We start from the raw sequence: 144,179 nt of genomic DNA on the forward strand, positions 1-144,179 counted from the left end.
GCCACCTGTCCAACACCCCTTTCGCAGTGCTCCACCCTCACCATCCCCAAAACATCCTTTGCTTCTGCCAGACTTACAAACCCAACACGCTGGAGGAACTCAGCAGGTCGGGCAGCATCCGTGGAGAAGATTGTTTCCACGGATGCTGCCCAACCTGCTGGGTTCCTCCAGTGCGTTGTGAGTGTTGCTTTGACCCCAGCATCTGCAGATTATTTTGTGTTTAAGACTTACAAACCCACTCTCCACTCCACATTGGGAAATACAGTACTGTGCAAGAGTCTTAGGCACCCTAGCTATATAATAGTCTCTTCTATTATTTTGCACATTATTGCACATTAACAAATTAATATTACGTATATTATTATTCTGTACTTTATTATTAGTTAAGTCTGCACACGGCTAAGTGTGTTTTTTAAATGTTGCTGTTGTAACAAAATTATTTCCCACTCGGGATCAATAAAGTACTTATTATTATTATTAGTACTGTACATAAGTTCTGCATTGGCTACTAGGTATGTTTCATTAAACAAAGAAAATGAAATAAACACAATTCCTGTGCTGTTCCCCATTACCCAGAATTTGTCCTACATAGAATTGGGAATCAAACTTGACCTGTGTCAGAATAAATGGATACACCTCAGGTTTACTTCCCCAGTATAAGTGGGTGGATAACTGATGGGCATCTATCACTCTTTGCTCCTTCACGACACATGCCGGCGATGATAAACCTGATTCTGATTATGGCTTGTATCTTTCATAGGAATGAATTTATTGCCTCGAAGCCCATGGCCTTGCTGTACACCTGGAAAGCCATGGGCTGCTTGGTCACACTATGCACCCACTGGATCTCAAGCTTTCAGAGTTCCAGCTCTTTAAAGGGGAGGTGACGCTCGGTCCCACTCCTGATAGAAGTCACTGCACACCATCTCAAACACTGTGCAGCTCACAGGCTGCACAGAAGTTAGAATAGAGAGGAGAACAGGCAGTGGCCTTAACCCTAGCATCCAATAGGTTGACAGCAGGGGTGTTCTGTATATCAGGGGTCACAGGACGACCTAAAGAAGGGCCTCAGCCCACAATATTGGCTGGTTATTTCCTTCCATTGATGCTGCCTGACCTGCTGAGTTCTTTTACTATTGTGCATATGTTGTACAAGTGTTGCACTTTCTATAGATAGGGTCTGTGGTGACCAGTGTGATCATGTTTGCTGTTGTGTGCTGGGGCAGCAGGCTGAGGGTAGCAGACACCAACAGAATCAACAAACTCATTCGTAAGGTCAGTGATGTTGTGGGGATGGAACTGGACTCTCTGACGGTGGTGTCTGAAAAGAGGATGCTGTCCAAGTTGCATGCCATCTTGGACAATGTCTCCCATCCACTACATAATGTACTGGTTGGGCACAGGAGTACATTCAGCCAGAGACTCATTCCACCGAGATGCAACACAGAGCATCATAGGAAGTCATTCCTGCCTGTGGTCATCAAACTTTACAACTCCTCCCTTGGAGGGTCAGACACCCTGAGCCAATAGGCTGGTCCTGGACTTATTTCCTGGCATAATCTACATATTACTATTTAATTATTTATGGTTTTATTGCTATTTAATTATTTATGGTGCAACTGTAACAAAAACCAACCTGCGATGTCAATTATCCACTTCCCCTCATTGATGCCGCCAAGTCATTGGGTATTTTTAAGGCAGAGGTTGATAGACCCTTGACTGGTCAGGGCATGAAAGGATATGGGGAGAAGGTAGGAGATTGGGGCTGGGAGGGAAAATGGAATATCCATGATGAAATGGGGGAGCAGACTTGAAGGGCCAAATGCTGTTAAATAGGCATATGGTGCGTTGGCATTCATCAACCATGGGATTGAGTTCAGGAGCCGTGAGGTAATGTTACAGCTATACAAGACCTTGGTTAGATCCCACTTGGAGTGCTGTGTTCCGTTCTGGTCACCTTACTACAGAAAGGATGTGGATACTATAGAGACAGTGCAGAGGAGATTTATAAGGATGTTGCCTAGATTGGAGGAAGTACCTTATGAGAATAGGTTGAGTGAATTTGGCCTTTTCTCCTTGGAGCGATGGAGGATGAGAGGTGACCTGATAGTGGTATATAAGATGATGGGGGGTATTGATCGTGTGGATAGCCAGAGGCTTTTTTCCAGGGCTGAAATGGTAAACACGAGAGGGCATAGTTTTAAGGTGCTTGGAAAGAGGTACAGAGGGGATGTCAGAGGTAAATTTTTCACACAGAGTGGTAAGTGCGTGGAATGCACTGCCAGTGGCGGTGGTGGAAATGGATACAATAGGGACTTTTAGGAGCCTCTTAGGTAGGTACATGGAGCTTAAAAAAATAGAGGGCTATGCACTAGGGAAATTCTAGGCAGTCTCTAGAGTAGGTTACATGGTTGGCATAACTTTGTGGGCTGAACAGCCTGTAATGTGCTGTAAATGTCTATGTTCTATATACCTTGCAGAACATTGCAGGTGTTGTTTTACTGCATATTTCCAGGTGAAAAATGTGTCTTCTCCTAGTTTTGCCTTTAAGTCTTAGTCCAACCTGTTTAGCTTCTGAAGGCTCCCCATTAAAACTGTAAATATTTAATTACTCTTTTAAATAACACAAAATAATTGTACTTGATGTAAAGGCTAGGACTGGTGTGCATGAAATACATCTCCCTGATGGAGTTTCACAGGGGAACTTTGTGCATTGCACAAGAATTGATTTCAACCGTCTCTCTGCTCCATGTCTAAGCTCTTCATTTCCATGGAAATGCCAGAACAAAGCCTGCATTAAGTACCATGTATGATATTTAACCACAATTATGGGTCACATTCGATTAGTAGAATAAATTGCTTGCATACAACTTAGACATCAAATGCTTACTGATAGAATTTCTACCCCGTTGTGTTTTTCAATCCTATACAATTTATAAAATGGTCGGTTAATACATTGACAACAATCTAACATAAGGCAATGATTACCAAGGGGGCATTGGAATTATTTTCTTGTTTAAGGTGGCAATGACTGATCTGTTTCTAATTTAGCTTGCTTTGGTTGTTTCTCCTTTTTCAATTCGTAATGAGCTTATTTTGTAATTTTAAAAAATATAAATGGTTGCTGAAGTAAAGGTATATACAGTATAATGAATGCCAGTGATTGTGTAGTAGTTATCCTGGTTGAATGAGGTACAAGGTAGGACAAGAGACAGTGGGGGTATAATCTACATCAATAATTATCTAAAACATATTTAAGCTGATGCAATGGGCACCCACAAGTGCGCTTGCTTCTTCCCTAAGTGTAAAGAAAGCAAGTGCTGGTGCCCTGTCAAAAGATGGTAAATTTAAAGCAATACACAAAAAAACTGGAGGAATTAATAGGTCACAACACCATTGGATATAGGTGCAGAATTAGGCCATTTGGCCCTTCAAGTCTGCTCCCCCATTTCATCAAGGCCATTCCATTTTCCCTCCCAGCCCCAATCTCCTGCCTTCTCCCCATATCCTTTCATGCCCTGACCAGTCAAGGGTCTATCAACCTCTGCCTTAAATATACCCAATGACTTGGCGGCATCAATGAGGGGAAGTGGATAGTTGACATTGCAGGTTGAGACCCTTCATCTGGACTGAGAGATAGAGAGGAAATAGTTAGTGTAAAGAGGTGAGAGAAGGGTGGAGCAAGAGCTGGCAGGTGATAGTCATGGTCATAGTCATAGTCATACTTTATTGATCCTGGAGGAAACTGGTTTTCGTTACAGTTGCACCATAAATAATTAAATAGTAATAAAACCATAAATTATTAAATAGTAATCTGTAAATTATGCCAGGGAATAAGTCCAGGACCAGCCTATAGGCTCAGGGTGTCTGACCCTCCAAGGGAGGAGTTGTAAAGTTTGATGGCCACAGGCAGGAATGACTTCCTATGATGCTCTGTGTTGCATCTCGGTGGAATGAGTCTCTGGCTGAATGTACGCTTGTGCCCAACCAGTCCATTATGTAGTGGATGGGAGACATTGTCCAAGATGGCATGCAACTTAGACAGCATCCTCTTTTCAGACACCACCGTCAGGTGTGTGGATGCTGATTGAAGGGGAGACGGACGGTGATTGACAAGTGGGAAAAGTACCAGAAGCTGGGAGGTGAAAGGTGGAGCTGACAAAGGACAGAGGATAATGAAGTCTGATAAGAGAGGGAAGAAGAGCATGTAAGCAGAGGAGGAAGGTGGAGTGGAGGGAAGGAAGTGGTGAGGGAGGGAAACCAGTGGGAGCATCGTGTGCGTGTTGGTAAGATGGAAGACACAGGGCAATGAGAGTGAGAGAGAAAAGGGACCAAACAGGAACAGTTGCTAGAAAGTTCAAAGTTCAAAATACATTAACTATCAAAGTATCTCTACTAATATAACCTTGAGATTCATCTCCTTACGTGCACCCACAAATCAAAGAAACCCACTAGAACCCAGTAAAAAAAGACCATCAAAGTCAGTGTTTATACCACAGGGTAAACTTGAAGCTCTGCACACACACTCATTCTGATAACAAAAGATATTTCTCCTACAGAATGATGTTATTATTCTGAATTCGTATTATATTCTCAAGTCCACGTGGCATGTTGAAGCTTGGGATGCTGTTGCATCAGCAGTTATTTGTAAATGGCAAATTGTAAATGTGATTTCCAATAGTGGGCCTTTCCACGTGGTTGGTGAGATTCAGATGCTCAGTGGCATGAAGGCGCATTGCCATGACTTCAATTCTTATTCAAGCAGAGGCTGACTAACAGTTTCAAAAAGGTTGAGGCAAACTTTAAAGCAGCCCTAAATGTAGCCTTCTTAACATTCAGAAGGCAACTTGCATCTTTAGTTTTATTGTCAAAATCATCAGTTCATCCCAGACTTGCTCTTCCTTTGCTGAAAATGCCTTATTGATTTGTGCAAAAGTCTTCAGTTTTATTTTGCTACAGACTGGAGTGGACAATGTTGGAACTGACAAGCTGACCATTTTTACTGGAATCACTAAAAAAAAGACCGTAAGACCATAAGGTATAGGAACAGAATTTGGTCATTTGGCCCATCGAGTCTGCTCCACCATTTCATCATACCTGATCCAATTTTACCTCTCAGCCCCAATCTCCTGTCTTCTCCCCATATCCCTTCATGACCTGACCTATCAAGAATCTATCAATCTCTGCTTTAAATATACATAAAGATTTGGCCATCACAGCTGCTTGTGGCAAAGAATTCCACAGATTCACCACTCTCTGGTTAAAAAAATTCCTCCTCATCCTTGTTCTAAAAGGATGCCCCTCTATTCTGAGGCTATGTCCTCTGGTCTTAGACTCTCCCATCATAGGAAACATTCTCTCCACATCCACTCTATCAAGGCCTTTCACTATTCAACAGGTTTGAATGAGGTCACCCCTCGTTCTTCTGAATTCTAGGGAATACAGGCCCAGAGCCATCAAACTCTCTTCATACGACAAGCCAGACAAGGCAGACTTCGGTTGTGAAATATTGATGAGGAAAGACTAATAAAAATGACAGCATTTTTAAAAGAAAGATTAGTTTTATTTGTCGCACGTACATCAAAACATACTGTGAAATGTGTTGTTTTCGCATCAGATCAAATCAGCGTGCATTGTGTTGGGCAGCCCACAAGTGCCACCACGCTTCCAGCACCAACATAGCGTGGGCACAATTCACCAACCCTAACCATACTTCTGGAATGTAGGGGATAACATGAGTACCCAGAGGACACCCCTGCAGTCACGGGGGAACGTACAAACTCCTCATAGACAGCAGCAGGAATAGATGCTGATCTTTAAGTTATTGCTGTAAAGCATTGCGCTAACTGCTACACTACCTAGTGTCCTCTTGACAAGTTGATCACCTACAAGATTAACCATCAGGCGGCACCGCTAGAGTCATCCTTAAGACTCTTGGAAGAAATACATTTGATGAAAGCTATCTCTGTGGTCAGAAGCAGCAGTATTTTTAATATAGATATTGAAACTCTCCTTGGCTGTTATTGGAGAAATATTGCAATAATAGGCATCAGGCACAAATTGTGCAGCAAAGCTTAGCCACCCAACCAGAACCAGCCAGATCAATAGCAAAACATGATTACGTTTGTATTGTGGGTGACTTTGAATTGCAATTTTCCTACAATCTTTAGGTGTTCAGCTGAAATCTATTCGTGATACTTAACTCCCGAAATGTTTGAACTGTTTCAATAAATCATTCACGTATAGAGCCAGTGCAATACTGAAAAAAATTCCTAACGATCTTCTATAAATCAAAGTTTGTTATGTAACAACTGTTGGATAATTTTCATTCAAATGTATAGATCTGAGCTTTACAGAAGTTGTTTTGTGTGAAAATAGAAACCACATTTCAACAGTCACTGGAATCTCAAAATAAACCAAAATTACTATCCTGCTACAGTTTAGATTCTGAAATTCTATTCTTCAAAGAGAAGTTGGATTACAAAAGGTAAACATTTTCCAATGAAAATAAGTATTGAGAATTTCCAGTTTCTGTTTCAGATAGAAAATGTTTAATTATATGAAAGCAGGAAATAGTTTGAGAAAATGTTTGTCCCTTTAGGACTGACTGGGCTTGATCTGCAGTGGGTAAAAGCAAACTACAAACTGAAAGTGTCACCCAAAATTAGACATGCATGTAATATACTGTGCACATGTAATCTGGCTAAATTATGTGTAACTCTCTCACCAGGGCTCATATACAAACTTGGTTCGTTGCTAACTCTGCTAACAGCCACATGACTCAGCAATGTGAGGAGGCCACCTCTAGTAAACAATATACATCTATGGTCAGTATGATTTGCGGTTCAACCAAACTGGAAAGTTGAGATGTTCCGATTAAGGAACATTGATTGTGGCAAGTGCTCTGTAAATATTGCTCACACACAATTATTGGTCACCAAGAAATGACAGATTACATACCAGCATAGAATTATTAAGAAAGTATATTTACCAATTTTTCAACGTTATCAAACAGTTAACAGGAAAAGAAAAGGAAGATACAAGTGCCCATTACAGCTAAATGATTCTAACTGTGCACATAAACATTGGAGCTTGTTTCTGTGGTATCTAGGTGTATCGCTTTACTCATTATGCTAAACACCCATCACCAACAACAGGTAGAACTTATCTTCTTGGAATCCTTTGTTTCACAATGCACTCCTTGCATTAGGGTCTCCCCTGAGGATGGGACCCTACAGGAGTCTTCCCTGGGGTCTCTCTCTCTATCTGTACCTCCCCACCAAAAGACCTCAAACCAGAGTACTGTCCTTCAGAAAATCTCATGCTGCCCAGCTACCTAGAATCCTCTCTCACATCCCACTGAGCAGAGAGTTACAAGTACCCAGACAGCCCTGACTGGCTGACACAACAAGCTGGGCAACATGGCCCTTATCTTTAGCCAAAGCTGAAACACTCTGACTAGCAGGATATACTGCTTTTACGGAAAACCGCTAAAATAAAAATACCTCACACATAGCAGTAAAAATCTTATGCAGGGCATTACATATGTGAATTGCTAAAGGGATATAATCATTGTCATTTTAGTTAGACTGTTAAAATGGAGAGAACAATTTCCAATAACAACGTATTTGTTGAGTTATCAGTAGAACAGCACATTTCATTCTATTCCTCATTTTAGTTAGACAGAGAATGAAATGTGCTGTTCTACTGATAACTCATCAAAGACATTGGTATTGGAAATGGTTTTCCCCATTTTTTTAAATGGACAGATATTATAGTGAAGACTAAATAACTGGCAAGGCATTTTATTTAAACAGTAACACACGCAAAAGGATGGAGGAACTCAGCAGGTTAGCCAGCATTTATAGAAAGGAATAAAGAGTCGATGTTTTGGGGTGATATCCTTTTATCAGGACTGGAAAGGAAGAGGGAAGAAACCAGAATAAGTGAGAAGGGGAAGGAGTACAAGCTGAACGATGATGGGTGCAGGTAAATGAAGGTAGTTGGGTGGGGAAAGGGTGATACTGTAAAGTAGCTTTGTTTGTCACATGTACATCAAAACATATAGTGAAATGCCTCAAATCAAATCAGTGAAGATTCTGCCTGGCAGCCAAGAAGTGTCACCACCAACATAGCATTCCCGTAATTCACTAACATGAACCATACGTATTTGGAATGTGAGAGGAAGCTTGCGGTCATGGGAAGGACGTACAAACTCCTTACAGGTTGTGGCAGAAATCAAGCCCTATTCTTACAGCTGATGCTGTAAAGCATTGTGCTAACTGCTCTAAGCTACCGTACTGTCCCACTGTCGTTGGCTTGCTGCCAGTGGTGGACCCACTGCGTTTCTGTACAGCTACCATTTATAGAAGCTTCAAAGCTGCAGCTTCGTTAATGGAGATCAGCCTTTCGAAGCAGTCCGCAAAGATAGAGTTGAATGGTGACCTCACAGAGAATGAAACTCAGGTTAATAATACTCACACGTTCATTATGTACCATGTTGTATAACGTGGGCGATCATTATCTTTCCATGATCATGATTGTTCTTGGCAAATTTTTCTACAGAAGCGGTTTGCCATTCCTTCCTCTGAGCTCAATGTTTACAAGACAGGTGACCCTAGCATTTATCAATATTCTTCAGAGACTGTCTGCCTGGCGTCAGTGGTCGCATAGCCAGGACTTGTGATCCGCACCGGCTGCTCATGTGACCGCCCACCACCTGCTCCCGTGGCTTCATGTGACCCTGATCAGGAGGCTAAGCAGATGCTCCACTTTGCTCAAGGGTGATTTGCAGGCGAGCGGTGCACCTTCAGTCTTCTTTGGTAAAGACGTATCTCCAGCCCATCACCCTTTAATGTTTTAACCAAAACAGTGCAATTTCATTTACGCAAACACGAGGAAATCAGCAGATGCTGGAATTTCAAGCAACACACATAAAAATTGCTGGAGAACACAGCAGGCCAGGCAGCATCTCTAGGAAGAGGTACAGTCGATGTTTCAGGCCGAGACCCCTTGTCAGGACTAACTGAAAGAAGAGATAGGAAGAGATTTGAATGTGGGAGGGGGAGGGAAGATCCAAAATGATAGGAGAAGACAGGAGGGGGAGGGATGGAGCTGAGAGCTGGGAAGTTGATTGGCAAAAGGGATATGAGGCTGGAGAAGGGAGAGGATCATGGGACGGGAGGCCTAGGGAGAAAGAAAGAGGGGAGGGGGGAAGCCCAGAGGATGGGCAAGGAGTATAGTGAGAGGGACAGAGGGAGAAAAAGGAGAGAGAGAGAGAGAATGAATGAATGAATAAATAAATAAATAACAGATGGGGTACGAAGGGGAGGTGGGATAAATTTCATTTACCTCAGCTAAAATACACACCTCAAGATCATCTTTAAAACTTACAGTTTCTTAACAATGATTTTTAGATTACCGAATTATCATGGAGGAAAATATCTTCAGGATTTTTGGAAGCCCAGAATGATTAGTATAAGAAATGACATCAATGCTCCAGCAGATGAGAATTTTGAACAAATTGTAAATTGGGACAGGGCATATAAATTAGGATGACCCAAACCACCCTGTATAATTAATGTCAATGATGAATTAACAATACAACAGCACATTCTGTTTTCAAGCTCCAATTAAGTAACTACAGCCGAATAGTGATGGCTCTTTAATCCCCAGGGTATGAAAATGGAGGACATAATTCAAAGGCTTTCGCCATCCTTGGCAAGCAGGAGTCAAAGTAAAATATGAAAGAAAGCTGTGCAGAGCTAAACTTTAGTTGCAAAGAACCAGGCAAGTCTCCAAGTCCTCATTTAGGAGCCTTCTGGAGAATTATCACTCAAGTCCTGGAAAATTTGTTTGCACAAAACTTTGGCTGGCTGAAACTGTTTTACATTTACCATTTTATTTTGTTAACAATTTGTACAAAATTACCACCCGCTCTGTAAAAGCTGGGCTGCTAGCCACAGGCACACTCCCAGACTAACCTTGTCAAAGTTTGCAGATTAACAGAGAGGCCCCCAATTAAGAAACAAAGGAACAGGAACAAACCTGTGCATTTCCTTTGAGACATATCTTCTATTTATTTGATCATGGGTGATTGTGATTGAAACTCCGTTTATTGAAATTGGACCCATAAATCTTATTGAAGAAAAATCTATCAATTTCTATTTTGGCGGCCTAAATTGCACTGGTAGCCATAGCTTTCTAGGTTACAATATCCAGCTCTCAATGATACTTTGTGCAGACAAAGTATTTCAAGATTTCACTCCAGATTGGACTTTCTTTGGGGCTGCACGGTAGTGTGTTGGTTAACACAGTGCTTTATAGTACAGGCCACCTGGATTCAATTCCTGCCACTGCCTGTAAGGAGTTTATTCATTTTCCCTGTGATCGCGTGGGTTTCCTCCCACAGTCCAAAGACCTACTGGTTGGTAGGTTAGTTGGTCATTGTAAACTTCCCCGTGATTAGCCTAGGTTTAAACTGGTGGGTTGCTGGACAGTGTTTCTCGAAGGGCCAGAATTTCCTATTCCACCATATATCTCAATAAAATAAATAAAAAGATCAATTTTATGATTGTACAACCTTTTTCTTGATTCCCTCACCAGAGAAAAGAAGATGCTTGTATTTAGTCTGTGGAGTCCTTTTATTGTAGCCAGATCAGTGGCACAGTATATTGGCAACATCCTTTCCCTCGACGTCAGCAAGAGAACAGAGCTGGTCATTGAGTTCAGAAAGGGGACAGTGCACGCACTCCTGTTTACATCAATGGTTCTGAGATGAAGAGGGCTGAAAGCTTCAAGTTCTTCGGAGTAAACATTATCAACAGCATTTTCTGGTCCAACCACAACCATGGGCCAAGAAAGTACACCAGTGACTCCACTTCCTCAGGAGGCTAAAGACACTTGCCCTTCCTCTGTAGTTCTCACTACCTTGATAAAGCAGCCAACATAATTAAAGACCCCAACCACCCTGGACATTTCCTCTCCTCCCTCCTCCCATCCAACAGAAGACACAGAAGTCTGAAAGCACATGTCACCAGTCTTAATGAAAATTTCTATTCCACTGTTATAAAACCATTGAATGGTCCACTAAGTATAAGAAGATGGATTCTTGACCTCACAATCTACCTCATTGTGGCCTTGCACCTTATTCACCTCATTGTTTGTCTGCACTTCACATTCTCTGCGACTGTAATACATTATTAAGCACTCTGTACTATTTTCCATCAAAGTTCAAAGTAAATTTATTATCAAAGTACATATGTCATCATATACAATTTATTTTCTTGCAGGCATACTCAATAAATCCATAATAGAATAATAACCATAATAGAATCATTGAAAGACCTTTTTTTCTCCAGTCTTGCGGAAAGGTCTTGGCCCAAAACATCGACTGTATTTTTTTCCATAGATGCTGCCTGACCTGTTGAGTTCTTCCAGCATTGTGTCTGTATGTTTGTGTGTGTTGCTTGGAATTCCAGCATCTGTAGATTTTCTCTTGCTTGTGATTGAAACACCATACCAACTTGAGTGTGATCGATCAGGTTGCAAAAGATAACTTACTGTGCAAATACAAAAATAAAGAAATAATAATAAGTAAGTAAGTAAGTAAGAAATAAATATCAAATACATGAGATGAAGGGTCCTTGAAAGTGAGACCATACTTTGTGGAACATTTCAGTGATGGGGCAAGTGAAGTTATCTCCTTTGGTTCAAGAGCATGATGGTTGAGGGTAATAATTGTTCCTGAACCTGATTGTGGGGGTCCTGAGACCCCTGTACCTTCTTCCTGATAGCAGCAGGTAGAAGAGACCATTTTCTGTGTGGTGGGGGTTACTGATGATGTATTGAAATTATCAATATGAATGGCATATAAAATAAAGTTTTTCACTGAACCTCAGTGAAAAATTTCAACCAACTAAATGCTACAAAATACAAGGATTTGTGAAAACAGGCTTCAAAGTATAATCTATAAAGCTCTGTTTTGATAATGAAATTGCATCCATCCCCTTCATTTGGTTAATATTTCTTACCTGTGGATGGGATCTTAAGCATTGATATGTATTTAATATTAAGTAATTATGTGAGGGATACGGGACAAAGTAGATGTACGAATGGATTAATGTGGAACATAAGCACTAGCATGAAGCTGAGTGGTCTGATTGTGTACTCTTCATTTTATATAATTCCAGGTATAGCAGTTAACTGAGAAACTATGAATTAGAATCTGTTTATTAACCAATCACACCATTAATATTTCCTTATTAATCAGTAATGAAACATACTTTGTATATTAATACGAACTATCAAATGTAAAATATTTTATAATTCAAATTTTCAATGTAAATATTTTGATGGAAGGTCAAGAATAAATTAGCAAATGCTTGTATTAAAAAAAATCTGTCCAACTGATTTAAGCAGCCTACAACAAATTATTTTGAAAATCGCTTCTTTAAAATGTGTTTTCAGTTTTTGATTTTTTTATTTCTTTATTGTCATTATCAGCTTTTGAGGATAACTCTTCATAAAAAGAACAGTTTTTAAATAATTAAGGTATTCTTACGTGAAGTATTATCCACTAATTAGCTTCTCATTTTGCTCTGTGAATCTTACCTGGTAGTCGGGGCATGAAAAAGGTTTTCTTTTGAGAACAAAACTGTTTACTAAACATCACCAAAAATACCTTTCCTGAGGTAAATTGTGTTTAATTATAACCACAAACAATGAAGGAGCAAGTGATGGCAAGGCAAGTTTGGGGGATGAATCAATGCAGATGGAGTTCTGAGGCCTGCACATTTAGCCTAGGAGTGAGGTTGGATCACTCTAGGCGCTGTAAGGAGAAGTCAGGACCTGGATAGAGGAGATCTGATTTTCAAGCTCATACAACTGACCCGGATGCAAAGCTAGATCACTCTGGGTGCCGAGCTAATTTGTAGAGCTTGAGAGTGGCTTCAGGCTGAGCAATGGAATCTGGGTCCGAGCAGGTCGCTGGGCTGCATGGTCTAGGCCCAGGGCCTTTTGCAGCTGCAGTACCTGGGTCCTAATGCGAGGTACAATGCGCTGCTTAGACAATTTAAACGCCAGCCCAGATAGACTGAAAAGACAGGGTATCGGTCGGGATGAAAGCCGATTTTGCTCATTCTCTGAGTTGGTAGTCTCCACAGCTATGAAGACTGCCTTGGCTGCTGTGTTCCATTCCCACTAATATGATGAACTGATAAACAAGGCAGAAGTAGGCTATTCGGCCCATCGAGTCTGCTCCGCCATTCAATCATGGGCTGATCCAATTCTTCCAGTCATCCGCACTCCCCTGCCTTCTCCCCATATCCTTTGATACCCTGGCTAATCAAGAACCTATCTGTCTCTGCCTTAAATGCACCCAATGACTTGGCCTCCGCAGCTGCTAGTGGCAACAAATTCCACAGATTTACCACCCTCTGACTAAAGTAATTTCTCCGCATCTCTGTTCTAAAAGGATGCCCTTCAATCCTGAAGTTGTGCCCTCTTGTCCTAGAATCCCCTACCATGGGAAATAACTTTGCCATATCTAATCTGTTCAGGCCTTTTAACGTTCTGAATGTTTCTATGAGATCCTCCCTCATTCTCCTGAATTCCAGGCAATACAGCCCAAGAGCTGCCTGACGTTCCTCATATGGTAACCCTTTCATTCCTGGAATCATTCTTGTGAATCTTCTCTGAACCCTCTCCATAGTCAGTATATCCTTTCTAAAATAAGGAGCCCAAAGCTGCACACAATACTCCAAGTGCGGTCTCACCAGTGCCTTATAGAGCCTCAACATCACATCCCTGCTTTTATATTCTATACCTCTAGAAATGAGTGCCAACATTGCATTGGTCCTCTTCACAACCGACTCAACCTGGAGGTTAACCTTTAGGGTATCCTGCACAACTCCCAAGTCCCTTTGCATCTCTGCATTTTGAATTCTCTCCCCATTTAAATAATTGTCTGCCCGTTTATTTCTTCTACCAAAGTGCCTGACCAGGCGCTTTCCAACATTGTATTTCATTTGCCACTTCTTTGACCATTCCCCTAAACTATCTAAGTCTCTCTGCAGGCTCTCTGTTTCCTCAACACTACCTGCTCCTCCACCTATCTTTGTATCATCAGCAAATTTAGCCACAAATCCATTAATCCCATAGTCCAAATCATTGACATACTTCATAAAAAGTAGCGGTCCCAACACCGACCCCTGTGGAACTCCACTGGTAACCGGCAGCCAGTCAGAATAGGATTCCTTTACTCCCACTCACTGTTTTCTGTCGACCAGTCAATGCTCCACCCACACTAGTAACTCCCCTGTAACTCCATAGGCTCTTATCTTGCTGAGCAGCCTCATGTGCGGCATCTTGTCAAAGGTCTTCTGAAGATCCAAGTACACCACATCTACTGCATCTCCTTTGTCTACCCTGTTTGTAATTTCCTCAAAGAATTGCAGTGGGTTAGTCAGGCAGGAATTTCCTTTCCGGAAACCATGCTGTCTTTGGTTTATCTTGTCAAGTGCCTCCAGTAACACCTTAATCTCATCCCTAACAATCAATTCCAACAACTTCCCAACCACTGATGTCAGGCTGACAGGTCTATAGCTCCCTTTCTGCTGCCTCCCACATTTCTTAAATTTGCATTTTCCACTCATCCAGTACAATGCCAAAATCTATTGATTGTTGAAAGATCATTGTTAATGCCTCCACAATCTCTCCAGCTACTTCCTCCAGAACCCAAGGGTGCATTCCATCAGGTCCAGGAGAATATTTTCTGATTTGTGCATTTAAGTACAACAATAATGCAAAGCCATGCCAGGAGAAGAGCTGGGATATCTTGGGATGCCACGATAGTATCTCAGTTGGTGTAACGCTTTACAATACCAGCAACCTGGATTCAATTCTTACAGCTGTCTGTAGGGAGTTTATATATTCTCCCCACGACTGCATGGACTTCCTGCGGGTGCTCAGATTTTCTCCCACATTCCAAAGGCATATAGTCTAGTGGGTTAATTGGTCACTTGGGTGTATTTGGGTGGCGCTGGCTTATGAGGCTGGAAGGGCCTGTTTCTATGCTGCATCCCTAAATAAAATAATAAAATTAAGATGAAGTGCTTGACTATAAAAATTACATTTGAACTGCACAACACAAGTGGAAAAATATCTGCATAATACTCTGGCCCAGGTGCACCTCAAAAGCATTGTCTAATAAAATTAAAGAAACAAAAGACTTGTTGTGACAAAATTTGAGAGGTCTGTGGAATTAATTGGCACTACCTAAAATACAAACATCAAAAGGACTGGAGGGCAGAATTGAGGGAAATCAATGGAGGTGAGGAGGAATTTCTTTAGCCAGAGGGAGGTGTATCTGTGGAATTCATTGCCGCAGATAGCTGTGAAAGCCAGGTCATTGAATATATTTATAGTGGAGGTTGATAGGTTCCTGGTTAGTAAGGGCATCACAGGTTACAGGAAGAAGGCAGGAGAATGCGGTTGAGAGGGATAATAAATCAGCCATGATGGAGTAGTGGAGCAGGCTCAATGGATTGAATGCCCTAATTCTGCTCCTATGTCTCATAGTCAAACAATCCTGCGCCCCAAAACTGAAGTTGGCAAATACCTGTTTATTTCAGATGTTGGTAACCCAACCACCACGAGCAGTTCATGGTTGCAATGTGAAACATCTACAGATAAACTGCAGTTTATCCTTGAGACTGTCCTGACAGAACCTCTTATTGTGTTGTCAAGAAGAACAAAGCAGCAAGTGCATGGAATGTGCAGGTTGCTCTGCAGGGCATTCAGTGGATGAATAAGCAGCACAATTAATAACAGATTGACTTGTTACTCTCAGATTTTAAAAAAATTACAATTGTTATTCCCATCAAATTCAACACCCCTCTGTTGAGAAAAGATATTTAAAATGAGAGCTCTCCATTGGAAATACTTTGTGCTGCATTTTAAAATGCTCTGTTACTTCTAACATGTTCATTATGTGTGGACTCGTCCACAATTAGTGCAATTACAGTGAAGGAATAAGGACTGGTAATGATGCAATTTGATTCAAAATATTTTCAGCTTTAACTCATCGGGTCATGAGGAAGTATCCCTCATTATTTTAGTGCATTGCAATATTTACTCAACTGCCCCATTATGTGTCACATCTGTGCCGAGAAACTGCTCTTCATCATCAAGAGGAAGTTAAGAGCATCAGTTGGAGGATAAAGGGCAAAGTTTAGACCAACTTAGGGATAATTGGCTGAATTGTGAAGGAACAGTAATTAGAAGAACAACCTGCAGACTGCAGATTTCAAATCTACTCGACACTGCAAACATTTCAGAGAGAAGTATCAAAACAGCCAGAGTCCTCGAAACTTGATCATACCAGACTTAATTTTACAGAGACACAAGTGTACAAGTGTACCTTACTGGGGTTGAAGTTGCATCCCCTGTCATTTCATTTGTTTACTTATTTATTTTATTTCTATTTAAAGATATCGCACAGTAACAGACCTGTCCAGCCCAACAAGCCTCCAGCACCAAATTACACCCATGGCACAAATTAACCTACTGCCCCACACGTCTTTGGAATGTAGAAGGAAACTGGAAAACCCGGAGGAAATCCACGCAGTCACAGGGAAAATGAACAAACTCCTTACAGACAGTGGCGGGTACTGAAGTGACACTGTAATACTGTTACACCAGCCGCTATGCTACCGTGCCGTTCCCAGATTTATACTGAACTTTCTGTAGATATTTCAAGCATGGACCAGAAGGATTACAAGACTGGAGCTTGTTCAAAGAACTTACCCAGCCCCAGCACCTGACTCATCACACAATAAAAGCCATTCAGCAGTGTGTGGAACTATCTGGCCCCTGGAGGTGTGCTGGGCTGGATGTTGAAGTGAGCTGGTTTAAGGGCCCCTTTATGGTCAGTGCACAGCGTACATTCCAAGGTAATGTTGCAATGGGAATGATACAACATTTGACACAATTGAGACTAATGTCGATGATAACTTTCTATAGAAAATAAAGGACACAGCCCTCTCCACCACAGGCAAAGAGCTCTCCACCACTGAGCCCATTTACAAGGAGCACTGCCACAGGAAAGCAGCATCCATCAGCAAGCACCCCTATCATCCAGGCCATGATCTTTTCTTGCTACCACCGTCGGGCAGGAGTCACAGGAGCCTTATCTCACACCACCAGATTCAAGAGCAGTTATTACCCCCTGAACCATCAGGCTCCTGGGCCAGCATGGATAACGTCACTCACCACTAATCAAAACGGATCCCATAACCGACAGACTCACTTTCAAGGATTCTACAACTCATGCTCTCAGTATATTTTTATTTACTCAATTCGTCTTCTTCTGAACGTTAGTTGTCTTCTTCTACCCTGGGGGAAAGGTGCTGGCTGCTCACACTACTTGTGCCTCTCATAACCTTATACACTTCTATCAAGTCGTCGCTCATCCTCCTCACCTTTGAAAAGAAAAGCGCGAGCTCACTCAATAGTAATATCACCTTCTGTCTATAACTATAATCTAACCCTTCCTTAAACAAAAGCTATGCGTGCCTTGACCACCTGCCCTGGAACTCTTTGGCTTTGATCCTGCTCCATGGAAAGAAATATTTCTTGCTGCCTTGCCCGAGGTTAACTTTGCATGACTCCACCCATGTGCCACCTCATTAGATGATTTATATTCCCTGGAATGCTGTGGACTGCTGTTCATTTTGCATGTAACACTTCTGTTTTTACTGAAAGAAAGCTATCTTCAAGGTGCATTTGATGAATACATCTGGAGGGGCATCCTTTTAGAATGGAGATGAGGAGGAATTTCATTAGCCAGTGAATCTGTGGAATTTGTTGCCACAGGTGGCTGTGGAAGCCAAGTCTTAGTGTATATTTAAGGCGAAGTTTGATAGATTCTTCATTAGTCAGGGCATGAAGGGATATGGGGTAGCAGGAGATTGGAGCTGAGCGGGAAAATGGATCAGCCACGATAAAAGGGCAGAGCAGACTTGATGGGCGAAGTAGCCTAATTCTGTTCCTATATTTTATGGTCTTATGGTCTTAATACAATTCTATATTGTTGAAGTTAATAGAAACATAGAAAACCTACAGCACAATACAGGCCCTTTGGCCCTCAAAGCTGTGCAGAACATGTCCTTACCTTAGAACTACCTAGGCTTTACCCATAGCCCTCTATTTTTCTAAGCTCCATATACTTGTCCAGGAGTCTCTTAAAAGACTCTATCGTTTCCACCTCCACCACTGCCGCCGGCAGCCCATTCTACGCACTCACCACTCTCTGCGTAAAAAACTTACCCCTGACATCTCCTCTATACCTACTTCCAAGCACCTTCAAACTGTGCCTCTTGTGTTAGCCATTCCAGCCCTGGGAAAAAGCCTCTGACTATCCACACGGTCAATGCCTCTCATTATCTTGTACACCTCTATCAGGTCACCTCCCATCTTCCATCGCTCCAAGGAGAAAAGGCCGAGTTCACTCAACCTTAATCATGGACCAATTTGACCATTCTACAATTCTCAAACCCAAACCTTTCTACCTCGCATTCTATAAATGAGCAGTATCACTGCTATATAGTAAATGTCAATACTACATTCTGTTTCTAACCGGCCAACATGTCAAAAACTATTTGCCAAATTGTCATCTGCTAATAACGTTGGAATGGTTCGAGGTTATTGTTGGTAATTTATACAGCTTTCACCCCCTGCATTAGTTCCTACAGCAGACACCAGTGCTGCCCTGATTCATTCACATGCTCAATTGCTCAGTAAACAGACTCCCAAGCTCCAAATCTGTGTTTTGCGCACACCTGTTTGTGAAAACATCTGTTTCTTTTCAAGTTCAGATTCAACATAACATCTGCTCTTCTGTTCATCAGATCCCCCTTGCAGTAACAGTTCTTGTCAGTTGAAATTCAGTGCATTACCTACAATACTTCTCTACTGATTCAAATTTCATTAACTCTCCCATTTAGTCAATTCAATGCCGCATTAAATAACATATGACCTGCCACTCCACTAGACTAGGTTTTACTTAATGTGATGGAACTAAGCTCATACGTTTGTTAATTATTTGGTAGGCAAAACAACTAGTAATTTAAATACTAATTGTGGGTGTATTTGCATATCAATGCTGATAGCTGCTTATTCAAAAGCGTATCTCATTGCAATAATTTAACAGCTATTGTTGTCAAGACTAGCTTTAATTGTATCAGAGGCATTAATAATAAGTATTAAGTAGTGAGATCAGATTCATAACTGCAAAAATGTTTCCTGTTGTTAGCATGAATTATTTTATAGTGAAGTCAGAATTATTATCACTGACATACAGTACTGTGTGAAAGTCTTAGGCACATACATATAGCTAGGGTTCCCAAGACTTTTGCACAGTACTGTAGTAATTTTATGTAATGCACTGTCTTTCTTCTTCTTAGGCATCCATTAGTCTCGTGAGACCATGGATTTGCGCCTTGGAAGGTTTCCAGGGCGCAGACCTGGGCAAAGTTGTATGGAAGACCAGCAGTTGCCCATGCTGCAAGTCTCCTCTCTCCACACCACTGATGTTGTCCAAGGGAAGGGCACTAGGGCCAATACAGCTTGGGCACCAGTGTCATCGCAGAGCAATGTGCGGTTAAGTGCCTTGCTCAAGGACACAACACGCTGCCTCAGCTGAGGCTCGAACTAGCGACCTTCAGATCACTGGACCGACGTCTTAACCACTTGGCCGTGCGCCAACATTGCACTGTACTGCTGCCACAAAAGAACAAAATCATATGTGAGTGACGATTAACCTGATTCTGATGTGGGCTGAGAGTGGGAGGGGACAGGGAGAGGGGAATCATGTTTGGGAAAAGAGGAAGGGAGAGGAGAGGGAACAAGAAGCTCCAGAAAGACATTCTGTATCGATCAATAAACCAATTGTTTGGAATCAAGTGACCTTGCCTGGTGTCTCAGGGGTGTATGCATCTGTACCTGTGCCACCACCAAACCCATCCCCCTCCCCCGGCCCTTGGCACTCCTTCTCAGGCACCTGTCTCACACCCCTCTCACGGCATTCCACCCCCACCATTTCCAACATCCTTTGCTCCCACCAGATTTGAAAACTTGCTCTCTGCTCCGTGTTGAGAAATACAGTGCTGTGCAAAAGTCTTAGGCACGCTAGCTACATATATGTGCCTAAGACTTTTGCACAAAACTGCATGTCGTGAAATTTGTTGTTCTGTAGCAGCAGTACAGAGAAATATAAAAAGTACTATACGTTACAAAATAAGTAATATGTAATAAATAAATAAATAAATAAATATGTAAGTAAACAAATAAATGGGCAGATAATAAATAAGCAAGCAAATAAATAGATAAATAACTTCATAGATAGTGCAAATGCAAATTATGTTACTTCAGCGAGTAAAAGCATGAAGGAACCACAATTAAGACTGTAATAATATGCATGGGGGCAAATGTCAGAACATATAGTTCTGAAGCAATTCACATATCATTATAAAATGTTAAACGCAAAGTGTTATAGCTATGGAGGTAAGCATATGCATCTGAATGTTGATTCAGACTAAGGTATCAGAAATTGCTGGAAATACTTAACAGGCTCAGCTGAATCCGTAGGAAGGGAAAGAGACAGGACATTTCAGGTCAATGATGAGCTGATACATTAACTCTGTTTCTTTCACCATGATGCAGTCTGACCTGCTCAGTATTTCCAGCATCTGCAATTTTTCTTTGATTTTCAGGGAAAGGTATCATTTCAATGGTGTAAAAGGTCAATGTCACCAGAGTTGTAGGAAAAAGCAGACCTGAGCAAATCTGACGTCAGATGGTTGTTGTTGACACGTCTGGTGTGGTAGCGCAGTGGGTAGTGCTTGTCATTCTCGCTTTCAGTTTCCGCTACAGGCTAGCAGTCTCACAAAAAGGAGAGCTGAATGTGTAAGTCTCTCCCTGCCAGTATATAGCCTCTCCCACAGCAAGCCTCATGTCGTGCCTCCTTGCTGGCAACACACAGAAACTGAACTCCTTTCAGACTCGGGCTGGACAACAGAGGATGGGGAGGAGGTCTGGCCCCTGCACACGTAGCACACAGGCCCACCGGCGTGTGGACACACCTTGGTTCTCGTGAACCAGATCCCCAGCTATAAGTAAATAACCCAAACACGAGGAAATCTGCAGATGCTGGAATTTCAAGCAACACACACTAAATGCTGGTGAACGCAGCAGACCAGGCAGCATCTATAGGAAGAGCTTCAGTTGACGTTTCGGGCTGAGACCCTTCGTCAGGACCGAAGGGTTTCGACCCCACGGCCTTTTGGGCAGCCTCAGGAGCGATGAAGGCTACAGGAGTAAACCCAGGCAAAAAGTCTGGAGTAGAGTCACTAAGACTGCTGGATATCACTGAACATCCTTCTGGCAGCTCCTGCAGCAAAGCCGGTGCCAAACACATTACTTTGGTTTCCTTTGGACTACACTAATGAGGCCGAGAGGGGGATCTTGACGAATGGGCATTGCAGGATCTCCATACTTTCCGGCCAGGCTTGTGCCCTGGAAAGGTCACTCCAGTGCCTATAAACCTATTGTCCTTCAAGACAGACGGATGCCATCACCATCATCATCAGATCTGAGCAAATAAAAAGAACAAAATGACAGTGCCTAAAATTTCTGAAGATTCCATCAGTGTAGAAAAGAAAAAGTGAAGATTATAACTCGGAGGAAGATGTCACAATGTTTAATAAAATGGATTTGTCTTAACAAAAGCAGAAGTAGTGATATATGTCATGAATGTAAATGCCAAGACGATTACTGACTTAAACAGAACTATCCATTGAGTCACACAGCATGCCAACACGAATCTTAGCCCGCCATGTCCATTTTTCCATTTGACATAGAAAGAGGCCATTTTACCACCAGCTTGCAGAGCAACCCCATTTGTCCGTGTTGCCTACTCACATTCCTAAGAATTTCACCAGCCGCCTACGCGGGGGGGGGAGGGGGGCAAATTATGGTGGTCAGTTTACTTATCAATCTGCATATCTTTAGCATGTGAGAGGAAAGCAAATCATTTATAGGAAGCCCATGTAACTACAGGGAGATATACAAATGCCACATAGACAGCCCTGGATGTGAGGACTAAACTCGCGTTACTGGAGCTATGAGACAGAAGACCTACTCACGGTGCCACTCTCATACATCCACTCTCCTCCTTCCTTGTATTTTGGATGATATAAAGATTAAAGATTTTTTAAAGGTTAGCTTTATTTATCACAGGTACATTGAAACTGACAGCGAAATGCATTGTTTGCATTGAATCAAATCAGCGAGGATTCTGCGAGGAGTGGCTTCACATTTCCAGTGCCAGAAAACATGCCCACAATTTATTACCCCTAAGTAAGTGTCTTTGGAATATGGGAGAAAACCAGAGCACCCAGAGGAAACCAACGTGGTCAAAAGAAGAACTTGCAAACTCCTTACAAACAGCAATGGGAGTTGAACCCCAATCTTACAGCTGGTGCTGCAATAGTGTTACGCTAACCGCTACATGTCTATTCTAATTTCAGATTGTATAAAATGGCCACTTAGATTCATCAAAAAATCACCCATCTTTGAGTTTGATACTGAATGCATGGTTACAGTGATGGGTTAAAACACTATCACTGTGGCTGTTGCAGGCTTGGAACAACTTGGAACCACTTGGAACCAAACCTGAATTGGAGAGACATTCATCGTGTTAAAATAGAAAAGGCTGAAACATTGCTGGGAAGTGATAAGAAGACGTGAAGAGGTTTTCAAAGAGGCTCAAGCCAACATTCACAGTGATCTGGACACTCCACCACATTTCTTCAAGCAAAGGTTGGCGTCTTTTGCAAACAAACCAAATTGGAAGCAAATGTCGAAAGACTTTACAAAGGAAAAAAATTGTTTGTGATGTGTACTGAATGGGGAGTACCAAATGTGGCAGTGTTACAACATGATGGATCCATCAGGATTTGGGAAGATAGAAGCTGACTGTTAATCAATTCTCATCCTTGGAACAGTAAACCATTCCTAAAATAGAAGATGACTTTAGTGTTTTGTCTGGAGAGTGATGACCATGAATCACGCATATCAATAAATGATTAAAATTTCTGATCCTGGCTTCTTCCACTTTCCTTTCCAGTCGTGATGAAAGATCTGGCTCAAAACCCTGACTGCTTATTCTCCTCCATAAATGCTGCCTGATTTTCTGAGTTCCTCCAGCATTTTATATGTGATGCTCAGGATTTCCAGCATCTGCAGAATCTCTAGTATTAAATTTTCTTAGCTCCTTATCAACTGTGAACAAACATAAGGCCTTGTTCACAAAGGACTGAACCATGGAATGGTTGCTGAAAGCCTTCCTCAGGGTAACTATTTTCTTTGATAATGCCCTGGTTATGGAAGTCTCGAGCAGACTGGAAAAAATTGGGCTATGTTGAAGGAGAAGAACATGTATTTTCTAAGCAAGTGAAGAATAATATTATGGACACCATTTAAATGCCAAAGGTAGACCCAGTTTGATAGAAGGTAAAAGCTGTGACCCATGAATTGGCCCCAACTAATGAACTGAGCTGAATGCAGTTAAATTATTCATATATTGGGTAAATTATTATAATAAATTATTGCCAAATTTCTTAAAGCTCTTAGCTCCTGCTATTAATATTGCAAATTGGCATGTATTGGACAGCAACTTCATGGAAAAGGCTCGTGTGCATTCCAGAGATCTGCTACAGTCTGCAGATGTGCTCAACAACCACGAAATGGACAGGAAGTCAGATCCTATCCAGTGATGATCACCATGTGATGTTGCTGTTGTGTTGTCCCACTGGATGGAAGTTGGTTCTGAAAATTCGATAGGTTTTACGTCCAGAGAGCTGACAGTAGCAGAGAAATATTGTAAACCTAGTTGGATGATCAAGGACCAGCCAATTCTGTTTGAAGTGCAACGGTAAAAGTTCAAGTAAAAATGAAAGTGAAGTGCGAAAGTGAATCTATGGATGCCATTTCACTTTTTGTTCAACAAGAAATCACTGATCACTGGGACAGGACCAGAGGGCATGTACTAAGTCTCCTTTATCTGTCTCAGAGCGCCAGCATTCAGGGGTATCTTTCAGCCCGAATCTATGTAACCTTGCTGGAGTCCAATAAAAACGGTGTAGGATCTTAAACTGAATAAGGCGCACCTTCAGGTCTTTTGACATTGTTTTGACATTTTTGCAAATTTTGCCCCACTCCTCTGTCTCAAAAGTCACACTCAGGTCTTTTTCCCATGCTGTTTTAAGACCCAACAGAAATTTGTCCCCAGAGGTTTGTGTTAAAGCTGAATAATAAGTTGAGGCTTTGTGACTTTTACCATATGCAGCCAGTACAGTAGGCAGTATCATAGCAACATGTAGGGGTTGCTGTGTAGAACCAAAAGTTGTATGTAGCAAATGACACAGTTGAAGATATCTCCAAAATTGTGACTTAGAGATATCGTACTGTTGGGTTAATTGATTAAAAGATTTTAAACTGACACCATTATAAAGGTCTCCCAATTTAATTATACCTTTCCCTTGCCATTCCCTCCAGAAGAAAGGGGACTTATCAATACACAACTTTGAATTCATCCAGATATTCGAGGCTTCATTCAAATATGGATTAAATTTAAATAGTCTGGCTAGTTTATTCCAAAACAAATGCATATGCAATATATTGGGTGAGACCTTGCCTCAGGAGGTAATTCGATAGACAAACATTGTAATGGAGGGATGGGAGGAAGAGCAGAGCATTCAATACGATACCAAGGATGTGCTCTCTCCGGAGGGAGAGACCAATGTGCTAAATGCTTAAGAGTAAAGGCATAGTAATGGTATATTAACTTTGGCAAACCTAAGCCCCCACTTTCAACTGGCAATTGTAATTTGTTAAAGTTTAAGCGTGGGTGTTTGCCTTTCCAAATAAAAGCCTTAATTATTTTAACAAATTGCTTAAAATATGTTAATGGGACTTTATGTCTTGGGAGACACACTTGGGTTACTTGGGGATAAACACTCTCAAAATTGTATCCAGACAAGTAGGAAGACAAATTATACTTAGAGGTTGGGGGAACTTGGGGATACCGTCATTTCAGGGGTGGGCCACAGAAATAGCCAAAGTGGCAGCTTTTGAATGCATGTCTTACAAACATTTTGATAGATTGGACATCTATACACAAAAATGGGGCAAATATAGGTTTCCTGGAATAGTGGTGAATGTGTGGTGAAGCATATTGCTGAATGGCAGTCTTTTATGTTATTAGGGGTCTAAATAGACACACATGGTTATTGATAATTTAGTTCTGCCATGTTTGTTTATTATTTTATGGATAATTTTATGTTTTGTAAGCTATGATTTACATAATTTCAATACTGACTCAAGGGTTTGGAGAAAAATTTGTCAAAGAATTCAAAAAAATTCAAATCATAAAAAAAACATTTCCTGGCTGCCTCCCTATCAACAGAAACTAAACTAAAACAAAGTGTGAATATGTAACTATGCTCGATACCTTTGGCTTGTTAGGGAAAAGGAAGTGGTAACAGACAGGAGGTACAGGTGGTAGCCACCCCAAGCTACAGGAGACAGATAAATGGGTGACTGTCAGGAGAGGGAAGGGAGAACATCAGATAGTGGAGAGCACCCCTGTGGCCATCCCCCTCAACAATAAGTACTCCTTTTTGATGGGGTCGGGTAGATGGAGCTCGTCAGCCTGGGAAGGCAGTCCATCTAAGAGAGGGCAGACATCCGCTGCCTTGCAGCCATACCCACTCATGGGAAAGGCTTCGGGAGTAAACCCTGAGGACAAGTCCAGAGCTGGGGTCCCTAAGGCAGTCTGACGTTGCCTTCAACCTCGTTCTGGCAACTCCTGCAACGACACTGGTACCAAGCCGTATCGGTCCTTGCCCTTCCCTTGGACAACATGGAGAGGGGAGACTTGCTGTATGAGCAACTGCCAGTCTTCCATACAACCTTGCCCAGGCCTGCGCCCTGGAGAGGACAAGCAAGACTTTCCAGGCGCAGATTCGTGGTCTCGCTAGACTAACGGATGCCACTGATGGTGGAGGGGGGAACCTACATGGGGGGAGCAATAATGGATATTCCTCTGGCACCGAGTATTACCCTCCGGCTCAGAAGAGCGGGAAACTGAAGAGGATGGCAGCAGTAACAGGGAACTTTATAGTTAGGGGGACACACAGACGATTCTGTGGATGCAAAAAGGAAACGTAGTTAGTAATTTGTTTCCCAGGTTTGCCAGGGTTGGTGATGTTTCTGAATGCGTCCATAATATCCTGAAAAAGGAGGGTAAGCAGCCAGAAGTCATGGTACATATTGGTATCGACAACGTAGGTAGAAAAAGGGAGGAGGTCCTGAAAATAGAATTCAGTGAGTTAGGAAGGAAGCTGAGAAGCAGGACCTCAAGGGTAGTATTCTCAGAATTGCTGCCTGTGCCATGTGACAGTGAGGATAGGAATAGAATGAGGAAGTGGATAAATGTGTGGCTGAAGAATTGGAACAGGGACAGGGATTCAGATTTCTGGATAATTAGGACCTCTTCTGGGCCAGGTATGACCTTTACAAAAGGGATGGGTTGCACTTGAATCTGAGGGAGACCAGTATCCTTGCAAGCAGGTTTACTAGAGCTGTTGGGAGTGGTTTAAACTAATATGACAGGAGGATGAGAACCTGAATGATAGAACTGAGGATGATCTAGCAGGTTTACAAGTAGATGATGTAATATGTAATATGAATGTAAGGAAGGACAAACCAATGATTGGGTGCAACTGCAGACAGAGGAAAGAGTTAAGTTGTACCATAGAGGAAAATTTGATAAGGACAAAGAATATAGGACTGGCGGTGCTGTATTTAAATGCACATAGCATTCGGAATAAGGTGGACGAACTTGTGGCACAGTTAGAGAGATCGGTTGGTTTGATGTTGTAGGTATCACTGAGTCGTGGCTGAAAGAAAGCTATAGTTGGGAGTTTAACATCAAAGGATATACTTTGTAATGAAAGGTCAGGCAGGAATGTATAGATGGTGGTGTGGCTCGATTGGTAGGAGATGGAATTACATCTTTAGAAAGAGGTGACATAGGGTCAGGGAATGTATGTCTACTCTTTGTGAGTGGAGTTAAAAAACTGCAAGGGTAAAGAAAAAAACATTATGGGAATCATGTATAGGCCTTCAACTAGTAACCAAGATGTGCAGTTGAGATTGCAAAGGGAGCTGGAGACGTATATAATAAGGATAATATCAATATGCAAGGGGATTGGAAAAATCAGGTCAGTGTCAGATCACAAAAGAGGGAATTTGTTGAATGCCTATGAGATGGCTTTCCAGATCAGCTTGTGCTTGAGCCTACTCGGGGAAAGGATATCTTAGATTAGGTGTTGTGTAATAACCCAGATCTTATTTGAGAGCTTAATGTAAAGGAACCCTTAGGAGGCAGTGATCATAGTACAATTGAATTCATACTGCAGTTTGAGAGGGAGAAGCATAACTCACATGTATCAGTATTGCAATGGTATAAAGGAAATTACAGAGGCATGAGAGAGAAGCTTGCCCAGGTGGTTGGAGGAGGATACTGGTGGGGATGATGGCAAATCAGAGATGGTTGAAGTTTCTGGGAATAGTTCACAAGGCGCAGGATAGATATGTCCCATAGAAGAAGTAGTTCTCAAATGGCAGGGGTAGGCAACCGTGGCTGACAAGGGAAATAAAAGCCAAGGAAAGGGCATATAACGCAACAAAAGTGAATGGGAAGTTGGATGATTGAGAAGCTTTAAAATCCAACAAAAGGCAACTAAGAAAGCTATAAAAAGGAAAAAGGTGAAATATGAGGGCAAACTAGCCAATATATAAAGCAGGATACTAAAAGATCTTTCACTTATATAAAGAATAAAAGAGAGGTGAGAGCTAATATTGAATCACTGGAAAATGATGCTGGTGAGTTAGTAATGGGAGACAAAGAAATGGCAGATGAACTTAACAAGTACTTTGCTTCTGACTTTGTTGTGGAAGACACTAGCTGTGTGCCAGGGGTCTGTGAGTGTCAGAGAGTAGGAGTGAATGCTATTGCTATTACAAAGGAACATGTTCTTGGCAAATTCAAAGGTCTTAAGGTAGGTAAGTCACCTGGACCAGATGGACTACATTCCAAAGTCTTGATAGAAGTTGCTGAGGAGATAACAGATGCATTACTCATGATCTTACAGGAATCACATGATCCTGGCACGGTCCAGGAGGACTGGAAAATCGCAAATGTCATCCGCTCTTTAAAAAGGGAGAAAGACAAAAGAGAGGAAATTATAGGCTTGTTACTCTAACCTCAGTGATTGAGAGAGTTTTGGAGTCCATCATTAAGGATGAGATTTCAGGATACTTGGACAGGATGGACAAAGGAGAGGTAGTGGATATCATTTACTTAGAGTTTCAGAAGGCATTTTATAAGGTACTTCACATGAGGCTGCTTAACAAGACAAAGTCCTATGGTGTTACAGGAAAGATGCTGGCATGGATAGAGGAATGGCTGACAGGCAGGAGGCAGCAAGTGGAAATAAAGGCAGCCTTTTCAGGTTGACTGCCAGTGACTAGTGGTTTTCCTCAGGGGTCAGTATTGGGACTGCTGCTTTTCACATTGTTTGTCAATGATTTAGACAGTGTAATTGATGGCTTTGTGGCAAAGTTTGCAGATGATATGAAGATAGGTGGAGGAGAAGGTAGTGCTGAGGAGGCAATGCGATTGGATCAGGACTTAGACAAATTGGGAGAATGGACAAAAAAGTGGCAGGTGGAATATAGTGTTGGGAAATGTATGATAATACATTTTGGTAAGAGGAACAATATTACAGACTATTATATAAATGGGAGAAAATTCAAACATCAGAGGTGCAGAGGAACTTAGGGGTCCTCATGCAAGACTCCCTGATGGTTAATTCACAGGTCACGTCTGTGGTAAAGAAGGCAAATGCAATGTTGGCATTTATTTCATGGGGAATAGAATATAAAACAAAGAGATAATGCTGAAGCTTTAGAAAACAGCAGTCAGGCCGCACTTGGAGTACTGTCAACAGTTTTAGGCCCCATATCTCAGAAAGGATATATTGTCATTGAAGAGAGTCCGGAGGATGTAAACAAGGATGATTTCAGGAATAAAGGGGTTAACATAAGAGGAGTGTTTGGCAGCTTTGCCCCTGTACTCACTGGAATTTGAAAAAATGCAAATGGAACTCATTGAAACCTACCGAATTTTGAAAGGACTAGATAAGGTGGATGTGTAGAGGCTGTCTCTTCTGGGGGCGGGGGGGGGGGGGGGGTGTCCAGAACCAGAGGGCACAGCCTCAAAATTAAGGGGAGACCTTTTAGAACAGAAGTAAGGAGGAATTTTTTTAGTGGAGATTGGTGAATCTGTAGAATGCTCTGCCACAGACTGTGGTGGAGGCCAAGTCCGTCGGTCTATTCAATGCAGAAGTTGATAGATTCTTGACTGGTGAGAGACAGGTGTATGGGGTTGAATGTGATCCAGGATCAGCCATGATGAAATGGCGGAGCAGACTCAATGGACTGAATGGCTTAATTCTGCTCCTATGTCCTATGGTCTTATTTGCTTCCACCATGCCCCAACCCAAATTATCAAAGCCCACAATAAACGCGCAACACAAAATACAATATGGACGGACAGAAAACAGATACATGGCTCCTACAGAAGCTAGCAATGGTCCCTCATGTTCAAAGATGGGCTTCGAGTTTTGATTTCAAGGTTGAGAAATGCTGTGGAAATACAAATTGGAAGTCAGAGCCAAGCGCTGATAATGGATCATATGGACTTCATGCCTGTGCACTGCTTAAATGAGACCGTGGACAGCAAGAGATCCTTTTCTGTCTCAATTCATAGCTATTTCCAACATTTTCTGTTTTATTTTAGATTTCTAACATCTGCAGGAGTTTATTTTGATTCTTAGCAGGAAGTTGTCTGAGAAGGAGTGTTCTCATCTAGGAGGGGAGACTGGATAAGTTGCATTGGTTTTCTTTGGAAGACTGAGTTGGGGTGTCCGTACAGAGGCTGGCAAAAGAATGAAAGGCATAGGAATAGTAAATACGGAGAAACCTTTCCCCCTTAGCAGGGGTGTGTGAACAAAAGGCATTAGTTTAAGGGAATTTAGGGGGAGATTTGAGGGAGAATTTTCTTAATTTGATGGTGGCTGAAAACAGGCACGACCTTAGGGGGTAGGGGAGACAGGTACACTCACAATATTTAGATGAGCACTTTATCTCTGTAACTCAGAAGGCATTGCACCAGTTAGAACAACATTTTACAGAGCCAGTGATTGGGGTTCAATTCCCACTGCTCTCTTGGGAATTTGTACGTTCTCATTGTGACCATGTAGGTTTTCTCCAAGTGCTCCGGTTTCCTCCCATATTCCAAAAACGTACAGCTTAGTACGCTGCATGCGTGCTATGTTGGTGCCAGAGGCATAGGGACACTTGTGTCCCACAGCACACCCTTGGAATGTACTGGTCGTAGATGTAAACCATGCATTTCACTTCAAGCTTCAATGTTCCAATATACATGTGACAAATAAAGGTTATCTTTAATCATTATCTTTACGATCCAAGTGATGGGAAGTGCGATTACTATACAGTAGTTAGGCATTTGTGATGGAGAACGCTTGGTAAACGCACTGCTTAAACACACACACACACACACACACACACACAGTCTTGTCATTCCACTGTCATATTGCTAAGTGTGCACACTTTAGTGCCATCCCTGGTATATTCTCATCGTGGGCCCTAAAGCAAGCTAATGTGCTCACGTTGGCTTTATGGTGCCCCTTAACACCACACATGGTGGAATATTCTATTTCTTTAGCAATGGGATGTGTAAGTGTGTACATGTTGTTTGTATTCTGTATTTAAGGTACTTACTGCTATTTATTTGTAATATGATTGTAATCTCATTGTGGGATGTATCATAGTCTTTTTTTTATTAAGTGCAATCGTGAACAATAGCCAGATCAGAAATGCTGATCAAGTCAACTAGTTCCCAAAGGGAATTCTGATAGACCAATCAGATGGTTCACTGCTGCTCAGCCATGGAACACAAAAAAATCATTAAGAAACAGTACCATTAAGAAACATTAAAAAGTAGTAGAAATACTGGAGTCATGATGATCATGATGAAGTCTGCTGGACAGAGACATTTATACACATGCTGTCCTCCATGATTCAAAGAGATTGAAGGATAAGGTTGCAGGGTGACAAAACGTGGCAGGAGCACTTGGAACTAAAAACTAATCCCTACCGGGAGAAAACAGCACCTGTTCTTTCCGCACTGTTCCCCAGCAGTTTAAGGACTAAGTCCAGTTGGAACATAACTCACAAGTGCTCTTGAAAGTCAGGTATTAACCCTACCTACCAAACAACCAAGCAAGTTAACTTTGTAGGTGATTAAAAATGGTATGTTCTGGTGCCTAAGAAACGGGGCTCATTGCTCTTTGTGGGAGAGCTCTTTGTGCTCTTTGTTGAATACTTATGAATAGAGCCAAACGAAACAATGTTACTCCAGGGTCCAGGTGCAAGAGCAGGTCTAACGGGCAAGCACACAGCATGAGGCGCATATAGCACATATATAGTGCCTCTAAACAGTATACCCCACCCCGCAAGGAAATTTTTCATGTTTTATTGTTTTACAACATTGAATTCGCAGTGGATTTAATTTGACTTTTTTAATGCTGATCAACAGAAAAAGACTCTTTCATGTCAAAGTGAGAACAGATCTCTACAAAGTGATCTAAAATGAATTACAAATATAAAACACAAAATAATTGATTGCATAAGCACCCCCTTTAATATGACACACCAAATGACCACTGGGTGCATCTAATTGCTTTTAAAAGTCACATATTTAGTTAAATGGAGATCATCGATGTCTAGTCATGGTGTTTCAATTGATTGTAGTAAAAACACACCGGTACTTAAAAGGTCCGATTGCTGTGAGTCAGTACCCTGGCAAAAACTACACCATGAAGACAAAGGAACACACCAAGCAACTCCACAAAAAGGTTATTGAAAAGCACAAGTCAGGTGATGGATACAAGAAAATTTCCAAGTCACTGAATATCCCTTGGAGCACAGTTAAGTCAATCATCAAGAAATGGAAAGAATATGGCACAGCTGTAAATCTGCCTAGAGCAGGCCATCCTCAAAAACTGAGTGACTGTGCTAGAAGGGGACTAGTGAGTGAGGCCACCGAGGACTATGATAACTCTGGAGGAGTTAAAAGCTTCAGTGGCTGAGGTACAACAACTGTTGCCCAGTTGCTTCAGCAATTACAGTTTTTGGGAGAATGGCAAAGAGAAAGCCATTGTTGGAAAAAACTCACATGAAATCTCAGTTAGAGTTTGCCAAAGGCATGTGGGAGACTCTGAAGTCAGCTGGAAGAAGGTTCTATGATTTGCTGAAAACAAAATCGAGCTTTTTAGCCATCAGACTTAACACTATGTATGACATAAGTCAAACACCACACATCATCCAAAAACACACCATCCCTACTGTGAAGCAAGGTGGTGGCTGCATCTTGCTGTGAAGATGCTTCCCTGCAGCAGGCCCTGGAAGGCTTGTGAAGGTAGAGGGTAAAATGAATGCAATGAAGTACAGTGAAATCCTGGACGAGCACTGAAAGAGCACTGCGACTTGAGAGAGGATCCCAAAGTTACACAGGAATAGCTTAAAAACAGCAAGGTTAATGTCCTAGAGTGGCCAAGTCAGAGTCCAGACCTCAATCCAGTTGAGAACTTGGGACTAGATTTGAAAAGGTTGTTCACTCATATGCGGTCTGGCAGAGCTTGAGCAGATTTGTAAAGAAGAATGGGGAAAAGTTGTAGTGTCCAGATGTGCAAAGCTGATAAAGGTCTAACCACACAAACTCAAGGCTGCAATTGGTGTGCAAGATGCATTTACTAAATACTGACCTGAAGGGACTGAGTAATTATGCAATCAATTATTTTATGGTTAAAAATTGTAATAAATTCAGACCAATTTGTTGAAATTTGTTTTCACTTTCACACGAAAGAGTCTTTTGCTGTTGATCAGTGTCAAAGAAGCCAAATTAAATCCACTGTGATTCAATATTGTAAAAACAATAAAACATGAAAACTTCCAAGGGGAGTGAATACTTTTTATAGGCCCTGTAAAATAGCAAGCACATATAAAATATAGTGACTACAGTCACATAAAAAAAGTCCAAGATCCTGAGTCCATGAACTTTGCTGAGTTCTGCACTTGAGGACAATATGCCTTGCCTTCTGCCAAACAAACACTGGCAGCAGCACTGACTCCAGCTTGGACACCTCGCTACACTGACCATTTTATTATGCTAAGAAACTAGTAGACAGGCATACAGAGGAATTTAAGGTGGGGGGGGGTTATATGAGAGGCAGGGTTTGAGGGTTGGCACAACATTGTGGGCCAAAGGGCCTGTACTGTGCTGTACTATTCTATGTTCTATGTTCTATGTTCTAAGTTTTTCTTAGGAAAGATATTCCCAAACCACTATTCATTCAACATAGATGGACATAAAGTCAATGAATACTCCATCATTAAAGATTACAAATAAAAGTTTGTAGTTTCTTAGTCACAGAAACAAAATTAAGACCAACTTTTATATGGTGAAATATGGTTAAGATGGTGCCGATAAGTGGCGACTCTTTGCATGCAGCTCTATTGGGAGTTATCAACTATTCCCATTCAGGAGTACCACAGCTGAAATCCACAGTCACAGACATGAGTACTTCAGTAAGTAATATTGTTTTAAGGTGTTTTTAAAAAAAAAACCTATCAAAACCCAAGTTTGATGGATCCCCGATAGCAGACTGGGGTCCCAAATGTGGGACTGCAAGAAAGATTGAATGATTGAAACATAGAGAACTACTTCCACTCCTGACTATTCTGCTGGTGAATGTATAGTCTCTGGAAAATAAATCTGAAGAACTCAGAACAAAATTGGTGTACCAAAGGGACATCAGGGTCTGCTATGTACTTTGCTTCACAGAAACATGGCTCACTCCCAGCATTTTAGATGGAGTCCAATGGCTTCACCATTCTCCACAAAGACAGGACGGCTCAGTCTTTTAAAGGTAAAGGAAGTGAAGTATACTTTATGATTAACCCATCGTGGTGCACGGATGTGGCAGTTCTGTCTAAGTCCTGCTCACCTGAAGTGGAACACACGGCAGTCAAATGTCATCCTTTTTTATTTGCCGATGGAGGCTTCCTGGTTGCAGTGAACATTCCAACTCAGGCCAAGTTCAGGCAGGTGCTGGAGGAGCCGAGCACTGTAATCAGCAGGCATGAAACAGTGCACTCTGATGCTTTCCTTATCATTGAGGGGGATTTCAACCAGGCCAACTACTACCAACATATCAACTGTGGAACCAAATGAGCCAACACACTCGATCACTGTTATACCATCAGCAAGAATGCTTACCGTGCCATTCCACCCCCACAGATGGAAGGTCGCATACCTGACTAGTTTCTACTTCCAGCATATAGGCAGACTGCAGTACCAGTGGTGAGGACCAAGAAGGTATGGTCAAGGGGGGCAGAGGAGCATTTACAGAACTGTTTTGATTTGGTGGACTGGACAATATTCAGGGACTCATCTTCGAATCTGAATGAATACACCTTAATCAAGACCGGTTTGGATTATTGTGTGCCTCTGAGAGCTTACCAAACATACCCAAACCCGAAGCCAAGAATGAACCAGGAGATTTATAATCTACTGAGGGCTAAATCTATGACATTCAAAACCGGTGATCCAGAACTATACAAGAAGTCCAGGTATGACCCACGGAAGGCTACCTTAAGAGCGAACAAACAATTCCGATTGAGGTTTGAGATGGAATTGGATGGATGTCAGTTCTGGCAGGGGTTGCAGGCCATTACATCCTACAAAGCAAAACCTAACATCATAAACGCCTATGATGCTTCACTCCCAGGTGAGCTCAATGCCTTTTATGCATGTATTGAAAGGGAGAATAAAATTATACTGTACCTGCGTGAGCCCCTGCAGCACCAGATGACTCTGTGATCTCTGTCTCAGAGGATGACGTCAGAAGATCTTTAAAGGGGGTGAATCCTCACAAGGTGTCAGACCCTGATGGTGTACCTGGTCGTGCTCTGAATACCTATGCCAACCAGCTGGCAGGGGTGTTGAAGGGCTCTTTCAATCTCTCACTGCCTCAACTGTAGTTTCCCACCCGCTTCAAAATCAAGCTCGTGCTATGGTGGCGTAACGGTTAGCATCACGCTATTCCAGCTCGGGACGCCGGAGTTCTGTGTTCAATCCCGGTGTCCTCTGTAACGAGTCTGTACATACTCCCCACGGAAGGTGTGGGTTTTCTCCAGGCATTACAGCTTCTTCCCACAGTCCAAAGATGTACTGGTTAGAACGTTAACTGGTTGTTGCAAATTTTCCCATGATGACGTTAGGGTTAAATTGGGGTCGCTGGGTGACGCATCTCAAAGGGCCGGATGGGCCTATTCTGTGCTGTATCTCTAAATAAATTTTAAAAATAAAAATAAATAAAGAGCAGGGCGAGTTGCCTCAACAACTATCGCCCAGTGGCAGTCACATCTACAGTGATGAAGTGCTCTGAGAGGTTGGTCATGGCCGGAATCAACTCCTGCCTAAGCAAGGACTTGGAGCTGCTGCAATTTGCCTCTCACCACAATAGATCTACGGTGCATGCAATGTCGCTGGCTTTCCATTGAGCCTCGTATCACCTGGACAATAGCAACACCAAAATCTGGCTGTTGTTTAAACCATAAGATATAGGACCAGAATTAGGTCATCAAGTCTGCTCCACCATTTCATCATGGCTGATCTATTTTTCATCTCAGCCCCAACCTCCTGCATTCCCCCCGTAGCTGATTATAGCTCAGTGTTCAACACAATCATACCCTCAGTTCTAATCAACAAGCTCCAAATTCTGGGCCTCTGTACCTCCCTCTGCAACTGGATCCTTGACTTCCTCACTGGAATCTGTGTGGATCAGAAATAATATCTCCTCCCTGCTGACAATCAATGCTGGCGCACCTCAAGTATGGATGGTCAAATACCAGCTATGACACAACTATTGCTGGCAGGATTTCTGAACTGCTGGCCTGAAGACACACACTCAGCGTTTCAGGAACAGCTTCTTTCCCACCACCATCAGAGTTCCAAATGGACAACGCATCCATGAACTATTTTTCCCCTCTCTTTTTGCGCTGCATATTTGATATGAATTTTTTACATACTGTATACTTACTGTAATTTATAGATTTTATTATTATGCATTGCAATGTACTGCTGCCACAAAACAACAAACTTCATCACATATGCCAGTGATATTAAACCTGATGCTGAGTCCAGCATAATGCACAATTCCTCCAGATTGGAAAAGCTGTAGCATTGCATTTCTGACATGGTTTTATTTTCAATTGTTTCTTCTGTAGTTTGGTTTTCAGCTTGAGAATGATGAGATTGAAATTAATTTTAATTTTGTTTCTATGCATAAGTTTCTTCATTTGTGGCCATTAATGTTGAAATGTTGAAGACTTCAGCTGGAACAGGAGAGTTTACATCTGCACCCCCCCCCCCACCCCACCCAAATCCAAACAAAATAAAATTCCACATGGAAGCAGAGAATTGTTGAAGTGGTGAGAACTTCAGAAATGCTGTGGGTCAATGTGGAAGCAAGGCATTGTTGACTCTAAGTGCTTCCCAAAAAGTTCTGCATGGCAGAGATAAATTAAACCCCAACCCTAACCGGAAAAAGGCCAACAATATCATAAATGATCCCACCCACCCAGCTCATGGACTATTTGTCCCACTCACAGCAGGGATGAAGCTACGTGGCATCCACTCCAGGAACACCAGGCTCAAAAAGGGATTATTTTCCCAAACCTCCACCCATTAACACACCACCACTACTTTATAATTTTCTATCAGATTCACCTTATGTATAAATACTCCTGTACCTAGAGTCACTTAATGTTCATACAGTCAGTCTATGTATATAAGATAATATTGGGTATTTGTACTTAATGTGTGTTTTCTTATAGTGTTCCTTCTGCTTATTGTGCTTTTATGCTGCATTCGATTTGGAGTAACAATAATTTTGTTCTCTTTTACACTTGTATACTGAAGAATGACAATAAATATTGAATCTTGAACAGTTCAGAAAGATGCTGACAGATTAAAACTTAACTTACACTGATAATTTAATTCAAATTATTTTTTCTGCTGTACATCCAAAAATATCATCAAGGAACCAGAAGTCATCCAAAAAATGAAGGATAGATCTACATGGAGAACCATGGTCACCAAAGTCCGCATCAGATGTGGTATTTGACAGACAGATATTCGTCCAAAATTAACAACTTTATGCCAATGAGCTTATGTTTCTCAGCTAGCCCATTAAACACCCTTGGCTGCTCGTGACTATAACCACGTTGCATAAGTTTATATGAGGATAAACAGCAAGTCAGATCTTACATTACTAGGAGTTAAATGTTCCTGTTTTGTGAGCTCGTTGTCATTTTTACAACAGTATTAAAAGTGTCATTTGATCAGGTCAGCAGAGCATTTCAGTTTACAAAGGCAATTTGGATGAGAAAATTAGAGTGGTATATTTCTGGTTCACTTATAAGATCATAACTGCAGATACCATTGCTGTAAGCAGAGTAACACTTTACTCCTTTTTGCCTTTTCTATTCCACATCACCTTTATTGGTTCCCTATTTTAATTACTTACATGTATTTCTTGCGTATTTTCTTCCTTATTTGGTGATTTGTTGGTAATTTATATTTTTGTGCTCAATTTTTCTATTTAGCTCTACTTTTAGTTCAGGTTTATAGTGAGTTTGAACTGAAGAAGGATGGAGATGTCCTAGTGCATGGATAATTGATAGTTGCCAAATAGTATTGCCTTGGTAAAATAAGCTGAAACCAACAGAACAGGGTTACCAACGCCTTTTATGCCATAAAGCAAGGGGTCTTGGGACCTCAGGTTGGGAACCCTTGCAATAGAACAATGCCTTGGGGTCAGGTCAAGTCTTTCTGGCAGATGCACATGATCAGACGTGAATAGAGATTCTGAGAGGAGTCCATAATAGATGTATCCTACACATACCATCTCCTGTCTTTAAAACTGAGCAATTTCCCTGCCTCTCCTTGTGTTATCAGGAATGTTTGGGCCTCTTTGGATCTCTTTGGACTTCCTGCTTAGTTGAGCCAGAGGAAAAATTTACAGTACAGTGCTGGAGTACTGTGATAAATTCTTGGGCACATGTAAAAAAAATCTGGAAACCGAAGATGCTTTCAAGAATAATGAAATAAGAAGTTTCTAAATATCAAAAAAATACTATAAAGAGCAGTAAGCAATAAAAAAACTAAATGAAATCAATATTTGGTGTGACCACCCTTTGCTTTTAAAACTGCAGCAGTTCTCTTAGGTACACTGTTGTGCAGTATTATGAGAAAATCGGGTTGTAGGTTGCTCCAAACAGTTCTGCAGGCTTTTGCTCTCCTGCTTGCTTTTGTCTCTCTAGTTAATACCAATCAGTCTTGAAGATGTTGTGGAGCCATACCATCTGAAATCGAATATAAAATCTCAGGCGTCTACAGCTTTTGCAGAGCACTGTATGATTAAAATAGCACTGTAGGCCATTGACATCAGCAGAGCATCATCATCATCATTTGCCATGTTGAATGACGTGGGTGGTTATGGTCTCATGGCCATGATTGTTCTTGACAAATGTTTCTGCAAAAGTGGTTTGTCATTGCCTCCTTCTGGTCAGTGTCTTTACAAGACAGGTGACCCCAGACATTATCAATAGTCTTCAGGGATTGTCTGCCTGGCGTCATGGGTCGTATAACCAGGACTTGTGATATACACCAACTGCTATATGACTATCCACCACCTGCTCCCATGGCTTCACGTCAGCAAAGCTCAGGCAATTAAACAAGAACTCTCACCCCCAAAAACCTTTGCTGCCTTCCTGTCTGCTTTGAAGAATAAGTTGAAATTTCTCCAAAAAGAAAGCACATACTAATGAGCATAATCTCCTGGACAATTGTAATTTACTAGAGGAAGCACTGGAAATTTATGTCTGCACTGTGCAACTCCTGCTAGTGGTAGCTTTGCCTTGAGTGTGGGCTGCTATTCATACAAAGCCAGTACCACATCCAGTTGCTCCTGCTTGCCACTGGGTGAAGTAATGAATGTTCTGACTGCCTCATGACCACTCACTCACCTGAGCGAACGCAATGTCATCGACCCTCTCTGATGCAGCCCGGGAAGATCCAGGAACAAAGAAACAGAAGAATTGAGGGTGACCTTAACTGGTGTTGCCAAGTGAAATTGGTTTAGGCCCTTGTTACAAATGGGACTTATCTTCATAGATAGGCACAGGTTCCTTATGTTTGTGCTCTATGCACAGTAACATTTACTCTTTCTTGCTTTGCCTATTCTACGATGGGTCATATGTGGAACCTAAGTGCAAAAATTACTGTAAGCTTTTCCCTGCCTGTTTCCCCTGCAGCTGAAACCATCTGCTCCCCCCTCCCCTATGGCCCGCTTTTCATCAAACAGCTTCCCTGCAGTTTTTGACCCAGTCTCAGTGAAATACAGATCACTTAGCAGTCAGAATATTCACTTCAAAATTAGTTTAAAATAGCAATGCTAGTCATTTCACAAGGGTTCAGTCCTTGGAAAGGCAAGAATTTTTAATCAAACCACAAGATCAATTGCCAGCACTTGTTTTGTCATGAACATTGATGCTAAAATTCTTGGGAATTACCACACAGAATTACAAGGATGTTAAAAAATTCTGTCTTTGTTGACATCAAGAGGCTCTGAACATTCTGGCATAAACAAGAGATAACATAGCTCCATTGTAGTGCTTTGTAACACATTAGATGTTGATTTACACAGAACTAGAAACATGACAGAATAGTACCCTGTAACTAACTCATCCCATTTGGCACAGTGTTATGTGGAGACTCATTTCCTGCATCAGTACAACTTCCTTCTGTTTCTCAATCTGAGGAATGAGAGGTGATCTCATTGAAATTTAGGCAGTTCCTATGGGTTTGACAAGAAGAATGATAGTTTGTTGTTTTTCCTAAACTGGGCATTCAGAACCGATGGCCAGAGTCACAAAATAAGGAATCAGCTGCTCAAGACAGAGACTGAAAATAAATTCTTTACCTGGAGCCTTGTGAATCTTTGTAGTTCTTCTCTCAAGAGAGGTGAAAAGGTTCAGTCACTGAAAACAAGACAAAGGTCGATGGATTTTTAGATTTTAATGGAGTTGAGGCATAAGGAAGTGAGATAAGAGATCACCCATGACTTACTTGAATAGTGAAGCAGGTACGAAGGGTTCAGTGACCAATTTCTTTTTCTATTTCGTATGTTATAAAGGGAAGAATGTTTTGCTTTCACTTCAGACATCTTCACCCTTTTACTCAGGTCTAAGTGGTTATTTTGATTGAGACAACAGGATCTTTTTTTGTAGACAGAACTCTCTCATTTGCTATAAACACTTCATTCTTATCAGAGAATATACTTGGCATGCTTGATTCTTATAACCCATGCACTCTAATCTAGGCAGCATCTTCTTCTGCATCTTCTGCAAACCCTTGGCATACTTCCAATAATGGGGTAATCAGAACTGAATGCAACACTCCAAATGTGACCTAAGCAACATAACTTCCTGACTTTTGAGTTAAGTACCTTGTCTAATAAAGGCAAGCACACCATTCCTCTCTATCTGTGCAGCCACTCTCAGTGACCTATGGACATGGACCCAAAGATCCTTCTGTTCATCAACACTTTATTGTCCCTTTACATCTGACCACCCAACGTGCAACATGTCACTGCTTAAACTCCAGCTGTCATTTCTTCACAGACTGGAAAGAGCAGGAAGAGATGATGAAGCGTGGCTTGACAGCAGAAACAATAGCACCTTGCACAAGTGAGAGAGTAGAATTCTTGGGCTGCCGAGAACTACTGTGAATCCTTGCTCACCACCTATACAAAGTGCAAAGTACAAAGTAAATTTATCATCAAAGTACTTATATGTCACCATATACAACCTTGAGATTTGTTTTCTTGCAGGAATCAGAATCAGGTTTATTATCACCAGCATATGACGTGAAATTTGTTAACAGCAGCAGCAGTTCAATGTAATACGTAATCTAGCAGAGACAGAAAAAAAAGTAATAATAAAAAATAAAATAAAGCATAATAGATAAACAAGTAAATTACACATATTGAATAGATTATTTAAAAATGTGCAATACTGTAACAGAAATACCGCATATTAAAAAAGTGAGGTAGTGTCCAAAGCTTCAAAGTCCATTCAGGAATCAGATGGCAGAGGGGAAGAAGCTGTTCCTGAATCGCTGAGTGTGTGCCTTCAGGCTTCTGTAACTCCTACCTGATGGTAACAGTGAGAAAAGGGCATGCCCTGAGTGCTGGAGGTCCTTAATAATGAACGCTGCCTTTCTGAGACACCACTCCCATAAAAAGTCAATGAAAGACCACATCCAACAGTATGGAAAAGCAACCAAAGTGCAAAAGACTACAAACTGTGCAAATACAAAAGAAATAATAATAATAATAATTAATAAATATGAATTGGTTTGCCCACAGAAGGCAAAGAGTGGTTGTAGATGGGTCATATTCTGCATGGAGGCTGGTGACCAGTGGAGTGCCTCAGGGATCTGTTCTGGGACACTTTCTCTTCGTGACTTTTATAAATGACCTGGATGACAAAGTGGAGGGATGGGTTAGTAAATTTTCTGATGACACAAAGGTTGGGGGTGTTGTGGATAGTCTGGAGGGCTGTCAGAGGTTACAACAGGACATTGATAGGTTACAAAACTGGGCTGAGGAATGGCAGATGGACTTCAATCCAGATAAGTGTGAGGTGGTTCATTTTGGTAGGTCAAATATGATGGCGGAATATAGCATTAATGGTAAAACTCTTGGCAATGTGGAGGATCAGAGGGATCTTGGGGTCTGAGTCCATAGGACACTCAAAGCTGCTGTGCAGGTTGATTATGTGGTTAAGAAGGCATACAGTGCATTGGGCTTCATTAACCGAGGGATTGAATTCAAGAGCCAAGAGGTAATATTACAGCTGTATAGGACCCTGGTCAGACACCACTTGGAGTACCGTGCTCAGTTCTGGTCACCTCACTACGGGAAGAATGTGGATACTATAGAAAGGGTGCAGAGGAGATTTACAAGGATTTTGCCTGGATTGGGGAGCATGACTTATGAGAATAGGTTGAGTGAACTTGGCCTTTTCTCCTTGGAGCGACAGAGGATGAGAGGTGACCTGATAGAGGTGTATAAGATGATGTGAGGCATTGATCGTGTGGTTAGTCAGAGGCTTTTTCCTCAGGGCTGAAATGGCTAACAGTTTTAAGGTGCTTGGAAGTAGGTACAGTAGGTGTCAGGGGTAAGTTTTTTTTTTACGCAGAGAGTGGTGAATGCATGGATTGCACTGCCAGCGACCGTGGTGGAGGCGGATACAATAGGGTCTTTTAAGAGACTCCTGGGTAGGGACATGGAGCTCAGAAAAATAGAGGGCTAAGTGTAACCCTAGGTAACTTCTAAAGTAAGTACATGTTCAGCACAGCATTGTGGGCCGAAGGGCTTGTACTGTGCTGTAGGTTTTCTAAATATTGAGAGCATGAGTGCTTGAAAGTGAGTCCATAGATTGTGGGAACAGTTCAGTGATGGGGCGAGTGAAGTTGTCCCATAAGTTCAAGAGTCTGGTGGTTGAGGGATACTAACTGTTTCTGACCCTGGTTGAGTGAGTCCTGAGGCTCCTGTGCCTTCTTCGTGATGGCAGTGGTGAGAAGACGGCATGACCTCCTGTTCCCCTTGGAATAGATGTCAACATTGCATTTGGCTTCTTTACCACAGACTCAACCTGTTGGGTGTCTCCGATGATGGATTCTCCTTTCCTGCGTCAGCGCTGTCTGTAGATGTGCTCAATGGTGGGGAGGGCTTTACCCATGATGGACTGGGCTGTATCCACTACTTTTAGTAGGCTTTTCCATACAAGGGCTTTGGTGTTTCCATACCAATTGTTGATGTATCCACAATTCTCTACAATGATGTTGGCAAAATATCCTGCAGCCTTCCTGTCTGGAGTTACAGGCAGAAATCTTTTCTAAAGTTCTTACTTGGGACTCATTATGCCCTTACTATGGATACAATGCAGTAAATTTAGCTATGCAACTCGGTTTTAATATAGAAGAGTGACGATGATGGCTGGTTCTTCATTTGCGAAGATCAGGAGGGACAAAGAGACCTCAGGAGCAACTGCATGATCATTGGTGACCGTGGAGACCAATTCTGGATCTGCAGACTCTGGAGCAGTGGGGACACGGGAACAGATGGGATGTTGGCGCTTGGGTAGTAGGATCCTTCTTGTATCTCCTCTTCTCTTCAGCCGTCATTCTTCTAGATTCCTCAAAATTCTTGGCTGCTCTGTGGATCAGCTTTCTCCAGCGGTCTCTGTCACAAGCCAGCGGCCGCCACTCATTGACCTCGATATTTACCTGAAAGAGCTGCTGCTTAAGTTGGTCTTTGTACCTCTTTTGTGGGGCATCACCATTTCTCTTGCCCTGAGAGAGTTCTCCGTAGAGAACTGTTTTCAGTAACCTGGGGAGTTGTCCATGAGAGACAAATGGCCTGACCAGCAGAGCTGCTTGAGCAGCAAAGTGGCTTCGATGCTTGGAAACTGAGCCTTCTCCAGGACCTTGTTGTTGGAGACAGGATCCTGCCAGCTGATACCCATGATGGAGCGGAGGCAGTGCTGGTGGAAGTGTTTGGGCAACTGGATTTGCTTGTGGTACAAGACCCAGGCATCGGAGCTGTATAGCAGTGTTGTGACAATGGCAGCCCTGTACACCTGGACTTTTGTGGACAGGTGCAACTGGTGGTTCTGCCACACATGTTTCTGGAGGCACCCGAAGGCACTGCTGGCTCTGGCGAGTCGATTGTCAACATCCCTTACTACCGTAGCATCGTGGGAGATGATGCTGCTCAGGTACGTGATCTGCTCAATCATGGTGAGAGAGTGGTCGTCAATGGTGGTTTGAGGTGGGTTGTAAACACGAGGGGGCTTCTGATGGACTGACCATTAATCCCGAAAGCCCTTGCAGCCTTGGCGAACTGAGTGACTGCAGTCTGTAGAACGCCCTCTATGTGCGTGAGAGGAGCACAGTCGTTCACATAGAGTACATAGAACATAGAAGAATACAGCACAGAAACAGGCCCTGCAGCCACATCACATTAACAGACCGATATGCCAATCTAACCTATACAACTTACCTGCACAAAGTCTGTATATATCCATTCCCTGTGCGTGCTGGGAGTTCATGCTGGTCCATGTTTGTCTGCCTTGTAGCTTCAGTGCAGCTGTACCAGTAGTTAACCAGCAGGGGGAGTAAACAGCAGAAAAATAAAGATGGCTGCACCCAAATAGACAGCATGTCTCAAGTTACTTTTCTGTGGTATCATCACAAAGGTCATACAGACAAAAATTAAAGAAATAAGCTGTCGCTTCGTAGAATCCTTCTACCACTATGTACGCAATCCTTAGCTGATGTTTGTATAAAAATGATAATGGGCATAGTGGTGCAGGATCTCAGCCCGGAATGTCAATTGTTTTTTTCTCTCCATCTCCATAGGCACTGCCTGACCTGCTGGGTTCCTCCAGCATTTTGTGTGTGTTGCTCAGGATTTCCAGCACTGTCAAAATCTCTTGTGTTTATAGATGATTGGACAGCCAGAGCCTTTTTTCCCAGGGTGGCAAAGGCTAAAATGAGAGGTCGTAATTTCAAGGTGATTGGAGGGAAGTATAACGGGATGTCAGAGGCCGTTTCTTTTTTTTACACAGAGAGTGGTAACTACATGGAACGCGCTGCCAGGAGTAGTAGTAGAGGCAGATACGTTAGGAACGTTTAAAAGACTCTTAAGATAGGCACATGGATGAAAGAAAAATGGACGTCTACGCGGAAGGGAATTGCTAGCTTGACCTTGGAATAGGTTAAAAAGTCAACTCAACATTGTGGGGTAACGGGCTTGTATTTTGCTGCTGTAAGTTTTTAAGTTGCCGGCTTGCCTGCTGTTGCAGTCCAGGTGAGAAAACGCTGGAGGTGGTGTAGCGTGGTGTCCGTGCTCGGTTGGGAGCTGGCCTCTCCCATCAGTGCTGCCCTCCAATGTTCAACCAGTAGAATCACAGCCTAGATTGCTGGGAGCTGTACCATCAATTCACATGTTGCTCAGGGGCATGGACTATACATGTGTTTTCTTGCATTAAGATGTGAGTTTTTTTCCTTCTCTCGCTATTTTTAATGCATGTTAGGCACCTTGGCCCCAGAAGAAAGCTGTCTTGTTCGACTGTATCCATGTATGGTTTGAATGTTAATTAAACTTGATTTGATTTTGATTTGATTTATCTCAGAAACATTTGTTTGAAGTGGCAAAACCTCAGAAAGAATCCATCTGAAATCCTAAACCCCTTTTAAACATGAAAATAATAATCGCCAGACCATTTAATTTCATTTAACATTGTGATTTTAATGCACACGCACATATACACATATCCATACAAATGGGGACTTTAGTTTGTCATCTGTCTACCACTCACCCAGTGAAACATGTACTAACTGGAGAAGGGAATTCTATTACTACAAAAGAATTAATATCATTGTTGTGCAATACATAAAATCTACCAAGATATATTCATTCAAGTTATGTGACACAATTGTTTTTCAGAAGTTGAACCCAATAGTTATTTTTAATTGGGAACACTAGCAGTCATTGAGAAATTTAAGTCACGATCTGCAGACTGCATCAATTATTTTCCAATTCAGCTGAGATCAGTGACAGAGAAGACTGAAAGGTTCCTGCCAAGATAATGGGGTCTTAGCTTATCTGATTTAAATTAGTAAAGGTTTGTGATTAACCCAAAACTAATACATTTTATCCTCCATTTCAGAACTAACTCATTATTTTTGGTTTACTTATCCCAGTAAATTCTAACCTTTGTCCTTTTCTGGTCTAGAAACTTCACAGATTGGATAGAGCAGAAAGTGATGATGAAGTGTGGCTTGATAGCTGAGCAGTTGGCACCTTGCCTAACAGAGAGAGTGGAGAGGATCTCATATGAGGATGTGTCAAATTTGAAAGTACAAGGGAGGGCTAGTGGGGGGGAGGGAAGGTTAATTCTAGAAAGTAGCTTGCCTAAATGAACACTAGCATTGAAGACACACCCCATACAGAAGACCCATAGCAATCCACAGAAAACTTTCAAATGTTCTAATCATTTCCTCATGAAGAAAAACGTACGTAATGCTGGCACACATGAAATCAACGCCATGCAGTCAAATATTCTGATGGCATTTTGGCAAGGAATGCCACACACTGAAATTAGCTTCGATATTTTTTGTTGCAGACCTCAACATTATGCAAGATGTATCTAAAATTCTATGCAAGATAATGAACCTAAGAGAAACGCGCATCAAAGTTGCTGGTGTACCTCTTCCTAGAGATGCTGCCTGGCCTGCTGCATTCACCAGCAACTTTGATGTGTGTTGCTTGAATTTCCAGCATCTGCAGAATTCCTCGTGTTTGCGAACCTAAAAGAAACTCATCAGGTTATTCATCTAGTTCCATTTAAAATCTACTCTGAAGTTCTCTAAGCCCTCATTTTTCACACCATCTTTTCTCGCCTCTCTTTAAGGTTTTCACCTCAAAATAACCCTGAGATTTAATTTTAGTGGAAGTGCAGCTTTTCCTAATGGTTTAGCGACATCTGCTTCAACGCCATGCAAGGATTCCACCAGCTGTTTCCATTTTCAAACTTAATAAACTTTTGTATTTAATCCCAGAAGAAGATCATAATTCCGAACTGAATTTTGCATTAATTGAACAATTCACTAATCATTTCCATGCTCACTCAGTTTTCTGGTCAATTTCCCAAAAAGAGTGCTGCAGTCTCAGGAGTGATCCCTTAACCACACACATAAATATTGTGAACATCCAGTTTGTCATCTGCACACCACTTGCCCAGTGATCCAATTTCTAACTGGATAAAAAGAAAAATAAGCAACATTAACTCAAGAACTATAATAATAATAACAATAATAATTACAGATAAAAACATAGATGGGTTGTGATATAATCATCAAAATAATGTCACGCAGAAATTTTCTTTTTTTTGCCAAAATTGGCAATAATAATTATTTTTGATGAGAACATTGACACTGAGAATTCTACTTAAGGTTATTAAATTTATCTTGGAATGGTTGCAGAACAGACTGAAAATAATGGGGTTGAAATAATCAGGTTTAATTGGGAGAGTGCTACAACAACCTTGTACTCAACATCAGTAAGACCAAGGAATTGATTGTGGACTTCAGGAAGGGGAAGTCAAAGGAACACACGCTGGTCCTCATCAGGGATCAGCAGTAGAAAGGGTGAGCAATTTCAAGTTTCTGGGTGTCAACATCTCTGAAGATCTATCCTGGGCCCAACATATTGATGCAATTACAAAGAAGACACGACAGCAGCTATATTTCATTAGGAGCTTGAGGAGAATTGGTATGTCACCAAATACTGTCGAAAATTTCTACAGATGTACTGTGAAGAGCATTCTAACTGTTTTGCGTCACTGTCTGGTACGGTGGGGCGACTGCACAGAATCAGAAAAGCTGCAGAAAGTTGTAAACTCAGCCAGCTCCATCGTGGACGCTAGTCTCCCCAGCTTTGAGGCTGGCTTCAAGAGGCGATACCTCAAAAAGATGGCATCCATCATTAAGGACCCCCATCACCCAGGACATGTCCTCTTCTCATTGCTACCATCAGGGAGGAGGTACAGGAGCCTGGAGACACACATTTCAGGAGCAGCGTTTTCCTCTCTGCCACCGGATTTCTGAATGGACAATGAACCCATGAACACTACCTCTATTTTTTTTCTTTCTTTTTGCACTAGTTATTTAATTTAATTTTCTATATATACTTAATGTGATTTGCAGATTTATTATTAATATTAGCTATTGCAATGTACGGGTGCAGCAAACAAATAAATTTCATGCCAGTGAGTTGGTAGATTAATTGGTTGTTGTAAATCGTTCCGTGATTAGGCTAGGGCTAAATGGGGGGTTTACTGGGCAGCGTGGCTCGAAGGGTTGGAAGGGCCTACTGCACGTTGTATCTCAACAAATAAATAAACAACTATTTAGAAACATAGAAAACCTACAACACAATACAGGCCCTTCGGCCCACAAAGCTGTGCCGAACATGTCCTTACCTTAGAAATTACCTAGGGTTACCCATAGCCCTCTATTTTTCTAAGCTCCGCGCACCTATCCAGGAGCCTCTTATCGTTTCCACCTTCACCGGCAGCCCATTCCACGCACTCACCACTCTCCGTGTAAAAAACTTACCCCTGATATCTCCTCTGTACCATCTTACAAGCACCTTTAACCTGATTTTAATTCTGATTTTGTCAGGACTTTGTACATGCACAAGAAATTGTGATAGAAGCAAAATCCACAACAAACAAAATTCAGGAGAAAATTTATATTTAAATGGGTTAATGCATGCAGGTGTTTTCCCCACAGGATGGGTGCAACTAGAAATAGAGGTCATAGGTTAATTGCGAAAGGTGAATCTGAGGGGAAACTTCTTCTCGCCGAGAGTGACATGAGTGTGAAGTGAGCTACCACTGGATGCTGGATATCAGATCAGTTGTAACATTTAAGAGAAGCTTGGAGAGATACATGGGTAGGAGTGGTTTGAAGGGCTATGCTTCAGGTGCAGGTAGGTGGGACTAGACAGAAAATCAGGTCAGCATAGACTGGAGGCAACAAAGTGCCTTTTGCTGTGGTATAGGACTCTATAATTAATTAAATCAATACTGAGAAAAATAAACAGTTTAAAAGTTTATGATCAAGGAAATGAGATCAAGTATTTGTTTTCTCCTCTAGGGAGACTGCACTGATACAACGGATTAACTGCTTCTCACCTTATTGTAGTAACGTATGTAATCAACAACTTTAATAAAGTCCACAGTAGTTTTGTGAGTTCCACTCTGAAAGCCGTTTTCCCAATCACATGGAAGTGACTGAAAAATCTAATTAAGTTCCTGCAAGTATTCTCCCAGATTCCTAGTCTAACTTCAAAGATAGCTGAAAACAATGTTGGTCTTCATTAGTTAGTGGACTGAATTCAAGAGCCACGAGGTAATGTTTAAAACTCTGGTAGACCACACTTGTATATTGTGTTTGATTCTGGCTGCCTCATTATAGGAAGGATGTGAAAACTTTAGAGAGGATACAGAGGAGATTTTCCAGGATAATGCCTGGATTAGAGAGCATGTCTCATGAGGGTAGGTTGAGTGAGCTAGGGGTTTTCTGTTTGGAGAGAATGGTGAAAGGTGACTTAATAGAGTTGTACAAGATGATAAGAGGGATAAGATCAAGTGAACAGCCAGAGACTTTTTCCCTGGGTGGAAATGGCTAATACAAGGGGACATAAATTTAAGATCTTGGCAGGAAGGTATAGGGAGGATATAAGAGATAAGGTTTTTACAGAACGGTAGGTGCATGGAATGGACTGCCAGAGGTGGTAGTGGAGAGAGATATATTAGGGACACTCAAGGGACTTTTAGATTGGCACATGACTGAGAGAAAAATGGAGGGCTCAGTGGGAGGGAAGGGTTTGATTGGTCTTGGATTAGGTTTAAGGGTCAGCACAATATCATGGACTGAAGTGTTGTATTGTCATGCGTTCTATGTTCTAGAGGTAGAGAGAGAGACTGTCACAAGCAGTCGCCAGCAGCAAGTGAGAGGCTGGTAGATGGTGCTGAACACTCGCTTGCCTTCTGCACTCACCTCGATACTTGTTTTTAGATTATGAAGATACGTAGTCTCCTTTTATTGTCATTTAGTAATGCATGCATTAAGAAATGATACATTATTTCCTCCAGTGTGATATCACAAAACACAGGACAAACCAAGACTGAAAAAACTGACAAAACCACATAATTATACATATAGTTACAAACAGTGTAACAATACCATAACTTGATGAAGAAAGTCCGTGAGCACAGTAAAGTTCAAAGTTTCTCAAATGTCCCACATCTCATGCAGATGGGGGAAGGAAGAAAAACTCTCCCTGCCATGCCGATCACAATCCGACTCTGAGTCATCCGAAAACTTCGAGCTCTGATCAGCTCTCCGACACTGAGTACAGAGCCGCATCTCTGCCGAACGATTCGACCTCCTCCTCGGTCGCCAAAAGCAGGCAAGGCCAGGGATTTTGAGGCCTGCCCTCCAAAAGATTTCCGACCACACAGTAACGACAGCAGCGGACGGGCGTTTCAGAAATTTCTCCAGATGTTCTTCTGTGTTTTCACGTCCATTCTCCATCAAATCAGAATTGTCCACGGCCCCTATTTAACAGATATGACATCATTTTTCACCGGAGAGCTGCGCACGCGTAGCGTGCTACCATCTTCTCCTCCCGCCGATTTTAATCTGCAAGATCGGCAAGAAATGGAGTCAATCACCGGCTCACACCCCACCTCCAAGCTGCTTGGCCTCGAGGAGGCACCCACTTCCTGGAAACCTCATGGAGACCAAATCAAAAAACATCACGTCATATTAGGAAAATTCAAATTTTTTTCCTTATTAGAGCTCAATTCTATGGTGAAGGTGACAAAGAAACAAGAGAGATCCTCTCATGAAAAGCCAAGTTGCTCAGGTACATAATTGTAGGATGAGCCAGGCAAGCATATTGTAAAGAGGATTCATCCACTGCTGCAGGTATACAGAGTACACAGGTTGTAATGTCAGTCCATGTGCTGTACTATTGTGACCCTAGCATTAATAAATTGGAGTGCATTGTTCCAGCTAACCCCTTCTCTTAACCTCACACAGTTGAACAAGCTATAGCAGCAGAATAAAACCCATAACAAAACTATTATCAGAAACTGGCAGGTTAATTGCTGACGGAAACCTGCTGGCTGTTGTATGTCATAAATGCAAGAGATTCTGTAGACACTGGAACCTTCAGCAACACACACAAAATGCTGGAGGAAATCAGCAAGTCAGGCAGCATCTGTGAAAGGGGGATAAACAGATGGGTTTAGTACTTTCTAGAGCTTTAAAAGTTTTAAAATCTTTGAAAAGCATTATACCAAATGCTGAATGAATTTGTCTTACCCTGAAGCTTCCGTACAGACCAGTCTTTGTGTTAGTAGATATTCCTCAGAGGATGAGTAGAGGCCACCAACAGATAAGCTGCTAGGAGAGGAAGGAGGAGAAGTTGATGGGCTCTGAACAGAAACAAATTATCATGAGCCCTTTGGGCCTGTGCAGCTAATCATATAGCATTGGGCTCCAGTGTTTCTAGAGGACCTGTATTTGTTAATTGTTGTCTTAACTGGAATTGTTAAGTGCTTGTGCTTTCTGTTTAATCTTGTTAATGTTAATTTTGACTGACAGGTTTTTCGCGTTCTGTGATTATTTAAAGCAGACTCCTGACTGGTGTTTGTCGGGGGTCCTTGCTTTGAGACCTATTTATCTTGTGGTGTTGCTTTTTCAAGCCACCAATGTTCAGTTGGAATCCCTATGTATAAACTCCTGCACCTGTCTCTACATGGAAGTCTGTCATTCCTCCGCACCTGGGTTCAGTCGTTGCCAGTGAACACCATGATAGAAATTCCACAAATAGTCAACTGAACTGCCACCTAATTCCCAGCATGGAACTGCACATGAGATACCCGTACTTCAATACAGACATCTCAAGTGAAATCTTACAGCAGCTTCAGCCACAGATGCAGTCTGAAAGTTGGGCATGGATCACACTTCCAATGACCGTCAATATCATATATGTTTGGACGCCATGGTAGTGTAGCCGTTAGCGCGATGCTATTACGGCTCAGGGCGTCGGAGTTCGGCGTTCAATCCCAGCATCCTCTCTAAGGAGTCTGTACATCCGCCCTGTGGAATATGTGGATTTTCTCTGGGTGCTCCAGTTTCTCTCCACAGTCCAAAGATGTACTAGGTAGGTTAATTGGCCATTGCAGATTGTCTTGTGATTAGGTTAGGGATAAGTTGGGGTTGTCAGAGATTGATGGGGCAGCGCTGCTCGAAAGGCTGCAAGGCTTACCCTGCACTGTATCAGTAAATAGATAAATAAACAAATAGATCATAATGGCCATGAAAGATTGAGCACACAATCCTCCCAGGCTGAAACTGGCAATGTTTGAAATATCCAGCATTTTGACACTCAACTTATTACAGCTTGAGGCGTCAGAGTTCAGAGTTCAATTCTGTTGTCCTCCATAAGATGTTTGTTCCTTCTTGTAAGTGTGTGGCTTTACCCTGGGTGTTCTGGTTTCCTCCCCCAATCCATAGACATATTGGTTAGTAAGCTAATTGGCCATTGTAAATTGTCCCATGATTAGGCTCGGAATAAATAGGTGGACTGACTCGTTGGGTCTGAAGGGCCTGTCCCACACTGTATCTCTAAATAAAACAGATCAAGCAAACAAGGAGTTCACTCATTTTCTCTATTCCAAAACAGTGAGCAACATCAGTTTCCTCCTTCTCCAAGACAGCGAGGACACATGATTTTGTTAGGATTGTAGGCCTGCTAGATAATGCCATTGATTCCATGCATATTGCTTTGCAGGTCATAAGAACATAAGAAATAGGAGCAGGAGTAGGCCATCCGGCCCATCGAGCCTGTCCCGCCATTCAATAAGATCATGGCTGATCTGTCCGTAAACTCAGCTCCATCTACCTGCCTTTTACCCATAACCCTTAATTCCCTTACTATGTAAAAACCTATCTAACTGATTCTTAAAAATATTTAGTGAAGAAGCCTCAACTGCTTCCCTGGGCAGAGAATTCCACAGATTCACCACTCTCTGGGAAAAACAATTTCTCCTCAGCTCTACCCTAAATCTCCCCTGAATCTTGAGGCAATGTCCCCTAATTCTAGTCTCACCTACCAATGGAAACAACTTTCCTACTATCTTATCTATCCCTTTCAAAATTTTGTATGTTTCTATAAGATCCCCTCTCATTCTTCTGAACTGCAGAGAGTATAGACCCAGGCGACTCAATTTCTCCTCATAGGATTACCCCTTCATCCCTGGAATCAACCTGGTGAACCTCCTCTGCACTGCCTCCAAAGCCAGGTCCCCAGTTGTCAATTCCCTTGGCCCTGGGGGAGACTACCATACATATGATCGTATCGACATACTGTCACATGGGTGACAGTAAACACCGCCTGGTTTAGAGACCGTATCTTACGAGTGAGTGGGCTGAGGCTTTTCTCTTTAGTGCAAAGGAAGATGCTGGTAACTTGATGGAGGTGTACAAGTTAATAACAAGCATAGATCAGGTGGACAGCCAGAGATTTATTGCTAGGGCAGAAAGGGCTAATACAAGGGGGCATAACTTTAATGTGATTGGAGGAAAATATAGTGGGGGGGGGAATGTCAGAGGTAAGTGACCCACACAGAGTGGTGGGTGCATGGAAGGCACTGCCAGGGGTGGTGGCACAACATTGTGGGTCAAAGGTCCTGGATCATGTACCATGTTGTATGGATCTGGTCTAAGGAGGTACATTGTGCTTCCCAGAGTGAATGTTGGAATCATGGGCCAACAGGCAACAGTAAATGTGTAAGAATTACAGATCAGCTTCACTGAACCAATGTTCCCGGAATGCTTCTGCAGCCTGCTTCCTTCCTGCCCTGGCATCACTTATATCTGAGATGGCCTGTTTCCATGCTGTAATTGTTATATGGTTATATATATACATCGCAGCCTGCAAATAAACTTCTAAATTATACAGTGTCTGCAATTAAAGAATGGAGGCGTTTGTCCTGAGCACCTGTATTAACTAATCATTCTCTTAACTAGAGCTGTTAAGCCCTTGTGCTTTTAGTTCAATCATGTCAAGTTCATTGTGACTGCCTTGTGTTTCCTGCGTTCTATAATTATTTAAAGAGGACTCTCGTTTACTGCCTGAGCAGAGTCATTGTGTTGAAGAGAATGAATTGTTGCTCAAACGCTCCTCCGAGGCTCTGTTGGTATTCCTGTGTTTAACCCCTAGTTTCTGTCTCTTCATGGGGACTCTGCCATTCTTCCATTCTTGGGTCGAGTTGTGAGCCTGCCGTCTGCAGCTCCTGGGTTGAGTCAGTGCCAGCGACCCCCATAACAGCAAAAGCCACACTTGGGTCCAGCCTTACGGAAGCACACCGTGACCGTGTTAAACTAAGTGTGCCTTCATACTCACTCTCTTCTCCATCTTCTGCCTTGTGTAGTCAAATGTTAATTACTTAGTTAGTTGGTCGGATAAAGAGCAAAAATGGTAGGGTATAGTGAGAAGTGTCCACTGCCAAGAGGCCCACCAGCGCCTTTACTTCCTGAGAAAACTAAAGAAATCTGGCTTGTCCCCTAAAACCATCACTAATTTTTATAGATGCACCGTAGAAAGCATTCTTCTAGGGTGCATCACAACCTGGTACGGAAGTTGTCCTGTCCAAGACTGAAAGAAACTGCAGAAGATCGTGAACACGGCGCAGTACCTCACACAAACCAATCTTCCGTCCTTGGACTCACTTTACACCACATGCTGTCGGAGCAGTGCTGCCAGGATAATCAAGAACACGACCCACCCAGCCAACACACATTTAGTCCCTCTTCCCTCCAGGAGAAGGTTCAGGAGCTTGAAGACTCATACAGCCAGATTTGGGACCAGCTTCTTTCCAACTGTGATAAGACTGCTGACCGGTTCCTGACCCGGATCTGGGCCGTACCCTCCAAATATCCAGACCTGCCTCTTGGTTTTTTTGCACTACCTTACTTTCCATTTTTCTATCTTCTATTTATAATTTATAATTTAAATTTTTAATATTTACTATCAATTTGTACTCCAGGGAGCGTGAAGCGCAGAATCAAATATCACTGTGATGATTGTACATTCTAGTATCAATTGTTTGATGACAATAAAGTATAAAGTATAAAGTGAGATCAAATGGATAAGGTCTGTGTCTTTATAGTCTAAGACTTGTAGATCAATAGCAAATTAAGGAAGTGAGAGATTATAAGTTGTGTTATATATACAGCACTGTGCAAAAGTCTTAGGCACCCAAGCTATATATACGAGGGGTAGGAGGAGTCAATTTTAGAAAACCTAGCATGTTTATTTTTCAACATAGTCCCCTCCTACATTTACACACTTAGTCCATCGGTCGTGGAGCATATGGATCTTGGACCTCCAGAAAGTGTCCACAGCATGGGTGATTGATAAGTTTGTGGCCTAAGGTAGAAGAAGATGAGTTATACAGCTCTCGTTACATGCACATGTAGGTCAACTCTTTGAGTGATTATGTAGAAAGTTTGAAGTTAATAGCTCATCAGGGTTACCGATAAGTTCGTGGCCTAAGGTAGAAAGAGATGAGTTATTAAGGCAGAGGAGTGGGGATGATTGGAAGAATTGGATCAGCCATGATTGAAAGGTGAAGCAGACTCAATGGGCCGAATAGCCTACTTCTGCTCCTATATCATATGATCTTATGGTCTTATGATCTAAATTCCAGCTGCAGTTTCCTGATTGATTATACCAGCTCTCTTCTTATTCTGGCTTTTCACAACACTTCCTCATTTGTTGCTCTGTCCTTCCACGATATTTTCATCATTCTCCTCAGAAACCACATTTCTGCAGCCTTGGGTCTTCCCTCATTTTTCTTTGATATTGTCCAGCATTCACTTCCATATGTTAGTGTGGTCTTGAGGCCTGTGTTGGTCAGAGTTGACCATGGATATTGTGTCTTAACAGTCTAGTTACACAAGCCAGGGCAGTACAATATGGGGAGCAAACTGTTGCCCATGTAGCAAGCTCCCCCTCTTCACATAGCTGATGAACCCAAGGGAATAGCAGAGATTGATACTGTTCAGCACCGGCAGTGTTGCAGGAGTTGCCAGTCAGCATTGAACTCAACGTAGGACTGCCTTAGGGACTCCAGTTCTGGAACTTTCCCTCGAGGTTTCCCTTCTGAAGCCTTCCCCATGAGTGGGTATAGCCGCAAGGCAGTGGATGTTTGAGGTCTGAGGTTTCCTTTTCCCAGATAAGCTGCCAACCACAGATAACGAATCCCATCTATCCAAAGCGACAGGTTTTTAAGGCACCAGTAACCCATCTTTGCCCCTTCTCCTGCCAGTAGAAATGGTTCCACTGGGCTTAGTAACTCACCCATACGTGAGGGCCAGGAGCTAGACTTGTTTGTCAGAGGCTATTTGAGATGCACGCCATTGAGAGGATTTAATACCTAGTGTGAGTTTGTCCCCATTACCACTCCCAGCTATAAAAACCTTAACGAACCTTAGTGTGGTACAACTAACTAATAAGTAAAACACACACAAGTGAAAGATAAGCTAAAATTTTGAAATACTGAAATCAAAAATACACCGCATGCTGCCAATATTTACTAAACCAGGAGGCATCTATGGAGAGAAAAATAGAGTAAACATTTTGATGGAGGGTCGAGGTGAGAAGGAGAGAAGAAAAACATCTAAAAAAAGTGAACTGAGGAACAAATAGAGGTCTATGTGGTGGTAGATAGGGCTTAAAGGGAGATAAGGTAGCTGGTGCAGGTGCCAAGGATGATGGCAAGTTCTTGACTTAACTGTCGGAACACTTGGGAGACCACAGTATCCCAGGAGTTCTAACGCCGTCACTCTGGGGAAAGTGTGATCGTAGTTTCTCAGCAATATTCCATTCGGAACGTTGCACAGAAAATAATATGTAATCTATTGTGCTCCTAGTGTGGAGATTGCAAGGATAAATTTCCAGAATGAAGCAAAGTCACTTAGATTGGTTTATCTTACAAAGAAGCTATTTCTCATTAAATAATATTGGAGAAAATTAACTGATCTCAGAACTTACTGACTTTGAAAAGTCTTTTTTTATTCTCTACTTGGTAGTGTATCACTTTCTGCATTCGCTGTTAAAATTCAAGATTCAAGTTTCAATTTTTATCAAAGAATGTATAAATTTTACAACCTTGTGATTTGCTTGCTCACAGGTAGCCACAAAGCAAGAAACCAGAAAGACCCCAATTAAAGAAAAAAATAAATAAGTACAAGACCAGCCTTTGATGTGCAAGAGAAAAAAATAATTAAAACTCATGCTAATAATTGAAGCAAGCAACATATATATTGCAGTTATATTGCAGTTCAATAACTCTGCACAACATCTTCCTATTTTCTGACAAGGGTTTAATCATATTCCTTGGTAGATGGTTTTTAGGCCTTTTAACAATCTGTGCTCACTGACCTAACTAAGCTCACAATGCAGAAATCCTTCAATTTTAACATTTTACTTTTGTCCAAATCTATGCCTTTAGCTATAAGAAGAAAGCCCTCAGCTCTGAGTGAAGCCATCGGGACGCCGTCATGACGGTGTTTCTTTAGCAGGCTTTCTTATTTGTACAAGGCCGAGTTGCTAGCTCGACGCTCAACCCAGCACGGATGGAAAGCATGCAAGGGAGCCGGCTGGATTCGAACTCAGGACCCTTCGCTCTGAAATCTGGCGCTGATGCCACTATGCCACCAGCCGACTGTCTTTAGCTATCAAGGGTATGAAATTCTTCCTCCAAACTTCAACAGCATTTTTATGGCCGTTTCTTCCTAATCAATATTAACTGTTTGATCATCCCTTCCTTATCTTCTTCAAGATGGTGCCAGCAAACAACTTGACCAACAGCAACATCCTGCAGACAGTTCACAAAACTACAGAATCTGTGGGATTGACTTAAATTCTGAGGGACAGTGTAAATCTTAATTTAGAAAGATATTGAATAGTCAGAGACAGTCAGCACAGATTTTTTACAGGGAAGATCATGTGTGACTAATGATTAAATTTTCTGAGGTGGTGACAATGAGGGTTGTTGAGGACAGCACATTGGATGTGTTCTACATAGATTTCAATGCACGATTTTCATAACCTTGCCAAAAAAGTAAATGTGCATGAGATCCAAGGGGAAACAGCAAATGGACTGGTGGCAGCAAACAACATATAATGACTACCAAGTTTTGTTTTGTAACAGACTGACTTTTTTCAGTGGCTTTCCACAACCCCCAATATTTAACCATTTATTCCATCTATTAATGAGTTATATATGGGAAACATGATAAGAAGTTCATAGATGATGAAGAACTATGTGATTAACTGTGAAGAAGGAAGCTTTGGAAAACAGGACACATAGACGGTCTGGTTCGTAAGGCAGGAAATGTGGAAATCAGAATTCAGTTCAAAGAAATGTGTAGAATGCATCAGATGAGATGCAGCAAAGTAAGCATACACAATAAATGGGAGGATTTTGAGAAATATGAAGAAACCAAGGGTGTTAAGAGTGTATGTCCATAAATTCTTAAATGGATGCAGCACATGGAACTAACAGCGATTAACAAGGTATTTGGGATATTTCCTTTCTTTAGACAAGAGATGGAATACAAGGTCAGGAAGATATGCCAGAATTGTCCACATTGCTTTCTCAGCTGTCATAGAAACATAGAAACATAGAAAATAGGTGCAGGAGTAGGCCATTCGGCCCTTCGAGCCTGCACCGCCATTTATTATGATCATGGCTGATCATCCAACTCAGAACACCGCCCCAGCCTTCCCTCCATACCCCCTGACCCCCGTAGCCACAAGGGCCATATCTAACTCCCTCTTAAATATAACCAATGAACTGGCCTCAACTGTTTCCTGTGGCAGAGAATTCCACAGATTCACCACTCTCTGTGTGAAGAAGTTTTTCCTAATCTCGGTCCTAAAAGGCTTCCCCTCTATCCTCAAACTGTGACCCCTCGTTCTGGACAACCCCAACATTGGGAACAATCTTCCTGCATCTAGCCTGTCCAATCCCTTTAGGATCTTATACGTTTCAATCAGATCCCCCCTCAATCTTCTAAATTCCAATGAGTACAAGCCCAGTTCATCCATTCTTTCTTCAGATGAAAGTCCTGCCATCCCAGGAATCAATCTGGTGAACCTTCTCTGTACTCCCTCTATGGCAAGGATGTCTTTCCTCAGATTAGGGGACCAAAACTGCACACAATACTCCAGGTGCGGTCTCACCAAGGCCTTGTACAACTGCAGTAGTACCTCCCTGCTCCTGTACTCAAATCCTCTCGCTATAAATGCCAGCATACCATTCGCCTTTTTCACCGCCTGCTGTACCTGCATGCCCACTTTCAATGACTGGTGTATAATGACACCCAGGTCACGTTGCACCTCCCCTTTTCCTAATCAGCCACCATTCAGATAATAATCTGTTTTCCTATTTTTGCCACCAAAGTGGATAACTTCACATTTATCCACATTAAATTGCATCTGCCATGAATTTGCCCACTCACCCAACCTATCCAAGTCACCCTGCATCCTCTTAGCATCCTCCTCACAGCTAATACTGCCACCCAGCTTCGTGTCATCCGCAAACTTGGAGATGCTGCATTTAATTCCCTCATCCAAGTCATTAATATATATTGTAAATAACTGGGGTCCCAGCACTGAGCCTTGCGGTACCCCACTAGTCACTGCCTGCCATTCTGAAAAGGTCCTGTTTATTCCCACTCTTTGCTTCCTGTCTGCTAACCAACTCTCCACCCACACCAATACCTTACCCCCAATACCGTGTGCTTTAAGTTTGCACACTAATCTCCTGTGTGGGCCTTGTCAAAAGCCTTCTGAAAATCCAAATATACCACATCCACTGGTTCTCCCCTATCCACTCTACTAGTTACATCCACAAAAAATTCTATGAGATTCGTCAGACATGATTTTCCTTTCACAAATCCATGCTGACTTTGTCCGATCATTTCACCACTTTCCAAATGTGCTGTTATCACATCCTTGATAACTGACTCCAGCAGTTTCCCCACCACCGACGTTAGGCTAACCGGTCTATAATTCCCCGGTTTCTCTCTCCCTCCTTTTTTAAAAAGTGGAGTTACATTAGCCACCCTCCAATCCTCAGGAACTAGTCCAGAATTTAACGAGTTTTGAAAAATTATCACTAATGCATCCACTATTTCTTGGGCTACTTCCTTAAGCACCCTGGGATGCAGACCATCTGGCCCTGGGGATTTATCTGCCTTCAATCCCTTCAATTTACCTAACACCACTTCCATACTAACATGTATTTCGCTCAGTTCCTCCATCTCACTGGACCCTCTGTCCCCTACTATTTCTGGAAGATTATTTATGTCCTCCTTAGTGAAGACAGAACCAAAGTAATTATTCAATTGGTCTGCCATGTCCTTGCTCCCCATAATCAACTCACCTGTTTCTGTCTGCAGGGGACCTACATTTGTCTTTACCAGTCTTTTCCTTTTTACATATCTATAAAAGCTTTTACAGTCCGTTTTTATGTTGCCTGCCAGTTTTCTCTCACAATCTTTTTTCCCCTTCCTAATTAAGCCCTTTGTCCTCCTCTGCTGAACTCTGAATTTCTCCCAGTCCTCAGGTGAGCCACTTTCTCTGGCTAATTTGTATGCTGCTTCTTTGGAATTGATACTATCTCTAATTTCTCTTGTCAGCCACGGGTGCACTACCTTCCTTGATTTATTCTTTTGCCAAACTGGGATGAACATTTGTTGCAGTTCATCCATGCAACCTTTAAATGCTTGCCATTGCATATCCACCGTCAATCCTTTAAGTGTCATTTGCCAGTCTATCTCAGCTAATTCACGTCTCATACCTTCAAAGTTACCCCTCTTTAAGTTCAGAACCTTTGTTTCTGAATTAACTATGTCACTCTCCATCTTAATGAAGAATTCCACCATATTATGGTCACTGTTCCCCAAGGGGCCTCTCACGACAAGATTGCTAATTAACCCTTCCTCATTGCTCAAAACCCAGTCCAGAATAGCCTGCTCTCTAGTTGGTTCCTCGACATGTTGGTTCAAAAAACCATCCCGCATACATTCCAAGAAATCCTCTTCCTCAGCACCTTTACCAATTTGGTTCACCCAATCTACATGTAGATTGAAGTCACCCATTATAACTGCTGTTCCTTTATTGCACACATTTCTAATTTCCTGTTTAATACCATCTCCGACCTCACTACTACTGTTAGGTGGCCTGTACACAACTCCCACCAGCGTCTTCTGCCCCTTAGTGTTACGCAGCTCTACCCATATCGATTCCACATCTTCCCGGCTTATGTCCTTCCTTTCTATTGCGTTAATCTCTTCTTTAACCAGCAACGCCACCCCACCTCCCCTTCCTTCATGTCTATCCCTCCTGAATATTGAATATCCCTGAACGCTGAGCTCCCATCCCTGGTCACCCTGGAGCCATGTCTCTGTGATCCCAACTATATCATAATCGTTAATAACAATCTGCACTTTCAATTCATCCATCTTATTACGAATGCTCCTTGCATTGACACACAAAGCCTTCAGGCGCTCTTTTACAACTCTCTTAGCCCTTATACAATTATGCTGAAAAGTGGCCCTTTTTAATGCTTGCCCTGGATTTGTCTGCCTGCCACTTTTACTTTTCTCCATAGTACTTTTTGTTTCTACCCTCACTTTACACCCCTCTGCCTCTCTGCACTGGTTCCCATCCCCCTGTAGTGAACTAACCTCCTCACGCCTAGCCTCTTTAATTTGATTCCCACCCCCCAACCATTCTAGTTTAAAGTCACCTCAGTAGCCCCCGCTAATCTCCCTGCCAGGATATTGGTCCCCCTAGGATTCAAATGCAACCCGTCCTTTTTGTAGAGGTCACGCCTGCGCCAAAAGAGGTCCCAATGATCCAAAAACTTGAATCCCTGCCCTCTGCTCCAATCCCTCAGCCACACATTTATCCTCCACCTCACCGCATTCCTACTCTCACTGTCGCGTGGCACAGGCAGTAATCCCGAGATTACTACCTTTGCGGTCCTTTTTCTCAACTCCCTTCCTAGCTCCCTATATTCTCCTTTCAGGACCTCATCCCTTTTCCTACCTATGTCATTGGTACCTATATGTACCACGACCTCTGGCTCCTCACCCTCCCACTTCAGGATATCTTGGACACGATCAGAAATATCCCGGACCCTGGCACCAGGGAGGCAAACTACCATCCGGGTCTCTGGACTGCGTCCACAGAATCGCCTATCTGACCCCCTTACTATCGAGTCTCCTATCACAACTGCCCTCCTCTTCCTTGCCCTACTCTTCTGAGCTACAGGGCCGGACTCTGTGCCGGAGGCACGGCCACTGTCGCTTCTCCCGGGTAAGCTGTCCCCCCCAACGGTACTCAAACAGGAGTACCTGTTGTTAAGGGGCACAGCCACCGGGGTACTCCCTATTACCTGACCTTTCCCCTTCCCCCTCCTAACCATGACCCACTTGTCTGCCTCCCGTGGCCCCGGCGTGACCACCTGCCTGCAGCTCCTCTCTATCACCTCCTCACTCTCCCTGACCAGACGAAGGTCATCGAGCTGCAGCTCCAGTTCTGTAACGCAGTCCCTAAGGAGCTGCATCTCGATGCACTTGGCGCAGATGTAGACGTCCGGGAGGCTTGGAGACTCCAGGGCCTCCCACATCCGACACCGAGAACAGCAAACTGCCTTCACACTCATACTGCCCCCTCCTCAAATAACAACAGAAAATGAATGCCAAACCTCCCTCGCCTCGCCTGTTTCCGTCTAAGCCCGTTGAGCCGAAGCCCTTAAGTCTTCACTCTGCTCCCGGCTCACTCCGCAGCCCGCAAACTCCGCTGCCCACTCTATGAGGCTCTGTTCCTTTTAAATCTGCCGCGCTGCACAGCCCGACGTCACACGCCTGCGCAGTCCCGCCTCTCAGAACGCCATTGGGGGAAAAAAAATAATGAAAATTTCAAAAATGTCTTTCTCGGCACTCCCTCTCAGACTCTCAGACTCCTTCTTCGAATGTCGTTTGAACATTATGTATATTTCCTGTTATCACAATACAAGAAAAATGAGATGGCACTGGTAAGCTTGCTGAAGTGGTTTATAACTGTTTTGCTAGGACCGGAGATTTGTAACTATGAAATAAGATTGGGTTGCTTTCATTGGAAAAGAGGGAACTCAGAGGAATTTTCACCTAAGGTATGTAAGGGGCCAAGACAGAGTAAGTAGAAATTATGTCCAAACCCAGGAGCCATAGACTTAAAGTAACTGGCTGTAAGCTTGGAAGGGTGATGAGGCTAAAAAAGAGCCCAGAAGGTGGCGTGGCTCTAGAACTTGCTGCCTGACAGTATGGTGGCAGCAGAAATCTCCACCCAATTTAAAAACTGCCTGGATGGTGCTCAAAGGCATACAGACCTAGTCTTGGAAGGTGGGATTCCGCTGCTTGACCATCACAGGCATACTGGGACAAATCGTCTCCTTCTGTGTCTTAAGTTTCCTGTGATACCCATTACTGAACAAAAGTACAATGTAAAAGAAAGTTGTCACACACCTGACACATTTAGTGCCACGTCCATTTATAATGTGCTGCTCTGCGTTAACCCTGCCTTGTGGAAACTCAAGAACACTCCTCCACAAGCAAAGGCAGTGCTGTTCACCAGCTACATACTTTCTCAAGGCTTCAGAAGTTCTGTCAAAGGACATCGTCTGAGAAATGTCACTACTGTGTGCGTCATATTGCATTTGTCATCACCAATATGTTCAGAGAATGGTGAGAGGTTTGATATGTTCAAAACACCCATGAAGAGAGTATTTACAGAAAAAGATATTTTAGAGTTATAGAAAAGTACAGCACAGAAACAGGCCCTTTGGCCCATCTAGTCAGTGCAGAACCATTTAAACTGCTTGTTCTCATCGACCTGCACCGGGACCATAGCCCTCCATACCCCTACCATCCATGTACCTATCCAAACTTCACTTAAATGTTGAAAGCAAGTTTGCATGTACCACCTGATTCCACGCTCCCACAACCCTCTGAATGAAGAGGTTTCCCCTCATGTTCCTCTTAAACTTTTCACCTTTTACCTTAACCCATGACCTCCAGTTGAAGTCCCACCCCACCTCAGTGGAAAAAGTCTGCTTGCTTTTACCCTATTTATATCCCTCCTAATTTTGTATACCTCCATCAAATCTCGTCTCAATCTTCTACATTCCAAGGAATGAAGTCCTAACCTATTCAGTCATTCCATATAACTCAGGTCCTCCTGACCCGGCAATATTCTTTTGAATTTTCTCTGTACTCTTTCAATCTTATTGACATCTTTCCTGCAGGGATTGGTGACCAAAACTGCACACAACCCTCCAAATTAGGCCACAACAATGCCTTATACAACTTCAATGTAAAATCCCATCTCTTGTACTCAATACTTCGATTTATGAAGGCCTGAAAACTTTCTTTACAGCCTTACCTACCCGTGATGCCAGAGTTAGCAGCTTTCAAACCTTTCAAAATACTAACCAACTGGGTCTAATTATACACAAGTCTAACTTGCCAATTTCTCACTTGCTGGGCTTCACACCCAGATAGTCACCACTTGGTCAAGGGAAAAAAACATGCTTTAAATTTGTAGAACCATATTCCACAAGAAGCCTCTTAGGAAACAAAGCCACAAGACAAAAAATTTAATTGTTTAGGAATAGAAACCTATGGACCTAAAGTGGATAAATAGGGTGAGAGTAGGTAGGTACGAAACCAAATACACACATGTTAGACTGAAGATTTTCCGTTCAAGGGCATTGGTGTTTCCATATCAGGCTGTGATGCAGTCAATGAATATACTCTCCACCACACACCTATAGAAGTTTGTCAAAGTTTTAGATGTCCTGCTGAACCTTCGCAGACTACTTGGGGAGTAGAGCTGCTGCAGTGCTTTCTTTGTAAGTGCACTTACATGCTGTGTCCAGGACAGGTCCTCCAAGTAATAACACCGAGGAATTTAAAGTTGCTGACCCTCTCCACCTCTGATCCTCTGATGAGAACTGGCTCATGGATCTCTGGTTTCCTACTCCTAATATAATCAGCTCATTGGTCTTGCTGACATTGAATAAGTGGTTGTTATTATGTCACCACTTAGCCAGATTTTCAATCTCCCTCCTATATGCTGATTTATCACCACCTTTGATTGGGCCAACAACACTGGTGTCATCAGCAACTTCAAAATGGCATTGGAGCAGGCTTAGCCAGACAGTCATAAATGTAAAGCAAGTAGAGCAGAGGGTTAAGCACACAGCCTTGTCGTGCACTGTTTCTGATGGAGATCGTGGAGGAGATTTTATTGCCAATATGAACTTATACAACTTCAATGTAAAATCCCATCTCTTGTACTCAGTACTTTGTTTTATGAAATCAAGGATCCAATTGCACAAGGAGGTACTGAGCTCAGGGTTTGGATCTTATTGATTAGTTCTGAGGGGATGATGGTATCGAATGCTGAGCTGCAGTCAATCAAGAGCACCCTGATGTATGCATCTTTGCTATCCAGATGTTCCAGGGTAGAATGAAGAACAAATCAGATATCTTGTAGCATGGACCTGTTGCTCTGAGATCCTCCAAAGTGTTGCCCAGCCAATGACATACTCCCGAAATGTACTGCAAAAGGTGCAGTAGATGTCTTCATACAACAAGCTCCCACTAGCAGACCCAATAATTTGTTTTACCTGAATTGTTGAATCAGCAACAACTACTGGCCAGAACTTTAGAAATAATAACCCTTCTCCTCTCTGTGGCATGGTATCTTTCATGTCCACCAGAGGGGACAATTTAACATCTCACCAGAAAGTTGAAACTTCTAAAGTCATAGTCATACTTTATTGATCCTGGGGGAAATTGGTTTTCACCATAAATAATAAATAGTAATAGAACCATAAATAGTTAAATAGTAAATTATGCTAGTAAATTATGAAATAAGTCCAGGACCAGCCTATTGGCTCAGGGCATCTGACCCTCCAAGGGAGGAGTTGTAAAGTTTGATGGCCACAGGCAGGAATGACTTCCTATGACGCTCTGTGTTGCATCTCGGTGGAATGAGTCTCTGGCAGAATGTACTCCTGTGCCCACCCAGTACATTATGTAGTGGATGGGAGACATTGACCAAGATGGCATGCAACTTAGACAGCATCCTCTTTTCAGACACCACCGTCAGAGAGTCCAGTTCCATCCCCACAACATCACTGGCCTTACGAATGAGTTTGTTGACTCTGTTGGTGTCTGCTACCCTCAGCCTGCTGCCCCAGCACACAACAGCAAACATGATAGCTCTGGCCATCACAGACTCGTAGAACATCTTCAGCATCGTCCGTCAGATGTTAAAGGACCTCAGTCTCCTCAGGAAATAGAGACGGCTCTGTCCCTTCTTGTAGACAGCCTCAGTGTTCTTTGACCAGTCCAGTTTAGTTGAAACACCCTTCAATATGACAGTGGATCAGTAGGCACAGAAGCCTTAGGTCCCACACCAATAGCTTCAGGAATGGTTGTCACCCTCCAGCCATTAGGCTCCTGAACCAATGTGGATAACTTTACTCACCTGAACTCTGAACTGATTCTACAACCCATGCACTCACTTTCAAGGACTCTTCAACTCATGTTCTCTTTCTTTCTTTCTTTCTTTCTTTCTTTCTTTCTTTCTTTCTTTCTTTATCTATCTATTTATCTATTTATTTATTTATATTATTATTATTATTAGTAGTAGTAGTAGTAGTAGTAGTACCACATTTTTTATATTTGCACAGTTAATCTTCTTTTACACATTGGTTTTTTGTTAGTTTTTGCTGGGTGCAGTTTTTTCATTGATTCTATTGTATTTCTTTGTTCTACTGTGAATGCCTGCAAGAAACTGAATCTCATGGTAGTATATAGTGACATACAGTACACATACTTGGATAATAAATTTACTTTTGAACTTTGAACTTTGATAGATGAGGAACCCTGAGTAGAATGTGAAAACAGAACCTTCCATCTGAACAGGGTATGTTAGCAGCAGAGTCCAACATGTATCTGCAACATACAAAACAAAATAGATTATTTGGCCCTTGTGGCTTGTGCCTTCTTTGTCATCGAATAAGATTATGGCTGATTTTGTACCTGACTTACTTTCTTGCACTCAAACCATATGTCAAATTCTACCTTGACCATACTCAGTTACAGCCTCCACAACCTCTTTAATAGACCATTCCTCCTCATAGCCACCGCACATCACCAGCAAACTTGACCCTATTGCACTTGATCCACTCAAGTTAACAGTCGACGTTTCAGGCCAAGACCCTTCATCTGATGAAGGTTCTCGGCCCGAAAAGTTGACTGTTTACTTTTTGCCATAGATGCTGCCTGGCCTGCTGAATTTCTCCAGCATTTTGTCTGTGATACTTGGATTTCCAGCATCTGCCGATTTTCTCTTGCTTGTGCATCTATATAAATTGTAAACTTCGATCAAAGCAAAACATTGCTGGAAATCTAAAATAGAAGCAGGAAGTGCTGGAAATATTCAGCAGGGCAGGTGATACCTGTGGGAGAGGAGTATAGTGAATGATTCAGTTCAGTGAACTTTCATCAGTAATGAAAAGTGAAGAATCAAAGTTAGTATCAGGTTTATGATCACTGACATTTGTTGTGAGGCAGCAGCGCAGTGCAAGACATAAAAATTATAGCAAATTACAAAAATAAATCGATAATGCAGAAGCAGAACCATGAGGTCGTGATCATGGGCAGTTCAGAAGTCCGATAGTAGATGGGAGGAAGTTGTTCTTACAAAATTAAGTGTGGGTCTTCACGGTCCTGTACCTCCTCCCTGATGGTAGTAACAAGAAGAGATAGTGAGGGTCCTTAATGATTGATGATGACTTCTAGAGGCGTCACCTCTTAAAGATGTCCTCGATGGTGGGGAGGGTTGCAAAGAGGAATGATAGCTATTTCAGCCCTTCCTCCAAATATTTGAATAATAATATTGCCCTTGCTAAACAGGTGAACGGAGTGTTTCCTACATTTGGAGCCTCTGTGTCCTCAAAGGAAGATATTTTTCAGTATAGATATGTATCAATTACACTAAAAATTAATTGGAAACAATTACTAAGGAATCAACATGAATGACCCTTAAAATGTGCTAAATAAATTACTTTCCTGAGGTGTTTTGTCCCTTTGCAATATTTCTGTCTTATGTAATTTGAAGAGACATTTTGCTTTTAAACTTGTTTCTGTCTTTGTTCCATTCACATGCAAGATTGTCTTCTGGAGGAAGAAACTTATCACATGCTTCTTCAATTACACAAAGTTACGCTCTGCAATGGAATTTTGGTTGTGCTGTTGAAATGACTTCAATCTGAAGTCCTGCAAATGGTCATTGATCCATGAAACATTTTGGTTTTCTTTCACAGAAGTGGTGTGATTTACGTCCCTGCTCTTTTCTGCTTGCCAGTTTAACTTGATTGCTGTTCTTGTCAGGATTGTGAAAGAGAGTCAGAGCTGAGGTCAGTTCCTACGCTCTCTTTTGGCTCAATAGCCTTGAGTCAGGGCACAAAGTGGCCACTGATCCACTAATTGGAGGTTTGACAGAGCCACGGAATACTTCTCACAGATGGAACACCAGCAAGCTCTCCAGTAGATTAATAAAGACAAAGGCAGGGAAAAGGAAACCAATGCTCGGCAGAGCATGAATTTATCTGGAAATTCTCCTTCCTGTCAGGATAAAATGATATTTGAGGTAGTTATGAAAGATAGGCACTTTGGTGGTGTCATCCTTCAATTATTTAAAAAAACAAGTTTGGATAAGTTTAAGTGTATTGTAAAACATAAATAAAGCACACCTTTAGGTGAGCATTAATTAAAGAAGAATATCACTTTTGCTGAATCTACTAGTTATTAAGATTTAAGATTAATCCAAACAACTCTTGTTCAAAGAAGTTAATTTGAACAACTTTTTGAAATTTCACCTGATAGACCAATATGCGGTGAAAATGCACTCTGCATCCAGGTTAATACTGAACCAGAGTTTTAGTAATGCTCATCTGGAGCTTCATCACAATCATCAGTATGTGCACAAGGTACATGCCTTTAAACCAGGGGTTCTCAACCTTCTTTATGCCATGGATTCCTACCATTAACTGAGGCACTCTGCTTCAAACTGACATAGAAGTTGGCCAGTCAAGAGATCATTTCAAGAGATCCAGCACTGAGTCTGACCCTGTGGTGCAGAAGGGTGGGATGGAGAAGAGGAGAGCTATAGGAAGGATGTGGAAGCATTGGAAAGGGTACAGAGGAGATTTACAAGGATGCTGCCTGGTTTAGAAAGTATGCATTATGATCAGAGATTAATGGAGCTAGGGTTTTACTCTTTGGAGAGAAGGAGGATGAGAGGAGACATGATAGAGGTGTACAAGATAATCAGAGGAATAGATAGAGTAGATAGCCAGCGCCTCTTCCCCAGGGCACCACTGCTCAATACAAGAGGGCATGGCTTTAAGGTAAGGGGTGGGAAGTTCAAGGGGGATATTAGAGGAAGATTTTTTACTCAGAGAGTGGTTGGTGCGTGGAATGCACTGCCTGAGTCAGTGGTGGAGGCAGATACACTAGTGAAGTTTAAGAGACTACTAGACAGGTATATGGAGGAATTTAAGGTGAGGGCGTATATGGGAGGCAGGGTTTGAGGGTTGGCACAACATTGTGGGCCAAAGGGCCTGTACTGTGCTGTACTATTCTATGTTCTATGTTCTATTTGTATTTTCAGGTCCTAATAGAAACATAGACTTCACCTTACGCACACTATAGATAACATTGAACCAGCTTATAGTCACACAGAAAACTATTAAACAATGGTAACATGCAGGTATGAATTGAGATGAATCAATAGAAAGCAGGAATTTTCTACTGGCTAAGCATTTTGGGTTGTAAAATTCTGACTGCTGCTTGCATCAGTAAAGAGCAAGGAGACCAGTTTAGTGTGACCTTTATTGAGATGTCACCTTATATTAGACACAATGCAATTTCCACACCAACATCAAGAGTTAGGAAGCCAAGATTTAAAGAATAAGTAGTCAAACTCATTTTGAAAGGAGGAGAGATAAAAAATGCATTTCTACTGCCTGTTGCTCAAGGAACAATGCCAAAGAAAGCAAATGAATCTTAACTGAGCAACATAAACAAAGTGCTGGAGGAACTCAGAGGTCAGACATTGATTTGAGCCAAGACCCTCCATGTTGACTGTTTAATTCCCTCCATAAATCAGAATCATAATCAGAATCAGAATCAGGTTTATTATCACCGGCATGTGACGTGAAATTTGTTAACTTAGCAGCAGTAGTTCAATTCAATACATAATATAGAAGAGGAAAACAATAATAAAATAAAAATAATAATAAAAGACAAGTAAATTAATTACAGTATACATATATTGAATAGATTTTAAAAAGTGCAAATAAACAGAAGTACCGTATATTAAAAAAAGTGAGGTAGTGTCCAAGGGTTCAATGTCCATTTAGGAATTGGATGGCAGAGGGGAAGAAGCTGTTCCTGAATCGCTCAGTGTGTGCCTTCAGGCTTCTGTATCTCCTACCTGATGGTAACAGTGAGAAAAGGGCATGCCCTGGGTGCTGGGGGTCCTTGATAATGAACACTGCCTTTCTGAGACATTGCTCCCTGAAGATGTCCTGGGTACTTTGTAGGCTAGCACCCAAGATGGAGCTGACCAGTTTTACAACTCTCTGCAGCTTCTTTCGATCCTGTGCAATAGCCTCTCCCCACCCCCATACCAGACAGTGATGCAGCCTGTCAGAATGCTCCCCATGGTGCATCTATAGAAGTTATTGAGTGTTTTTGTTGACATGCCAAATCTCTTCAAGGTCTCTTCAAATCTCTTAAAGTATAGCCGCTGTCTTGCCTCCTTTATAACTACATCGATATGTTGGGACCAGGTTAGATCCTCAGAGATCTTGACACCCAGGAACTTGAAACTGCTCACTCTCTCCACTTCTGATCCCTCTATGAAGATTGGTATGTGTTTCTTCGTCTTACCCTTCCTGAAGTCTGCCCGACCTGCTGTGTTCCTCAAGTGTTTTGCTCAAGATTTATGGCATCTGCAGAATCTATTGTGTCTCTGAATTTTAACTGGTTGGATTTTCCTGTTAGCAGTAGAAAAATGGCAGTTTCCTGTCTTGATGCACCTACCCATCCAAAAGTCTTTAAAAAATAAGATTATGTACAGAAGCACATTGAAATTGAGGCTTCTTCTAGGTTCGAACAGTTTACAGATCAAGTAACTTTATCTCTTAGCTAAGCAGATGGAAGATATGAAGTGTGCGGGTTCTGAAATAAAAACGGAAAATGCCAAAAATACTCAGGAGGCCAAGCTGTATCTGTGGGAAGAGAAACAGAGCTAAAGTTTCAGATTGAAGACCCTTGATTACAGAACAGTAAATTCATTATCAAATCATGCATGGAAAGTGAAGTATAATAAAGAGGAAAGGAACAGACCGTAGAGAGTGCAAATCCATAGATGTATTTTATGATAATAATCTGGTAAAGGTAGCCACCACAGATCAGAGAAAGAAGAGCTTGCCTGACCAACATGTTTAACTTATTTGCTGTACGTCACTTCCAAATTTTTACAAGGTCCTGCATTGAAGGTTACTGGTTAAACTTCAAGCAGTGGGGATTCAAAGTAAACCCTGGAAATAATGTCAGTGTGGCGCAGAGTGCTGTAGGGTTCCCTTTTGGAACCGCTACTGTTTTCAATTTACATTAATGACTTGAATTCAAAAGTTCAATGCAAATGCTCAAATTCACAAGCAAGGAAAGGCATCTGAATATGAGGTATCAGCACAAGAGCTATCAAGTGAACTGGACAAAATATACTAGTGGGCACATGAATTTTAAAGCATAATAGTGAATAATGCTCCATGTAAGGAAACAAAAGGGGTACAGTAACATTCCTATTGAAGGATCCTGCGGTAAATTTATTATCAAAGTGCACTTCGTGGCCATTTTATTAGATACTCTTGCTCATTAATGCAAATATATAATCAGCCAATCATGTGGCAGCAGCTGAATGTATAAGAGCATGCAGACATGGTCAAGAGGTTCAGTTGTTGATCAGACCAAACATCAGAATGAGGAAGAAATGTGACCTGCCTGACTTTGACCGTGGAATGATACTTGGTGCCTGAAGGGGTGGCATGTGTATCTCAGAAACTGCTGATCTCATGGGATTTTCATGCACAGCACTCTCTAGAGTTTACAGAGAGTGGTGCGAAAAACAAAAAAATTTCCAGTGAGCGACAGTTCTGTGGGCGAAAATGCCTTGATAATGAGAGAGGTCAGAGGAGAAAGGCCAGACTGGTTCAAGCTGACAGGATGTCAGTAACTCAAAAAGCCATGTGTTGGTGAATGGAAGAGCGTCTCAAAATGCACAATACATCAAACCTTGAGGTGGATAGGCTACAACAGCAGAAGATTACAAGCATACACTGAGTAGCACTTCATGAGGTACAGGAGGCAGCTAATAAAGTGACCACTGGGTGTACTGCGTGTCACCATATCGTGCCTTGAGATTCATTTTCTTGCAGGCATCTACAGGAAAATAGAGAAATACAGCAGGATTTACAAAAAACTCTAAAGAATAGACTGACAAATAACCAACGTGCAGAAGAAGACAAATCGTGCAAATAATTTTTTAAAATTAAATAATAATTAAAAAATGCATTGTAGAGTCCTTTAAAGTTAGTTTGTATGTTGTGGGGTGAGTTCAGCATTTATTTGTTTATTTATTGAGATACAGTGCAAAATAGGCCCTCTAGCCATTCGAGCCGTGGTGCCCAGCAATCCCGCAATTTAATCCTAGCCTAATCATTGGACTATTTACAATAACCAATTAACCTACCAACTGGTATGTCTCTGGACTGTGGGAGGAAACCAGAGCACCTGGAGGAAACCCACACAGTCACGGGGAGAAGGTACAAACTCCTTACAGAAAGTGGCGGGAATTGAATCGGGGTTGCTGGTACCTTAGAGCTTTGTGCTACTGTGTCACCAGACCATATGTAACATTCTATAACACCTTCTAATACACCACAAAAACTCAATAGATTGAAATATAGAATGATGTAGTTGCAAGCAATTCAGACCGCCATTTCTGGGCCTATAGGTATTTTTGGAAGCATAGTAGCAGGTGCAGTCACCGAGCTGAGAATCTCAGATGTTTTGCCTGGCATGCTTTATTTTGCATTATTTCAGTCACTTAAATATCCAATCATAAAATTTAAGCAACTTGCAATTGACGGCAGCTGCAAAGCTTGCACTTCCTGTATTGTAAGAACTGGTTTCCACGTTCCCTCTCGCTTAGCACCAGCCCGTTCAACACCTGTTTCACTACAGCTCACTTCTCTGTGATTGTGCAATGAATTGGGAGTCTATATAAATTTATGATCTTCAAGTCAAGTTTACTATCATTTTATTATATACAAGTTTATAATGTATATAACCAAAGAATTTATATAGGAACAAGACAACGTTTCTCTGAACCAGGATGTAAACACGGTAGGACACATGACATACAATTTCTTGATGTACTGAAGTCAAGAAAACAAATCGTACTGGCAGCTCAGCATTAAAAAAGGCAGACAGTTTTCATGTGAAGAATTCATATTTTATTTCTTTAATTTTTTTGCGATACAGCGTGGAAAAGACCCTTGCGGCCCTTTGAGCCGCATTGCCCAGCAACCCCCAATTAACCCTAGCCTAATCACAGGGTAATCTACAATGACTAGTTAACCCCCAACCAGTACACTTTTGGACAGTGGGAAGAAACTAGAGCACCCGAAGGTAACCCACGTGGTCGCGGGAAGAAAGTACAAACTTATTACGGAGAGCAGCAGGAAATGAGCCTAGGTCACTAAGGGAAGCCAATCCTTAAATCAGAAGTGTGCATAGCGCTCTCTTATATAAAAAATAGAAGATTACACGGAAGTGCATTGGCAGCATTTTCATTTTAAAACATATCCTTTACATAACCTCTTAGTCCCAGAATACCACTTTGCATTGGGTGTGGGGGAGGAGTACTTGTGATACAGGTTGTGATTTTAGCTTTAGGAGGGCTTGGTATGTAGCTGGGCAGTGCAGTGATACCCACGCCCAAAGACAGGGTATGTAGCTGGGCAGTGCGGTGATGCCCCTGCTCAAAGACAGGGTATGTAGCCGGGCGGTGCAGTGACGCTCGTGCCCAAAGACAGGGTATGTAGCCAGGCGGTGTAGTGATACCCGTGCCCAAAGACAGGGCATGTAACTGGGCAGTGTAGTGATGTACGTGCCCAAAGACAGGGTATGTAGCCGGGTGGTGCAGTGATGCCCGTGCCCAAAGACAGGGTATGTAACCGGGCGGTGCAGTGATGCCTGTGCCCAAAGACAGGGTATGTAGCCGGGTGGTGCAGTGACGCCCGTGCCCAAAGACAGGGTATGTAGCCGGGCAGTGTAGTGACGCCCGTGCCCAAAGACAGGGTATGTAACCGGGCGGTGCAGTGATGCCTGTGCCCAAAGACAGGGTATGTAGCCGGGCGGTGTGGTGACGCCCGTGCCCAAAGACAGGGTATGTAGCTGGGCAGTGTAGTGACGCCCGTGCCCAAAGACAGGGCATGTAGCCGGGCGGTGCGGTGACGCCCGTGCCCAAAGACAGGGTATGTAGCCGGGCAGTGTAGTGATGCCCGTGCCCAAAGACAGGGCATGTAGCCGGGCAGTGCGGTGACGCCCGTGCCCAAAGACAATGAATCAGAAGCTGGGCTGCGGAATTCCTCCAGCACTTTGTGTGTGTTGCTCAGTTCTGATGGCCGACCAGTTGGACGGCACAGATGCCAGATGGAAGGCTTTGATGGACAGACAGAGGGCATAGGTAGCCAGGCAAACAACACTGACCTTGATCTATTTTATCCAAGTACTCTTAGTCCAAGTGACGGAGACTGAGTTAAGATGGCACTATATGGTGATTCCTTTGCTTGCATCTTCGGAAACAGCTCTATTTCCATCTTTAGTATCTTTATTTTTCCCTTTCAAGATTCTTTTGAAGACCCTGACCTGGAGTTACACGCGGACTTTGGTTCTTTGCGGAATGGGACCGGTGCTCGGGGTTTCAGGACTGGCCATTGTTTGGCCTGAGAGTCCGGCTCATATTTGGAAACCCAAGATCTCGGGGCTCTGGAGATGGGCAGATCGAGGGTCGGTGTCACGGCAGGAGACCCATGAGTCTTCGGGGGAGTCGGAAAATCTACTGCTGTGGGCCCAAAGACCTGAGATGTTTGCGATCTTTAGGCATAGAGCTCAAAAAAAGCGACGTAATGGACTTTTCACATCATAAACCAACGATTTGTTGTTATGTCTCCCCACTGGCTGGAAAAATGGAGAGACCTCCCTCTCCCTTATTAGGGAGAGAGAGAGAAACTGTGATATTTCGAATGCCGTGTGTAACGCGATGTCTTGGAGGTAAGTGCAAGTTTGTGACTTTGCTGTTGCTTTGCTCACGCTTGAGTGCTCGGTGGTAGTGCTGATGCTCGCTTTCTTTCTGCCGGTAGGGGGAGGGGTGATTGTTGCTCACTGCTGCTTACGTGCAGGGGTGGAGTTGGGGGGGACTTTGGGGTTCTCACCTTTAACTGTCATTCATTCTTTGGGGCACTTCTCTGTTTTCATGGATGTTTGCGTAGAAAAAGCATCTCTGGATACATATTGTATAAATTTTTCTGACATTAAATTGGACCTTTGAAACTTTGAACCTCATCCTTAACAAACTTCCTGACCATGGAGGTCAGGCGATCTCATCTCATTGGGATCTTGAGGAAATGATTCAGATGTTCTGACAGAACAAGTATAACATATTTCAAGAATGAACATGTATGTCGTTCAAACCAAGTTGGCTTATTTATGTTTACTCATCATCTACTTCTGCGTTGTTCATCCCCTTGGAAACTATCCCACATTTCTCCATCCTCATGTCTCTCTCAGATTCCTTCCCAACACCCAAACTGTACTCCTCATCCACCTGCATTCTGTTCCTAATACATCTCACTCACTCACCCAATTATATACTAATGGACCACTTTTGATCTCTTTGCCATCTAACTTCTACCAGCTCACAGTCTGCACCCTACAGTCCTTCATCTGGAGCATTCCGCCACTGTCTGTAAGGAGTTTGTACATTCTTCACATAACCCCACAGGTTTCCTCCGAAGTCTGTTTTCCTCCCAAACTTTAAAGATATACGGGCTAGGGTTAGTAGATTGTAGCCATGTTATGTTGACACTGGAATCACAGCTGCCCCAGCACATCTCAGGTTGTGATTTTCGTTGACACAAAGGAAGCATTTCATTGCATGTTTTGGTGTACGTGTGACAAAGATAATCTTTATCTCTTTCCCAAACCTTCAGTTCTTACACATTTAATCAAAGATTCGAAGTACGTTTATTATCAGAGTCTGAAATTCATCCTCCCACAAGCAGCAATGAAACAAAGAAACACAGAGGAGCCAGTTCAAGAAAAAAATCAAGCACCCAACAAGTGAAAAAAGAGCAAATTGCACAAATTAGACAAAAAGCGAGTGTACAACAGATAGAATATCAAACATGAAACCGCGATTCCAGTGGTATTCAGTTCAGTGCTGTGCCGCTAGCCGACTGCAGGCTGTAGAAACATTCTTCACTGAAGCGCCTCAGTCCAAATGGGTCACCCTGATCAAACCACTCAAAAGCAGCAAAAGAAAGAGTAACCAGAATCCAGAAACACATGCAACATGAATGTCAATGTCCCCGAAAAGACTCCCCAGCTTTGGCAATCAATTCTTGCCTCATGGATCCCAAGGCTCCTGCACTTTCCTCTGAAAGCGGCTAGCAAGAATGAGAGGAATACGAGTCAAACATAAACAGACAGTGCCAAGCACCTGCCCGTGCTCCACTCTCATCTTCGTCGACTTCAACCATGCTTGAAACCTCAGTGGGAGAGAGATAATGGAGTCAATCATTGTCTCGCGCCCTGCGGCCAGGCTTCCAGTCCACCAGGCTGCTCCCAACCTCACCAAGCTGCCTCAGAGACAGCAAAATCCCAGATTGCTCAATCAGCCCAAGAACACACCATCAAACCGTAAATCACAAGTTCCAGTCACACGCAGCTTAGTAGTAGAGTCAAATTTGAAAGAAGAAGTAAGTTTCGTGACCTGATGAACTGCATGCAGGATGTCGCCGTTGGTCATGTTGTTAACTGGCAGCAATCTTCATCCCTAAACTATTCTCGCCTTGTCTAACAACCTTTAAAGTCTTCCATCTTCTGTATTAACTTTCTGGTTAGGCTCCTCACAATTTCAATATGGTTTGGTCTTTATTTTTTAATTTGTTTCTCCAAAGGAAAAAACATTAACAATGCAAGCCACTCCTTCTTTATTTTCCTTTACACTTGAGTACTTAAGCAATCTTGAACCTTGATTTTTTTTGTAAGCTTGAATCTTCCTTCATTGTGGGATTAATACATAAGGTGAAATGTTTTAAAATAAATTGGTTAACATCATCATTTAGTGCAACACACATAAGTTATCTCTTACTATCTCTTACACACTTTTACTATCTCTTCTTTCAGTTAGTCCTGACGAAGGGTCTCAGCCCGAAACATCGACTGTACCTCTTCTTATAGATGCTACCTGGCCTGCTGCGTACACCAGCAATTTTTGTGTGTGTTGCTTGAATTTCCAGCATCTGCAGATTTCCTCGTGTTTGCATCATCATTTAGAAACAGGTTACCAGATACTTGTTTAAAATAGCAAAATTATAGTCTTTAACTAAGTACTGGTAAATGGTTTAGTACAGATTGGTACCCATGGATCGGTATGGACAGAGTGAGACACACAGACTGTTTTTCCGCTGTGTAAGTCTATGACTATAAAGCTAACACCAAAACAACTGTTCCACTACAAACTATCATTGGATGTTCTCAAAACTCACTTGTGTCAGCAGCCTGAAATACTGAAAATATTGGAAATAAGAGCAAGTGAAAGTCAAAATATACCTGTCATTTCAGCTGCAGGCTGTAGGCAAATGGCTGAATGCTGAACAATTAAACCAAGAGTTAATATATACTCACTTCTGAGTTCTCCATTTCTTTACGGATCTCAACCTGCCCTTGTTTATTTCCCACATCTTTTTCATTTACTGCTTGAATAAAAGTGGACAGCTGCATTCAACTTTACTTGCCCATCATTGAAATGTTCCTACAACCAATGTTCTTACTTTCAAGGTCTCTTTATCTCCTTATTTCATGTTCTTGTTATTTATCGCTATTTATTTATATCTGCATTTGTAGTTCGTTGTCTTCTGCACTTCGGATGATCTTTCATTGATTCCGTTATAGATTTGCTGAGTATGCACCAAGAAAATTAATCTCAGGGTTGTTTATGGTGACATATGTACTTCGATAATAAAATTTACTTTGAACTTTGGACATTGTTTGGAAAGTATGTCAGACTAACCAATGAGCCATCCTCACTCTCCAAAATTCTCTTTTGACAAACTCAATCCAACTGGTAGACTGTATTTGCTTTGAGGTTTACTGGTAATATATATCTTGAATTTGCTGTTCATCAGCTCAATTTTAATGCTTCTTTTGAGTCCACAACAATTGTAGTATCTGATTGTATGAATCCAAGACATTCTTATAAAGTGGTAGAGTATGAGACAGGTTTAAGGTCAAAACCCACAACGTCCTATTCATTGTCTTGACGCTGTTCCAAGCTGACACCATTTATGGCATTCGCCACTTCTTTACCTTTTATTAACTCACAATCTTTTATTTCTTTCAATATTCTCAGAAAATTATAACATTGCAATATTTTACAATTGTTTATTTTTACCAATTGACAACAATCAAGTTTGTCCATCTTTCCTGCAGGCTGATGTATTGTTTTCATTAGTTTATCTTTAAACCTGTTTTCTTTTTCTCTTCAGTCTCGCTTCAGAAATATGTGCTCAAAACTGATAACAACCAAAGTGCCATCCTAAATCCTGGCAAGTCCATGCATGTTATACCGAAGCAGCCCTCTAATACAAACTTTCAGCACTTCCACAGAAATGAGATAACATGTAGGTCCTCACTTAATGACTTGTTACAAATGTGCGAGTCTGGGCTTGCACTGGCTTTATTTACTTTGGATTTCCTGTTGGCATGGGTTATTGTTTATTCTGTTACATACTGTTATTTATCTGTTAATCATTACATATTCAACTATGCAATTTCTCAACAATTTCATAGTGATCCCCTATCTAATGATGTGTCTGGAACATCATTGATCACAGCCAGATTCTGAGGAATGAAGAAAAGGCAACCTGGTAAATGAAAGATAGCTTCATTCATTCTACAATAGCTTTATTTGTCACATGCACATCAAAACATCGAAACATACAGTGAGATGTGTCCTTTGCATCAACAAGCAAGCCGGTCCAAGGATGTGCTGGGGGCAGTTCGCAAGAGTCACCCTGCTTCCAGCCCCAACATAGCATGCCTACAACTTACTAACCCTAGCTCGTATGTCTTTGAAATGTGGGAGGAAACCAGAGCACCAAGAGGAAACCCACGCAGTCATAGGGAGAACACAGAAACCCCTTACAGGCAGTGGTAGGGATTGAACTACAATTGCAGATTGCTGTAAGGTGTTGCGCTAGCAGCTGTGTTCCTACGTCGCTCCATGGTGCGCGCCCCACATCCTAGACCATGTGTTAGGCTATGCTCCATCTCAACTAAGAGGTTATGGTTCATCTGGCTATTATTTCTTTCAGATTCCTAGCTAGACTATATTTTAGGGGTTCTTAGATAAGCTGCAGTTATGGGGAGAACATATGAACTTCTTACAGATAGTGATAGTTTATTAAACCCTGACCTTACAGCTCGCACGATAAAAAGTTGTGCTAATTGTGCCACCTTATGGTATTTTAATATCTTTACAAAATCAAACTATGGGATTTTAAAGCACACAATCTGTTGTTTTCCTATTTAAGAAAATGATTATGCCTCAACCATAGTCTTTGACATATTGGAACATCTTGAGATTGTGAACACACCATCCAAATGCAAATCTTCTCTTACAGACATCATCTGTGATTCCCAATACAACAGAGCTGCAGTCGCAATTACTAAATGCTGCCTTCGTATTTGTGGTAAGTTCAATGTTTTGTAAAATAAACATTAATTAGAAAGTACCATGAAATAGTTACAAAGTTGTTGCAAATGAGATATATTAAACCTTGCACTTGCAGCTTAGAAACATGGTGAAAGATAAAAGTTATCTTTCTCCCTCTCTGTTTCACAGAGTTTCCACCCTCTGGGTCTCTATGAAATTTATACAGCACTTGGATGTTCCAGCATTATCATCTTCCACAGCTAAATGATTAATATTTCCTCTTGCCCACATATGACTCAACGTAGGGGATAGCTACAAAGTTTATAATATATACAAGCTTCTTCCTGACCACTTCCTGTTTTCAGAAATGTCCTTAGAACCTTCCTCTTGTAATTAGATCACAGATATTTCCAATTCAACCATCAACTAAAGTATACTCTCAGTGGCCACTTTATTAGGTGCCTCCTGTACATAATAAAGTGGCCAATGAGTACATGTTCATGCTCCTCTGCTGTTGCCCAAACACTTCAAAGTTTGACACATTGTGCATTCAGGGATGCTCTTCTGCACACCACTGTTGTAACACATGGTTATTTGAGTTACTGTCGCCTTCCTGCCAGCTTGAACCAGTCTGGCCATTCTCTTCTGACCTCTCTCAAATAACAAGATGTTAATGCCCACAGAACTGCCGCTCACTGGATGATTTATTGCTTTTCACGTAATTCTCTGTAATCTTGAGATTGTTGTGCATGAAAGTACCAGGAGATCAACAATTTCCTTGACACCCAAACCACATCATCAGCCACCAACAATTATTCCAAAGTGAAAGTCACTTAGATCACATTTCTTCCCCATCCTGATGTTTGGACTGAACAACTGAACTTCTTGACCATGTCTGCATGTTTTATAGATTGATCTGGTGCCACATGATTAGCTGATTAGATATTTGCATTAATGAGCTGCTGTACACACGTTACCTTATAAAGTGTCCACTGATTGTATAGGGCCAAAGCAAACAGACAGAATTTCAGCAGTACCAAGTCTCCTGTATCTCTGCTCCAGGAACAAGCTTTCCGTCTTCACCCAAAATAAAATGTCCAAAGCTTCCAAGTGTCAGTATTCTTTTTTTACTTCAGCATTCTGAAATTTTATGCTTGCATCAGTGAGGGCTTTATGATGCAGAGATTCCCCTGCAATAAAGCAACCAATTCAACGATATTTGTCATACTGTAAGCTCTGTGTATGCTGTGTGACATAAGGATGCGAAGATTAATTGTACAACATTCAGGGTTAAACAGCTTTGCACAGGACGCTTTAACATTGCATTCACGCTGACCTTCAAGCACCCGTCCTCATTTTTTTTTCCTCTTCACTCTCTTAACCACTAAGATTCAAAAGGTTCATTCAACATCAGATAAAGTATACAGTATACAACCCGAAATCCGTACTCTTCACAGACATCCACAAAGCAAGAAGCCTATAGAATGAACAATAGAGACATTGAAGCCTACCTCCCCTTCCCTTTGAATAAGGAGCAGCAAAAAGCCCCCTCACTTGCACCTGCAGATGCACAGATTCCCCCACCCAGCAAGCAACAGCAGAAAACTTCCAAAGAGAGACCTTGATCCAGACTCCATCAAAACTACAGTCCACAAACCAGCACTTCGGTACCTCAGACAGGCTCTCTCTCTCCATCAAGGGAGAGAGAGGTTGCTCCTGCGACAATAAGAGCGGCGACCAGCAACTCACCATTCCAATGTTACAGTCTTCTCTTGGAGTCTCTTCTCCAAGCCCACGACTCAAGGACCAACAGACTCTCACATAAGGGCTAATTAATCTACTAGCCAACAAGTTTGGCATTTGGACGGCAACTTGGGGGAAACCCATGCAGTTACATAGCGAGCATGCAAACTCCATGCAAACAGCACCTACAGATCAGAATCAAGTAAAGGTCTTTGGAAACTTGAGGCTGCATTACTATTTTACTGAGCCACCACATAGTCTTGTGTTTTATTCCTACGAGGCAGATGAAGAAAGGAAGATCTTGAAAGTTAATCCATAAATTCAGCAAGGATTGTTTCTTGATTGGGGCTACTTAGATATATAATGTACTGGGAGAGATATTGTTTCATTAGTATAATTTAATTCATTGTGCAAGTTTAAAGATCAAAACTCCAATTATTAGACTTACATATATATATAAAAAACTATTGCAATAGCCTCAGATGCATGGCCAGCTAATTTAAAAAAGTCTTTTTGAAGTGTGCTGGAGAGGTGGCTGCCCGTGTGTTCTATAAACTACTGAAACGGTGTTATCTCAAAAACAGGAAGACACAGTTGGCGTACAGCCTCAGGAACGCTCAAAAGACAGAGGGAAAGAGAACATCAGGGCGGTTAGCAAGATTCAAGGCATTCAAAGTGTCTGGGGAGAATAAACAATTTCTCTGAGAGAGAGAGAGATAGAACATAAACAAGTGATAGTGATGCTGGTAAGACGCCTCTGCTAACACTCTGGCATTGCTAAGCAAAAAGTAGTGACTGATTGAATAAGTGCATCAAGATGAGTTGGCAGCTGTTAACAGCTTTGCTTCCTGCCGTGAATAACAGAATCAACATGAGTCAGTGGCTTCACATATACTCTTGCAACAGTAGGAATTAAACACATGAGAATCTCTGCCAATTCTGCTAACAGTCTAGAGCCATAACATGTGCACATAACAGATAGAAGCAGTTCATTCAAACAAAGATTATTGTACTTGATAGAATAAAAAATGTGTCTCTTGATGGTGTCAGATATAGTCTTCCAAATCCAGCTCAAGAACACAAGAAAATAGGTGCAAGCATAGACTATCAGAGCCTAAAGCCTGCCCCACCATTTAACATGATCATGGCTGATCTAACTGCCTTCAACTCCTCTCTGTGCCATTTATGCAGTTTCCATGCAATTGTATATTTAATATTTTAGTTGTATTTCAGTAATCTTGCTTGATTAAGCATTCTTGTTCATTTAAATAACTAATTACAGGTTATATGTAAAAATAGTTAAATTGCATATGTCTTCATGCTACCATGTGATACGTGCAAGTCTCGCTTAGAGTCAACTTGAAGCCAATCTGCATTCCCGGACTCCTGTGTTTTTTCTTTGAATTAGTCCAATGTCTTGAAGTTACAAAACATAACTTTGGCAAAGAGATATTTTTAAAATGAACCCAATATGGCTATCGACTGTTAAAGTGGAGCAGGGAGATCAAAATAAAAATAATGAGTGAGGAACAGTCGAGTCTGAAAGAAACAGCCCAGAACGTGGAGAGACAGTCAGGTTTTAAGCAAAAAGCAGTGCAGCACATATTCTTCGGAAGGGAAGTCACGATCAAGTTTTTTTTAAAAAGAGGCCGTAAACAGAAGAATTCGGGGTTCATAAAGACTGAGTACCAGGTGATAATAGTCATTAAAATAATCAGAAATTGATGGATACGTCAGAAAAATTGACAGGTTTGGTTACACAATGGGTAATTGGCTTGTGTATACTGAACTATTTGAACAGTATTTTGAAACAAATGAAATAGCCAATGAGAAGTGAATGCCAATTTTACTGAGTTAATGTGGTTTAAAAGTATACAGTTTGCTCTGAAGTTTGACTGCTCCAACCAGACCATCAGAAATTAGCTTTGCTGCTATTGTACAAGTAATGCAGGCACACTTAGAACCAAAGCTGTAGTTGGTTGCAGAACACTTTAGGTTTCATTAGCAGAATCAAAAGAAAGAGGTGTCCATTTCAGTGTACGTGGCTGAATAGAAGAGATTGTCTGAGTAATGGGCTTAGTGATACACAGAGAGATCATTTAGTTTGTGAAATCTTAAAAGAAAGCATTCAAAAATATCTAACAGAAGCACAACTCACATTCAAACAAGCAGTGGAAATTGCTGTTTCAATGGAAACTGCAGTCAGGTATGAAAGCGAGTGTGAACAAAATTGTATCGACTAAACAGAAAGCAGCCTGGCTGAACAAATTGTATTATCATTGTGGCAGGGGGTCACATACACCAGACCAATGCAGATTTAAGAGTGAAACTTGCAGAAAATGCAACAAAGTAGGAGACATATAAAGAACATGTAGGCCAGACAAAAATAAATGGACCACACAGAGAAGAGAAAAAAATTTTCAAAAAGTCAAATTGCTGTTTCAGAAAGAGCACTAATCTGCATGCTATTTATAAAAAATCTATTGATGATGAGAGTGATGCAGGATTGTGTAACATTTAGATTTACAGCATGCAAATTAGCAATGGACAAGCAATATGGTTTACATCTGAAGTGAATGGTAAATTAATTAAAATAGAATTGGACACCGGCTCAGCTGTTTCAGTCATTCCACAAAATGAGTTTGAACAGCATTTCAAAGGTACCAAACTAAAACCTACAGATATCCAACTAAGGACTTATACTGGAGAAAAGATAACTCCTGTGGGAATGATGTCCATAAGAGTTAAATTCAACAATCAACAAGCCACGTTGAGCTTGTATGTGGTAAAACCGGAAGGACCAGCATTGTGGAGGTGTGATTGGCTGAGACAACTACAACTCGACTGGAGATCCATCCACCATTTGCATGCCACATCCCCTGTAATGAAACCATATGAAAGTGAATTAAGAAAGATACTGGATGATGCCACAGCGATGTTCAAGGATGGCACTGGAAAACTCAAACATATCAATGGTAAAACAGTGTTAAATTAAAATGCTGCATCCAAGTTTTGCAAAGCGCGCCCAGTTCCTTATAGCATACATAATAAAGTAAACAGTGAGCTAGATTGCAACACTCACAACACGCTGGAAGAACTCAGCAGGTCAGGCAGCATCCGTGGAAAAGATCAGTCAACGTTTCAGGCCAGAACCCTTCGTCATGGAGGTTGAAGGAATTCTTTCCTGCCAAAGGATCTCAGCCCGAAATATCGACTGTATTCTTTTCCATCGATGCTGCCTGCTCAGTTCCTCCAGTATTTTGTGCGTGTTGCTTGGATTTCCAGCATCTGCAGATTTTATCTTGTCTGAATTCTTTCCAAGGTTCAGTGGAACCCATGGGCAACACCAGTGGTCCCAGTAGCCAAGAAGAATGGGTCTGTCAGGATCTGCGGTGACTTAAAGGTCACCGTCAATCCAGAACTGAAAGTAGATCAATATTCTTTGCCCAGGATAGAGGATATCTTTGAAAACCTTTCTGGAGGAAAACACTTCAGCAAAATGGATGTGGCTGAGGCCTGCTTGAAGATGGAGATGGAAGAAGAATCCAAGGTGTTTCTCACCGTAAGCACTCACAAAGGGCTTTATCGATATAATACCCTTATTTCTAGAGTAGCATCTCCACCTGCACTCTGGCAGAAAACTATGGACCAGGTGTTGCAAGGCTGCCCGGGCACTTAGTGTTACCTGGATAACAATATTGTTACTCGTAAGATGACAAGGGGCATCTCCAAAATCTCAACAGAGTGTTAAAAAAATTAGAAGATTATGAGCTCAGAGCACAAAGCAACAGGTGTAAATTCTTTAAACCAAGCATCACTTACTGTGGTTACACAGTTGATGCACAAGAATTACACAAGCATGCTAAGGAACATCAAGCAGTGGTGGATGCCCCAAGGGCAAAAAATGTGTCACAGTTGTAGTCCTTTTTGGAATTTGTCAACTACTATAAAAGGTTCCTGCCAAACCTAGCTACTGGGCTCTATCCCTTGAACTCACTACTGCAGGTCGGGAAGAAATGGCAATGGACAAAGCAGTGTGAGATGGCTTTCAAAAAGGTAAAGGAAATGGTGACATCAGACACTGTATTTACACATTATGATCCACATCATCCAGTGAAGTTTGCTTGTGGCACCTTGCCTTGTGGTATAATTGCAGTCATGTCACATGTAACGAGTGATGGAAGTGAACGCCCGAGAATTTGCATCTCATTCTCTTACTACTGCAGAGAAAAATTACACACAGATTGACAGAGAGGCCTTGAGTCTGGTTTGGGGTCTAAAACGTTTCAACCAGTACTTGTATTGGAGAGAGTTTACCTTCGTTACTGATCATCAACCACTGGTGTCCATTTTCAATCCACAGAAGGGTGTTTCACTAACAGCAGTAACACAAATACAGAGATGGGCTCTGTTTCTTGGAGGACACAATTACAAGACTGAATTCAAGAGGACAATTAATCATGGAAGTGCTGATGTAGTGTCCTGTTTACCCTTGGGAAAGGAAATAACAGAAGAACTTACTGAAGAAGACACTCCTTGTGACACACTGCGAGCAATGTCAGCAGAACACATTACACTAATACTGAACCAGAAGCTCTCCAAGTTCTTCCTTGCATGTGGTATGCAACACACTCCACAACTAACAGCTCAGCTATGTTGTTCCTGGGTCGTCCCTTGTGTTCAAGCTTGGATCTCCTCAGACCCAATCTCAGGAAGACAAACAGCTGAGGCAGATTGAAGTCTCCTCAAACAAAGAGGTTCGATGTGTCACTACTAGACAAACAAGTGGAGGGGTAAAGGGGAAGGTAGTGCTGAGGAAGCAATGCGATTGCAGTAAGACTTAGACAAATTGGAAGAATGGGCACGACCCACCCAGCCAACAGACTTTTCGTCCCTCTTCCCTCCGGGAGAAGGTTCAGGAGCTTGAAGACTCGTACAGCCAGATTTGGGAACAGCTTCTTTCCAACTGTGATAAGACTGCTGAATGGATCCTGACCTGGATCTGGGCCATACCCTCCAAATATCCAGACCTGCCTCTCGGTTTTTTTGCACTACCTTACTTCCCATTTTTCTATTTTCTATTTATGATATATAATTTAAATTTTTAATATTTACTAATTTTAACTATTTTTAATCTCTTTAATATTTAATATTTGTAATCCAGGGAGTGTGAAGCGCAGAATCAAATATCACTGTGATGATCGTACGTTCTAGTACCAATTGTTTGGTGACAATAAAGTATAAAGTATAAAGTGCCAGATGGAATACAGTGTTGGGAAATGTATGATAATGAATTTTGGCAAAAGGAACAAAAGTGTGGACCACTATCTAAATGGGGAGAAGGTTCAAATATCAGAGGTGCAGAGTTGTAGGGAGTCCTCATGTAAGACTCCCAGAAGGTTAGTTTACAGGTTGAGTTTATGGTAAAGAAGACATATGCAATGTTAGCATTTAATTCAAGGAGAATAGAATATAAAAGCAAGGAGATATTGTTGAGCAATTATAAGACACTAGTCAGGCCACACTTGGATCTTTGTCGATAGTTTTGGGCCCCCTATCTCAGAAAGGATGTGTGTCATTGGACAGAGTTCAGAGGAGGTTCATGAGGATGATTCCAGGAATTAAGGGGTTAACATATGAGGTGCGTTTGGCAGCTTTGGGCCTGTACTCACTGGAATTTATAAGAATGCATGGGGATCTCATTGAAATCTATTGAATGTGGGAAGGATTAAATAAAGTGGATGTGGAGAGGATGTTTCCTCTGGTGGGGGATATCCCGGACTAGAGGGCACAGCCTCAACAACGATGGATAACCTTTTAGAAAAGAAGTAATGGGGAATTGTTTTTAGCCAAAGAGTGGCGAATCTGTGGAAAACTCTGCCACAGACTGTGGTGGAGGCAAAGTCTGAGTATATTTAAAGTGAAAGTTGACAGATTCCTGTTGTCAGGGCATCAGGGGATATGATGAGAGGACAGTGTATGAGGTTGAATGGGATCTGGGATAAGCCATGATGAAATCGCAGAGCACACTCAATGGGCTGATTGGCTTAATTCTTCTCCTGTCTTATAGTCTTATGGCCTAATGGACTACAAAAGTGATCAAAATTAGGTACTCAGAAAGATTAAGGACAGAACTGGACTACTCTTCTACACAGTGGAGATTGAGTCTGATGTCGTCTAAAGACAGCATATCATCTGAGACAATTGATAGAGACAATTGATAGAGAAGAAAGTTGGCTACTGCTATCAGGATCACTTCCTACAGTCCCAGACCACCAAGGAAGAGGCCCCAGAACCTGGGATTGTTTCACAGCCACAACTCTCTCTTGCCAAGCATAGGTATCCCCCTTGTCAAGAAAGATGTTATCCCATAAGAGTAAGAAATCCTCCACAGTGATTAAATCTTTACGTCTGAATGGGACAATTTAAAATTTACTATGCTGTCCATGTCTGTATAGTAGTTGCACACAGTTGCTACTGATATATTAGCTACACATTAAATACTCAAATGCTACTGATATATTAAATACACAACACTCCTCCCTATTTGGCTATAAACTTTAACTTTATATTGAGTTAGAGTTTATAGCTAAGTAGAGAGGAGTGTTGCGTATTTAATATATCAGTAGCATTTGAGCAATATTGTAAATATATTGTTTGATTAAGTATTCTTGTTTGTTTAAATAATTCATTACGGGTTATATGTACAAATAAGTGAACTGAATATGTCATGATGCTACCACATGATAGGTGCATGTCTTGCCTAAAGTAAACACAAAGTTAGAGTTTCGTTTTGGACTCCTGTCTTTTCCTTTTAATTAGTTTAATGCTTTGGAGTTACAAAACAAAACAAACATCTTCTCATACCATTATAATCACCCTTATTTAAATTGAAGCCACTGATTATGGACTTGTGGTTTTCACCCTCAGTGTTCAAAGTAAATTTATTAACAAAGCACATACAGTATATGTCATCATATATGACACTGAAATTGATTTACTTGTGGGCAATCACAGTGAATACAAGAAACACAATTGAATCAATTAGACAACAACCAATGTGCAAAACAAGCAACAAACTGTGCAAATATAAAAAGAAAGAGAAATAAGGGAATAATAATAATAAAAAATAAATAAGCAATATATATCCAGTACATGAGATGAAGAGTCCTTGAAAGTGAGTCCATAGGTTGTCTGAAAAGTTCAGTGATGGGTGAGTTAAGTTGAGTGAGGCTATCCCCTCTGGTCTAAGAACCTGATGGTTGAGGGCTGAAATCTATTCCTGAACCTGGAGGTGCAAGTCCTGAGGCTTCTGTACCTTTTTCCTGAAGACAGCAGCAAGAAGAGGGCATGTCCTGGATGGTAGATGTCCTTGATGATGGATGCTGCTTTCCTGTGACAGTTCTCTGTGTAGGTGTGCTCAATGGTGGGGAAAGCTTTACTGGGACGGACTGGGCTGTATTCATTATTTTTTGTAGGCTTTTCTGTTCAAGAGCACTGGTGTTTCCATACAAGGCTGTGATGCAACCGGTCACTATACTCTCTGCCACACACCTATAGAATTTTGTCAATGTTTCAAATGACATGCCAGATCTTCGCAAACTTCTAAGAAAGCAGAGGCACTGCTGTGTTTTCTTCATAATGTCACTTACATGCTGGACCCAGGTCAGATAAGTTTTGAGCTGGCGTTTAAGAGTGTCAACTTCATTTGCATGCCTTTTAATTGTAGGTATTGAACTCCACAATTTAGGCGCGTAGTTGAAAAAAGCTGATCTGCCAATTATGCCAGAAATTTTTACTGATCTTGTACATATGCGTTTTTATGTATCTTCCATGCACTATTTCACTGGGGGGATATTCTGCTTTTAATTGGGAACATTTGCTGATCTTCATTTTATAATCATGTCCATTTGGTTAAAGAAAATACCAAGCAAGTCCATGATAATTGTAGATATTGATGTTCCCTTGGAGTTAAAAATACAGGTCGCATGCTGGAAACAAGAAGAGTGAACTTCATCATTGATCAGGGAAGATGGGTTACCCACTCACCAACATTCTAATCCCTGAAGGCACCAACCAGAAATAACAGGATCGTTTTAATAAATGTACAGACAAATTTCCTCCAAATTCAATTCAGAGATCTATGCTCTGCATTTAGGTAAATTGACAGGTAGCCTTCCTTCGTGGAGCCAGAATCGGAAGACGGATGATCTCGGTCTCCAGCTGTGACCCAACCAGAATACCCCTTTCAGTAAACCCCTTCGTGCCAACTTAACCGAATGCTGAACTCTGACCCCTTGGTTTTCAATGACAGTGCGGTGACATTTCCAACCATTAAACAACAATTCAATCCCATTGGCCTCAGGTGACAGCATGAACTAGGCCCTATATCTGAGGTTTGGAAGTTCAAATCATCCAGTTCTCAAAGGTAGCAGGATTGTTACTGCCTCCTCCTTGGCTACCTGACACCCATTGCAATTAGAATTAGGACTAATTTTCAAGTTTTTAATACAAAATACTTAAACAGCAACTGCACTGTATGAGAAATACTTTTAATATGTTCCTCTTAACTAATGTACCTCTGCTTTCCTCTCAATGGAATTACACTTATTAACTCATAACCGGAGATCCTTCAGTATATATGATGGGCTAGCTATTACTAATTATTCTAGTCATCAACACTCATCACACCAAATATAGAAAAAGAGCAGTAAAAACTAAATTCAGACACTTCTAAGGAATACAAAACTCTATGTTAAAATTACAGTAGGCAGCAAACTCAGGCAAATTATAAATTCATGCCAAGTTTTAGATATCTGAACTTCATAACTATATTTTCAAGATCATTTTCCTTTTTATTGAGAGGAAAGTTGCTTCTGGCAACTGGTTCCCCATAGAGTATGAGATTTCACTTTGCACTCAAATGAACCCTGAATGTCAGTTCATTTATTGAACTTTAGTATTCAGAAACATAAATTAGGCTACAAAAGGCAGAGAGATTCCATAGTATTTATAATATTTAAATCCTCATGTACCTTCTGGATTATAATAGTTTACTTGCATAATTTAATTTAGAAAATACTGTGAGGAAGCAATTTAAATGCAATTCAAAACAAAGACATTTAAATAAATTCCAGTTGAAATAAATTCATCAAACAGTCAAGAGCAAGACGTTTTTTCTGTTAATTTATTTTTTGATTTTATGTGTCCTTATCCACCAGTCAATATCCTTATTGAGTAAATTTAACTTCTCCTCAGCATTCAGATTCATACTCACTTTTATACTTTGATTTTATATAATCACCAATCCCATATTGGGAGGTTTTAAATATCCCTATAGCTGGGCACCCTACTTAGTTCAATTCCTGACCTCTCCTTAGGGACTAAAGACTAGAGGGCATGCATTGAAGGTAAGAGATGGTAGTTTCAAGGGGCAGGTGAGGGGTAAGTTTTTACTCAGAGTCATGGATGCCTGGAATACACTGCCTGGTATGGTGGTAGAGGCAAATACATTAGGGGCTTTTGAGAGACGTTTGGATAGGGACATGTCTGTAAGGAAGATGGAGGGATGTGGAAATGGTGTAGGTAGGATGGATTAGTGTTTAGGTGTTTTTGATTTGCTTTTTAGCTGGTTCAGCAAAATATTGTGAAACAAGTGACCTGTCCCTGTGTTGTGCTCTTCTATGTACTATGTTCTATGATTCTAGTCACATACTTTCTTGGCCTTGGATGCAATGCTAAGGTCTCAGTTTCAAGCAAATAGTATGTTAATTTGTAGAAGAAACTGAGACCTCTTTTACTTAGTTTAACATAGAACATAGAACATAGAATAGTACAGCACAGTACAGGCCCTTCATCCCACAATGTTGTGCCGACCCTCAAACTCTGCCTCCCATATAACCCCCCCACCTTAAATTCCTCCATATACTTGTCTAGTAGTCTCTTAAACTTCACTAGTGTATCTGCCTCCACCACTGACTCAGGCAGTGCATTCCACATACCAACCACTCTCTGAGTAAAAAACCTTCCTCTAATATCTCCCTTGAACTTCCCACCCCTTACCTTAAAGCCATGTCCTCTTGTATTGAGCAGTGGTGCCCTGGGGAAGAGGCGCTGGCTATCCACTCTATCTATTCCTCTTAATATCTTGTACACCTCTATCATGTCTCCTCTCATCCTCCTTCTCTCCAAAGAGTAAAGCCCTAGCTCCCTTAATCTCTGATTAGACATTAACCAATTAGAAATTGGTTTATTATTGTCACATGCATTGAGGTACAATGAAAATCTTTGTTTTCCATCCTTACAGATAATTCCATCACATTATACATCCTGACACAGTGCCGATGCTGCGTGTGATGCTATACACACTGCCATCGCGAGACTCCAGACTCAACACCCCAATGTGTTCATTGCAGTATTGGGAGACTTCAACCATGTTTCCCTCCTTACAACCCCACCCACCTTCAATCAGTTTGTCAAATGTTAAACAAGAGAAAATAAAACCTTGGATCTCTTGTATGCAAATATTAAAGATGCACACAGCTCCACAGCTCTCCCCCCACTTGGTAGATCAGATCACAACCTGCTTCACCTCATGCCTTTGTATAAGCCCATGTACAACAACAGCTAGCTATCGCCAAGATAGTAAAGAAATGGTCTCCAGAGGCCAACGAGGCCTTGAAGGGTTGCTTTGAGGTTTCTGACTGCAATTTGTTTTGTGAACCAAATGGGGAGGACATTAATGGACATACTGATTGCATCACTGGTGACATCAGCTTCTGTGTGGACACTAATACCATCAAGGACTGTTTGCTGCTTCCCTAACAACAAGCCACAGGTCACCAGTGATCTAAAGGCTCTTCTCAACCACAAAAAGGAGCCTTTTGATCAGGAGATGGGAGGAATTAATGGTCCAAAATCACCCAGAACCAAATAATCAGTGCAAATGGTCCCACTTTTGGATACTGTGTTTGTGACTAAACTTTTTCTGATGACTAAAGCAATATTTGAAACTCAGCAGACTGGGCACCACCTAAGAGGTAAGGATTAAAAAGTTTGATAGATGACTTCATTGTGATAGGAGAAACCTAACTGCATAAAACACAAGCCAAGTCTTCCCACTGTGGATGTACCATTGTGAAATTCATTCTCTGTGGGATGATAGTGAAAATCATAAATTCTGCCTCCAATCCAAATCTTTTTTCCAGCTAATATAAAAGTGATACATAACAATTAACAACTACAGGCAGAATCATACATGAAAATCAAGCAAATTAAGGATATATCAGCCTGGAAATTGTTTACCATTTGGAGTTGTGTTCAATTGGCAAATGGAACAGAATGGATTGTGTATTGCTTCTTTGAAAAAGAAATGCTGAAATTATTCAAATTTAAGGCTTTATAATGTTGTCAGGACAAAAAATCTTGGGAATAAAATATAGCTGTTTTAAATCAGTAGATTATGACTAGGAAGACTACATAAAAAGTTGACTTTTGGAGAGATATATGGGTCCACATATTTAAAAATCCTTTAACTCTACTGTCAATATTCAAGATTATTTATTGTTATTCTTCAGTAAATGCAAGTAAAGGAGAATGAAATGATTGTTACTTCTAGATCCGATGTAGCATAAAAAACGTATTAAGCATAAAGAACGCAATAAAAAACAAAAAAGATCACAATAAATACTGATATAAAAGCAATCCTCTCAACACAATGGCAAGTCACTGTTATATACACAGAGTGATTGTATGTACACAAAGTGATGCTAAGTGACGTGTATACAACAGGAATTCTGCAGATGCTGGAAATTCAAGCAACACACATCAAAGTTGCTGGTGAACACAGCAGGCCAGGCAGCACCTCGAGGAAGAGGTGCAGTCGACGTTTCAGGCCAAGACCCTTCGTCAGGACGAACTGAAGGAAGAGTTAGTAAGAGGTTTGAAAGTGGGAGGGGGAGGGGGAGATTCAAAATGATAGGAGAAGACAGGAGGGGGAGGTGACGTGTATGTAGTGTCGGTGGGGGGGAGGAGGCATGGTGGGTGGGGCTGTTGAGCAGCCTGACATCTTGGGGAAGTAACTCTTTTGAGCATAGTGGGCCTGGTGTAGATCCTTTATAAATATTTTAAATTATTTCTTAAGTGATGTTTGGTGAATTTGATTTCATGTTTAAAGTGCAGTTCTGAAAGATTTGATGTTAAATTCTGAAAAATACCTTCTACAAATATAGATAATTACCTTCCATTTTACTCCCCTTCAAGGTAAGGAAATTTGCATCCTTCTCATAATGTCAACTTGTATAGATGTTCAGTCTCATATTTCTCATGCATCTTTGTGTTTATTTCCTACAGAATTCCATTTGCTGTCCAAAGAGCCAGGATAACTGCTTGCAGACTGATGCATCAGTGTCTATTTTCAGTAGCTGGGCAAAACTAACTGCTTCACAAATGAGTTCTTCTGGAGCAGTGTTTCACATGAGTTAACAAAAAAGAATCATTGTCTTAAATTAATGAAAAGCAGCACATAATTTAATTCAAAAATTATTTAGTTTTGAGCTCTTTTGTTCATATGTATTTTTATTCACAATAGCCCACCATCATTGTGACAATCAAAGTTCAAAGTATTATGTAAGGACATATAGAAGAAGAAAGCGCCCCCCCCCCCCCGAATGGAGCCATGACGGCGTTTCTTTCTAGCAGGCTTTCTTATTTTTACGAGACCAAGTTGCTAGCTCGATCCTCAACCCAGAACGGATGGAAAGCATGCAAGGGATCCAGCTGGATTCAAACTCGGGAGCCTTCGCTCCAAAGTCCGGCGCTGATGTCACTACGCCACCAGCCAGCTACGTAAGGACATATATGTCACCATATATAACCCTGAGATTCATTTTCATGTGGGCATACTCAATAAACCTATAGAATAATAACCAAAACTGAATCAATGTAAGACCATCCAACTAGAATGTTCAACCAGACGCAGAAGAACAGTGCAAATACAAAAAGAGGAAATAATAGTAATAAATAAATAAGCAATAAATTTCAAGACAATGAGATAAAGAGTCCTTGAATGTGAGTCCACTGGTTGTGGGAACATTTCAATTAAGGGACAAGTGGAGTTGAGTGAAGTAATCTCCTTTGGTTCAACAGCCTGATGGTTGAGAAGTAATAATTGATTCTGAATCTCATGGTGTGAGTCTTGAAGCTCTTGTACCTTCTTCCTGTTATTGCAGAGAAAATAAATGGGGAAAGAAACAACCTTAAATATGATGGAAGAGTCATCTGAAGTATGATTATTGAAGATAACAAAATAAAGTCATTATTATTCATACATTTATTATCAAAATATGGATACAAATCTGAGATTTGTCCTCCCGCAGGCAGCAACAAAACAAAGAAACGACATGGAACCAGTTCAAAGAAAGCATCAAACACCCAATGAGTGAAAAGAGAACAAATTGCACAAATGGTAAAAAGCAAGTGAATAACCCATAGAATATCAAACCTCAAACCAAGAGTCTAAGAGTATTCAGTTTTGTTCAGTTCAGCTTCACACAGCTAGCCGACTGGAGGCCGTAGAGCCAGTCTTTGCTGAAGCGCCCCAGTCTGCATCAATCCACTCTAAAAAGGCAAAAAAGGGAAACCAGAATCTAGAGATACTGTACATACTGCATGAACCTCAAAGTTCCCCAAAACGAGTCCACAGCTATGAGCTACTATAATTATACTATAATTATGAAGGAAAGAAACAATAATACATTAACCGAGGCAGGACAGCTATAAAAAGTATAAAGGAAATAACAGTTTGTTGATGGGAGTGTACGTGAGACATTAATGAATTAATTGCCAGCCCTTTGTGCATCCTTTCTGATTTTCCATTCCAATGGCAGCAATGACATAAAAATGGATGATATAAAAATTACTTTTTACTTGTTTATTGTATAATCAAAAGCAAGTTTTGTTTCCATAAACGTATCTCAGATATATCACAACATCAGTAAAAAACTGTTTCACTCTTCTCTAACCTTAAGAAGTTGTAATGAGCCTGAGCTTAAAGACTGACACAGCGGGAAGTAAGGTGAGATCTCTGAAACAATGCAGGGTAACTCCTCATTCAGTAAAGAATTAAAATTAGAACGGTACACTTCTGAAAAATCTTAGTACCCTTTGACTAGAAGAAGAACCCTTTGATTGGAAGAATGGGCAGAGAAGTGGCAAATGAAGTACAATGTTGGAAAGTGTATGGTTATGCACCTTGGCAGAAAAAAATAAGTGGGCAGACTATTATTTAAATGCGGAAAGAATTCAAAGTTCGGAGATGCAACAGGACTTGGGAGTCCTCGTACAGGATACCTTTAAAGTTAACCTCTAGGTTGAGTCAGTAGTGAAGAAGGTGAATGCAATGTTGGCATTCGTTCCTAGAGGAATAGAGTATAGGAGCAGGGATGTGATGTTGAGGCTCTATAAGGCGCTGGTGAGACCTCACTTGGAGTACTGTGGGCAGTTTTGGTCTCCTTATTTAAGAAAGGATGTACTGAAGTTGGAGAGGGTACAGAGAAGATTCACTAGAATGATTCTGGGAATGAGAGGGTTAACATATGAGGAATGTTTGTCCGCTCTTGGACTGTATTCCTTGGAGTTTAGAAGAATGAGGGGAGACCTCATAGAAACATTTCGAATGTTGAAAGGCATGGACAGAGTGGACGTGGCAAAGTTGTTTCCCATGATGGGAGAGTCTAGTACGAGAGGGCATGACTTAAGGATTGAAGGGCGTCCATTCAGAACAGAAACGCGAAGAAATTTTTTTAGTCAGAGGGTGGTGAATCTATGGAATTTGTTGCCATGGGCAGCAGTGGAGGCCAAGTCATTGGGTGCATTTAAGGCAGAGATTGATAAGTATCTGAGTAGCCAGGGCATCAAAGGTTATGGTGAGAAGGCAGGGCAGTGGGACTAAATGAGAGAATGGATCAGCTCATGATAAAATGGCGGAGCAGACTCGATGGGCCAAATGGCCAACTTCTGCTCCTTTGTCTTATGGTCTTATGGTCTATGAATTCAATTCAATGTATGGGAAAGCGTATAATTTTTGATCTAACTGCAGAAAAGTTTCTGCAAGGCCTCCTTTAAGAAATTCCAGAGCAGCTCAGAAAATATCCATCATTAACCAATGCTCTAGGTATTTGCTGAATTTCCACTGAAGTTTTAGCTTATCATCTTGCACATTAATGCACTTCAGTTGTATCCTAAATGCTAGCACTTAGTTTTGTTTTGACTCATTGATGTCAGCTTATTTCTTTAAATATGATGTTAATGTGGATTTACGTAGACAGATTTGAATTTACCCAGCATTTTGAATTGTACACTGTTTTGATGTGTGAAACAGTTCAACAGGATTAATGCACAGCAAGCTCTCACAAATGATGATGTGATAATAACCAGATAATCTGTTTTCACTGATCTTAAATCAAAAAAAATCTCCAAACACCTCAGAGCTAGTTTCTACTTTTTTTTAAGAACTTTGATGTTCTCATTGTTACCATCAGGTAGGAGGCACAGAAGCCTGAAGACACACATTTATCATTTCAAGAGCAGCCTCTTCACCTCTGCCATCCAATTTTTGAATGGACGTTCAACCCATGAACACTACCTCACTACTTATTTATTTCTGTTTTGCATTATTTATTTAATTTAACTATTTTTATATATACACACACACACATACATACATTTATATATATATATGTGTGTGTGTGTGTGTGTGTGTGTGTGTGTACATATATATATATTCACACACACACTTATATATATATATACTTGCTGCAGTTCACGTTCTTTTCCTATTATTATGTATTGCATTGTACTGCTACCCCAAAGTCAACAAATTTCACGACATATGCCAGTGATGTTAAACCTGATTCTGATTCTGAGTTTTTACATAGAAAACGTAGAAAACCTACAGCACAATACACGCCCTTCGGCCCACAAAGTTGTGCTGAACATGTCCCTACTTTAGAAATTACTAGGCTTACCCATAGCCCCGCACATAAAAGTTGCTGGTGAACGCAGCAGGCCAGGCAGCATCTCTAGGAAGAGGTGCAGTCAACGTTTCAGGCCGAGACCCTTCGTCAGGACAGTGCAAACTGTGCAAACAAAGTCCTGACGCAGGGTCTCGGCCTGAAACGTCGACTGCATCTCTTCCTACAGATGCTGCCTGGCCTGCTGCGTTCACCAGCAACTTTTATGTGTATTGCTTGAATTTCCAGCATCTGCAGAATTCCTGTTGTTTACCCATAGCCCTCTATTTTTCTAAGTTCATGTACCTATCCAAAATGCTCTTAAAAGGCCCTATCATATCCACTTCCACCACCATTGCCAGCAGCCCATTCCACGCATTCACCTCTCCCTGAGTAAAAAACTTACTCCTGACATCTCTGTACCTACTCCCCAGCACCTTAAAGCTGTGTCCTCTTGTGGCAACGATTTCAGCCTGGGAAAAAGCCTCTGACTATCCACACGATCAATGCCTGTGATTATCTTGTGCACCTCTATCAGGTCACCTCTCATCCTCCGTTGCCCCAAGGAGAAAAAGCCGAGTTCACTCAACCTGTTTTCATAAGGCATGCTCCCCAATCCAGGCAACATCCTTGTAAATCTCCTCTGCATCCTTTCTATGGTTTCCACATCCTTCCTGTAGTGAGGCGACCAGAACTGAACAGAGTACTCCAAGTGGGGTCTGACCAGGGTCCTATATAGCTGCAACATTACCATGCAACATTTACGTAAGAGAGTAGATGGGATTTCAGCTTAAAGTTTCCTCTGTAAGGCAGAACCTCAATCAGAACAGAAATAACTCAGTCCTGGCTTGGAACATCTGCTTGCATGTATGGGTTTAGGTTTCTGGAGAAGGACTTGGATCAACAATCTTCTGCCTCATAAATAAATATGGCACAATCGGACCATGATTGACATAAAGCTTCATGTTTAGTGTTGGATCAAGTTCTGGTCACCTAGCTTCAGGATGGATGCAAGTGTATCAGAAAGGATGAATTCGGATGATTTCAGAAACCACGGTACTCAGGATGAGCTGAAGGAACTAAAGTTATCCTCAAAGAAACTTGAGAGGTTAGTTGATAGAGGAGTGTAATGATCAGGACTATCTTAGATAGGGTGCTTTGAGGAAAGCGTTCCCATTAGGGAATGGTTCAAGAGCAAGGGGACATTAATATAGTGAAAGGCAAAAAAATGTGAGGAAAAAATTATCAAACAGCAATTCTGATGTTGAACCCATTGCCTGTAGGAGTGGTGAAAATTATTTTGCAGACAACAGTATTTACAGGATTCCCTTAGCTGGCATAGACTCAGTAAGCTACATGATGTTTGTGCTGAAAAAATAATGTTATTTCTCCCTTTACCCTCTCTGCAACGTCATACCTAACTTGTTTTCATTTTCCTGGTTTTGACAAAGGGCTTTTGGAAGGTAATGTCAACTCTGTTTCTCTTTGCGTGGATGCTGACTGAACTGAAGACTGTTTCCCGATCTTTTGGTTCTTTTTATGTATGACTTTATAATAAATTTATAAATTTATGAGGCGGCGTGTTGTGTCCTTGAGCAAGGCACTCAACCAAACATTGCTCTGCAACGACACCGGTGCCAAGCTGTGTGGGTCCTAATGCCCTTCCCTTGGACAACATCGGTGGCGTAGAGAGGGGAGACTTGCAGCATGGGCAACTGCCGGTCTTCCATACAACCTTGCCCAGGCCTGCGCCCTGGAAACCTTCTAAGGCGCAAATCCATGGTCTCACGAGACTAACGGATGCCTATTATAATAAATTTAAATATTGCCCTATTTGATTAAATAGCAGACTGAGGAATATGGCACTAAAATGCTGAGCAATGGTAACCTTTTGGTCTTTTGTGGTTCACCACATTGAGCGGAGCTGAACAGGATCATCAATTCATCAACTTTCCCTCTAACTTCCACCCTGCCCTTAAATGCACTTGGTCCATTCCTGACACCTCCCTCCCTTTCCTTGATCTCTCTGTCACCATCTCTAGAACAAACTGTCGACCGACATCACTTATAAACCTATCGACTCCCATGGTTATCTTGACTATACCTCTTCCCACCCTGTATCTTGTAAAAATGCTATTCCCTTTTCTCAGTTCCTTCATCTCCACCACATCTCCTCCCAGGATGCGGATTTCCTTTCCAGGCTATCAGAGATGTCCTCCATCTTCAAAGAATGGGCTTTCCCTTTCAACGCCATTGATGCTGCCCTCACTTGCATCTCCTTCACTTCCCGAACATCCACACTCACACCTTCTTCCCGCCACCTTAAACAGTGATAGAGTTCCTCTTGTATTTTCCTACCGTCCCATGACCCTCTGTATCCGTCACATCCGCTATCGTCAAAGGGCTCCTACCACCAAATACGACTTTACGCTCCCCCACCCTGCCTCCCTTCTGATTCCTTTGTCCATTTGTCCCTCCCCATTAATCTCCCTCCTGGCACATAACCCTGCAAGCAGCCAAAATGCTACACTTGCCCATTTACCTCCTCCCTCACCACCATTTAGAGCCCAAGAAAGTCCTTTCAGGTGAGGCAACACTTGCAAATCTATTGAGGTCGTTGATTGTGTCAGGGGCTCCTGATGTGGCCTCCTCCATGTTGGTGAGACCCGTCATAAATTGGGGGACTGCACATTGAGCATCTCCGCTCCATTTGCCAAAAGCAGAACTTTCGTGTGGCCAAACGTTTTAATTCTGATTCCCATTCCTATTCCAACATGTTGGCCCATGGCCTGCTCTTGTGCCATCCTCAAGGTGGAGGGGAAACACCTTATATTTTGTCTGTGTAGCTTCTAACCTGATGGCATGAATATCAATTTCCCCTTTAGGTACGAAAACTCATCCCTCCCCTTCTCCTTCTATTCCCCACTCTGGCCTCTTAGCTCTTCCCACCTGCCTATCACCTCCCCCGGGTCTCCTTATCCTTCCCCTTCTCCTATGGTCCACTTTCCTCTCCTATCAGATTCCTTCCTCTCCAGCTCTTTACCTTTCCCACTCACCTGGCTCTATCACCTTCTAGCTCTCATTCTTCCCCTCCCCCACATTTTAGTCTTCTGTCTTCCCTCTTCCTTTCCAGCCTTGAAGAAGGGCCATGGCCTGAAACGTTGACTATTTATTCATTTCTGTAGATGCTGCCAGACTTGCTGAGTTTCTCCAGCATTTTGTGCGTGATACTTTTAGAATGTTGCATTTGATGAAAGGCTGAGGACACTGATTTATTTAATCTTCAGGAGGAAGGCTAATTTGTCTCTAAAATTGAGGAGGTTCTATTGAATTTATTCATAAACATTTTGTTATCTTTTTATGAGAGTATTAGAATAAAAAAGAGTCTTGACTATTAACTGCCAGAATAGGGTTTATTGGTGAAATCATTATAGATTTTAATCAGGAAAGAAAAGAGACTGGCAGCTTACTGCTGCTGGTTTTCACACGATATCAGTACCATTTTTAAGAATGTTGTAGCGTTAAGACCAGCTCATCTTGGTATTTCTCCATGAGATAAGATCCAGATCAATGCCATTTCAGCAGCTCTAAATTGTTTAAGCTTTATACTTCCTTTATCACTGCTAAACATCACCGTCTTGCATTGCTGCCCAGAGTTAAATGTTCATGTTGCACAAGCCTAGAAACAGCAGACAGCAAGTGGCCAGCGAAGAGGGCTAAGCAGATGAGAGGTCACTTGATAGAGGTGTACAAGATGATAAGAGGCACTGATTATGTAGAAAGCTAGAGACTTTTTCCCAGGGTGAAAATGGCTAATACAAGAGAGCATAATTCTAAGGTGATTGAAAAAAAGTATAGGGGAAGTTGTCAGAGATAAGTTTTTTTTACACAGAGAGTGGAGGGTGCGTGGAACATACTGCTAGGGGTGGCAGTAGAGGCACCAGAGACATTTAAGAAACCGTGAGATAGGCACACGGATGAAAGAAATCTTAGGGCTATGTAAGAGGGAGGAGTTAGTGGTTAAAAGGTTGGCACAACCTCATGGGCTGAAGGGTCTGGGCTGTACTGTAATGTTCTATGTTCTAAACTCCAGGTGCATATAGTCCAATTACAACAATCTAGGTTATTACATCATTATCGCACTGTTTTTATTATATGCCTTTTAAAAGGGATTATTTTAACAGTGCAGGCTGTGATGTGTTGACGTACATTTTGTCAACTTTGCCTCCTGTGCTGTATAACCATCCACAAGCAGAATTCACTTGTCAGTAACTTTCAAGCTAAGCTACAATACCCTGCATAAGTCTTCTTCTAAAGGAATTTCAAGTATTTAGCATTTTAAAAATTATGGTTTAAAAACAAATACCATGCTTATCACAGCACTGTGTTGTTAGTTAGAATGATATCAGATAGTTAATCTTGTTCACTGTCGCAGAGCCCTCTAGTGATTGACACTGAACAGCATAATAATTGCAAAACTAACAATATATAATGTGGCACTTTTGGTGAGACACTTTACTAGGTATTTATTAGGTGGCTGGTGGTTCAAGCAAAACCACATTCTCTTTTACAAAGAAGGTCAGAAGTTCTATGCCCAAGGTCATCTGCTTCTCTTACGATGAACTCATAGGTGTCACATCATGAGAGTATTTGAGAACAGTAATGAAAATAGACGTGTCAAACTGAACCATGCCCACCTGCTCAACATTCACAAAACATCGGTAATAAGTTGGAAACTAAACCAAGTATGTCTTTTGCAAAAAAGAGAAAATCTGCAAATGCTGGAAATCTAAGCAACGCACATAAAATGCTGGAGGAACTCAGCAGGCCAGACAGCATCTATGGAAAGCAGTAAACAGTCAACGTTTCGGGCAGGGACTCGCGCTGCATCGTATTCTCATCCATGAATTTGCTTTAGTGTGTTGCTAAAAAACCAAATTAAACAATATTCTCCACAAACCATTTCATAAACTGAAAAACTCTACAATCCCATGTCAGAAATGCATGCATATACTGAATACAGTTTGTCAAACAACAATTATTAAATGGTGTGAAATTTGACCTGACACTGGGATGTGATTTCCGGTGCGGGTGATATATAAAGTATATTTTGATAAACAGATTTATAATTTCAACAAGCCAGGTGCATAGTAGGAAACTTTCCTCCTTCAAGTCATCCTGCAAGATTCTTTTCTGATATAACAGATATGATCACAGTGGAACAGAAGCTAATGTACGTATATCGACAACTGACACAAGTATAATTCTAGTAAAGGCCACAGGAGAATCAGTCCTGCCTGCTGATCTAATAAATAGAAGGAAAAGCCCTTCACAGGACACTCAACCATCAGCTCGCGATCACTCAGAGCATGCTGAATAGGGATATCTAAGCCTAATGGCAATCAGATTTTGCATGAAGCTATTACCTTTGCATTTACAGTGTATTAAGTTGTCAGAAGAAAAACTAAACAGAGACTTAAGATTGTTCAAGATTGTATTACAAGTCTGTAATAAGCTGGGGAGGGTTTGATGACACAATAAACAGTGTGAGAAACGCTCGAGTAATTTGAACTGTCAGCTGAACTCTGTGAGTGTTAGACCTTCAGCCACCCTCACATTTTTCTTGTTGTTATTTAGATATTCTTGTTTGGATGTTTGTGGTCTGATTTTATACCTTGTGGTACTGTGAGGATAGTTGTGAAACGTTTCTCTGGAGACTTGCTGCGGCAGAATAATCCAATGTGGAAAAATGATACAATGAATAATGGTAATGTTCCAGGGGTCCCCAGCCTTTTTTATTCCATGCACCAGTACCATTAAGCAAGGGTCCATGGACCCGAAGCTGGGAGCCCCTGCTTTGTACAAGTATTTTTAAAATTGCCCCTTAAAGCAGAGGTCCTCAACCTCCGGGCTGCGGACCGATACCGGGCTGCAAAGCATGCAGGGGTGCAGCGGTATCCGGAGTGCACCCAGCACATCTTTAAGTTAATAGCCAAGATAAACAAGTTAATTAATTAGGTGTCGCCCAGAAGCCAGTCTTCATTAGAGGAACTGAGGTGGAGAGGGTCAATAACTTAAAATTCTTCGGCATTAAAGATCTACGTTTCTCTCTCTGAAAAATGTCAGAGAATCTGTCCTGGGACCAGCACGTAACTGTCGTTACAAAGAAAGCACGGCAGCGCCTATACTTTATTAGGAGTTTGTTTAGATTCAGCATGTCACCTCGATCCTGACAGCCCTGTCTTTTCAGCCTGTTTGGGCTGGCGTTTAAATTGACCAAACAATGGAACAGCTAAAGGCTCCAGCACCCTGGAAAGAGGAGTGAACATCACGTAGAGAAAGTGAAATCAGCAATCGCCTCTGATCTGGGCTGACATTTACATGCCAGGCAGCTCCTAATTAATTAGCTTGTTTATTTCGGTTTTTTTCTTAAAGATGTGCTGGGTGCGTGAAGCACCTTCAATAACTCTAAAAGACTGAGGTTTGGTAAAATACTGAAAGGCTTTTATTCGCTGTACAATACGACCTCCACGACCTCCACGGTGAGTGTCTGCCCCGGACTGAGGGGGAGGGGCAAGGCGAAACACTTTTATACAGGACTCTGTGGGAGGAGCCACAGGGGCAGTCAGCAGAGGGGCGTGTCCAGACGGCTAACCCAGTTACAACATATATACATGGTTTACCACAGTGCGCTCCAGCTACCGCTGCACCCCTGCATGCTTCGCAGCCCAGAGGTTCGGGACCACTGTTTTAAAAATTATAATTATTGAAACCAAGTATTAAATTTAGTGAGCTGAAAATTTAACCAATTGTTAGTTCTCAGCTCACTAAATTTAATATTTGATTGAAATAATTTTAACATTTTAGTTATAAAAATGAAACAGACTTTCAATCCAGTCAAGAAATCGTGCTAGACTGATGCTGCTACCTCACAGTACCAGTGACCTAGGTTCAATACAGACCTCCATTGTAGTTGGTGTGAAATTTGAACATCCTCTCAGTGACTACACGAGCTGCCGATGGATTCCCTGGTATCCTCCACATCCCAAGGATGTGCAGATTGGTAGGAGGCAGGCTCCTCCAGAGAAATGCCGAACAGCAGCACTAAACATAAGCAACATGCCACTGTCCCTGTCCATCAGAGATAGAGAGACTGCTATCTCATGCCTTCAGTTCGACAAGATTAAGCTTCACATCCTCATCTCCTGCAAGTGGGTGTACCCATGCGAACTGTGAATCATAAGGACCCTCACCATATGGGACATACGCTGTTCTCATTACTACCATTAGGGAGGAGGTGCACGAGTCTGAGGACCCATACTCAATGTTTTAGGAACAGGCTCTTCCGCTCTGTCATCAGATTTCTGGGTGGCACGGTAGTGGTTAGCACAACGCTTTACGGTACAGGAGACTTGGGTCCATTTCCCACTGTGGCCTGTAAGGAGTTTGTACGTTCTCCCAGTTACCATGTGGATTTCCTCTGGGTGCTCTGGTTTCCTCCCACAATCCAAAGACATACCGATTGGTAGGATAATTAGGCATTATAAACTGTCCCTCGATTAGGCTAGGATTAAATCGGAGGTTGCTGCATGGCGCGGCTCAAAAGGCTGTGCTGTATCTCAATAAATTAAAAATAAAGTTCTGAACAGTCCATAAACCCATGAATATTACCTCACTATTCCTCTTTTGCATGATTTATTTATTTTATATTTTAACCTTTTGTTTGTCTTGCACTGTACTGCTGCCACAGAACAACAAATTTCACAACATATGTGAGTGATAATAAACCTAATTCTGAACTGAGCTCTTGAACATGGACCGACGTCTTGATGGCTCTGTTAGAGGCATGGGCTTTGATGGTTCAAAACGAAGCAGGGTAGGGGCTGGGGGCGCAGGGGACTGGATTTCAATCCTGAGTTTGATCGACAAAAAAGGGGAATGATAGAAGCTCAGTATCAAAGACGCAATGAGCTGACTGTGCTGACTTGTTGGGTAGACATTTTGTCCTGGTTGTTTGGGCCAAGCACACATTTTGTAACCTGTTTCTGAAGTTCTGTCCCAGTGAACGGAGCTGAATTTCAACATGATGAAATAATACGTTGAACACAAGTGTCTAAGGAGGAACTTAAACTCCATATTCTCTACGAAACAGTGAGTCTATTTGAAATATTTGCAGATTAATTTTACAGACCACTGCAGTAAGATCTTCCACCATGTAATTGCCTTCCTAATGGAATCTTGACAATCTTATCATTCGACACTGCCTCTGATTGTGGCTGGGTAAATCAGAAATGCCAACATTTCTGCTGTCCATGATAACAGGTATCTTGGCTGTAACATAACAAATGTGTCACTGATCTGCCAACATGCACTGCTCTCCCACAGAGAGGAGATAGTAACTGTGAACCAGTACAACAGTAGAACTAATCTTTCAGCTAACGGGGAATTTTTGGAATGTGGAGTAGCAATAGGATCCAGTGGCCTCGTAAGCTCCATACCAGTTTTGCTTTGTGCTCCTTCTCTTCTTCTTTGGAATCAGTATGAAGGTTGCTCTTCGTTGTACATTTGTTCCCAATCATTCTTGTTGCTGTTGTGACAGAAAATTATCAAGGTCCTAGTTTTAACCCATCTGTTCCCAGTGTTAATGCATCTATGTTCAGCAGATTAGAAGACTTTCCATATATTTCCAATAGTATGAAAGAGACCAGAGGCAAAGTGTTTGAAAGAGTTTGTAACAGTATTGGCCACTAGTCCATTAGAGGGCATGTGTCCCTTTGGAGAACATGAGAGCATTTTTATATACTTATTGTAATTTATAGTGTATTTTATGTAGTGTACTGCTCCCTCAGGCCAAAAATTTTCAACACACACTAAGTGCTGGAGGAACTCAGCAGGCCAGGCAGCATGTGTGGAAAAGAGTACAGTCGACATTTCCATAGATACCATAGGTGCTGCCTGGCCTGCTAAGTTTTATGTGTATTGCTCAGATTTCAAGCATCTGCAGCTTTTTTTCTTGTTTATGAAAGATTTTCATGACCTCTGTCAGAAATAATAGACCTGATTTTGATCCAGATTCTAATATATGTTCCTCTAAGACGTTACTGATATCCGGAAAAACTTTGTGTGACAATTTCAGTCTTCAGAATCATTGCTTCACTGAGAGGTCAATGAAGCCAAATCTCAGTCTGTGGATCTTAATGTGAACTTTCCTGAAGACTTTGGCCCTCTTTTCATCCCCTCTCGCTTGCTTGCTTCTTTTACCTCCACCTTCCTTTCTCTCTTCTGTGCCTTTTGGTCCTTCAAAAACCGATAGAAACATAGAAACATAGAAAACCTACAGCACAATACAGGCCCTTCGGACCACACAGCTGTGCTGAACATGTCCCTACCTTAGAACTACATAGGCTTGCCCATAGCCCTCTATTTTTCTAAGCTCCATGTACCTATCCAGGAGTCTCTTAAAAGACCCTCTTGCTTCCACCTCCAGCACTGCCACTGGCAGCGCATCCCACACACTCACCACTCTCTGCGTAAAACACTTACCCCTGACATCTCCTCTGTACCTACTTCCAAGCACCTTAAAACTGTGCCCTCTTGTGCTAGCCATTTCAGCCCTGGGAAAAAGCCTCTGACTATCCACACGATCAATGCCTGTGATTATCTTGTGCACCTCTATCAGGTCACCTCTCATCCGCCATCGCTCCAGGGAAAAGAGGTCGAGTTTACTCAACTTATTCTCATAAGGCATGCTCCCCAATCCAGGCAACATCCTTGTAAATCACCTCTGCACCTTTCCTATAGTTTTCACGTCCTTCCTGTAGTGAGGCGACCAGAATTCAGCACAGTACTCCAAGTGGGGTCTGACCAGGGTCCTATATAGCTGCAACATTACCTCTCAGCTCTTATATAGTCTCTCTTTTCTGGTTTAACCTATGCACCATTCAAACAGTGTTCCTTCTCTTAAAATAATTATTCTTGGCAAAGGTAGAACGGTAGAAATTAACTCTGCTCTCCAAGGGAGTATGACAGTTCACTTACTATTACAATAATGAAGTTAACACATTTAAAATATGTGGTTTACCCTCAGAATTAAACCAACAACCCTTGGTGTAAAAAACATGACTATTTCCAACATAATGCAGTGGGATTTTAACCAAAGGATTTCTGTCTGAAAGCTCTATATTTGCAACTTTCTTGTGAGAAGAACTTTGCAAGATCTTGTTAGACTGGAATATATTTGTGAATTTATGCTTTTTATATCAGGTCTTCAAATGTAAAAGAAGAGTGCCCTGCACAACTCTCTAACCTGTAATTGATTTTACTACATGTGATTCTATTGAGTGAGGGTTGGTACCAGGAGCATTAATCCATAACAATATCCCCTCTGAGTTCAAACGTTCAACTTTCATTGAAAGATTATGCTGATGTGTGCATGATTGAGTTGAGAAAGGAGAACGAGGGCATGGGGGGGAGGAAGGGAGAGAGAGAGGGAGAAAGAGAGAGAGAAAAGGGGGAGGGGGAGGGTAAGAGAGAGGGAGGGAGAGGGGGAAATAGAGAAAGGGAGAGAGAGAGGGAGAGAGAGAAAGGGAGGGTGGGAGGGAAGAGAGAGAGAGGGGAGCGAGAGGAAGAGGGAGAGGGGAGGGAGGGAGAGAGAGGGGTAAAAGGGAGAGGGAGATTGCTGAAGCAGTATAAAGCTATCATTCATCAGAATGCAGTCAGCAGAAGTGCTCCATATTTTGTAAGTGAATTGTCCAACAAAGTATATTTCTACTGTATTTGAAAGCTGAAATGGATCAAAACAACCTGAAATACAAAAACAACTCTCAGTCTTATCAGGTGAAATGTTCAGACATGTTCCTTTGCTAAGTTGTTACATATGACCAAATTTAATTTAAAAGAACAAATGTCATTACCTTATTTAAACACAACTGATTGTTGCTCAATCAAGAAAATACTATCCATGAATCAATGTCTCTCATTGCCACGAAATCATGTGCAGTTCGCTTGGATTACACAATAGTTGTCCAATTTCTCAGCAGTCTTTAAAAAAGTTAAATCTCATTAATATCCAAATGTCAATATCAGTGTCAGCTCAGAAGATTGTATTTGAAATAAATCCAGTTGTGTAATATGTTTTTGTATTTTCTGTAAAGTTTACTTCTGTGATTATAGTGAATTATGGCAGAATAATACTCTTTCCCATCTGTTACTGGGACATGGTTTGGAGAGTGGAGATTGGGGAAGCCGGGAGAAGCTGGGAAAGGATTGTCTTCAGGGAACAACACAGAATAAAATTGTAATGTGGAGATTAATTTTATATATGTATTTGTCTTCTTCCTGGCCAGATGGGAGCTTCCTGCAACTATTGGCTGTCTAGAGGGAGTGGTTAATGTTGTCCTGTGGTCATAAAGAGGAAAATGCCAGACTCTATCAAACAGACACAATGTGTGCTTCCCCACAGAGTAAGTTCCCCTGCAATTCTATTTATATCAGTAATGGGACCATACACTGACAGCTTGACAAATCCAGTGTACCAGCCCTATCCATATGTGCAACATGCTTACAAGGAAAGCCATGTTATTACAATCATTAATTTTCACAGCCGTCTTTGCCTTTCCTGATGTACCACTGCACTGCTAATGTAAAAGCAAAAGAGTGGACATAGAACAAAGCAAAAATTAGTGGGAATACACAGGATTGGAAGGCTTTTAAAAACCTACGGAGAGCAACTAAAAGAGTGATTAGGAGGGAAAAGATGAAATATGGAAGCAAGCTAGCAACCAACATCAAAGTGGATAGTAGAAGCTTTTTCAAGTATGTAAACACTAAAAGAAAGATGAGCGTGAATATAGGACCACTTGAAAATGAGGCCAGAGAAATAATAACGGGGGACAAGGAGATGGCAGATGAACTAAATGAATATTTTCCATCAGTCTTTACTGTGGAAGACACAAGTAGTATGCCCAATATTGAAGGGTGTGATGGAAGAGAAATGAGTGCAGTTACTTCTACAAGGGAGAATTTGCTCAAAAACCTGAAAGATCTAAAGGTACATAAATCACCCGGACTAGATGAATTGCACCTTAGGATTTTGAAAGAGGTAGCAGTAGAGATTGTGGAGGCATTAGTAATGATCTTTCAAAAATAATTGGACTCTGGCATGGTGCCAGAGGACAGCAAAATTACAAATCTCACTCCACTCTTTAAGAAAGGAGGAGGGCAGCAGGAAGGAAATTATAGACCAGTTAGCCTGACCTCAGTGGTTGGGAAGATGTTGGAATCAATTGTTAAGGATGAGGTTATGGAGTACTTGGCGACACAGGGCAAGGTAGGACAAAGTCAGCATGGTTTCCTTAAGGGAACATCTTGCCTGACAAACCTGCTGGAATTCTTTGCAGAGATTTCAAGTAGGATAGATAAAGGGGGTGCAGTGAATGTTGTATATTTGGACTTTCAGAAGGCCTTTGACAAGGTGCCACACATGAGGCTGCTTACCAAGTTAAGAGCCTATGGTATTACAGCAAAGTTACTGGCATGGTTAGAGCATTGGCTGATTGGTAGCAGGCAGTGAGTGGGAATAAAAGGATCCCTTTCTGGTTGGCTGCCAGTAACTGGTGGTGTTTCGCAGGCATCAGAGTTGGGACCACTTCTTTTTATGCTGTATATCAATGATTTAGACGATGGAATAGATAGCGTTGTTGCTAAGTTTGCAGATGATACGAAGATTGATGGAGGGGCAGGTAGTGTTGAGGAAACAGGTAAGATGAAGAAAGACTTGGACAGATTAGGAGAATGGGCAAGAAAGTGGCCAATGAAATACAATATTGGAAAATGCATTGTTATGCATATTGGTAGAAGAAGTAAAAGTGCAGATTATTTTCTAAATGGAGAGAAAATCCAAAAATCTGAGATGCAGAGGGACTTGGGAGTCCTTGTGTAGGACAATCTAAGGGTTAATTTGCAGGTAGACTCAAAGGTGAGGCAGGCAAATGCAACGTTAGCATTTATTTCAAGAGGTCTAGAATACAAGAGTAGGGATGTGATACTAAGGCTTTATAAGGCACTGGTGAGGCTTCACCTTGAATATTGTGACCAATTTTGGGTTCCTTATCTCAGAAAACGTGTGGTGGCATTGGAGAGAGCTCAAAGAGGTTCACAAGGACAATTCCAGGAATGAAAGGGTTATCATATGAGGAATATTTGATAGCTCTGGGTCTGTACTCACTGGAATTTAGAAAGATGAGGGGGGATCTCACTGAAACCTTTTGACTTTTGAAAGGCCTAGACAGTGTAGATGTTGAAAGGATGTTCCCCATGGTGGGGGAGTCTAGGATAAGAGGGCACAGCCTCAGGATAGAGAGGCATCTATTTAAAGCAGAGATGCGGAGAAATTTCTTTAGCCAAAGGGTGATGAGTTTGTGGAATTTGTTGCCACAGGCAGCTGTGTAGGCCTGGTCATTGGCAGAGCTTGATAGGTTCTTGATTGCACATGGCATCAAAGGATACGAGGGGAAGGAAGGGAATGGGGCTGAGGAGGGGAAGAAAGGGATCAGCCATGATTGAATGGTGGAGCAGACTTGATGGGCCAAATGGCTTAATTCTGCTCCTACGTCCTATGGTCCGATGGTCTTTTGGATGACTGGTGAAAGCACAGTGCCTCTCAGTAGAGGAGACCTCAGAAGGTCTCGGTGAAGCATATTCTCTGATCTTCATCACCAACTGGGGAGTATTGTATTTTAAAGTTTACTGCCTTGCAGCCAGGTTATAGCAAGAAACACTTCCATATCTTGGGGTAACATTTCTGTGAACTGTTCATAATTCAATTTTTTTGTAAACCAGAAACACCCATTTTCTAGAGTAACTCATGTCATATTCCTCCAGGTAAGCCTGCTGTAATTCTTTCATTAAATATTTATCCTAACAATACCCATAATTAAGCCGATGATATATATTCTGCATCCAGGCATGAATGAATACCATTTTTGTTCTAATTGTCTTCTCGCTTATTAAAAAATGTGTATAATTTGTTGCAGTTTGTGATTTTCACATGAACACTGCTAAACTGGCATTATATGCCTGTGATGCTGCTGCACGTGAGACTTTCATTGCACCTGTACAGATTTGTACTTGTGCAGATGACAAAACATTTATTATTATTTTCATTTTTAGTATTTTGTCAGCTACTGGCTAAATACCTGACATACAGTACGGTGCAATATCCTTAGACAATTACATATATATATAGGGTGCCTGAGACATTTGCACAATATTGTATTTGTCAGCGGAGAGTGAGCTTGTCAATCTGGCAGGAGCAAAGGATTTTGGGAATGGCGAGGATGGAGTGTCACCGGAGGGGTGTGGGACGGATGGCAGAGAAGGAGTGCCAGGGCAGGGGGTGGCATGGGTGCAGACACACCCAGCCCTGAGACACCAGGCAAGGTCATTTGATCCCAAACAATTGGTTTACTGATCATTACACAATGACTCTCGGGTGCTTCCCACTCCCTCCCTTCTCCCTTCCCCTTCCCCCTACCATGATTCCCTTCTCCCTGTCCCCCTCTCACTCTTAGAATCAGGTTTCTCATCACTCGCATGAAATGAAATGTGTTTCTCTTTGCAGCAACAGTACATAAAATTATTAAAGTACAAGGCAAAAATCTTAAGTGCCCTAGCTATATACTGCATATGCACCTAAGACTTTTGTACAACACCATAAGGTCACTGGGATCCTATTATTTCTGCCATCTAAATCGTCAGCACTAATTGGGGAGGGGGGTAAGGAGATGGGGATATGGAGGAGATTCACCCCTGTTAAACACCGTGAATGATACTGACCATCATGGTTATTTCCCTCTTCCCCAGAGCACCACTGCTCAATACAAGAGGACATGGCTTTAAGGTAGGGAGTAGGAGTTCAAGGGGGATATTAGAGGAAGGTTTTTTACTCAGAGAGTGGTTGGTGAGTGGAATGCACTGCCTGAGTCAGTGGTGGAGGCAGATACACTAGTGAAGTTTAAGAGACTACTAGACAGGTATATGGAGGAATTTAAGGTGGGGACTTATATGGGAGGCAGGGTTTGAGGGTCGGCACAACATTGTGGGCCGAAGGGCCTATACTGTGCTGTACTATTCTATGTTCTATGTTCTATGTTCTATGTTATTGCAGAATGAAAGTCAGCACTAAATGAACCCTGTAGGTGCAGTGTTTTGTTTTCCTTTAGAGTCATAGAACACTACAAAACAGAAACAGGCCATTCGGTCCATCTAGTCCGTGCCAAACCATTAATCTGCTTAGTCCATTGGCCTGAATCTGAACAATAGCCCTCCACACCCTTTCCATCCATGTACATATCTAAATTTCTCTTAAACGTTGAAATTGACCCCACATCCACAGCTTGTGCTGGCAGCTCATTCCACACGCTCACCACCCTCTGAGTGAAGAGGTTCCCCCTCGTGTTCCCCTTAAGCATTTCACCTTTCACCCTTAACCCATGACCTCCAATTGTAGTCTCACCCAGCCTCAATGGAAAAAGCCTGCTTGCATTTACCCTATCTATACCCTTCATAATTCTGTATACCTCTATCAAATCTCCCCTACACTCTAGGGAATAAATTTCTAACTTATTCAACCTTTCCTTATAACTCAGGTCCTCAAGTCCCGGCAACATCCTTGCAAATTTTCTCTGCACTCTTTCAATCTTATTTACATCTTTCCTGTAGGTAAGTGACCAAAACTGAACACAATACTTCAAATTGGTCTTCATCAATGTTTTATACAATTTCAACACATCTCCCCAATTCCTCTTCTCAATACAGTGATTTATGAAAGCCAATGTGCCTAAAGCTTTAAGAGGCTGGGAGTTACAGAAGTGCTCCACCATACCCCAGGAAAGCCTTTCTCCACAGCTACCTGAGTGCTGAGGTTGACTGTTGTTCCTGAGGCACTGAGCCGTCATTTTCCCTCTATTCCACTTCTATTTTCATCAGGAAAAGGTGTTCCTAAGACTCCAGAGTGAAAACTGCCCAGAACTCAAACTTCTATGGATGTGCAAAAACAAAAAAGTGTAGCTTTTTCACCGTAAATGGACTTTATCTCTTCCACCGATCCCTTCCCAGCTTCTCACTTCACCCCACCCACCCTCCACCATCCACCTTCCCTCTCACCGGGTCTCACCGGTCACCTTCCACCTCCCTTCATGTTCTTATTCGGGCTTCTGCTCACTGCCTTTCAGAATCAGCATCCGTTAAGCTAAAATAAGTAGAGCGATACAAACCAGAAATAATAAGTAGTGAGATTCAATGTCCATTTAGAAATTGAATGGCAGAGGGGAAGAAGCTGTTCCTGAATCACTGAGTGTGCGCCTTCAGGCTTCTGTACCTCCTTCCCATTGGTAAGAGTGTGAAGAAGCCATGTCCTGGGTGGTCGGGACCCTTAATGATGGAAGCAGCCTTCCTAAGGCACTGCTCCTTGAAGATGTCGTGGAGGCTAGTACCTCTGATGGAGTTGACTAATTTTACAAGTTTCTGCAGCATTTTAAACTTGTGCCATAGCACCCCCACCCCCATACCAGACAGGGATGCAGCCAGTCAAAATGCTCTCCATGGTTTTCTGACGGTCCAGTGTGGGAGTCAGAGACAGTTTTCTGATGATCCGGTGTGGGTGTCGGAGACAGTTTTCTGATGGTCTGGAGTGGGGTGTCAGAGATAGTTTTCTGATGGTCTGTATTGGAGTCAGAGACAGTTTTCTGATGGTCCGGTGTGGGTGTCAGAGGCAGTTTTCTGATGGTCCGGTGTGGGAGTCAGAGACAGTTTTCTGATGGTCTGTATTGGAGTCAGAGACAGTTTTCTGATGGTCCAGTGTGGGAGTCAGAGACAGTTTTCTGATGGTCCGGTGTGGGAGTCAGAGACAGTTTTCTGATGGTCTGTATTGAAGTCAGAGACAGTTTTCTGATGGTCCAGTGTGGGAGTCAGAGACAGTTTTCTGATGGTCTGTATTGAAGTCAGAGACAGTTTTCTGATGGTCCAGTGTGGGAGTCAGAGACAGTTTTCTGATGGTCTGTAGAGACAGTTTTCTGATGGTCTGTATTGGAGTCAGAGACAGTTTTCTGATAGTCCAGTGTGGGTGTCAGAGACAGTTTTCTGATGGTCCAGAGTGGAGTGTTGGAGACAGTTTCTATTGGTCCTGTGTGGGGTAATGGTGACAGTCTTCCAATGGTCCGGAGTGGGGTGACGGAGACAGTTCTCTGGTGATCTGGATTGAAGGCTGAATTGGATCTTCATCTTGAATGTTGTTAACCAGAAAGTGAATTTCAAAGACATCAGTCATAAGACTGCTCTGTCTGTCAATATATTGTTACTGCCAATGACAGTCGTGAGCCAGCCTGAGGTTTAAACAGGAAAAAACTGTAGACCTAACATGTACTTGATCGATTCAAATCAGCACTAATGGTATGTGCGGGTTGATATCTAAAGACTGTGATTCATATGGTACAGCTGAATCCTTGATAAGTGAAAGTTTTTTTATGCTTCAATAGCAGAAAATAAGCAAGAGGAGTAGAAGGAGAGATGGCAGGATAAGATATAATGAAGTGGGAGGAGACACACTGGAATATGAATAGGCTGAATGACCTTCTACAGCTCTGTAAAATGCAATAAAATATGTGTCAAACTTTCATTTATGTCATAAATTTTCATTAACGAAAATATCAACTGCAGCAATTGGCATTTACAGCATGTTCCAGAGAGGAAAGAATGCAATGGACTCAAGACTCAGGAAAAGGGACAGAAATATAAATGCTATTTTGAGGGCCAAAGGTACATTTAATGAGAAAGGTTTTAAGAGGATTTTTTTTGAAAAGAGGAGGCAGGAGAAGGGGCACTCCAGAGAGCAGGAGAGGAATGGATCAGCAATGAAAACAGAGAGAGAAGCAGGAATCAACCCTTGTGAATACCTCCAGGGAGGAGATCACTGGTATTGGGAAAGGAGGAGACCATAAGATAAAGGAGCAGAAGTCGGCCACTCGGCCCATCGAGTCTGTTCCGCCATTTTATCATGAGCTGAAATTGGGAAACAACTCAACTCATTGAAAATCTGAACCAATGGAACTTGGAGTGGATAGGATTGGTGTCAGGAATATAGAAAGAAAGATATTTGGCTGGAATGTGTGAGGATATACTGCAAGTTCTGTAAGGAAATTGCATCATATCCTCACAAGTCAAGATTTCCAAGAATGGAACTTGGAGTGGATAGGATTGGTGTCAGGAATATAGAAAGAAAGATATTTGGCTGGAATGTGTGAGGATATACTGCAAGTTCTGTAGGAAATTGCATCATATCCTCACAAGTCAAGATTTCCAAGAATCGTTCCTTCGATGCCGTGTCGTACGATGTGGGTGGTCATGGTCTTTCCATGACCATGATTGATCTTGAGAAATTTTTTTACAGAAGTGGTTTGCCATTGCCTTCTTCTGGGCAGTGTTTTTACAAGACAGGTGCCCCAACCATGATCAATACTCTTCGAAGATTGTCTGCCTGGAGCCAGTGATCACATAACCAGGACTTGTGATATATTTAACCAATTTCCCCCAGGATCAATAAAGTATGACTATGACTATGACTATGATTATACTCCAGCTGCTCTTATGACCATCCACCACCTGCTCTCATGGCTTCACATGACCTTAGCAGGTGCTACACCTTGCCCAAGGGTGACCTGCAGGCTAGCAGAGGGAAGGAGCACCTTACACCTCCTTTGGTAGAGATGTATCTCCACCCTGCCACGAGGTATACATAAATAATTGCATAGTATCTAACTTGATGAGAAAGATCTTCTCTGGCAATTCCATGAATTACTCCAGAGCCAGAGTTCATCAGTGATATGCAAGGAGCTGCAAAAATCCTGTACCTACAATGTTTTAAATGTTAACTGTTTTAGATTTTCTAATCTCATCAAATTCAATGTTTATGTTTAAAATTTTCTTTAATACTTTTATTAGTTTTAAAATCACTGGGATATTTATAAATGTTTAAGTTATCCAGAAACAATCTGTGTGCTTTGGCAGATTTGACAGCTGTCTGAGTTAGAGAACATGGCTAAGTAACCTGTTAATTTTGTTTTTAATCATCTGTTTCTGGTGGGACTCATTGTATTTCCATTCCCCAGAACTAGCCCACTCCACCCATCCAACCCCGTCAGAATGTCTTTGCTTCAAGAAGGCACTGCCATTGTGTATGGTCCCATCATAAAAACTGCCTTCAAGAGGAATCTCTTGGAGATTCAATTATTATAGATTGAGAATGAGGGTGATATTCACTAGCAAGCAGTGCAGAATATGTTGACTGAAAGATCTGGCCATTATGCTCTAAATATTAATTCAAAACCACAGGAAAAATTTAATATTGTTATCAAATAAATAATTGGCTGGTAAGGTTGAAAATGCTCCAATCATTATCTCTATGCTTCCATCTCAAATTTTCTTCTCAGTCGTCTGTAAGGCATTAATAACATTCTGGGTATCATTTCACAGATTGGTACTCTCTCTAGAGACCATTTTTCATTTTTCTTATGGCTCTTTCAATACATTTTGTTTTGATTGGACTATCTGATTCAATTAAGCACGGGGTTTAAGCAGCACACATTAAGTATTAAAAAAAATCCAAATGTCCCAAAAATTTGCACATGCATCCACAACACCTGGTAACTATTTTTCATATGGGAGCCATGGTAGTGAGGTAAAAGGTCACATGGTTGAAGAGGCATCACAACTTTAACCAACTTCCATGTAAATTCTTATATAGGAGGGAAGGTACATTTGTAAATGATGAGAGACTCTTGAGACGTTTCCTCTTCCTTAATCTAAATACTGAAAGTAGAGCTCTGTTGTTGTACCTGAATTCCATCTCAATTCAGGTCACTAACTTTGCATAAATTGAGGATAAGCCTAGTATTTTCTGAACTCCTTACTGTATAACCCAGAGATATATGGGAGGTTTTACCGGTTAAGTGTTTCGTATATGTTTTGATTACACAGCTACAATTAAGGAGACAGCACTTTTAAAACAAATTTGAAATTTTCCCAGCCTGTCTATAGAGAAACAGCTGGGATCAATCGCAGAAAGAGATTGGAAGAAAAGAATCTGAATGTTTGTTTTAAGAACACTAAGCAAATAATTACGTCGACAAGGATAAGAGGTGTGAAAAAAGCAGGAAAAATGGATGTTGTTTTCATTTATGTGATAACGCTTGGAGAAGTGAAATTAAAGTCTCAAGATAGCAAAGTCAGAACATTATGAAAGCCAAACTGACTTCCATTTCTGTGATCTATGAATCTAAACAAGCAAAGCAAATCACACAAAAATATCATACATTTTATCATTTTGATACAAATGCTGCAAAGAACATAAGATTTGCACCTGTGCATTTAACCTGCATACACATGACTACATTCTATAATGAATAATTATTATGATGTCATTCTATGAATGCAAGTTCTTCAATGACAAAGACAATGAGTTGGAATTCGAGATGCTAATGCACAACTTGATGATTTACATACTCAGAGGATAGTATAGAACAGTACAGACTCTTCGGCCCATGATGTTGTGCCAACCAGAACTGAACATAATACTCTAACATTATGGTCTAACATGAGTTTTATAGAGCTGCAACATTACCTCGCCACTCTTGAACTCAATTCCCCAAATAATGAAAACAACACACCATACGCCTTCTTAACCACCCTATCAACTTGCAAAACAATTTTGAGGGATCTAGTGCTTTGGACTCCAACATCCCTCTGTTCTTCCACACTGCTAAGGGTCCTGCCATTAACCATGCATTCTGCCTTTGGGTTGGACCTTCCAAAGTGAACCACTTCAAACTTTTCCAGGTTGAACGTTATCTGCCACATCTCAGCCCTGCCCTGCATCCTATCAATGTCCTGTTGTAACCTGTGCCAGCCTTCGACATTATCCACAGCCTTCATTATTTTTAAAATTGTTAACAGCAATTTTGTCAAATCCCTTCGTTCTATTTGCATATCAGTTGGAGTCTGGTTACCTCTTGCTCAACATGTATCTTCGCACAGTCCACCCATTATGTTGAGCTCATTGTTTTCATCTGACAGAACTTGTAAATATTTTGGTTATTCCAGCATTAACAAGGCAAGAGTCATAGAGAAGTACAGCACAGAAACAGGCCCTTCAGCCAATCTAGTCCATGCCGAAACCACTTAACCTCCCTACTCCTATTGTCCTGTACCAGAACCATAGCCCTCCATATCCTTACTGTCCATGTATCTACCCAAACTTTTCTTAAACATTGAAATCGAGCTCGCATGCACTACATGTGCTGGCAGCTTGTTCCACAATCGCACGATTCTATGAGTGAAGAAGGCTTCCTTCCTGCTCCCCTTAAACTTTTCATCTTTCACCCTTAACCCATGACCTCTGGATGTAGTCCCACGCACACTCAGTGGAAAAAGCCTGCATGCATTTATCCTATCTATATCCCTCATAATCTTATCTATCAAATCTCCCCTCAAGCTTCTACCTTCTAAGAAATACAGTCCTAACCTATTCAATCTTTCCTTATAATTCAGGTCCTCCAGACCCAGCAACATCCTTGTAAATTTCCTCTGTACTCTTTCATCCTTATTTACATCTTTCCTGTAGGTGGGTGACCAAAACTGCATACAATTCTCCAAATTAGGTCTCAACAACTTCTACAACATCAATATCCCATCTTCTGTTCTCCATACATTGATTTATGAAGGCCAATGTGACAAAAGCCTTTTTTACGACCCGATCTACCTGTGACGGAACTTTAAACGAATTATGGACTTGTATTCCCAGATCCCTTTATTCTACCACATTTCTCAATGCCCTACTGTTCACTGTGTAAGACCTACCCTGTTTGGTCCTACCAAAGTGTGACACCTCACACTTGCCTGCTTTAAATTACGTCTGCCACTCTTCAGCCCATTTTTCCAGCTGGTCCAGATCCCTCTGCAAGCCATGATAGTCTTCTCATTGTCCACTACGCCTGCAATCTTGGTGTCATTTGCAAATGTGTTGATCCAGTTAGCCACAGTATCATTGATATGGATGACAATCAACAATGGGCCCAGCACCAATCTCTGCAGCACATCACTAGTGCCAGGTTTCCAGTCAGAAAAGCAACTATCTACTACCACCCTCTGGCTTCTCCCGCAAAGCCAATATCTACTTTAATTTACTACCGCATCTTGAACGGCAAGCAACTGTACCTTCTTGACCAACCTCTCTTGTGGGACCTTGTCAAGTACCTTGCCAAAATCCATGTAGACAACATCCAATGCCTTGCCTTCTTCCACTTTCATGATAACTCACTCAAAAAAACTCTATAAGATTAGTTAGATATGGCCTACCATGCACAAAGCCTTGCTGACTATCCTTAATCATTTGCTGTCTATCCAAATACTTATATATCTCGTCCCTTAAAGTACCTTCCAATAACTTTCCCACTACTGATGTCAGACTCACTGGCCTGTAATTTCCTGGTTTATGTTTAGAGCCTTTTTTTAAACAGCAGAACAACATTGGCTATCCTCCAGTCCTCTGGTACCTCTCCTGTCTTTAAGGGTGATTTAAATATTTCTGCTCCGGCTCCAGTAGTTTCTGCACTTGCCTGCTGAAGGGTCCAAGGGAACACCTTGTCAAGCCCTGGGAATTTATCCACCGTGATTTGTCTCTGGAGAGCAAACACCTCATCATCTGTAATCTGGACAGGGTCCATGAAGTTGATGCTGCTTTACCTCACTTCTATAGAGTCTGGATCCACCTCCTGAGTAAATACAAACAATATATTTAAGATCTCCCCAATCTGTTTTGGCTCCAGATATGGATTACCATTCTGATCTTCTAGAGGACCAATTTTGTCCCTTACAATCCTTTTGCTCTTAACATATCTGTACAATCCTTTAGAATTCTTCTTCACTTTGTCTCCTGGAGCACCTCATGCCGTCTTTTAGCCCTCCTGATTTCTTTCTTAAGTGTTCTTTTGCATTTCTTGTACTCAATAAGCACCTCATTTGTTCCTACCTGCCTCTGCCTGCTATGCACCTCCATTTTTCTCTTAACCAGGTCATCAACATCTCTTGAAAACCAATGTTCTTACACTTGTTATCTTTACTTTTCTATTCTGACAAGCATATACAAGCTTGGTACTCTCAAAGTTTCACTTTTGAATGTCTCCCACTTCCCAAGTATGCCTTTGCCAGAAAACTGTTTTCTGGCAAAGACAAATAGCCCCTGATCCATACTTGCCTGATCATTTCTTATACCATCAAAATTGGCATTTCTTCGGTTTAGTATCACAACCTGTGGGCCAGACCCATCATTTTTCATGTTTACTTTAAAACTAATGGGATTGCGGTCACTGGATGTAAAGTGTTACCCTACACAAACTTCTGTCACCTGCCCTGTCTCATTCCTGAATAGCAGATCCAATATTGCACATCCTCTCATTGGGACTTCTATGTACTGATGTAGGAAACTTTCCTAAACACACTTGACAAACTGTATCTCAGAACAACCTTATGCTTCTTGCAACAGTCTGCAATCTCTATACAAATTTGTTCCTCTAAATCGCTCAGACTGTTGAGTGGTCCGTAATATAGCCCCATTAACATGGTCATACCTTTCTTATTTCTCAGATCCACTCAGAATCCCTTACTAGACAAATTCTCCAGTCTGTCCTGATGGAGCTTGCCTTGACATTTTCCCTGACTAGTAACCCCACCCAATCTCCTTTAATCCCTCCAGCTCTGTCATGTGTAAAACAACGGAACCCCGGAATATTCAGCTGCCAGTCCTGGCCATCATGCAGCCAAGTCTCACTAATAGCTACAATGTCATAATTCCAGGTGTTGATACATGCCCTGAGCTCATCCGCCTTTCCTACGATACTTTTTGCACTGAAATATATACGGCTCAGGATACCAGTCACACTGTGCTCAACCTTTTGATTCCTGACCTTACCTGAGGTTGTACCAATATCTGTCTCCACAACCTCTCCACGAACTGTTCTGGCACTCTGGTTCCCATCCGCCTGCAACTCTAGTTTAAACCCCACCATGCAGCATCAGCAAACCTCCCTGCTAGGATATTAGGCCCCTCCAGTTCAGGTGCAAGCCGTCCCTTCTATACAGGTCTCACCTTCCCTGGAAGAGAGTCCAATGATCCAAAAATCTTATGCCCTCCCTCCTATGCCAACTCCTTAGCCATATGTTAAACTGTATAATCTTTCTAGTTCTGGCCTCACCAGCACATGGAACGGTAGCAATCCCAAGCATAGACAACTGGGGATATAGATGTGTTACAGACAGTTTGCACGGGATTAGCAGATGGAGTTTAACCCAGCCAAAAGTGCACCTTGGTAGGTCAAATGCAAAGAGACAGTACACAGCTAACGGCAAGACACTTAACAGTGTTGATGAGCAGAGGGATCTTGGGATCCAAGTTAATAGCTTGGCTACACAGGTTGATAGGGTGGTTAAGAAGGCATATGGCGTGCTTGCCTTTAGTAGATGAGGCATGGAGTTAGCAAATTAGGAAGTAATGTTGCAGCTTTATAAAACTCTAGTTAGGCTGTATCTGGAATATTGCATACAGTTCTGGTTACCTGATTACAGGAAGGACTTTGAGGCTTTGGAGAGGCTGCGTGCCTGGATTAGAGGGCATGTGCTATAAGGAGCGGTTCGACAAACTTGGACTGTTTTCTTGGGAGTAGTGGAGGCTGAGTGAAGATCTGATAGAGGTTTATAAGATTATGAGATGCGTAGAGTAGAAAGATAATATGTATTTCCAAGGTTTGAAATGTCTAATACCAGAGGGCTTGCATTTAAGGTGAGGGGGGTGATTTCAAAGGAGATGTGAGGGGCAATTTTTTTTTACACACAGAGAGGTGGATGCCTGAAATGAGCTGCCTGGAGTGGTGCTGGAGGCAGATACATTAGAGACTTTTAAGAGACGTTTAGCTAGGCACATGAATGGAAGAATATGGGTATTGCGTAGCCAGAAGAGATTAGTTGAGCTAGCCATTTGATTACTAATTTAATTGATTCAGCACAACATTGTGGTCAGAAGAGCCTAATCTGATGTTGCCCTGTTCTGCATTCTCTGTGTCCTTGATGACGGGTAGGCCGGATGCCGTGACGCACTGTGCAGTTTAGGCTCACTGTTGTAGAACCTTCCTGTCTGCTGCAGCGCAGTTTCCGTACCATGCAGTGCTGCTGCATGTTAGGATGCTCTCTACTGTGCATTTGTAGGAGTACACAAGTATAGATGTGCACTATCCATCTCTCTTCAGCCTCCTCGGGGAATTGAGGCTAAAATAGAATTAGCCGAAGACTGGCTTCAGTGTTGGTGGAATCTGGGATTGGCACTCCGTGATTCTGGCTGAAAATGTTCCATACTAGGCATTGATGTTCTAACGCTCTGCATTGCTAAGGATCTGAATGTCTTTGGAGCCATTTCTGCTGTTTGTTGTTCAATTGTCCAGCACATTTCAAGGCATGGATGTGATAGGTCCACAGAGCTTTATTCATTACTTTGTTGTAAGATTATAAGATTATTATAACCTTAGTAAAAATCTTAGTAATCAAAGTACAATTACTTTGTTCTGATTATTCCACACACATATTGCCCTGTGATGTAGCTTTCCTGGGTTAGAGTCAGACAGAGTCATACAACATGGCGTTTGGCCCTTCAGTACAAGTGGTCCATGTTGACCAAGATGCCCATCTAAACTAATCTCATATTTGATTAGACGATTGATCCCGATGAAGGGTCTCGGCCTGAAACGTCGACTGCACCTCTTCCTAGAGATGCTGTCCTGACGAAAGGTCTCGGCCTGAAACGTCGACTGCACCTCTTCCTAGAGATGCTGCCTGGCCTGCTGCGTTCACCAGCAACTTTTATGAATGTTGCTTGAATTTCCAGCATCTGCAGAATTCCTGTTATTTTAATCTTGTATTTGGCCCATATCCTTCTGAACCGTTCCTAACTGTGTGCCTGTTGAAGTGTCTTTTAAAAGTTGTAAGTGCACCTGCCACAACTGTTTTCTTTAGCAACTCATTCAGGTGGAACATGAGGGGGAATTTCTCCACTCAGAGGGTGGTGAGGGTGTGGAACGAGCTGCCAACAGGAGTGGTGGATGTGGGTTTGATTTCAATATCTAAGAGAGGCTTGAAATAGTGCATGGATGGGAGGGCATGGAGGGCTATGGTTCAGGTGCAGGTTAATGAGACTGGGCAGAACAACACACACAAAATGCTGGAGGAGCTCAGCAGGCCAGGCAGCACCTATGGGAAAAAAGAACAGTCGACGTTTCGGGCTGACACCCTTCGGCAGGACTGGAGAAAAATAGCTGAGGAGTAGATTTGAAAAGGTGGCAGGGAGGGGAGAGAAAAACACTAGGTGATAGGTGAAACCTGGAGGGGGAGGGATGAAGTAAAGAGCTGGGAAGTTGATCGGTGAAAGAGACAGAAGGCCATGGAAGAAAGAAAAAAAGGTGGAGATGAGCACCAGAGGGAGGCGATGGATGGACAAGGAGATAACATGAGAGAGGGACACGGGGATGGGAAATGGTGAAGGGGGGGCATTACTGGAAGTTTGAGAAATCGATGTTCATGCCATCAGGTTGGAGGCTACCCAAACAGAATATAAGGTGTTCTTCCTCCAACCTAAATGTAGCCTTTTCCTGACAGTGGAGGAGACTATGGATGGACATATCAGAATGAGAAGTAGAATTAAAATGGGTGGCCACTGGGAGATCCCACTTGTTCTGGCGGATGGAGCATAGATGCTCAGCGAAGCGGTCTCCCAATCTACATTGGGTCTCACCTACATATAAGATGCCACACCGGCAGCACCGAACATGGTATATGACCTCAACTGACTCACAGGAAAAGTGTCACCTCACCTGGAAGGATTGTTTGAGGCCCTGAATGGTAATGAGGGAGGAGGTGTAGGGGCAGGTGTAGCACTTGTTCCACTTGCAAGGATAATTGCCAGGAGGGAGATCAGTGGGGAGGGACGAATGGACAAGGGAGTTGCGTGGGGAGCGATCCCTGTTGGAAGCAGAGTGTGGGAGGGAGGGAAAGATCTGTTTGGTGGTGGGATCCAGTTGGAAGTGGTGGAAGTTTTGAAGAATTATGTGCTGGATGCGGAGGCTGGTGGTGTGGTAGGTGAGGACAAGAGAAACCTTATCCCTGGTAGTGTGGTAGGAGGATAGGCAGAATAATACTTTGGCATGGACTAAATGGGCCAAAAGGCCTGTTTCTGTGTTGTAATGCTCTATGACTGACTCTTTTCTACATATGGACCACCCTCTGGGTAAAAATGTTGCCCCTTAAAATCTTTCCCCTCTTGCCCTAAACTATGCTCTTCATATGATCTTAGGTCACCAGGATAATGGACAATACAAACACCTGTGTCAGAATGCTGTTCATTGACAATAGCTCAATGTTTAACAACACTACACAACCATTGTTGGCAGAATTTCAGATGGAGACGAGAGGGTGTACAGGACTGGTTTAGCAGCCACGACCTTGCACTCAATGTCAATAAGACCACAGAGTTGATTGTAGACTTCAGAACGGGTAGGATGAGGGAACACGAACCAATCCTCATGGAGGGGTCAGAGGTGGAGAGAGTGAGGGTTTGAGGAAATTTGGTTTGTCACTTAAAACACTCGAAAACTTCTACATGTGTACTGTGAAGAGTATTCTGACAGGCTGCATCACTGACTGGTATGGGGGGGGCGGGGGTTGCTACTGCACAGGATTGAAAGAAGCTACAAAAAGTTGTAAAATTATTCAGTTCCATCTTGGGTACTAGCCTCTGTAGTGTCCAAGAAAGGTGGTATCCATCATTAAAGACTCCCATCACCCAGAACATGCCCTCTTCTCACTGTTACCATCATGAAGGAGGACCATAAGCCTGAAGGGTCACACTCAGCAATTCAGGAACAGTTTCTTCCCCTCTGCCATCCTATTCCTGAATGGACATTGAATCCATGAACACTACCTCACTTTTATTATTTCTGTTTTTGCACTATTTTAAATTTAATATACAAATATATATACTTAGTGTAATTGATTTGCTTTTTTTCCTATATTGTATTGAACTGCTGCCACTAAATTAACAAATGTCACGACAAGTGCCAGTGATAGTAAACCTAATTCTCATACTGATTCTAATTTTTGACTCCCCGGCCTTGGAAAGAAAACTAAATGTAGCTGAGCTCATTCACCACTTACTACTAATACAGCCCATCTGCTATGTCCTTCAGCATCCAAAACACAAAATACTCTGCAGATGCTGAGGTCAAAGCAACACTCACAATACGCTGGAGGAACTCAGCAGGTCGGGCAGCATCCGTGGAAACGATCAGTCAACGTTTCGGGCCGGAACCCTTCGTCAGGGCTGAAGGGGGAAGGGGCAGAGGCCCTATAAAGAAGGTGGGGGGAGGGTGGGAAGGAGAAGGCTGGTAGGTTCCAGGTGAAAAACCGGTAAGGGGAAAGATAAAGGGGTGGGGGAAAGGAAGCAGGGAGGGGATAGGCAGTGTTACGTACCCCGTAACTGGGTTGCCAAACCAGCAGAGATGGACCACTTAGTTGGAGTCTGGATTACTGGAACTAAGAAAGTTTTATTAAAGAAAAAAGCAACACAGTACTCTAATCAAAAGGATATAAATGCAACAGTTTAGCAATGATAAAACACACATGTATACAGAACTAGGATAATAGGATCAGTCAAGCTCTATCGCAGTCTAGGGGTAAATGATCAGTTTCAAGTGACGGAAAGTTCAGTTCAATTGAGTTCAGTTCAGTTCGCAGTAATCGCTGTTGGGCCGTTGGGGCGGGGAGAAGAGAGAGAGCGAAAGCAAATGAATATTCAAAACGGATTTCACACAGACCTTCGATATTCCTCGCAGTTAGCTTTCGGGCGAGCCCTTTATAATGTCTTCTGTGGTCACCGACTGTGACCCCTCCATTCCAGATACGATCGTTCTTCTGCGGTGAACCCAGCACCCAGGCAAGGGTGGACACATACACCAGGTTCCCGCCGACCCGTACCTTTCTACCCTCTGCGTCTATGGCTGGTCCCGTGACCAGACTGCAAAAACTCCCACCAACTTGTGGGGGCACACCGCTTCCAGGGTCTCGTTACCTCGTGGAGTCGTGTCTCTCGCCTTAGCGAACCTGTCCCTTTTTATCCCCCTGCTGGGGTATCGCCTGTCCATCAAACTTCAAACAGGTCAGGGTTCAAAGCCACCGGTCTCTGACAATACTCGGATCTGTGTCTCCTTTCCGTTACTCCCTCTCATCTCTCTCTTATTAGCACCTTGCATGTTCCCCCATTGTCCTCTTATCGGCATCAATCTTCTGATAACTGGTTCTTTTGTCACAGCAGGAAAGGTGAAGAAGGAATAGGGGAAAACACAATGGGTAGTAGAAGGAGGCGGAACCATGAGGGAGGTGATAGGCAGCTGGGGGAGGGGGCAGAGTGAAACTGGGATGAGGGACGGGGGTGGGGGGGGAGGGAATTACCGGAAGTTGGAGAATTCAATGTTCCAAATTCCCTCCCCCTCCAGTCCCCTATCCTAGTCCCGGCCGGAAACATTGATTGATCGTTTCCGCGGATGCTGCCCGACCTGCTCAGTTCCTCCAGCGTGTTGTGAGTGTCCCTTCAGCATCCAATCCGGGTTGGTTAATGAAGCAGTAACTCAGCTACATTTATTGATGTTCGTTGGATTTCCTCAACTGGAGTACATTCTGTGCCCGTGCTACCCTCTGTGTTTTACAGTATAGTTCAAGGTGAAGAGACACTGCTTCATCAGCTGAAGGTGGTGTGGTGCTGCCTCTGTTGGACCTGATACCGTGACATGTCATAGGGTAAGAACTCAATGTTGAAGACTCCCACTACTTCTACTGTTAGAGTGCATTCTGGAGTTAGGGTATATTGCAATGACCCTAACCAGCAACCAATCTTCAGACATGAACATGAATTGTAGATTGAATCTAACATTTATCCATGAAGGATAGTTTTCCTGGAGCTGTGCACTGGAATTGTTTGCAAACCAGACAACGCTGATTAACATTCATTTTGGGTGCCTGCAGCATGGGTGCGAAGAAGGAGGTGTGTGAAAACCATATGTAATTCAAAGGAAGCATTGTAGATACATGGTAACTACAGAATTGCTATTAATTTTGATCATTAGCATTTAAAAATGTCATGTGATATTGGATTGGGAGTCCTCTTCCTACAAGAGAATCTTATTTTGCTGAATAAAACAATTCTCCGTCCACTAGTTTCAGTGTCTCACCAGTGACTTTGTTTACATTACAACACTACAATGTCAGAAACTCTGGTGGTTCTAGATAGGAATAAATAGTAATTATGTTGGAGACGTGTGTAAGGTTTGGCTTTGTGAGCGCAGTTATTACCTGAATAGTCTTTGAACAGCTTCTCAGACATCTCTGGATTTTGACTGAGCTGAAAAAGACTTTTCTGTGTCTTAATCGAGTGCCTTAAAAGTAAGAAAAGGCCATTCAACCCATATTACTGATGATACACCATTTAATAATACATTACCTCAACATTACTGCCTGCGCTACCCCTATACCACTTGATGTTTTAAAAAGCCAAAAATATGTTGTTCATGGCTGGATGGTTGCCCAGCAATAACGATAGCTTTTCTGATAAAGTTATAACAATAGATTAGGGAATCCCTGAGGAAATTAATTTAATTTTATTTTATTTAGTGATACAGCACGGTTATGGGCCCCTCTGGCCTAATGAGACCACACTGTTCATTTACACCCACACGACCAATTAACCTACTGACCCGTACATCTCTGGAGTGTGGGAGGAAACCCATGCAGTCATGGGGAGAACATTCAAGCTCCTTAGAGACAGTGACAGAATTTAACCCGGGTAATTGGCGTTGTAATAATGTGCACTAACCGCCACACCACTGTGCCACTCCCTTGCTCTTCTGTTTTTGAACTTCTAGCTCCAGAGAAACATTTCTAAAAAATGTACCCTCCTTCACAGTTTCGTTCTTTACATGCCCAATATTTTCCTACTTCGCAGTAAGCTCCCCTTTGAACAAAAAGCACACTATATTTCAGCAATAGCTTAAGACGTGATCGCCCATATTTTCTCTGACTTTGGAAAGCGAGAGGATAAACATTTCACCAAATTATGGCCTAGGTTATAAACAACCAAACAGATTTATTAGCCACTGAATGGATGACAATAGAAGCAAAAACAGACTGCTGATTTATAGGTTTAAATATTTTTGCTAATAAAAGAAAAGTAAGTCACCCCTATTATGCTAATCTGCACTGTAAACTGAACTAGATAGTTTATATATAAATTTCCCTATATATAAATCTTCACCCGGTAACATGTTCCTGTCCATTGAGTTCTATTCACCCATATATCTCTGTTTAATGGCTTCAAATCATTTTGAACAGAATTCTTTACAATTAGACTCAAATGTATGAAGTTTTAATGTGTGGCTTAAAGTTAAAAATAACAACTAAACTTAAACACAAATTGTACTTTCACCTACAGCGTACTGAGCAAAGTTACTGCACTGCTTTCCAATGTGCAGTTAATTGATAATATTGTTCAAAGTTCAAAGGAAAATTTATTGTCAGAGTACATACATGGCACCATACAACCCTGAGATTCTTTTTCTGCGGGCATACATAGCAAATCTATAGAACAGTAACTGTAAACAGGATCAATGGACAACAAACTGTGTAAGTGCAGATATAGATAAATAGTAATAAATAACGAGCATGAAATAACAGGATAAAGAGTCCTTAAAGTGAAACCATGAATTGTGGGAACACCAGAAGTAGAGTGAGTATAATTGTGTAAATAAAGAACTATATGGCTTGACTGAACACACTTTTTTCCTGTTATCTTTTGTTCAATTCATTATTGTCACTATTATGTGTAAAGCAGTTGTGTACGTACATCTATTGATGCTTCTGGACACATCTTCAGTGATGTTCCTGGAATCATCGGGTATTTCGGGACTTTCAACATCATACAACCTCCTCCAGGTGACCCAGCCGGGGCTGATCAGACCCCAGCTCGTGTCCAGATGTCTAGCTACTTATGACACCATGGCTCCCGACTTTTGAGCCACAGCCATCATGAGGCCCTCTCTGCCACATCGGCGGTACTGCTGATGGCTCTCCTCTTCCTCTCTCCCACGCTACCCAAAATGCTGAAGGCTCTACCTAAAGGTCGGGCTATGAATCCTCTACAACCAACCTCCACTGGGAGACACCTCGCTCTCCATCCAGCCTGCTGACAATAATTGTTGTCATGGCTTGCAGCTTCCTATCAACCCCTCCCTTCCCCGTTGCCTCCAGAATTTGGTTAATATCTTCATCAAACTGCTTCCACAGTGAAGTCATGTTAGCTGCAGGCCATTTGATCCGCCTCCTGTTACACTTCATGTTAGGGGGATTAGTTTGCAACACTTGGAGGTTCCGGACACTATGGGGTGACTCCGGGCCTGGCCCCTCCTTCATCTCACCAGGTTGGACACCTGCGCGTTGTGCTGCTCCTGCTCCCGCCAAACACTTCATCCTCACTTGGTGGATCCTCAAGCCGCGATTGTTCGGAAATATATAAAGTATTTTAATGTCCAGCACTGTGCTTTTATTTATTGACAGACAGCACAGAATAGGCCCTTCCACTCAGCAATCCCCAATTTAATCCTAGCCTAATCATGGGACAATTAACAATGACCAATGAACCTATACGTCTTTGGATGATGGGAGAAAACCAGAGCACGCAGATGAAAACCCCACAGTTACGGGGAGAACATATGAACTTCTTACAGGCAGCAGTGGGAATTGAACCCTTGTCGCCTGTACTGTAAAGTGTTGTGCTAACCACTATGCTACCATGCTGCTCCATGCTTAAAGACACAAATAATTCCTCTTATATTTATTACCTTCCCCCTAACCATCACTATGTCAAAATGCTTCAAAAACCAACTCACAATTGCTTCAAGTTTCGGCTGGGCCACCTGGAGGAGGTTGTATGATGTTGAAAGTCCCGAAACACCCGATGATTCCAGGAACATCACTGAAGATGTGTCCAGAAGCATCAATAGATGTATGTACACAGCAGTATAGGCCAAATTTGCTGAATCTTTTCAGAACATTTTCTGTCACTACCCTAAACAGCCATTCTCTGCTTGTTTCTTTTGATTTTTAAGTGTGCCTTTGTTATTGTGTTTCCTTAAAATTTGAAATCCTATCCTTATATTTATAAATGGAACCTGGTCTTTTCAAGAATGAAATAAGCTGGTTGACTTCTGCTGAGCAGCCTTAGCAAGCTGAGAACCCACAGGAAGGTCAATTGAGCTTAGGCAATGCATTTCAGTTCTAACTAACTACAATATCATCCCAATGCAACAGCCATAATTCAGCACTGACCAGCCCTTGGTGGCTCCCACAGCAAAGTACAGCTGGTTTGAAAAACAGAAATGGCAAGCTGATTCAGTAGGAGAAAGTGAAATTAAGACTCTTTTATTAGTGTTACTTTGCATCTAGATTTTGACCTACCCAGCAAGGGGTACTTGACACTGGCCATGCTTCACGTAAGTAAACTCCATTTCCTTGAGATAGAGTTGACTGTGAGATTCACCAAAGTTCATCAAAAATAAAAAGGAACACATTTTTTAATATATTCCTCATTTTTTAAGATAAATTTCTTCAAGTTGTTACCGCTCCAGCAGTTAACTTCAAAGATTTCTTATGGGAATAGCTGATACAGATTAGGCTGATGTCTTCAGTAAATGAATATATTTAATGATATTAAACTAATTACACTGGACAACATTTTTTTTCAAAGGTGTTGCTTCCTCAAATATGTTATTGTTTATGATAGACAATTTGTAGCTGAACACAAATATAATTTCAGACTACTTGTATCACATCAGAATCTGAAACATAGAAACATAGAAAATAGGTGCAAGAGTAGGCCATTTGGCCCTTTGAGCTTGCACCACCATTCAGTATGATCGTGGCTGATCATCCAACTCAGAAAGAAACAAGGAAGAAACAAGGAATTAACTTTTATTGAATATGTGTTTAATTGCATAACAGTGCTGATGCTTTGCAACAGTTTAACTAAGCTACAAATGTTCTGTTGATGATTTTCAGTTGTACTCAGTGTCTGAGGCTTCCTGCTTAAGTGTACAACAATAATAAGCCAGTACTGATGGATTCCAGTTGCCCTGATACCGTTTCTCCTTGACCGCAATGTCCTGGCGAAATCTTCACTGACAGCGCCAAGATTTGCAGGGAAGGAGTCTAAATATGAACATAGAAAATGAATCTTTAGTGGCATGTTGCACTTCATGGTTTTGAATGCTTGAAGCATGTTGTCAACCAGCTGCATGTAGATTGGTGCTCTGTAGTTGCCAAGAAATTTTTCAATGACATCCTTCAATGCCTTCCATGTGATTTTCTCCGGCTCACTAGAAGTTCTTCAAATTGCCTGTCATTGATGACCTGTTTGATTTGTGGATCAAGAAAAGTACCTTCCTTAATCTTGGCATCAGTTATTCTGACTTGAATTATGAATTGAAATAACAAATATAGGGGATTTTTTTAAATAGTGTGTGATTGGGAAATTTCATGGTGATTTTCATGATCAGCAGCCCAAAATCCATAAAGTACTCCCAAAAGTATTCCAGATGAAAAATCTTTGTTATCATTGTAATTTTTCATTGAAATGCCAATGTTAAATTAGCAGCTAATAAAGCTGGAATTTGAGGAATTTCAAGGATTACCTTAGACTATTTTGTCTTGGTAATATAAATTGAAACAGATTCAAACCAGTTCTGAAAATAAGTGTGGGAAAATTATGTTACACAGCAGCAAGGATCAGAAACAAGCTAATTATGTATTCATGTTTTACTATAGAATTCGTAGCATTTTTAGTTTGTCAATGAAGAGAAAGGAAACAGCTTTGAAACTGGGAACAATAAATGCTGCTCATTTTATTCTATTATAAAGCTATTTTTTTTCTTTTCTAGATTACCTTTTAATGGCACTGAAGTAATTGCTTTTTGACTCAACAGAGTAGGCACTGTCTTAGTTAAGGAAGTGACAATCTCCAGATCAACTTGCTTTTCTCTCCCCAAACTAGTTGGCTATAAATAATTTGTCACTGCATTGACACCTATCCTTCTATTGCCTGGGAGAAAGAGTTGCTCAAAAACATGTGAATAGCCCAACTCAGCCCTGTGCCTTGGGGGCCTGGTGTCACTGTGGTGCTGATACGGGCTAAAGGATCAGCTCTAGGGTCTGGGTGGTGAACAATGCACCATGTCAGGGGCTGCTAGCAGAAACAAGGAGGTATAAAGAACAGAATTATCAAGAATGGGTCAAGGGACGAAGATGGATTGTTTTGACTAATGTGTAAGTTTAGTTTATTGGGGCACAGCAGTTTAAACTGCTGTGAGCTACTGGCCTCCTGCAGGGAAAGGCACGCAGACTATTCTTCGCCTTCATAAATTGTCTAAGTGTACAGAGAGTACTGACCCTTCAAAAACTGGGAAGCATCCAGAATAATTTAACACCAAGACTGACCACTCACAAATGGGACAATGTCCAGTACAATTTAACGCTCCTTAACCTTCACCTCAATATATATCAATTCTGTCATTTATCTTTTGTCAAAATAAAGTAATAGACTTAATGCACAGAAGCCCATGAATCAAGATGACTTTTCACATTTTACTTCACTGTTACCATGCCGAGGTATTTGCCTAATGAATCGGCGCTGGAGTATGCCATACAACTCCTCTTAAGGCTAGTTAAAATACAATAAAATAAACCACACAGTGAGCAGTAAATCATTGTCAGTCACACTGCTCTACAAGTGCAGTGATGCTTTCAGTGTGCAATCTCCAACCCCTTCCAATTCTCGGCTTTCAAAATGCATAGTAACCACTACAGACCAAGGCCCAGTGGAAGAGCAATATTAACTTGCATGATACTCTACTGTCAATTAAAGCAAGTGCTAGCTATTAATTTAAATGATGAATTTCTTTTCCCGCAAAGTAATTATTTTTGGTAGGCCCGACATGGTGGCTGAAGGGCCCATACTGTGCTGTGGTGCTGTGTTCACTGCCCAGTGATTCGGCCGACTGAGTCCACAATGACCAACAACCACTCAGTTACACTATTCCTACACTGATATTCCTCCAAGAGGACTAAAATTTTGTTGCAGGGTTTGGAAGCTGGCATGCCTCGGTGACCCAGAGATCTACGTTGGTTGGAGTCAGGGCTTTGTGCTTGGATTCTTGGTAGGGTCACCCATGCCAAACAGGTCAAAGGGGAGAGGTCAGACTAAGAGTGGTCCACTGGTCCTCCTGGCTCAGGGGTTCAGCTCAGGGTTAACAACCCTGACTGGTTAAAACAAAATTGTTATTGAAACAGCAATGAAGATGGAGGAGCTTCATTGCTGTCCTAAGTCGCAGCGGTGTAACTGCCAGTAAGTAAGTACACTGATATTCTCTCCCCATTCCCATCAGCAGCCCTTGAAATGGTCTTGGTGGGTGAGATGGGTGGTCGTAGGAGTTAGGAAGTGAAGAGTTGTGGTTTGATTTTGTTTCCTAAACAATATTCACTGTGTGCATGTACATCTCTCCCTCTCCCAGCGTAGAGTGCCCTCCTGCTTCGAAATATCCACCATTGTTCCTGTACCTAAAAAGACCAAGGTAACATGTCTGGACAACTGGCGTCCTGTCACACTCACCTCAGTAATAAGCAAATGTTTTGTGAGGTTGGTCAAGGACTACATCTGCAGCTTGCTACCACCTACACCAGACCCCCTACAATTCGCCTACTGACGCAACCAATCGACATATGATGCAGTAGCCACAGCTCTACACACTGTCCTTACACATCTGGAGAAGAAGGATGCTTATGTGAAAAGTTCGGCATTTAACACCATAACTCCCACCAGGCATAACAAGAAGCTCAGAGACCTCAGCCTTCACCCTGCCTTGTGTGGCTGGATCCTGTCCGATCGCCAGCAAGTGGTAAGAGTGGGCTCCCTCACCTCTGCCTCTCTGACCCTCAACACAGGTGCCCTTCAGGGCTGTGTCCTAAGCCCCCTCCTTTACTCTCTGTATAATAATTACTGTGTTGCCACCCACAGCTCCAATCTGCTGATTAGATTTGCTGATGATATAGTACACCGATTGGCCTAATCGCAAATAGTAATGAGGCAGCCTACAGAGAGGAGGTCATCAGCCTGATACAGTGGTGTCAAGAAAACAACCTCTCCCTCAATGTCACAAAAACAAAGGAGCGGTTTGTGGACTACAGGAGGAATGGAGACAAGCTAAACCCTATTGACATCAATGGATCTGGAGTTGAGAGGGTGAACAGCTTTAAGTTCCTCAGCATACACATCACCGAGGATCTCACGTGGTCTGTACATAACGGCTGTGTGGTCAAAAAGGCACAACAGCACCTCTTTCACCTCAGACAGTTGAAGAAGTTTGGTATGGGCCCCCAAATCCTAAGATCTTTCCACAGGGGCACAATTGAGAGCATCCTGACTGGCTGCATCACTGCCTGGTATGGGAACTGTACTTCCCTCAATCGCAGGACTCAAAGGGCCTGAAGGATCATTGGGGACCTGAGTCACCCCAGCCACAAACTGTTCCAGCTGCTACCATCTGGGAAACGGTACTGCAGCATTAAAGCCAGGACCAACAGACTCCAGGACAGCTTCTTCCTCCTGGCTATCAGACTGATTAATTCATGCAGGTACAATTGCATTTCTGTGTTATATTGACTGTCCTGTTGTACATACTATTTATTATAAATTACTATAAATTGTACATTGCACATGTAGACAGAGATGAAACCTAAACATTTTTACTCCTCATGTATATGAAGGGTGTGAGTAATAATGTCAATTCAATTCAATACTGAGAAGGAGAGCACAAAGCCCCCCCCCCCCCATTGTGGAACTACCAACTAGCACCCAGCAAACAGGGCCCACCGTCAGCAAGCTCCCTTTTAAATTGTAGTTACATGCTTGGTGAATACCAAAAACAGAATAAAATTGTCTGATCATTCAAACAGCCACCTCTCACGTAACACTTCTAACATTTCAAAATATTTCCAAACAGACATTTACAATTTGTACTGAAAGTTTACGTTGCCTGAGATAGGAACTAACTGTCTCGATCTACTACTAAACACACTGTCATCTTTTTAAGCACTCCAATCGACTGCTGATTTAGGTAGGCAGACGGAGCATATTCATACTCCTTTGGAAACAAACCATATCCCAGGCAGGGTGTAACATAGCAACCAACATGATAGGCTCCCCAGTGCATGTGTGACCATGGCTAAATCTGAGTCTGAGAGTAGGCAGCTTGGTTTAGAATTATTTGGAAGATTTGATTCTCTAATTCTGAAGGAATGAATTGAACTAAACATTAGTGTCATCAAATTGAACACAGCCATTTAGTTAAAGAAAAGCAAACTCCCCACAGTGCAATCCAAAGTGCTGTTATCTTTTAATACTTAGAAAGTGTTATACATCAACAATCTGTGCTGACTGATACCAATAAAAAGTAATAAAGAATAACAGTATAACTTACCAGCAATTGCTGAGTCTGGGTGGTCTTCATTCATGTGAGAAAGCCCCAGCATTAACCTACATCTGTAGCATTCCAGAGGGCTGCCTGTTTGACACTTATACCTCTATGAAACTGCCAAAATCCTTTTGCTCCTCAAATGGTTAACTCTCAGCTGAAAGAAAACATCTTAAAGTAAACATATCCAGAATGCTGTTTAAATTGAAGAGAATGTTCAGCTGTTGCCCGAACCATCATCTCATTTCATTCTTAACTCATATATTAGTAAACAGACAATTGGAGAGAAAAAGGAGGTGATCGGGCGTATTCTCTTGGACAGCATTGGGAGGAGGAAATTCAAGCATAATGACAAGATAATGGAAAGAAGTCCATTATTTACCATGGGGCGGCATGGTAGTATAGGGAACAGCACAGTGGTGTAGCGGTTAGCGTAACGATATTGCATCACCAGGGGCTCGAGCTCAATTCCTGCTGTTGTCTGTAAAGAGTTTATACAGTATTGTGCAAAGTCTTAGGCACATGTATAGAGCTAGGGTGCCTACAATTTTTGCACAGTACTGTAAATTATGTCTTTCTGGTTACCAAATTGCACTTAATACAACTGAGTTAATACAAAGCTTTTCTGTTTCCAAACCACCTTCCTATTTTCACCAATATATAGTACTGTGTTATAAGTCTGAGGCATTCTAGCTGTATATATGTCCCGAAGACTTTTGTACAGAACTGTACATTCTCCCAGTGGGTGCATGGGTTTCCTTTGGGTGCCCTGGCTTTCTCCCACATTCTGAAGACTTACCATTTAGCAGGTTAACTGGTCACATGGATGTAATTGGGTATTGCGGGCTCTTTGGACCAGAAAGGCTTGTAACTGTGTTGTATCGCTAAGAAGCCTTTAAAACTGTTTCAAGGGTAAGTCAAAATGCACTGAAACAGACTTTTACTTCAGTTTGGCAAAGCTAGAATGAAGGACACTTGATGTAACATTAAACGTAGAAGACTTCATATAGAATCTTAATTACATTAATATTTGTATATAAATTTAATAGGTGATTGAAAGAACTATGATAAAGGGGAATGTAGGATGGGAGACTACAGGAGATTAAAAATTTTGCTTATGGAAAATAAACAGCAGCAGATTCTAGGGAAGTCAAACAAAATGCTTCTGTGATGTAATTGTTACTTCAATATTTGAGATACTTTTCATTTGATTTTTGGCTTCCCTGGACTTTGAGCATAAATATGGCAGAGCAACAGAGTGATATTACCTAAATTAATTTAAGCTGTTCAGTCACTTTTCACCCAAATATTACACTTAATGTGAAAACACAGGGGCCGACTCATTTTTCTGAGCCAAGGAAGAGCATGTTAAATAGGTGATGAATCACTAACATACAGTACTAGTTGCTGTTGTTAACATTGAAGTCTTGATTTTAACCCCTTGTGGCAAATAAGAACAGGGAATGCAAGAGGGTTTGATAGATGCCGAATGGTTGCCTCTCCGTTTGTGCAGGCTTTCCTCCTGCCAAAGACGTAATCCCTTAGTTTTGAGGAATCTTTTTTTTTGTTTTCTCTGTGCCAGTCTCCAGCTGCGTACAATCCTGGCCATGCCCTCAGCCCTCAACAATACCAAGATCCAACTGCTGAAAATCGTGACTATGCCCTCAGGCTTCAACAATGCTGGGAGTTTAAATGGTGCAGGACTCATGCCAGGGTAACTGCATAAGACTGTCATGTGTTTTATTCCTAGAACTCATGCCAGCCTTGCAAGCCCCCAACCCAGCAGTTAACAGTACAGCTTCTGAAAACTGGAGTTCATCCATACACAACTGACTGCAATGCAACATGTTTTATCTGAAGCAAACTCAGATGTCCACACTAGCTGTTTTAAATCCCTGACTGAGAAAGTCCTCTTAGTTTTCAATGTTTTATTGGCAATTCACTCCACGCAGATGGATCATACTTTCCCTCAACTCAAGTTGATTGGTGCAACTGTTATTGTTCAGTCCATCCTATGAAATGATCCTGATTTACCACTAACGCATGAAAAATGCTGGAGGAACTCAGCAGGGCAGGCAACATCAGGATGATGATGTCTTAACTTGAAGTGTTGACTGTAGAACCAAAGGGGATAACTTCACTCAACTTCGCTTAGATTAGATTTTTTTAGATTATATTATGAGGACACGCGGTCCTGTTTTATTTTCATTTAGTAATGCATGCATTAAGAAATGATACAGTGTTTTTCCAGAATGATATCACAGAAACACATGACAAACTGACTTAAAAACTAACAAAAGCCACATAATTATAACATATAGTTACAACGGTGCAAAGCAATACCGTAATTTGATAAGAACAGACCATGGCACGGTAAAAGTTTCAAAGTCCCTCAAAAGTCCCATCATCTCACGCAGACGGTGAACCTCCAGCGCCGCCGGGGAGGGGGCAGAGTGACATAGGGATAGGGGAAGGGAGGGGGAGGGAATTACTGGAAGTTGGAGAATTCTATGTTCATACCAAGGGGCTGGAGACTACCTAGACGGTATATGAAGTGTTGCTCCTCCAACCTGAGTTTAGCCTCATCATGGCAGTAGAGGAGGCCATGTATGGACATATCTGAATGGGAGTGGGAAGCAGAGTTGAAGTGGGTGACATATCTGAGTGGGAGTGGGAAGCAGAGTTGAAGTGTGTGTCACTTTCTTCAGACCAAGGGTGTAGCTATGGGAACACGCATGGGTCCTAGCTATGCCTGCCTCTTCGTTGGTCATGTGGAACAGGCTGTGCTCCAAACCTGTTCTGGTACTGCTCCCCAACTTTTCCTTCAGTACATTGACGACTACATTGGTGCTGCTTCCTGCACCCACGCTGAGCTCGTCAATTTCATCGACTTTACTTCTAACTTCCACCCAGCCCTCAAGTTCACTTGGTCTATCTCGGATACTTCTCTCCCCTTTCTCGATCTCTCGGTCTCTATCTCTGGAGACAGACTGTCCACTGACATCTACTACAAGCCCACTGACTCTCATAACTACCTCAACTATACCTCTTCCCACCCCGCCACATGCAAAGCTGGCATTCCCTATTCCCAGTTCCTCCGTCTCCGCCGCATCTGCTCCAAGGATGAGATTTTCCGTTCCAGGACATCTCAAATGTCCTCTTTCTTTAAGGATCGTGGTTTCCCTTCTGCTGTCATTAATGATGCCCTCACCCACATCTCCTCCATTTCCCGCACTTCGGCTCTCACCCCCTCCTCCCGCCACCACAACAGGGACAGAGTTCCCCTTGTCCTTACCTACCACCCCACTAGCCTCCGGATCCAACATATTATCCTCCGCAACTTCTGCCACCTTCAACAGGACCCCACCACTAAGCACATCTTTCCCTCTCCACCCCTCTCCACCTTCTGCAGAGATCGGTCCTTCCGCGACTCCCTGGTCCACACGTCCCTCCCCACGGATCTCCCACCTGGCACTTATCCCTGTAAGCGCAAGAGCCACACCTGTCCCTACACCTCCTCTCTTGCCACCATTCAGGGCCTCAAACAGTACTTCCAAGTGAGGCAACACTTCACTTCTGGGTCTGTTGGGGTCATCTTTTGCATCCGGTGCTCCCGGTGCGGTCTTCTCTACATCGGTGAAACCCGACGCAGATTGGGGAACCGCTTCGTCGAGCACCTCCGCTCCGTCCGCCAAAACAGACAGGATCTCCCAGTAGCCACCCACTTCAACTCGCTTCCCACTCCCATTCAGATATGTCCATACATGGCCTCCTCTACTGCCATGATGAGGCTAAACTCAGGTTGGAGCAGCAACACCTCATATACCGTCTAGGTAGTCTCCAGCCCCTTGGTATGAACATAGAATTCTCCAACTTCCGGTAATTCCCTCCTCCTCCCTTCCCCTATCCCTATGTCACTCTGCCCCCTCCCCCAGCTGCCTACCACCTCCCTCTTGGTTCCGCCTCCTTCTACTACCCATTGTGTTTTCCCCTATTCCTTCTTCACCTTTCCTGCCTATCACCTCCCTGCTTCCCCCCTCCCCCACCCCTTTATCTTTCCCCTTACTGGTTTTTCACCTGGAACCTACCAGCCTTCTCCTTCCCACCCTCCCCCCACCTTCTTTATAGGGCCTCTGCCCCTTCCCCCTACAGTCCTGACGAAGGGTTCCGGTCCAAAACGTCGACCGATCTTTTCCACGGATGCTGCCCGACCTGCTGAGTTCCTCCAGCGTGTTGTGGGTGTTGCTTTGACCCCAGCATCTGCAGATTATTTTGTGTTCAGAATCCAAAATCCTTGAATTTTTTTTCCAAATCTTCCCGTTATGTTCTCCTTCCCTGTGGTAGAAATGGCCTCCTTATTTTGATTGAAATTCATGAAACAATTTCTATCATTGGAATTCCAGTGCAAAATCATGTCAGAAACAATTTACAAAGGGGTACTTATGTATTCTATCCTCGGTAATGGAACATTGCAAAAGAGCTCATGGTGTCAATGAATAAATTAAATTGTCATAACTGCACCTCAGTGTACTGAATAGCACAATACATCTACTCTGGTGCCAAAGTGTTATTAGAGAAAAAAATTCTTTGCATAGTCATTAACCCAGTACGCTTTAATGTCAGTTCAACCCTGCATATTAATTCATGTCGTTTGCATCACTGGGATCAGTAATTCCCTGAAGATATCATTAACATTCAAGTTAAATGTAAATATTCAAAAAGCAACGTAAATAATTAGAGAAAACACAAATTATTTTGGTAGCTTTTAAGCAGACTCCTGCTGTTGAGAAATCTTTAAAGCTCATCTAAATGCTAAGACATTAGGCCAAACTTTTTAGCAGAATTAACTAACAATGTTTAATCATGTTTATTCAAAACATGGGGCACATCACATTTCATTCTGGATGATTTCTTGATATTTCAGTTGTCCCAGACAGTTTTTTACTATGATACAAACATCAGAAAATCTGCAGATGCTGGAAATCCAAAGCAAAACACACAAAGTGCTGGAAGGACTCAACAGACCATACCTTTTTATTCTGATACTTTATATGTTTTGAGCACTTTTCAATGTATTATAACAATTACTTTTAGCACAAGCTCTCATATTTATTTCTATTCTTACTGTAGCTTCTAATTAGAGTTTTATGCATACCTAAATATTTTGTATAACTTTTGTCCAAAGGACTCCTGTGGAACTTAACTAAGGAGTAAGCTGGGTTACAGCTACTGGCTAATTCCAGTATTGTATTGTTTTATGTAGCTACTTGTAAACTTGGTGAATTATTTCGGACAAGTCCGATCACCAACCAAAGAAAAGGGTTAAAGCTGTCTTATTTTGTATTCTTTGGGAAAATTCTTAATGACAGCCAGTTATTGAAGTACTGGTTAACATCTTACACGCAAGTCAACTAGATTTGAGAGAACTTGGATAAAAGCCAACAATAATGCATGATAAATTAGGGTAACCTCGACTCCTGTCAAATGCCCCTGACAAAGGGATTTTGGGTAAATTCCAGATCTATCCTTTCCTTATTGTGGCACAATGGGTTCATATACTAGGGGGTGATCGAGGAGCTGAAGCCCACAGTAGGTATCCAAAAAGCAATCAAGCCAAACTGGTGGGGAGTGGATTCCAGCCGAACACTGTGGTGAGCTTCTATTCTCACTCCTCCCCAGGTAGCTTATAGCTAGAAAGATTCTTATGGCTGCTGGTTTAATTGCTCTGGCTACCACACTAATCAGGCACTTCCCATAATTACTGACTTTCTTCTCTTCCCCCGCCCCCCACCTCAGACCATCATTCTTTCACCCTTTAGCAAATAAAGCACGCAGACAATGTGGGCAAGATTCAGGGGCAAACTGGCTAGACACCTGATTTAGTTTGGAAATACATACACACATATCCTTCAGCAGACAATTTCTCACAGGCTGCATCAGTAAAATATGGAACCTTTTCCAATTTAATTACAATTTCCAAATCCACATAGAAATCAAGAACCTTAGGTGAGGAATGGAACCTCTCAGAAGCGTACAACAAACTTCAGTTTTCATCTTACAATGTTTCAAACAGGAAAAGCAAAGAGTAGAAATTGAGTTCATTAATAATGTATAATTTGAAACTTTTAAAATGTTCCTGCAAACTTTAATCACAAAAATATAAATGGAAGTTTTAATTCGAATTTGGTTAGTTTATTACAATAGTGCATATCATAGCCCCAGCCACAAGATAAACAATCAAGTATATTTCTGAGAGATGGGAGTTAAGGTGGCTGCTCTTCTGAAGGCAATGTACTTTATGTCATAAGTTATACAAGTTGCCTAGTTTCTATATAGCAAATACTGCGGGAAACAAAAAGAAAAAAATTGATCCAATCTGAGTGTGGCCTCTTTATACTCACCGCTGCAGGAATCAATTGAGTTTAGTGTAGGGAATGCCCCACTCAGAGTGTGAAATTGGTGCTATTTCCTATAGAATGTAGTAAATTAAAGGGGAGAACATAATTAAATATTTTTCTCTTTTTTATGAAGATTTTCAGACTGGACTCTGTTACCCAGCATAGATGACGAGAAGATAATCTGTTCACAGGCTTCTGTTACTGGCACTTCTGAGGTTGTTATGGGGAGGGTGTGTGAGAGTATCCTGGAGTGATATTCTCTTATTTCTATTCAATGTTTCTAAGATGCCATAAGACAGAACTAAAAGCAGTAGCAATGGATCGTTTCCTGCTGTTATATCAGAAATGAGCATCCTCTATATTAGCACAGATAATTCCTTTATTCAAGATCTGATGTAGCAAGGCCAAAGGTCAAACAGACAATTTGAAGACAATCAAAGCAGAGATCAAACTAACGACTGGTTGGGTAGTTCTGGGTGCTTGACTACCGAAATCCAACAGTGCCTTGTGACTGAAGTTTCAGGACGATGAGAAGGAATTTCTTTAGCCATAGGGTGGTGAATCTGAAGAATTCATTACTACAGATGGCTGTGGAGGCCAAGACAGTGGGTATATTTAAAGCAGAGGTTGATATGTTCTTGATTAGTAAGGGCTTCAAAGGTTATGGGGAGAAGGCAGGAGGGGGATAATAAATCAGCCATGATTGAATGGCAGAGCAGACCCAATGGTTGAATGGCCTAATTCTGCTCCTATGACTTATGGTGTAATCTTCTTATTAGTAAAGAATGGTTGCACTAGAACAGTAACATAACAATAAATCAGAATCTACAAAGACATCTACAAGGAGCACTACCACAAGAAAGCAATATCTGTCATTAAGAACCACACCATTCTGGTCATGCTGGTTTCGTTACTGCTGCTGCTGGGAAAGAGTACAGCGGCCATCAGTTCCATACCACCAGTTCAAGAACAGTTGACTCTCTTCAACCAGCATAGATAACTTCACTCCTATTGACTTATTTTCAAGCACTCTACAACACTTCTTCTCAATAC

The sequence above is a fragment of the Mobula birostris genome, chromosome 2, assembly GCF_030028105.1.
Source record: "Mobula birostris isolate sMobBir1 chromosome 2, sMobBir1.hap1, whole genome shotgun sequence".
NCBI classification, from domain to species: Eukaryota; Metazoa; Chordata; class Chondrichthyes; order Myliobatiformes; family Myliobatidae; genus Mobula; species Mobula birostris.